This window comes from Hydra vulgaris, chromosome 01 (genome assembly GCF_038396675.1).
Source record: "Hydra vulgaris chromosome 01, alternate assembly HydraT2T_AEP".
In the NCBI taxonomy this organism is placed as follows: Eukaryota; Metazoa; Cnidaria; class Hydrozoa; order Anthoathecata; family Hydridae; genus Hydra; species Hydra vulgaris.
The window spans coordinates 22,875,251-23,019,429 of record NC_088920.1 but is presented as its reverse complement, the minus strand read 5'-3'; the positions used below and the strand labels follow the sequence as shown (position 1 = coordinate 23,019,429).

At 28.2% G+C, this 144,179-nt stretch overlaps 3 protein-coding genes and 1 long non-coding RNA gene across 4 annotated transcripts in view; 2 read left to right on the top strand and 2 right to left on the bottom strand.

Moving 5' to 3' along the window:
* The window catches only part of LOC136074833 (uncharacterized), a 1,133-nt gene extending 177 nt beyond the window's left edge, over positions 1 to 956 (top strand). The window contains exons 2-5 of the long non-coding RNA XR_010635484.1: positions 1 to 38; positions 630 to 665; positions 753 to 812; positions 902 to 956. The exon at positions 1 to 38 is cut by the window's left edge and continues 25 nt beyond it. This is a non-coding gene — a long non-coding RNA (uncharacterized LOC136074833). The remainder of the gene's footprint in view (positions 39 to 629; positions 666 to 752; positions 813 to 901) is intronic.
* A 20,833-nt stretch (positions 957 to 21,789) lies between these two features.
* Positions 21,790 to 22,251, bottom strand: LOC136074252 (uncharacterized). Its single transcript, XM_065786557.1, has one exon. It carries the CDS (start codon positions 22,249 to 22,251, stop codon positions 21,790 to 21,792), a length of 462 nt encoding a protein of 153 aa, XP_065642629.1.
* Positions 22,252 to 34,734: 12,483 nt separating this feature from the next.
* LOC136074251 (uncharacterized) lies at positions 34,735 to 132,592 on the top strand. The gene is made up of 6 exons (XM_065786556.1): positions 34,735 to 34,818; positions 34,974 to 35,041; positions 36,808 to 40,818; positions 126,882 to 127,763; positions 127,875 to 128,015; positions 130,497 to 132,592. Exons 2-6 carry the CDS (start codon positions 35,038 to 35,040, stop codon positions 132,590 to 132,592), a joined length of 7,134 nt encoding a protein of 2,377 aa, XP_065642628.1. The 5' UTR covers positions 34,735 to 34,818; positions 34,974 to 35,037.
* LOC136075210 (uncharacterized) lies at positions 64,668 to 65,925 on the bottom strand. The gene is made up of 2 exons (XM_065787692.1): positions 64,923 to 65,925; positions 64,668 to 64,781 (listed from the first exon to the last, which is right to left on the bottom strand). Exons 1-2 carry the CDS (start codon positions 65,619 to 65,621, stop codon positions 64,674 to 64,676), a joined length of 807 nt encoding a protein of 268 aa, XP_065643764.1. The 5' UTR covers positions 65,622 to 65,925; the 3' UTR covers positions 64,668 to 64,673.
* Positions 132,593 to 144,179: the final 11,587 nt, after the last annotated feature.

Genomic DNA, 144,179 nt, shown 5'->3' with positions numbered 1-144,179 from the left:
AAGAAGACCAGAACACGCCAGTTTGTTTACCTAACTTAGTATTTAAATTAGTTCAATTACATTAGTTTGCATAATTTAAATAAAAATCTAAAAAACACGGAATATGATTTTTTTTTTTAATATACCTTAAGCATTTAGACAAAATAATATTTAAATAAACCAATGAGTTATTTACACTTATTTATATATAATTGACTTTATGTATTATTAATACAGACTGGGAAATAAAATTTTTGACCTGTATTTAATAAAAATGTCTGTATAATAGATTTATAGTTGTTAATTATATTTTTAGAATTTAACTAAGTGTGCAGAAGAGTTTAAAGGCCCTGTACAAGCCGTATATGAGGTTTTTTCAAATAAAAATTCAGCGAAAGTTTTTAATTTATTCAATTTTGTTTAGAAATTTAATGATATATATATATATATATATATATATATATATATATATATATATATATATATATATATATATATATATATATATATATATATATATATGCATGTTTGTTTCATTTTTCTTACATGCCTTTAAAAAAGGATGGTATAAACTTATGGTATAAACTTTGATATTTTACAATTTACAAACACATAACATTTTAAAGTTTAGCCTAAATTTATAATTTTAGGATATTGAAAATATGTTTTCTGATGGTGAATTCGATGTAAATATTTCAAAATTAAATATTATGATAAATTTTTTTTGTTTATTTGTTTGACTCTGATAAAATATATTAACATAATAATTTTAGTTTCTTATTGAGAAATCTTTGCCACACCAAGAAATTGGTAATGTTCATGTTGATAATAATGTAAGTTTGTTATAAATTTGTTTTCAGAATTTAATTAATAAAAAAAACTTTTTATGTTGTATAAATATTACTTTTTGTTGTTACTTTAGAAGTTTCTTACTTCAACACCAAATAAAGTTTTTACCTACAAATTAAAATTACGGGTATCTAGAAAATTTTCAAAAGTAGTAAAATTTTAAATAATATTATTTGTTAAAGTTATAAATATATTAAAATCTTTTTTTTTTGCATATAGATTTGAATAAATTTTTTAAATCTTAAAATCTGTTAAATCTTTTATATATTATCTAGGCTAGAATAGAAACTCCAGCTTCTCCATTAAATGAAGTATGTTTTTCGATTTTTGTATCTCCTAATTTTACAAGCTACTGATGAATCCATTACATGCCAGTTTTATTATCAAACAGTTTTTTATAAATTATAATTCCATTACAATATCTATTTCAGACCGAAAATGCTGAAACCAGCGCTGAAGAAGACAGTGGCTTAGAAATACATTCAATCAATGTAAATACTTCATGTTATTTTACATTTTACATTTTTGTTACATTTTCATTCAATGAAAAGTTGTTTTTTTTAATCTTTATTTAGAGTTTTGTTGATGTTGAGCAAGATGTAGATGAGGTTGATGTATGATGTATTTCTATATCCTCTTAATTTATAACAATAACTTTATTGTGTATATATAAATATATAAGTTAAAGGTTATAATAAATTTATTTTTTTTCAAAGATTTTATGTTTACATTAATCAACTTATTTTAGAATGACAGTAGTGATGGCGATTATCAACCAAGCAACCTAAGTTCAAGTAGTGATGGGAGTAGTGATGAAAATGAGGAAGCAAATGTTTCAATAGAAAGAGGTGATGTCAGTGTATCAACTATCCATAAAGAAATTCCAAAGATAAACACCATGCTGCAAGATTGCCAAGCTTCTTGTAGCTATTCTGATGTCAGCAGTTCTATGACACCAAAATTAAATAACTATGAGCAGATTGTAAACTCTATTGAAAATTTAACTGAAGCAGTTGTCTGCAAAAGTAAGGGTGATGCTGTTGGTAAATAATTTATTGTTTTTTTAATAACTGTTTAACAGTTTAATTGTTATAAGTTTAATAATTGATTAATAATTTAATGGTTAATAGTTTAATTGATAATTTAGTTGTAAAAAAATAAAGATATTTATTAACTTCAAATTCATTTCACTCTTAAATTATTTATGTTAGGGTAATTACAATAGAATAAAATTTTAAAAATAATTTTAGGTATTCCAAAAAGAAAAAGTGGTCATAAAATGCACTTTTGTTTATATTGTAAAAAACGTGTTTGGAATCCTCCTCGGCATTTTATGAATATTCATAAATCAGAAGATGATGTTAAGGAAGCTCTATCACACCCATTAAGAAGTAAAGAAAGGTCTCATGCTTGGAAACTAGTTACCAGGCAAGGGGATTACCTAGCTAATATAAATCTTCTTAAAGATAATCAAAATAATCTTTTTGTTGTCAGAGAGTCATCAGCCAAAGTAATGGAGCTTGTACCTTGTATAAACTGTCATGGAATGTTTAATGCTAAAACTCTTTACAAACATGCTAAAAACTGTAAACCAAAATTTTTGGAAATAACTTCAAATAAAAATTTATCTTCAAGTCGAGCTATGCTTGGTGTTGCTGTAGGTGATAAGAAGTTTGGTGAAGTGCATGAGCTCATACTATCAAAAATGAAGCGGGACGATCTTCACCTTATTATTCGTAATGACAATTCATTATTAATGTACGCTGCTGTTGAGATGCAAAAAAAACAAAAAGATAGATATCATGATATTAGGTATTCTTTGCGTTGCCTTGCTCGAATCTTGCAAATATTTCGAAGGAATGATATGCAAGAAAATGCTGTTGCAATTTGTTGGTGTTACCGGAAAATTTTGATCTTATTACTTCAGCAGTCAAAATTCTTTCTGAATATAATGGCCCTAGAGATATTGGGAAACCAAATACTTTTCTAAAGGCAGGATTTTGTTTACGCAATCTAGCACTTACTGTAAGAGCACTTGCTTTGAGAGAAAACTGTAATATTAAAATCGAAAAAATAAGAAACTTTTTAGAGTTATATGATAGTGACTGGCAAGTTATGGCAGGAAATGCAAGGTCAACTTATGAATCTGATAAAGCTAATCAGCCTGAAGAACTGCCATTCGAGGGTGATATAATGATTTTAAGGAAACACATTTTGGATGAAATGAGAGACTGTGTTTATCGCATTGAGTCTTCTAGTTTTTCAAATAAAGATGTTAAACAACTTGCTAAATTAACTTTGACACGAGTACTAACTTTTAACGCTAGACGTGGTGGAGAAGTATCAAAATTAAAACTTTTGCAGTGGCAAGGTGTCGAGGATGGAAGATGGAAAAGGCGAACCGATATTGACAATCTTGATGACCCTGTAGAAAAAATTCTTGCTGATCGTATGCAGGTTTGCTATATTGAAGGGAAAAATAAAAAAGGGAAAAGTAAAAATGCTTTGGTGCCTATACTTTTTACCAGTGAAATGATAGAGGCCATAAGGTTAATTTTAAAACAGGTTGTATCTAGAGGCTCATGATAGTAACCCTTATGTTTTTGCATACGGTGAATTTTATTTAAAAGGTTGGGATACTCTTCAAAGCATAACTAAGAGTGTTTCAAATCTTCAAAAGCCAAGACTTAAAACACCTACAAGAACACGCAAACTTTTGGCAACAATGATGCAGCTATTAGATATGAATGATGCTGAATTAACATGGCTTACAAATCATTTTGGTCATACTAAAGATGTTCACATGAATTGGTATAGAAAGGAAGACGCTACCATAGAGCTGACCAAAGTAGCAAAAGTTCTTGTAGCTATTGATGATGGGAAATCTGTAAAGAACAAGAAGATTGATGATGTTCTTAAAGAAAATAATAGAGTTTTAGAAAATAACTCTCATGTTGTTAGTGCTTCAATGGGTAAACATTCAGGTAATAGTTAATGGTAATATTTAACAATAAAAATTTTCAATTGTTTTTACATGGCTAAAGTGTTAAGGAATAAAAACACTTTATGCTGCAATACTCTGTTTTCTTATTTTATTTGATAAATGTGTTTCTATAGAAAAAAGAAAACAGTACACACCAAATAATAACTGTGAGGACATGCTAAAACCTATTAAAAAGGTATTAATTGCTATCACAACTGGTTTAAATGTAGTGTTATGAAAATAGTTTTCAATTTTTTTTTTTTTTTTTTTTTTTTTTTTTTTTTTTTTAAACATCTTCGCTTCCAACAAGGCTGCAAGCAGCCACCAATTAAAGTTGGAAGTTACTGTAAGAGAAAAGATGAAGATTGTAGAGCAAGATAACGATTGACGGACGATTTAAAAGATTGCAAATTATATGAATCAGGAAAGCAAGATGAAGGAAGCGAATTCCAAAGAGCTGATGTTCGAGGAAAAAAACTAGACGAATAAGCGTTTTTGGAGCACTTAGGAACAGTCACAGAAAAAGGATGACACTTAATTGAATGACGAGTAACACGAGAATGAATTTTAGTGGATGGCACAAGAGACGCTAGCTCTTTCGAGCAGTGCCCATTATAGTATTTGTAGAAAAGAGAAAGAGAAGCAACATTACGACGATGTGATAATGGTTGAAGGTTGGCTGCAAGAGCAGGTCCAACTATGTTTACAATGCGTTTTTGCACCTTGTCTAAAAGAGAAAGGGCATCATTAGAAGATCCGCCCCAGATATGGCAACAGTATTCCATACAAGGCCGGATTTGAGATTTATAGAGGTAGAGAATAGAATCCAGAGTAAGAAAGTGGCGAGCTCGATAAAGAGATGCAACCTTAGCAGATGCTAATTTTGCAACCGATTTGATATATGGTTTCCAAGAAAGATTGGAAGTAAGAGTTAATCCTAGAAGATGAAGAGTAGGTGACTCATCGAGTACATCACCGTTCATAAATATAGGAAGATCTAAATTATTGCGATAACGATTGGCTGAAAAAAATTGAGTTTTATCTGAATTAAAGTTCACCAGCCACTGTGAGCCCCATGCTGTAGCAGAAGTGAGATCCTTTTCAAGCTCAAATGCCCCCTCCAGGCAATCAGAGGGTGTTGGTTTCTTATCACGACAAGAATAAATGGTAGTATCATCAGCAAACAATGCCACCTTAGATGTGAGAATATCTGGAAGATCGTTAATGTAAATTAAAAAGAGTATAGGGCCAAGGATAGAACCTTGAGGAACCCCTGAAGTTACAGAATAAGAAGAAGAGTGTTGTCCATCGAGGACAACTTTTATGCTACGATTGGAAAGGAAGGATTCAATGATTTTAAAGATGTTGCCGGATACACTATAAGAAGAAAGCTTATGGAGAAGACCAGCATGCCAAACTTTATCAAACGCTTTTGAAATGTCAAGAGCGATGGCCTTAACCTCTCCACCTTCATCTAATGCACGATAAAACCTGTCAGTTATTACTGTTAGCAAATCAGCTGTAGAACGAGAAGATCGAAACCCATATTGATGGTCAGAAAGTAAGTTATTAGATTCAAGATGAGAAATTAAGTGTTTGTTAATTAAAGATTCAAAAACCTTGCTTATGATAGGAAGAAGACTTATGGGACCGTAGTTAGACGAATCAGATCGCTCTCCAGAATTTTTGAAGATAGGGATAACAGATGCGGCTTTCCAGCAGGCTGGAAAACAAGACTCTGATAAGCACTTGTTGAATAGTTTTGAGAGTATAGACGACAGCTCTGGAGAACACTTCTGCAAGACAATAACAGGTATGTTGTCTGGGCCACAAGCTGTAGAAGAGTCTAGACAGGAAATCACTTTAGATACAGATGCTGAAGTGATATGAATGTCAAGCAATGAATCAACCTGTTTGTTGGCAATATCAGGTAGAACGCAATTAGTGGAATCAAGAGATGATATTGATGAAAAGTTTTTAGCAAACAGTTCGGCTTTGTCTTTAGGTGAGGTGACAAAGTCTGAACCATACAAGAGAGGTGGAATTATAGATTTGCCCTTTTTATTGATATTATTAAAGATTCTCCAGAAGTCACGAGAGCCTAATTTTTGAGATGAGATACGAGATTTCATGACCTGAGAATAGCGGGTTTTGGCGTTAGACAAAACCTTTTTACATTTGTTTCTAGCAGTAATAAACAGACGTCTGTTTTCTGGAGAATTGTTTTGCTGATAAATATGGAAGTAACGGTTTCGATTGGCAATCGCAGCAGCACAGTGTGAGGAAAACCATGGAGGAGAGTGAGGCTTGACCTGGAATCGTCGAGAGGGAATAAAAGATTCCATGCCAGCCTGAATCCACGAAGTTATATAAGAAGCACATTTGTCGACAGGAAGTTGAAAGATTTCTACCCAAGGGCCATCACGAAGAAAATCACGGAAAGAATCCCAGTCAGCTTTACTGTAGTTGTAAGAGGTTCGATAGTAGGGGTATTCAGGTAATGAAGAAGAATGAGATATTAGTTTTAAAGAGATCAAACTGTGATCAGAAGCACCTAAGGATGAATGTGGAGAAACTGAGCACTGACTAGGATCAGAAACAAGACATAAGTCGAGTAGAGAAGGTAAATGGTTAGGGTTGTCAGGAAAGCGAGTTGGAAAGTTGACTATTTGAGTTAGGGATTGAGAAAGGCAAAAGTTGTGGGCTTTAATGCCTGCAGAGTCACTGACACTAGAGCCAAGCCATTCAGAGTGGTGAGCATTAAAGTCACCGACAACAACTATATTAGCTGATGGATAAAGAGAGAGGGCTTGGTCAATATGATCAGAAATAACATCAAAAAGAGTACAGTCTTGAGATGAAGGAGATCGATATAGAACAAAGAGAAAGGCAATAGAGTGAAGTGGTGCTAAACGAAAGCACATGAAAGAATAGTCTGTGGATTCAAACCTAGTTTCACGACAAACAGGTGAATTCTTACGAATGTAAATGCCCAGGCCAAGCATGTGACTATTGGAGTCTTTACGAATCAGAGGAAGATAACCATCAACACTAAGATCACAAGATGAGACAGCCGAACTCAAATTAGTCTCACAAAGAGCAAGTAGGTCTGGTGAACTTTGCAAGAGATAAGACTCAACAGAAGAAAAGTTACTTCGAAGACCACGAATATTAGTGAATGATAGGTTTAGAGAACTTGGTGATGATGATGGTTTTTTGTGTTTTATAGTTTTTGGTACTTTATTCATTTTTAAATTAGATTGAAGAACTTGACTCAAAGCATAGATAGTACTCAGAACACTGTTTAATAGCCCAAGCAATTGCCTCATTACTACTAATAAACCCTAAGCCGTAACAAAGGGCTCCAAATGTGGCCTCCGCAATGCACACCAAAAGTACAAACAGGGACACCATCCATGCGCAACATGGCACTGTTAATACTTTGATATTTTTCAGCTGTTGATGGAATCAGCCTCTCTGAGAGCTACCACAGAGTTCGGGAAACCTGACTACCAGCCGGCCTCAGAACCATAAAACTGAGTTTTAGAGCTGTACCCTCATAAGGAGATAATAGAATGAGTTGCCTAGTCATAAAAACAGTGACACAAGCAAACCCATGCATTGAGTCAAGAAAATCCAGCATTCAACATCCTAAACTGGAAACAATGTATTAAAAATACATCTGCGCCAGCCTAATAGATGAAGAAGGGGTGCGAGGCTGGTCAACAGATAGAATCTGTTTACCCCTTAAAGTTTGTAAACTTTTTTAAAAATTGCAACTTATTAAAATATGTTTATTAATTTATAGAAAAAGACATGGGAAACATGGACTGAGGAGGAAAATGATGCAATTAATAAAGCTTTTCGAGCTCATTTATTACAGAAAAAGATACCTCAATTGCACGAGGTGTTGCTAGCAATTAAAAACTTTCCTATTTTGGAAAAAAGAGGACATAAAAAAATTAAAGATAAAGTTAGAAACAATATTTTAAGAATGTAAAAAGTAGCTTTTTATACTAACTATACTGTAATGTAAAGATTTCACCTAAAGTGTTTTAATGACATTTAAATAAGCGAAAATAGTTTGTAGTTTGTAATAAACTGTTTTAGTAATTTCAGTTCTCTAATTTTAGAGAGTTAATTATTAGATAATCTCTTAGACTGGAGTTATTTATCGGATTAATTTCAAGACAAGAGTTATTTATTAGATTAATTTCAAGACTAGAGTTATTTATTAGATTTATCCTAGCTAGAGTTATTTATTAGATTAGTTACTAGACTAGAGTTATTTATTTGATTAATTTCAGCACTAGATTTATTTATTAGATTAATCCTAGACTAGAGTTATCTATTAGATTAGTTTCTAGACTAGAGTCATTTATGACATTAATTACTAGAGTAGAGTTATTTATTACATTAATTACTAGACTAGAGTTGTTTATAAGATTAATCCTTGACTAGAGTTATTTATTAGAATAATTTCTAGCCTAGATTTATTTATTATAAATATCAGATTTTATTGAAGGTCCCACAAAAGTAACTGTCTTTCCTCTTCTTTTTGTTTTATTTTATTTATTTACTTATTTGATTAATTTAAAATAAAAAAATGTAAAATGAAATGATCATTTAGAATTTTCATTGAAGAAGAATCCTATTACATGATCTAGGGTCATATGATTCAATATTTGAAATGGCATTCCATATGCAGGTCCGATATAGATTTCTTAACATTGCAAAGATAAAGGAAACATTATGTTAGAAAAATATGTTTTAGTTAAGGTAGTTAAATTTTTCGACTCGTAAGAATTTATCTATTGCTACTTCTTTTACGTATTTTTACATTATGTTAATATGTTAATAAAATTGTCTTATGTTAAAACCAAGTTGATTTTTCTTTTTTTAGGGAAGTTTCTACATAATTATGACGCGTATTTTAAAAATGATTTCATTAGGTGAAACTCAGTGAAACTCTGATTTTTACCTTTTAAATCATAAATTAATAGCTATAGAAAAAGACTACACAAGTGAAAAGGAACAAAGGCAACTTGCAAGAAAGAAAAGCAATAAGTAAGTTTTATTAAACTTTTTAAATTAGTTTCTTGTTTAACAACGTAAGTTTTTATATAACCCTTAATATTTTGACATTGAAATAACATTTGAATACCTTAATCGTGGTATGTATTCAAATCGAGTTTTTCTAAGCAACATAACGTTATGATAAAAACATTGAACACATTTTTAACGAGGTGATCAGTTAATAGGAACTACCCAGTTCTTAATAACTGATGAGCTCGTCTTTCTTTCAAGTGATGAGCTCGCCTTTCTTTTAAGTGATGAGCTCGTCTTTCTTTCTAAGAAACGGACGAACTTAATTCAAGTTCTTGTTAATTGAAGGACCTAAGTTTTAAGACCATAGACTGAATATCATAAAACTTTATTTAAAAAAAGATTCACGAAAACTGCTATGAAAATATTTTTGCTATATTTCTAACAATTTTTAAGCATTGCCGAACCTCGCTTTTAAACGATAGTAATCATTTATATTTCATACGCATTAGTTTGCTTGGTGTCAAATTTTATTCATTATTGACACACGTAGGTATGTGGCACTTAGCAATCAGTTTTCCCCGTACGAAAATAATCAAAACTTCTAAACGAGGTTGAAGGCTATAGGCTAATTAACTTTATTACTTATTAAGCTTTATTCATTCTAGAACAGTCAAGAAAACTGCTAATGAAACTATTACTTATTAAGCTAACAATTTTGATGCATTACCGAACCTCGCTTATAAACGATAGTTATTATTTATATTTTATACGCGTTAGTTTGCTTGCTGTCAAATTTTATGCATTATTGACACACGAAGGTATGTGGCACTTAGCAATCAATTTTTCCCGTACGAAATTAGTCAAAACTTCTAAACGAGGTTGATAGCCATAGGCTAACTAACATAAAACTTTATTCATTTTAGAGCAGTCAAGAAAACTGCTGTTTAAACTATTATTTATTAAGCTAACGATTTTGATGCATTACCGAACCTCGCTTATAAACGATAGTTATCAATTATATTTTATACGCGTTAGTTTGCTTGGTGTCAAATTTTATGCATTATTGACACACGTATGTATGTGGCACTTAGCAATCAGTTTTCCCCGTACGAAAATAATCAAAACTTCTAAACGAGGTTGAAGGCCATAGGCTAATTAACTTTATTATTTATTAAGCTTTATTCATTTTAGAACAGTCAAGAAAACTTCTAATAAAACTATTACTTATTAAGCTAACAATTTTGATGCATTACCGAACCTCGCTTATAAACGATAGTTATTATTTATATTTTATACGCGTTAGTTTGCTAGCTGTCAAATTTTATGCATTATTGACACACGAAGGTATGTGGCACTTAGCAATCAATTTTCCCCGTACGAAATTTGTCAAAAATTCTAAACGAGGTTGATAGCCATAGGCTAACTAACATAAAGCTTTATTCATTTTAGAGCATTCAAGAAAACTGCTGTTTAAACTATTATTTATTAAGCTAACGATTTTGATGCATTACCGAACCTCGCTTATAAACGATAGTTATTATTTATATTTTATACGCGTTAGTTTGCTTGGTGTCAAATTTTATGCATTATTGACACACGTATGTATGTGGCACTTAGCAATCAGTTTTCCCCGTACGAAAATAATCAAAACTTCTAAACGAGGTTGAAGGCCATAGGCTAATTAAAAAATTATACAATGAAAAATTATACAATAAAAAATTATACAATGAAAAAACACTTCTTGATTCGAATAACGAATCAAATTTTTTGAAAGATATAAAAAAAAAGTTAGTAGATCTCGAAAACCGATCCCGAAGAAACAATTTGCGAATAGATGGTGTTAAAGAACTACCTGATGAATCTTGGGAAGATAGTACAAAAATTGTTAAAAAAATATTTTCTGAAAAACTCCAAATTAATAAAGAAATTATAATCGAAAGAGCGCACAGATCAGGGTCAATAAAGTCAGGAAAAGAGCGATCAATTGTTTTAAAACTTTTAAATTTCAACGATAAAAAGTTAATTCTGCTAAACTCAAAAAAACTACGCGGAACAGGTGTGTTTATTAACGAAGACTTTGCAAAGGAAACAATGGAAAAGCGTAAAAAACTCTGGGATGAAGTGATTAAATTGAGAAAAGAAGGTAAATACGCAATTCTCAAGTTCGATTCTATTTTTTGTAGAGATCATAGAAAATAATTTTTTTTACAATTTTTTTTTACATACAGTGTTAAGAAAGTTCTTCTAATTTATAACGCAATCAAAATGTCTGTAACAAATGATTTTAAATCGTTTAGTTGTAATTTTTCAGCATCTGATGAAAAATTTGATCCAGATATTAATTATTTCAATGACATTATTACGGATTGTTCTTATTACTATCCTAACAAATTAGAAGAATTTTTTTATAATTATACAAAAAGCAATAAGTTTGATCAACTAAGAATTCTTCATATAAATATTAGAAGCCTAAACCGCAATTTTGAAAATCTTCTCAATTTGTTACAAGAAACCAACAATTTTTTTAATATTATTTGTTTAACCGAAAGCTGGATAACTGAAAAAGATTTAAAAACTACTTCAAATTTTAATCTTCCTTACTTTGATTTAATTTCTCAAGAGAGACTTATCAATAAACGCGGTGGAGGAGTTCTTATTTATGTAAAGAAAAATATTGCGCATTATATTAGGAATGATTTGAGTGTTTCTGACGGCGACAAAGAAATTTTAACTATTGAAATTCTAAACAATCAATCACAAAACATTTTACTGAGCTGTTGCTATAGGCCCCCAAATGGTGTGGCCGAGAACATGAGCATGTATTTTGAAGAAAACCTTTTCAAAATAGGCATTCTTGAAAAAAAAAAGAATTTTATTCTAGGGGATTTCAATATGAATTGCTTCCATTACTTTACGGACATTAAAGTTAAAAATTTTTATGATTCTATTTTTGAAATGGGAGCCATTCCTTTAATAAATCGCCCTACCAGAGTAACTCCTAAATCGGCTACTCTAATTGATAACATTCTAACAACTGATATTTTTAACAGTGACTTAAATAAAGGTATTTTAAAAACAGACATATCTGACCACTTCCCTATCTTTTTTATCATAAACAACTCTAAAATTATGACCAAAACTAACATAAAAGTTAAATTACGCAACTTTAACCAAAAAAATGTTGAGCAATTTAAAACACAATTATCATTACTTCATTGGAAGAACATCGACTTTAGTGATAACGCAAACAAAATTTACGATGATTTTTTTAATACATTTTTCTCAGTTTATGATGCCAATTTTCCTTTACATGAAAAAACATTAAATCAAAAAAGCATTAATTCTCCCTGGATTACCAAAGGTTTAAAAAAATCATCAAAAGTTAAGCAGAAATTATACATAAAATATCTAAAAAACAAATCATTCGCCAATGAGAAAATATACAAAGACTACAAAAATCTTTTTGAAAAAGTTCGAAAAAACTTAAAAAAACATTACTATTCTAAAATTCTCAATAAAGCCAAAAATACTTGTAAACGCTCCTGGGAAATAATAAAAGAAATTATCGGTAAATCAAAACCGTGCTCAGGTTCCCTGCCACACATGATCAAAGTAGATAACAATGATATAATTAATTCTCAAACAATAGCTCACGAATTTAACAAATTCTTTGTTGAAATTGGCCCTAAATTATATAAATTAATTCCTAACACTGAAACATCATTTAAAGATTTTCTAGTACCGATGGATAATTGCATTCACTCGGATGAGTTATCTAAAGAGTTACTATTTGATGAGTTCGAAAAAGCCTTCAAAACACTAAAAAAAAATAAAGCAGTTGGACCGGACGAAATCAATGGTAACATAATTATAGATTGCTATGAACAATTAAAATATATTCTTTTTAAAGTCTTTAAATCATCAATCGAACAAGGAGTCTTTCCTGATCAATTGAAAATTGCTAAAGTTATTCCACTATTTAAAGGTGGTGACAAATCTGACATTAGTAATTACCGGCCTATTTCTATCTTATCTATATTTTCAAAAATACTAGAAAGAATCATGTTCAATAGAGTATTTAATTATTTTAGTTTAAATAATTTATTATACAACAATCAGTTTGGCTTTAAGAAGAATAACTCAACCGAGCATGCAATTATTCAGTTGGTACGTGAGATTTCCAATTCTTTTGAAAAATCTCAATTTACATTAGGAATTTTTATCGATCTTTCAAAAGCATTTGATACTGTGGATCATGATATTTTACTTTATAAACTTAATTATTACGGAATAAATGAAAGAGTTAGTAAATGGTTTCAAAGTTATTTATCCAACAGAAAACAATTTGTTTCTTGTAATGATCTTAATCATACACAGTTTTTAAATGTTTCCTGTGGTGTTCCGCAAGGTTCCATCTTAGGCCCTCTTTTGTTCTTAATATATATCAACGACTTGCATAAAGCATCAAATCTTCTAAGTATTATGTTTGCTGATGACATAAACTTATTTCTATCTAACAGTGACATCTACCTACTATTCTCCGTTATGAACAAAGAACTTCAAAACATATCTAAATGGTTTAAAAGTAACAAATTAACATTAAATGTAAACAAAACAAAATGGATTTTTTTCCACCCGCTCTCCAAAAAACGTTCTCTACCCCAAAATTTACCAAAAATTTTTATTGACCATAATGAAATAAAAAGAGATTCTGTAACTAAATACCTGGGGGTTTTCATTGACGAGAACATCACATGGAAACATCATATTAACTATGTCTGCTCGAAAGTTTCAAAAAGTATTGGAATTCTATATAAGGCGCGTACTCATTTAGATAAAAATAATTTAACTAAACTTTATTATTCTTTTATTCATAGTTATATAAGTTATGGAATTATTGCCTGGGGTAGTACTGATCAAAGCAAGTTACAATGTCTCCATCGCCGTCAGAAACATGCGATCCGTGTAATTAATTTTGCGGATCGGTTCTCAAATTCCTCAATATTTTTCAATCAAATGAAAATCCTCAATGTTTATAAACTAAACGTATATAAAAATTTATCTTTTGTTTATATGTGGAAGTATGATTTATCTCCTTTAATTTTTAAAGACCTTTTTATTTTGAAACCTCTAAGCAAGTTTAACATGAGGAATAATAACTATTTAAATAAACCACTCTGTCGAACAAAGTTCAATCAATTCTGTATCACTTATCGTGCAGCTCATCTCTGGAACAAAATTATTTTGCCTAACTTCGGCTTACCCCTAACTTATTCTGTTTTTAAAATTAAATTAAAAGATCTCATTCTCTCTATTGAAAATATCTTAGAATATTTTTAATTTGTCTTATGATATATAATAATTTTGAAATGTATGTTCAATCTTTGTTTTATACTTGTTGACAATTTGTTTCTATTTATCTAAGTACTATTTTAATATTTTTATGTTAATTTTTTACGTTCTCTTATTGTAAAAAGGCGTTTTTATAATACTTTATGTACTCTGTTTTGTAAAAGGCTCCTGACGATAAGATCATTTGATCTTCTTTTAGAAGCCTTGTTTGTATTTGAAAAAAATATGTAATTTATATATATTACGTCAAATGTAAACAAAAAACTTACGAAAAAAAAAAAAGAAAAAAAAAAAAAATTAACTTTATTATTTATTAAGCTTTATTCATTTTAGAACAGTCAAGAAAACTGCTAATAAAACTATTACTCATTAAGCTAACAATTTTGATGCATTACCGAACCTCGCTTATAAACGATAGTTATTATTTATATTTTATACGCGTTAGTTTGCTTGCTGTCAAATTTTATGCATTATTGACACACGAAGGTATGTGGCACTTAGCAATCAATTTTCCCCGTACGAAATTTGTCAAAACTTCTAAACGAGGTTGATAGCCATAGGCTAACTAACATAAAGCTTTATTCATTTTAGAGCATTCAAGAAAACTGCTGTTTAAACTATTATTTATTAAGCTAACGATTTTGATGCATTACCGAACCTCGCTTATAAACGATAGTTATTATTTATATTTTATACGCGTTAGTTTGCTTGGTGTCAAATTTTATGCATTATTGACACACGTATGTATGTGGCACTTAGCAATCAGTTTTCCCCGTACGAAAATAATCAAAACTTTTAAACGAGGTTGAAGGCCATAGGCTAAATAACTTTATTATTTATTAAGATTTATTCATTTTAGAGCAGTCAAGAAAACTGCTGTTTAAACTATTATTTATTAAGCTAACAATTTTGATGCATTGCCGAACCTCGCTTTTAAACGATTGTAATCAATTATATTTCATACGCGTTAGTTTGCTTGGTATCAAATTTTATGCATTATTGGCACACGTAGGTGTATAGCAATTTTCAATAATTTTTTTTTATAGGTTTTCTAAATAAGAAATAAAACCATAGATTAACAAGCTTTAAAATTTAAGAATATAGAAAGTAAACGATTCACTTAGTGTATCACTGCTCATAAGTGAAGCAAAATATAGGTTATTGTAATAAATGTTACTTTTGAGCTGAGAATTATTGAGTTGAATTTTACCAGCAACTGAAATCCTGTAACTTTTTTAAATATTCAATACTCTAATAAGCTCTTGTTAATTAGTGATTGACAACAGTTCTGGAGAAGAAATTTTCATCTCTGAAAATTATTTTGTCTGGACCATAAGCATGGCCGCCGAGTGAATCATGAATTTTACATTGGACCCTGGTAAAGTTTCAAAAAGAAAGAAAATTATTAAAATTATTATGAAGTTTCAAAAAATTTTAATTGGGCAACGGGAATCTTCCTGTTGACTTCCCTCTCTCGGCAGCCATGACCATAAGCTGTAGAAAAGTCGAATCATAAGATATCATAATTTCACAACCGAATTATTAGGCAGTAGAGAAATCTTAAAACGCTTGTACTAAAAATTTAAAGTTTGCGGCCATCGCCTAGCGCTTCTGAATGTACCGCGTTTACATTGTTGCTCTGTGCAGCTATCTAGTTTTTCATTTTTTTAAAGTTGTTGAAGAAATAATAAAAGTGAATAAAAAAGTCTCCTTGACTGTTGTGGCTTTGGTCTTTAATAGAAATAATTATGCCGCAAAAAAATCTAAATATGACTTTAGATACCATTGGTGGATACAAAGGAAGAAGGGAGAAGAAAGGGGGTCTTCCCCCCTCCTCCTAGGAATTTTCAAGCTCAAAATATCATTGATAAAATTAATATATATATGTATATATATATATATTTATATGTATACATATATATATATATATACATATATATATATATATATATATATATATATATATATATATATATATATATATATATATATATATATTTATATATATATACATATATATATATATATATATAGATATATATATATATATATATATATATATATATATATATATATATATATATATATATATATATATATATATATATATATATATATATATATATATATATATATATATATATAACTATGTTGCAAAACTAGATTTTTACGCAAAAAAATAGTTATTTATATACACATTCAATATATTTATTAGTAAACTAACTTATAAACATTGTAAATGATCAAATGATATAGTAGTTTTATCTAAGAAAACGGAAACTCTTTTTTTTTATTGGTCTACCTCTCCCCTCCTAAGATCCTGACTATGATCTGGATCTGCCACTAATAGATTATAAACTGGTATAAGAGTTTTGTTTTGTTTTGAAGAGATCAAAGTATGGTATTTCTTAAAGGTGGATGATGAGAAACTGTGCATTATTTAGGATCAGAGTAGAGACGGAAGTCAATTAGAGAAAGTAAATGTTTTTGGTTGCCTGAAAAGTAATTACGAGGTTTACCGATTCCTATAAGAAATTAAATAAAGACAAATTTTAGAAGAAGTAGCACGCAGGATATCCGAGCCATTCTGTATGACAAGCATTAAAGTATTTAAAAACAATAAAGTGTTGCTAAAACTTAAAAATTAAAAAATACGAAAATAAGTTATATTGAAAGCGGAGAATTCAGGCTATTTCAAACTAGTTTAACGATAAGTAGGAGCAATTTGTACATATCTTTGCGCCGATTGTAACTTCGTATAACATCGTCAAAAATCTGCAACAATACACTAAATACCCAGCTAGCATACTACGTTGGCCCAACGTGGTTCAGACCATAAATCAACGTGGTTTGCTGGGTAGGTATTTTATATACTAAAATAACAACATATTTTACTTATATGCCTAATATTTTATTTTAATATACCATTATTTTTATTTGGGGGGATAGCTAAAGATCCTTAAAGATACACGGATTTGCAATATTAATAAAATAAGGTTCTTTCAAGGTATGTTAACCTGGGTCTCAAATGAAGTGTATAATCATAATATTTTTTGAAAATATCTACAAAAAGGTTTGTTTTATACATTAAAAAAAAATACAACTAAAAAAAAATTCTTTTTAGAACCGTTTTGGAATAATTTTGAATAATGTCATTTTTAATATTAGGCATCCACATTATGCTAACTTGCTAACCTCGGAGATGATATAATTTGCTTGATATCACTAAATTGTTCCCGTACTGCTGTTGCTATTTATTTAGTACCAAATAAACAGTAACCCTCTTAACCATACCGTGACCATCAATTTGATTGAGTGTTATTCGTTTAACATTATCCCTGTCAAACCCTGCTTTAAGAAGTTTACTATTGTAAATTTTACTATTTCCAAAGTCATCAAGTTTTGTAAATTTGCAGATCTATTGTAAAGATATTACGTTTTGGTTGATTTATTGTTGTTGCTTATCTAACATACTTAAATCATGACCTCTTACTTGATTTTGAACAGTCTGTATGTCGTGAGTTCTGTTTCATAAATTTCGGCCATGGTTTTGTATAAACAGGTGGTATCAGCTATTTTTTAATTAGAGTTGTTAATTTTAGTCTTTATTTAGTCAGAGTTATTTTTCAAACAATCCTTGTAGCGCAAATACATAATTGACTAACCAGTTCGGTGGGTTAATGATGCACTCGTTCAACTATTACAGTCACTTTAAGATACGGAGACAACACTGGGACCAAACAAGGGAGAATCCAGACCATGTCGTAAGGATGGAAGAGGGCAATTTTAATATTTTTTCGATTTAATGATCCCAGAATATATAGTAATGGGGAGGGGGAGTGATTTAATTATTAGTAAGCAAGTAGTTACTCAATTTAAAATTTTCACCACACAATTTTATTAAAAATTCTATTTTATTTAGACAACCTCCCTAATTTACTTCCTTTTTTAAACAAATTAGTGTGTTAAATATAAAAATTTACAAAATTAAAAAAATACTAAAATATCTAAGGATGAGGAGGGTGTGTGAACGCCCGCATCGCCCCTCTATGGATCCACCCTTGGTAATAAATCCATTTTATACTGGAATGGTTTTTTTTTAATTGTTTTAGGTTTAGATAATACTACCTCAAAACTACTATCACACGGCTCAATGTATTCATTTTCAAATATGGAGAAAATAACATTCTTATTTGATAATTAAGATATTTTTACTTCATTTGTTATAACACAATATGATATGTTTCATAAAGTTTGTCTCATAAAAAAAATATAATCCTAAATATTATTCAATGCCTGGGTCCCGCTCCCCCCCCCCTAACAGTTACGACTACGGTATCTCTTGTAACATATAACAATACCATCATTTGTATATTACCCACAACTTTATTGATTGTATCAATAGCAGAATCCCATCATCTGGTTCGATAAACAAAATTCTATTTTGTCAAGAACAGATTAAAATAAATTCACAACCTAACTTTTAGATTTTATTTTTGTCAATTTTAACTTTCAAAATTTCAAACAATTATTATGAGGGGTGGCAAATTTAAGCATCAGGGTCTCCGAAGACCGTTAGAGTTTTCAACTCTACCCGCAATTTGATGGGTTTTAACATAGATAGCGTTAGCGTTCCTCAAACCCCTTAATTAAAGTATTTTATTTTTTAAGTAATACCACATAGCAAAAGATTTTTCGAAATTTTGGGTCCAATATGTAGGTTTCTTTTGATTGGTTTTAAAATTAAGGCTCTTTTTAGGGAGAGTTGTGGTGGCCGTATCCGACCCACTACACTGCAAACGCCACCCTTCCTCAATTATTATAGTCATTTCTTTTATCTCATAAAACGTGAGTGGCCTTTATAAAGATAAGTAATAAGAACATACATTAACAATATTAATAAATGAAACATATCAAGTAACTTTTAAAAATTTTAAATAAATCAAAATTTGTAATAATAATCCCGTAAGTACCAATTTTTGAAAAAGTATGACGTAGTTTCTTGGAACGATAATGCGGAAATCATACTTTTAAAAATTCAATTACACCAACTAATCGGCCTGCGACAAATGCAAGTATTAAATTATAAAAACATGAAGCAAGTTCATTATTAAAGTTTACTTTATCGTAGTAACTTATTAAAAATTTATTTAATTGAATTATATTAAAATCATTCCTGGTTCAATAAAGCGGTATTTTAGTAGGAGCCGATAAGTCGGTTTTAGTTCCTATGTATGTATGTATGTATGTATGTATGTATGTATGTATGTATGTATGTATGTATGTATGTATGTATGTATGTATGTATGTATGTATGTATGTATGTATGTATGTATGTATGTATGTATGTATGTATGTATGTATGTATGTATGTATGTATGTATGTATGTATGTATGTATGTATGTATGTATGTATGTATGTATGTATGTATGTATGTATGTATGTATGTATGTATGTATGTATGTATGTATGTATGTATGTATGTATGTATGTATGTATGTATGTATGTATGTATGTATGTATGTATGTATGTATGTATGTATGTATGTATGTATGTATGTATGTATGTATGTATGTATGTATGTATGTATGTATGTATGTATGTATGTATGTATGTATGTATGTATGTCTGTATGTCTGTATTTATGTATGTATGTATGTATGTATGTATGTATGTATGTATGTATGTATGTATGTATGTATGTATGTATGTATGTATGTATGTATGTATGTATGTATGTATGTATGTATGTATGTATGTATGTATGTTTGTATGTGTGTCTGTATGTCTGTCTGTCTGTATGTATGTATGTATGTATGTATGTATGTATGTATGTATGTATGTATGTATGTATGTATGTATGTATGTATGTATGTATGTATGTATGTATGTATGTATGTATGTATGTATGTATGTATGTATGTATGTATGTAGGTATGTATGTATGTATGTATGTATGTATGTATGTATGTATGTATGTATGTATGTATGTATGTATGTATGTATGTATGTATGTATGTATGTATGTATGTATGTATGTATGTATGTATGTATGTATGTATGTATGTATGTATGTATGTATGTATGTATGTATGTATGTCTGTACTTATGTATGTATGTATGTATGTATGTATGTATGTATGTATGTATGTATGTATGTATGTATGTATGTATGTATGTATGTATGTATGTATGTATGTATTTATGTATGTATGTATGTATGTATGTATGTATGTATATATGTATGTATGTTTGTATGTGTGTCTGTATGTATGTAAGCAATTTCAAGGTGTATGTATATATATATGTATGTATATGTTTATGTATGTATGTATATGTATGTATAATGGTAAGTTAAAAAAATCTTTTTCAAACACCGATAAGTCAAAAAAATTTTTTTTTTTCAATAAAAATAATTATATACAATGATTAGAGTGATTATGATGCCTATGGGGTAAGTTGCATCAAATGGCTCGGGGTAAGTTGAATCATAAATAAGCTGCGGGTTTTGTTGATTTTACGCACTTTACTAGTTTTTTCAAAAATAATGGACGCTTTTTTTTATTTTACAGCGTAACAATAAACGAAAACAAAAATTTTATGATGAAGAAAAGTTTGTGTAAGTTTTATATGTATATAATATATATGAAGCATTTGTATATATGTTTATGTATTACATAATATGTATATATACATGTATTTTATATGTATATATACATATAATATATATATATATATATATAAAATATACAGCTATGCTCAAATGTATGGAGCACCCCTATATTTTATTTAAAATTCAAAAGTAATGAACAAATAGTAAATGTGAATGTGTTTATTTGATACAAATTATTTCAATTCAACAATATTATTTAATATAATTAATATTTTATAGCACCTCCCTTTGCCTTGATCACCGCACGTAGTCTTTTGGGCATGCTGTCCACAAGATCCTTACATACATTCGCTGGTATTTTTTCCCATTCATCCAGAATTTTCGCTTTAAATTCTTCTTTGGATTTACATCTGTAAATTGACAACTTCCTCTTCAAAATAGACCACAAATTTTCTATGGGTGACAAATCTGGAGACTGGGGGGGCCACGTAATGAGGGGAACTTCATTTGTTGAAAACCAGTCCAAACTTTTTTTTGCCTTGTGGCAAGGAGCGTTATCTTGTTGAAAATAATATTGAGGGACATCTTCGTCAAATAATTTCAATATTGATGGCTCCAAAACTTCATTTAGCATGGTAATGTAGCGCTCTGCATTCATCCTACCCTCACATAAAAATATTTCACCTACGCCACTGGAGGCCATGCAACCCCAGATCATTGTGCCACCACCGCCAAATTTGACTGTAGGGATGATACATTCCGGCTCAAATGCTTCGCCTGGTCGTCGTCTTACAAAGGTGCCTCCAGGTTGCCCGAAAACCTAGGTCAAAAAAGTAAAGGAATACAAATTTGATATTATAAATTTCAACATGTAAAATTTCAGGTACTTAAAGGAATAATTTCGAAATGATATTTTATTTTTATTTTTTGGTTACACCGTAAGTCATAATGATGCCTTACCTCTATATTTGATTCGTCTGACCAAATAATTTTGGCCCAATCTTTTGGTGCTGTTTAGCCCATTCTAAACGAAGTTTCTTATGGTGCTCAGTCAGCAATGGTTTTCGGCGAGCCCTTCTTCCATGTAAATTACCTTCTTTTAAGTATCTTCTAACACTTGGAGCAGAAATTTGAATTTTTCTGTGCTCCCACAGATCGCTAACCAAGTCTTTAGAAGATTTGGTCCGATTTCGAAGTGAAATCCTGTTGAGGAAACGATGGTTTCTAGGAGAAAGTATACGTTTTCTTCCCGTTTTTGGTCTATTTTTGTATGAACCAGTTTCACTAAATCTATTTATAGCATTTTGCACTGCTTTCCTTGAGCATTTCATAATTTTTGAAATTTCCACTTGGGAATGTCCTTGTTTATGGAGTATCACAATTTGGCTTCTTTCACTCACAGAAAGTTCGCGTGTTTTACTCATAATGAAAATAAATAAAGAACGATAAAAAAATCACTACTTTTAAACAATAGATAATGAGCGGCTGACAATAGTTACGTTTAAGATAAGAATGAAATGAATATCTTAATTCGACAGAATTTATATTAAGTGAGTATGTAGACAAGTTAAGACAAGTCTAATCATGCCCAGACAAGCAAATTCAACATGCATTAAATGATTTACTAATGCTTAAACGTAAAAAACAAATAAAGTACCATTTAAAAAAAAATTCATCATGTATATCTCATTTTTTAAACACAAATATATTTAAACAAATAGGTGCTCCATACATTTGAGCATAGCTGTATATATATATATATATATAATATATATATATATATATATATAATATATATATATATATATATATATATATATATATATATATATATAAATTTATGCATAATATACATTTAACATATATTTAAATATATATAAATACGCTTCATATATATTATATACATATACAACTTATATAATTACATATACAAATTATATAAACTATTATCCTTTTTAAAAAAAAAAAATCTAAAAGTTTATATAATTTGTATATGTAGTTATATAAGTTGTATATGTATATAATATATATGAAGCGTATTTATATATATATTTACATATATGTTAAATGTATATTATGTATTAATTTATGTAAAAATGTCAGCGATTCCACGGCTCAACGAAAAACATTTGACGTTTAACGAAAAACACGTAAATTTCATAAACTTAACTCTCTTATATCTTTTTGTATGATTATGCAAGCACCTTGAGGTTTTTTGCACCAGTTAGTGTTACTCAACCTCTTTCCAGCCATATTTAGAAAGTACTATGCTTTTTATGGCCTCACTTAAATATTATCCATTTTCTGAGACCACTTTTGAGAAAAAAACATAAAGAGGGAACGTTTTTTTAGAACGAAGCTTTTGGAGGTAAGGATTCCTTAGTACTAAAACATATCCAATTTTTAGAAAATTTTCTGTATATATTAAAAAAAGGGATGAGGAATCAAATGGAATGTGGAGTCTTTTGAACATGTATACAAAAGATTTTAGTTCTCAGCGTTTAAAAACTTCTTGGTTGATTTTTATAGACAAAAAAGTGTTTTTTGAAAGACTCCAGTTGTAAATGGCAACTACAGCCTTTCCTCATTTTAAAACAGTTATTTATTTATATTTTCTTGAAAAATCAGTACTAAGGATTTGCATATATAAATTGTGTGTATAATGCCGTTCATACGTCGCGTATTTTATGACGTTTTTGTTTTGATTTTTGCGTTTGTTTTGGTTGAGCTATGAAAATAAAATTGAAAGTGAAAGTATAATTTCTTAAATTTTAAGCAAATGAAAATAAATATTATACTATTTCAAAGGTTCAAGGTCTGCATTGTTCAACTAAATGCTTGACTTTTACTATTTTAAGTACAGGTTGCCCTTTTCAAACTTTTTCAAAACAAAAAACCTAAAAATAGTAATCAAGAAATTTTTTAATTATTTCTTCATTTATTTACCTATTTTTGTTTTTTAGTTAAATTAATATGAATAATAATAATTTTAATTCACTCAGAACAATAGCATACAATAATATTGTATACAAATACTAACTTTGCAACGCTTTGTGTCTATAAGAGGTCAGTATGAAGAAATTACTGCGACGATTTAAAGTATAAGACACAGTAACAGTGTTGCTATTTTGGTTTAAAGTTAATTTTGGTTAAAAGTTAACCAGTCACTTGTGATTTGTTATTTAGTCACTTTAGTGCCAGAGTATCTGTGTGTTTGGTGATTGTTATGTTGTTGTTGTGATGTTTTGTGTTGATAGACAACTTGGCTTCATTCACGCTGGTGTCTATTGTTAAAGATGATTATTGGGTTGTTTCGTTACTGAAACTTGCTACTTCTAATCATTCGCTAAAAGTCAAGAAATAAGTTTTAGAATAAAAACCATTTTTTATGTTATTTTCATTTTTTTATCTTAGGCTTTTTCAAGTTTCTTCTTTTATACTTATTAGTTTTAATATTTTAATTTATAAATTTCAAAACGAATTAAAAAAATAATTTTTAACACATTGTGTATCTGTGTTTCTAATAGGAATTGGAGTTGTTCAGAATGACCTATTTAACAGAAAGGAGATTCTTTAATTAAGTTAAAACTTAATTTTTATAAAAAGAACTTACAGCAAATGAACTTTCTGAAATTTGGAGTATTATCAACAGCAATAGGCAGCAACAGCAAACAGCAGAAACTCTACGTCATTAAGAAAAATTTCGAGTCAAATTTAATAGCGGTTCAAAAATATCAAATATATTCAAATTTGGTATACTCAGTTGGTTTGTGCACCCCTTTTGCAGTAATTTACTGACAGGTTTGTCATTTATACAATAATTTCAAAATAATGTTCTATTTGGATTCCATAATTCCTTTATGCATATTTGTATGGTGTAATTATAATATAACCCCAAATTTTATTTTCAAAAACTAAGTCAATAAGTGAAAACCCTCAGTCAATAAAATAGATGATTCTGGTAAATCTCGTCAGATAAACAAAAAATTTTGGAGTATTTTATTTTCTTACATTTGTTGGATCACTATTGAAAATTTAAATTTGAAAGGTCAAATGTAATAACGGTTCAAAAGTTATTCAAAAGTCAAAAATACTTTTATTTTCGAAAAGAAAAAGAAAGTATTCTTGGATTATATTGACTTTTTGAATAACTAGCAAATTTTTCATACTTAAGCCAAAAATACCATACCTTTCGCCAAAAACTCGTCAACTTTTGCACTACAAAAAATTCAATAACTTTAGATCCGCTTAACTTCAAAGGTCGAATGACCCCTCAATTATATATATATATATATATATATATATATATATATATATATATATATATATATATATATATATATATATATACATATATATATATATATATATATATATATATATATATATATATATATATATATATATATATATATATATATATATATATGTACTTATGCATTTTAAAATTGATTCTTTAATAAAAAAACATCAATATTTGAGTTTATTATCAAAAGTTTAAAATTTTTTCTCAATTTAAATGTAAACCATTTGATTATAAATTTAGATTAGTTTAAATATGGAAAAGGATTTTATTAAAATTAATTTATTAGATAGATTTTAGATAAATATTAGAAAATCTAAAAGTTTAGTTTAAAAAAGTTCACAAGAGCTAGATGTCATTCAGAACATCAAAAAGTAACATGCTTCTGTTGCCTAAATAAGGACAGAAAATGTACTCTACTCGAAGAAAAGCCAGAATTGATAAAGTTGGTGACACAGTTTGTGGATCATGGTTTCAATATAGAAATGAATTCTCACCCATCTGGCATTTGTAGCACTTGTGTTAAAAGTTTGTACTTAAACAAGTATAGTTAATAAGGTTTTATAAATTTGTAATATGCACTTTTAAGCTTGACATAAACTTACTTAGAAGTTTTTAATTTTAAAATCTTTATAGAAAGATTTTAAAATCTAAATGTCACAAATTCCTGTCTCGTTTAGATGAACTTAGAGATATATGTCCTCCTCACATTATTCCTTGCATTGAAACATTAAGGAAGTTTAGAACAGGTAGCAATTAATTGAGGGTAAAATGTATACAAAAAAAAATATTTTAAATGTTTTGTTTTAGTCGCTTCGGGCTGTTTGGAATGGAGCTATCACCAGATTTAAGCAAAGACATCTAAGGTTTTTGTAACCGAAATGTGCAACTTAGTAAACTATCTTAGGAATCATACAAATTACTCTATCAGCCTGGGCTGGAAGCTCCACGTAATACAAGCCCATCTTGCTACTTTTATTGAAAGAAAACAAAAATCTTGGGGTCTTTTCAGTGAACAAACCTCTGAGTCTGTACACAAAAACATAAATAAAACAATGAAGAGGTTTGCAAAGTCAGAACTTAATAAATCACACAAAGAAAAATTGATGAAAATGGCAGTCACATACTCAAGTATGAGGATTTAGAGATTCAATTCAAACATTTTCCAATAGAAAAAAGAACATGTATATGATATTTATGACAATATTTAACTACGTAAAAATTATTATTTACTTAAATTTTTAAATCTTGCCAACTTGTTATTCAAGATGTGTCAATCTTTTCTTACTATATTTTGTTGATTATTAAGATATAAAACTTTCTAAAACTGTCATTTATTAAACAAAAATAGATCAAATTTACATTTACCAATGCATAAACTAAAGTATTTGCAATAAATACTCATACTACATATACCAGTGCATACACCCTGCATATACACCATTTTAAACACCCTTTTGGAGGTTATTTTATTAAAAAAGCATCAAAATCTCCCAAAAAGATGCGGTTTTAATTATGTTTTCAGCTGTTTCCTTGTCAGGTTGACATTACCATGATATTCAACCTAAAACGTCTATATTGATGCAGTGTGCAGACATATAGTTTTGAAAATTCTGAAATGGATTGTTTTATCCAGAAGCAAGAAGATAATAAAGACGATAATGCTCCAATGTAAAATACTATTAATAAAGTTAGAAAATAATAAAAACTGAGCTTGTTTTAGTATACTTTTTTTATTTAAGATCATCCGCAGATGGAAATTCGCAGATCTAAAAACAGTTAATGTATTGAGGCTTTTAGGTGTAATACTGATATTATGTCAGTAATGCAAAATAATAAATACTGGTCACCTAACCACTTTGTACCAATTATTAAAAAATCCAGATTAGTTTCATGTGATAATAAGAATTTGGCTATAAAAAACGATGCTGCTTATCCTTTACACTTTATTAGTCCTAAAACTGCAACAAATAAAGAAAAATTATCTAATGTTTCTTTTACAGAAGAAGTTAATTCTGCAAAACATGTCAAAATCCAATCTAAAATTAACTTTAAAATAGCAATACTTTTAACTCTTCTACCCTTTTCAAACCTTCAGCAAATTCTAAAGTATTTGAGTCATATGGTTTTAAATATATTTGTGTCATATGGTTTTAACTCAGTATTATTCCTTATATAAAGACTCGCATTTCTTTATATGATGTTTCAACATATCTTGCTCGTGGTAAACTTTTGAATGATGGCAATGACAATGCGTTTTTGTTAGATATAAAAACAAAGTATTTTGTCCTAATTCTATATTTGTTTTTCGAATATCTTCTAATGCTAAAAAATTATTTAAAATTGAATGGTCAATTATCTTGGAGTTGTGTTGACGCTGGTGATCAAATATTAGCTAATCAAGTCCAAAAATTGAAATTTCTATATCAAAACTACCCAAAACCAACTTATTGATTCTTGTGGGAAAGCAATTGAGGAAATTTTAATAAAAATATCAGGTATTCAATTTTATTTTCAGTTCTTTGTGATGAAGCAGTTGACTATTCTATTACTGAACAAATATCACTTGTTTTAAGATATATAAATTCAAATAACGAGATTTAAGAGGGTTTCTTAAGATTTATTGATTGCAAGACTGTTTCATCTGCTCTATCTCTAAATATAATTAATACACTTCAAGAGTTTTGATTTGATATTCAAAGTTTTAGAGAGCAAATGTATGTGGCTGAGGTTGTATGTCAGGCAAATATAAGGAAATGCTTCTTGAATAAAAGCTCTTAATCATAAGCCTATTATTGTTCATTGTGCAAGCTATAGACTAGTTTAGTTGTAGGGGCTGCATGTCAAGTTCAAAAAGTGAAAAATTTTCTTGGGCAAGTAAAAGATATTTATTATTTTTTAACTTGTCTTTTGAACGTATTAACTGTCTCAAAAAACATTTAAGTCCAGTTCAAGAAAAATTAATTGATACTTGTTGAACAAGTTAAGTTCAAAAGCTGAGAGTTCTTGATGTTTTTTTGTTGTTGATTATTTTGTAACTGTTATTCAAGCTTTAGAGGAAATGAGATTAAATGAATCAAAGGAATATAACAGTGAAACTGCTTCCAAATCCTCTTCTTTTTTAAAATTATGACAGATTTCTCTCTTTTTTTTAACATTAGTTAAAGCAAAATAGTTAATGAATTTTTTTATGCTATTTTTGTAACTCTACAAACTAAATCTTTTGACATATCCCAGCAGTGTTTAAAAATAATCCATAAAATGGTACGTTTGTTTATTAAGGTCTAGCAGTTCCTTCATCTGTACTGTCCAAAATATAAGTTAAAAAAGCATGGAAATCTGAGTTTTATGAATTTTTAAATTTCTATTCATCTGATGTGCCACATTTTACCTCATACTTGCTGAGTTAGATTTCTTAGGTTTTATTTTTGAAAAACCAGTACAATATTCTTTCAACTGTTGCTGGTACTTTAAAAGCCGTTGACATGAGCGGTTTTCCAAATATTAGGACAGCGTTTATAATACTAGGAATAATTTTAATAACAACCTGTGAATGTAAAAGAAATATTTCAGTTAAACGTTGGCAAAAATCATGATCCAGGTTGAATCTCGTTTAAACTCTTAAGCAATAATGTCCATACATCAAGCTATTTTTCCAGATGTTAAAAGAGTCGTTGACATACTTTCAAAGACGTTTTGGCTTGACTTTTATTTAGTTGTATGCCAGTTTTTATTTTACTTTTTTCTTATTTCTAATTTAATTTTTACTAATATTGTGTATACATAAATATATATATATATATATATATATATATATATATATATATATATATATATATATATATATATATATATATATATATATTTCATTCACCTTCCCAAGGCCCAGAAGGCTACTGCAGACGAGGCTACTTAATTGTGGTTATAGCCCACTCTCAACTCTACAATTTTGAAACAAGAAACTTGACAAACAAGGCCGCTAAGCAAAGTTCAACGTGGTACTACCAAGGACGTGGTGGAGATATATATACATATATATATATATATATATATATATATATATATATATATATATATATATATATATATATATATCATATATATATATATATATATATATATATATATATATATATATATGTATATATATATATATATATATATATATATATATATATATATATATATATATATATACATATATATATATATATATATATATATATATATATATATATATATATATATATATATATATATATATATATATATATATATATATATATATATATATATATATATATATATATAGACAGACTATTAGTCTATGTTTATTTTATATTATTTTTAATAAGAAATATAACACTCAATTTTATTAACAAAAAAAAAGGAGGGCTAACTTTAAAAAACATTACTTTACATTCGGAGGCTCTCAAGAAAAGGAAAGAATCCAGAAATGGAGGGTTAACCTTATGCAAAATGACGGTATACTGATGAAGTGCAAAGTCCTATGGCTTACCTTCTAGTTGGTGCACTTTGTTAAGTAAATTAGGCTTAAAGTTACTTGTCTAATTTATAAACGAAATAGCCAAGACAACATTTTTAGAAATTTCTATTAAAAATAAATACAACAAATGCAATACAAAATAAATTTAGTTATTATTCAATGACATAAACAATGACGCCCCTTCTAAATAAAGTCGCCAAGGGCATGTTTACCTTATTCTTGCTTTGCCTGTTTCGGTCACTCCACTTTTTAAACTGACTATACTTAAATCCTAAATAGGTTAGGGGGAGGGCGGGTTGGATTGATAAACAAAAATTGCATCACCCATTTAAAAAGCTAGACCAGCCCCTGAGGAGGGTGTTTTTTTCGGCTTTGAATGACCAATTAAACAGATTAGGCAATACAACCTCTTGCCACACGTTTCAGGTGTCACTTGAATTGAGTTGAAGTCAAACAAAGGTAGTGGTGGTAGTTTAAGGAAATATTTCTTACATAGTTCCTTACTTCAAAGAAAATAATTGTTCAAATGAATGATATTTGTCATACTTATTGACAATATAGATGAGACTTGATTGATGACACATTCCTACAAAGGATTTTTACTGCTCTTTAAAGAGATATTCTCCCTTACATAAGATTCTTCTCTGACTGGCGCTCCTTTTAAACTTTTTAATTGTTTATGCAACACTAAGATCTCAAAAAAGTAACCAACGGAGCAGTCCGGTTACGTAGACTTGGGAGATGTGAAAATAAAAACAGATTGTAGCTGGTGTCATTGAATAAAAAATAAAAATCATAAGAAAATATAAAATATGTGGCAAGACGTAAGACCTACAGAATGGATTTCAATTGATCGAATGCACACATTAGTCACCGTTGGCCACAAGCCATCGCTCTTAGCCAAAAGAGCTACTGCCCCGTGCTGGCGTGGAATGATGTGCTATGGAGTGAGATTTTAGATCCGAGCACATAGTCAGCAAGCGCTGATCCGACGTGCATTGTGAAGCTTCCGAATGAGCGTGTGCGTGAGTGTCAGCGTAGTCATTGGGTTATTGAACGCCGTAACCACATCCAGCGATATAGCCTAATGTCCGTATTGTCGTTGTGGTGTACATTAGAAAAAGTTGGGGCTCACCAGCCACAAAGAATAAATTTGTTTGTTTATGCGAAACAATGGTCGCAAAAAGTGACCAACGGAGCCGTCCAGTCACGTAGACCTGGGAGATGTGAAAATAGAAGTAGATTGTAGATTATGTCATTAGGTGAGAATCATAAATGAATGTAAAGACTATTTTGTAGGAGGAATAAAATTTTAGGACTCAGGGATTAGGTGAACAATAACTCACGCTCTAGTCATACTAAACAAATAATAAAACAATGGTCTATGAGTAAACAAGTCAATATCGATCCGCTTGTCCATTAAAGGCAACCATGGCTAAAATTATTGCACCATACAAAAATAATAAAATAAGTAGATAACAAAATATAAAGTAAAATGATAAAAAATGTAAGTACGGGCAATATAAAAAGAAAAATAGGCTAATAAATGTGCTACTATTTGTGGCCTAAACTCTAGATAATAAATTGAAAACTGATGATCACCTGTGTGAGATAAAAGTATATAAATGTCGTTAATGTAACAAATTCATAATATAAAGCTCACAAAGCGCTATAATACGTGGGTGTAAGAGGTAAAAAAATGTTGGTGCCATGGTAACCAATCAGAATTAAGTAGTGGATAATGGTGATCCCCCTCCTCAGGAATGCACTGCGATCACCAATGACGTTTCGGAGAGCTTCAAACTTTTTATTTGTTAATTATTTTATTTATCTTATCTAAATTTATATTTTTTTATTTATATATTTATAAATTTTTTATTTATATATTTATAAATTTATATTTTTTTATTTATGTATTTTTTTATATTCGTATCTTTATGAAAGTTATTAAACGCATTTTTTCAATTTTCATGCATTTTTACCTTAGAAAATGCTAAAATTTTCTCGCAATGCATAAGTCAAACCACGATTTGAATGGCAATCAATATTTTAATCTATAAAATGAAAATGGTATTTGTAGCAATAAAAAAATTATAACCAAACTTGTTGATATTACATAAAAGAAAATTTATGCAACCGTTATTTTGAAAATAGCGACCAAATATCACAGTAATCGGTTACATTTTAAGGTCTAAGAAGCAAAAAAGTAACAAAATATAAAAAAAAACTACCATAAATCAAATAGCTAATTAACCGATTCGGCTGAACCCGTACGAAATATTTCCATGGAAAATCTATGAAAATAACCTCGGAAAAACCATTGAATTTATTGGGTATTAAAAACACGCTTTCATGGAAAAACAATGGTATTTTCATGAAAAGACCATGAGTTTTCCATAGAAAGATGTTCCAAATAGCAACTAAAATTCCATGGTTTTCCCGAGGGTTTTTCGATAAATCTATGGAAATTTTCTCCTGTTAATTTATGCTAACTTATGCTTTTCTCCTGCTGATTTATTATGGTTTTCCATAATAGATTAGCATGTTTTGTTTTCAAGTTTTTCGAAATTCTATGTTATTTCAATTGTCACATAAACCATAAAATACAAATTTTATCACGCAGCTCGATAATATTATTGAATTCTCTTAATCTATGGGATCACTTTCGCGGAATAAAATCAATAAACGAAACAAAACTTAAATCTTGTTCAATCCTACAAATCTTTGAAAAATAATAGCTATAATGCACATAAAACATTTAAAATTGACTACACTGCAATATTTAATGCATGTATATGTATAAGCTTACAGAAAATAAAAAAAAAACTACAAGTAATGTCATACATACATATATAAGTGATATACATGAAAAAACAAATAAAATATATTAAGAAAACAACTTTTACAGAAAATATAACAATTTACATGTTTATTGTTTTATATAAACTATTTGATAAAAATAGTATATAAATTTGTTAATTAATAACTTCAAGCTTCAACAAATTAAAAAGAATCATCAATACAACCTACTTAATCCAAAAAATATCAAGGTCATTTATAAGTGTGATTGCACCGCCAACTGCTGAACCAGGTAATCGTCAAACAAATTATCATTCATCTTTTGATATTCATTATTGTTTTCACCACAGTTAGTATCACTGTCCAATTTATAAACCTAGACAACACATCATAAAGTTAATATATACATAATAATTAATTTTGTTTATTTATTAATTTGTTTAAACTTAAAATTATTGTCTATTATAATTTACTTTATAATAACAAGTACTAATTAAAGTAAATACCTGAATATGCCACATAACGTTGTAGACAATGATGAAAATAGTAACAATAACTGATATTAATAGTACTAATAATAATAACAATAATGACAATCATAACAGCAATAATTAGGGTGCCTAAAAAGTTTGTGCAACCTCCAAAAAAATATTAAAAAATAATTGTTTTATTTATTTTTTATTATTAAATATTCAAAATATTCGCCATTATTGTTTATGGATAGTTGCATCCTTTCCAACCACTTCTTCAATGTTATTCTATTGTCTTTAATAGGTATGCCTTAAAGTATCTTCGTAATTTATGACTTTTTTGATTTTCAACCTCTGTATGAACGGCAAGATGAATTTTGATGCGGTAAATAGCCAAAAATCTGATGGAACTAAATCTGGCGAGTAAGGTGGGTGGCAAAGTATATTGAATATGGCTTGATCTTGGAAAGTTTTCACTGCTTTTGTGACATGAGGTCTAACATTCTCATAAAGAAATTTCATGTTTTTTTGTACCTGAGGTAGGTCTTTGCTTGTTTGTTTCTTCTATAATTTGCTTCAAGCAATTTTCAACGTAATAGCTAGATGATATAGTCTTTTTCCAAATAATCAAATTGGCTACCCCATTGCCATTTAGCCTCTTCGAATTTTGCTAAATTGTCTAAAAAAGCTTTAACCTTCTCCTTTCAATTTTTTTCTGTTAATTGGTGAGTTATCAAGCGTGATGATAATTTTCTCGGCCCTAGTCATGTATGATTTCTCTTAGCATATAACGGCTAATAGATGATTGCTCCATAATATCGTCAAAAGTTAAATGAGGGCCATCTTCAATTATTTGCCTAACTAACTATATTACAGATGTATAACAATATTTACAAATGTATGATGGTAAATGGGCGTCGAGATCGTAGGTCATCTTCTAAACTCTCTCTTCTATCATTGAATAAAGCGGCCTATTTCACAACTGTTCTATATTTTTTTGTTTAGTCCCCATAAACTTTTTCGAGCTCGGAGGATATCTTTATTCCAAGCAGAGCACGAGCTTTAATATATGCTCTATACTCAAATTTATTCATTTTATAAAGTTTTTTTGAAGTGCTTTTACTAAAATTGAAATACATTTTTTATTATATAAGCAATATCAGTGGTGTACACTGGATTTTTAGATGTTTGAGTTTTGACACTTACAGGCATTGTGCAAACTCCAAACTTTTGTATGTTTATGCTTGTATCAAAAAAGAATGTTTTGCAAAGAATTGGGGTGATTGGAGCTTGGGAATAAAAAAACCTTAATTTTTGGGCCCACCCAGCCCTTAACGTGGGAGCAACGAGTTTGTAAAATATTTTCTTTACTATTTTTATCTAAATTCATATTCATCATAAAATTTCAAAGTTCATGCAATAATCTCTTTTTCTTTCAAAAACTATGACCATATAAAGTTTTAATCCCCCTCAATTTGAGGGGGTTGTAAACATTGCGGGGTCATAAAAACTGAACTAAATCTTATATTCGGATACTAATGCATCCGAATAGAAGATTTTTACCGTATTCTTTCACATAAAGTCAATAACAAACTCTTAACCTTAATATAGTAAATCATTTGCACGTGATTTTTAAAAATGTGATTTATATTATTTTTAATTGAAGTGTCTTATTTCGTATCAAAAGTTTTTCACCTTTAATGGTAAAAATGTTCATCATTGTTTGATGAAAAATTAAACATACATTGTATTTTCGACCAAATAAAAACATCTAAATAAACAAGGTTTTCCTTTCAGATATGAAATACTTCGTTTAATTCCATTTTTTAAAATTGAAAACGTTTGTTTCAAATAAACGTTTTAAAAATAAATTTTAAAAATAAATTTTAAAAATAAATAATAGGCTAAAAAAGTATGTGCATATAAATACACTATAATGTTTTTTTATGCATATCTAATTGTATGTGAAGATTTTTGTAATATTATCTAATATTTACAATTTTTATTGTTGTTAGTTTTTTCAAACTATTTTTATAACATTCATTAATACTTTATATCATTTTTTAGCACAACTGCATTTCAAAACTAAATAGAGTCAAATCAAGAAGATTGTCATAAATTTAGTTGTTTTATGGGTAATTTTTTTATATAAACGGCCGTTTTTTTTAATTCTATGTTTCAATGATGCTTTCATTTATTAGTAGCAGCAGCAGCAGCAGCAGCAGCAGCAGCAGCAGCAGCAGCAGTAGTAGTAGTAGTAGTATTAGTAGTAGTAGTAGTAGTAGTAGTAGTAGTAGTAGTAGTAGTAGTAGTAGTAGTAGTAGTAGTAGTAGTAGTAGTAGTAGTAGTAGTAGTAGTGGTAGTAATATTAAGCACAGTTGCTGTTCAAGATTATTAGTAAAAAAACTATTAATGACTTATTTGAAATTAAAAGTGACTATAAATGTGGTAAACGGTAATGATAAAAATAAAATATATACAAATGATAAGCATAAAAATTTTAAATGTATGATATCACAAAATAAAAAACATATCAACATATTCTAGGTAAAAAAAAAGAAAAAAAAAGAAAAAAAACTTTATGCCATTTTTAATTTTCTGTTGTTTTTTTTTCAGTTTTTTCAAGTGTCTGTCACAACTGAACTTAACATTCAGTTCAAAGACAACGAAACATTTCTGTATCATAAAAGTTTCTTTTGTCTGTCCTACGTTTTCAACTTTGTAAAATGTACAAACAGGTTGGTTATGACGACAGCAAAACAAGTTAGTTAAAAGTTTACATATAAACACACATATATATATCTACACATACATAAATTCAAAGACACAAATACACTTTAATGTACACGTAAACAAAAACATATATTCATACATATTAACGTACACATTGAGATATATATATATATATATATATATATATATATATATATATATATATATATATATATATATATATATATATATATATATATATGTATATATATGTATATATATATATATATATATGTATATATATATATATATATATATATATATATATATATATATATATATATATATATATATATATGTATGTATATATATTTATATATATATGAATAAATGCTTACATACACACGTATATCTGAATATGTAAATATACACATACACCTAATTTATTTATTTTATTTTTTTCTATTTATATTTTTATATATTCCTATTTATATTTTTATATATTTCTATTATTTTATTATAATTATTATTATTTTTTTCAATAATTTTTGTTTTACAACTTTTATATAAATTTATAAATAATCGTTTATATATATAATTATAATAACAAGAATTGTTTATCATTATATACGTTTAAAAAAAATATAGAGAGAAAGTTCCTAGAATTCGTAATAAAAGAAAAAAATTAATTAAATAAAAAATAATAATTTTATCCAAGCATTTCTATTGGTAGAATACAGGCTATAAAAAAATGTTTATTTTCATAGGCCGAAATTTTAACTCAAAAACTCAATTAATATTAGTGCGAATTAAATTGTATTTTTACTTGTATTCTCCAGAGTAATAATAATTACTTGATGTTTTTCTAATTGCCATGTTTGCATCGTTGTTATGCTTTAAATAACATTACATTAAGTTTTGTTTACGAAACCTTTTTAAATTATATAAAATTGTTATAGTGTAACATAAATCTTTATTCGAAAATTTTTTCAAAGCTAGTTTATTTTATAAATAAAATAAAATAAATAAAACTTTTTTTAATTTAAGAATAACGCATAACGCGTTGCATTAGAAAAATAGAAAAAAGTTTAATAAGAAGTTGAAACTTTTTACAAATATAATTAAATGGTATTAAATTTATTTAAATTGAAATTTTTATAACACATCTAACCGTTCTTCTACTTTTTAGGTATTCAATCGTTTTTAGAAAATTTAATTTCACGCAAGAAACTACTTAGAGACATTCAACATTTTTTTTTACAAGATGCAAACAACTCAACTTTAGTATTATATGGAATGTCGGGTGTCGGAAAGACACATATTGCCAGAAAATATTGTGAAATATCTTATAATTTCTATCAAAACTTTGTTTGGATTGACGCAACATTTGGAATGTTACAAACTTCAATGAGAAACCAATGTCAAATATTAGGACTCGAGATTCATGATTCGAAAGGAGATTATTTTGATATAAAAGTGATTGTTGGAAAAATTCACAACTATTACAAAAATAAAAAGACATTGTATATTTTTGACAATGTCGACGATGAAAGTGTTAAAAACTTATCAATGTACATTTCAAGCAAAGCGAATTCATTCACGTTGATTACCTCTCAATGGAGAACGTGGTCGAATCATGTAAATAAAATGCTAGTTGATGTTTTTTCTTCTGAAGAAGCTTTCGCTTATGTAAAAAATAATACCAGAGAAAACAGCGACAAAAGCATACGAAACTTAATTCAAGAACTTGGTTATCATCCGTTTGCAATTACTCTGGCAATAAAATATATAAATATACATAAAATTTCGATAGAAAAATACATAGATCGATATATATCAGAGCCATCAGAAATATTAGACAATCATAACTTTCCAACAGAAGAAAAATCAATGTCTCCAATAAAAGCAATTAACTTAGTTTTAACAAAATTAGAAAAAACTAAACCTTTTCTATTTAAAATATTAAACTGTTTATCTCATTGCGACGGTCAAAACATCAGTAAACAATTTATAACTCAAATCTCAAATCAAATAGAAACAAACAACGAATCTTTAATAGATGAAGCTATTGGATTACTAATGAGTTATTCTTTACTAAACTGTTTTGATGATAAAAAATATACAATGCACGAACTGACACAGTTAACATGTAAATGTTTTCAAAAGAAAAATGCAAGTACAAATACATATCTTGATTTAATCGAAAATTATTTTAAAGTTGAATTGAATGAAGTAAAAGATCACATAGATTACGGAAATCATTTTGTTTTTCATTTTATCTTTATGTTTCGCACTAACGGAAAAAAACTTTCGGAAACCTTCCATCATATTACGACTTCTATTCGAAAATTTTTAGTATGTAAAAGTTTATTTGAAGAAGCAATCGAAATATTAAAAGTTTTTCAAAATTTTAATACAGAAACTTATGGTGAAAATAGCAAAATCACGCTTGATACAAAACGTAATATCGCACTCTGTTTAGACAAAATGGGAAAATATAACGAAGCTTTAGAAATTTATTATTCTGTTGATAAAATACAAACTGAAGTTTTAGGTATCAACCATCTGGATACAATGACAACAAAACATAATATCGCAAGCTGTTTGGACAATATGGGAAAATCTAACGAAGCTTTAGAAATTTATTATTCTGTTGATAAAATACGAACTGAAATTTTAGGTATCAACCATCCGTCTACACTGAAAACAAAACATAATATCGCACTCTGTTTGATGAACATGGGAAAATATAACGAAGCTTCAGTAATTTATTATTCTGTTGATAAAATACGAACTGAAACTTTAGGTATCAACCATCCGTCTACATTGAAAACAAAACATAATATCGCACTCTGTTTGTACAATATGGGAAAATATAACGAAGCTTTAGAAATTTATTATTCTGTTGATAAAATACGAGCTGAAATTTTAGGTATCAACCATCCGTCTACAATGGCAACAAAACATAATATCGCAATCTGTTTGGACAATATGGGAAAATATAACGAAGCTTTAGAAATTTATTATTCTGTTGATAAAATACGAGCTGAAATTTTAGGTATCAACCATCCGTCTACAATGGCAACAAAACATAATATTGCAATCTGTTTGAACAGAATGGGAAAATATAACGAAGCTTTAGAAATTTATTATTTTGTTGATAAAATACGAGCTGAAATTTTAGGTATCAACCATCCGTTTACAATGGCAACAAAACATAATATCGCAAGCTGTTTGAACAGAATGGGAAAATATAACGAAGCTTTAGAAATTTATTATTCTGTTGATAAAATACGAGCTGAAATTTTAGGTATCAACCATCCGTCTACAATGATAACAAAACATAATATCGCAAGCTGTTTGAACAATATGGGAAAATATAACGAAGCTTTAGAAATTTATTATTCTGTTGATAAAATACAAACTGAAATTTTAGGTATCAACCATCCGTCAACAATGATAACAAAACATAATATCGCACTCTGTTTGGACAATATGGGAAAATATAACGAAGCCTTAGAAATTTATTATTCTGTTGTTAAAATACAAACTGAAACTTTAGGTATCAACCATCCGGATACAATGACAACAAAACATAATATCGCACTCTGTTTGAACAATATGGGAAAATATAACGAAGCTTTAGAAATTTATTATTCTGTTGATAAAATAAAAACTGAAATTTTAGGTATCAACCATCCGGATACAATGACAACAAAACATAATATCGCACTCTGTTTGGACAATATGGGAAAATATAACGAAGCTTTAGAAATTTATTATTCTGTTTATAAAACACAAACTGAAACTTTAGGTATCAACCATCCGTCAACAATGATAACAAAACATAATATCGCAATCTGTTTGGACAATATGGGAAAATATAACGAAGCTTTAGAAATTTATTATTCTGTTGATAAAATACGAGCTGAAATTTTAGGTATCAACCATCCGTCTACAATGGCAACAAAACATAATATTGCAATCTGTTTGAACAGAATGGGAAAATATAACGAAGCTTTAGAAATTTATTATTTTGTTGATAAAATACGAGCTGAAATTTTAGGTATCAACCATCCGTTTACAATGGCAACAAAACATAATATCGCAAGCTGTTTGAACAGAATGGGAAAATATAACGAAGCTTTAGAAATTTATTATTCTGTTGATAAAATACGAGCTGAAATTTTAGGTATCAACCATCCGTCTACAATGATAACAAAACATAATATCGCAAGCTGTTTGAACAATATGGGAAAATATAACGAAGCTTTAGAAATTTATTATTCTGTTGATAAAATACAAACTGAAATTTTAGGTATCAACCATCCGTCAACAATGATAACAAAACATAATATCGCACTCTGTTTGGACAATATGGGAAAATATAACGAAGCCTTAGAAATTTATTATTCTGTTGTTAAAATACAAACTGAAACTTTAGGTATCAACCATCCGGATACAATGACAACAAAACATAATATCGCACTCTGTTTGAACAATATGGGAAAATATAACGAAGCTTTAGAAATTTATTATTCTGTTGATAAAATAAAAACTGAAATTTTAGGTATCAACCATCCGGATACAATGACAACAAAACATAATATCGCACTCTGTTTGGACAATATGGGAAAATATAACGAAGCTTTAGAAATTTATTATTCTGTTTATAAAACACAAACTGAAACTTTAGGTATCAACCATCCGTCAACAATGATAACAAAACATAATATCGCATTCTGTTTGAACAATATGGGAAAATATAACGAAGCCTTAGAAATTTATTATTCTGTTGTTAAAATACAAACTGAAACTTTAGGTATCAACCATCTGGATACAATGACAACAAAACATAATATCGCACTCTGTTTGAACAATATGGGAAAATATAACGAAGCTTTAGAAATTTATTATTCTGTTGATAAAATAAAAACTGAAATTTTAGGTATCAACCATCCGGATACAATGACAACAAAACATAATATCGCACTCTGTTTGGACAATATGGGAAAATATAACGAAGCTTTAGAAATTTATTATTCTGTTTATAAAATACAAACTGAAACTTTAGGTATCAACCATCCGTCTACAATGATAACAAAACATAATATCGCAAGCTGTTTGAACAATATGGGAAAATATAACGAAGCCTTAGAAATTTATTATTCTGTTGTTAAAATACAAACTGAAACTTTAGGTATCAACCATCCGGATACAATGAGAACTAAACGTAATATCGAACGCTGTTTGAATAATTTAGAAAAAAAGCAAGCGAGTTGTTTTATTATTTGATTATTATATTAGTTTAAATATATATAAAGTTTATCTGTTGATAAAATATAATTGATGAACGTTTTTCTTTAAAAGTTAGAGAGCTCCGTATTTAATTCTTATAAATAAAGTCTTAAGTTTTAATAAGTTTTTAAATAAGAAAAAAGTTTGTTTATTTCCATGTTTATAGCTATAATATTTTTATATTTTAAAATTTGAATGTATTGTTAATTATAAAAATTAAAAGATTCACCTCTTTTAATTTTTCATAACTAAGTTATGGTTTAAACTTCTTTTATAAAGTATGAAATTATTTGAAAGCAAAGAGTTTGTTATTGCATGCATCTATATCTATATATATATATATATATATATATATATATATATATATATATATATATATATATATATATATTCGTTAACATTTTATCGGAACGCAAAGATTGCAATAAGATCCTTTGCGGTTAGCACGGATATTGCCAACCAAGCTGACACTTATATGGGATTACGGCGTACACATTAACGTACCCTATTATGCAAATTTTGAAATCTTTTAATTTTTAGTTTAAGTTAAGTGAAATTTTTAATTTATATTATGACATTAAAAACACATGTAGAATGCGAACCACTACATATAATTTTATAAAATTTGGTGCAAATGTAGGATATGGATACACCAAACTCTGGATAAAATTTTATTCAGAGTTTTTTACTAGTTAAAAAATTATGGCAGTTTGAGTTTATACTTTGTTATTTCTTTTTTACTAAAGCTCAAAACTAGGATGGGTCACTTTTGAAAGGTTTTTCAACTTAGGTTCGGCTGGGCATTTTTCTTATGTCTTTTACCATATGATACTGAGAACCAATTCTCTTTTTATTTGCATTTAATGTTTAGTCAGGAAATTTTCAGCCTGAAAGTTTAAATTTTATCATAATTATATAGTTTATGCAAAGTTATGGAAAATATAGAAACATTTATTCGTCATTTATAAATATTTTACTACGTTCTTAATTTACAGTTTTCATCAGTAAAATTTAAATAAAAAAATTAATGACAGAAGCAAGTAGAAGACAGAAGTTTTGTTATAAAGCCCCTATAGTGTATAGTATATATGCAAATAAATTTTTAGATTCAGGAATTAAGAGTAATTTATAAAAAAGTTTGGAAAATGATCGCTGATATCTGTTTTTAATATTCTACTTTTGATTTGGCAAGACAATGGAATATTAGTGATAATGTTATCAATAATTGAAGAAGTATTGCGTGATACGCGCGTATGTTTGTTAATTACAGGTATTAAACTGTTCTGAAGTAGTATTTACAGTAGTATTTGTTCTGAAGAGTATTTACAAACCGCTAAGCGTATGAATCATTATTTATTTTTTGAATATCTATGTAAAGATAACCAATTAAGTAAATTTGTTTTTTATTGACTTTTGGAAATATATTTTTTAAGTGTTTTTCGTATGCTTCCAAATTATCATTTTAGGTGGTCTAAAAATATTTATGGTTTTCTGATTAAGAATTTCAATTGTTAGCGACTCACAATTGACGTCATTGACACTGAGGTTTAGAACTTTTTTAAAAGTAAAAGAATTACGAATAAAAACACATACACCAATGCCGTTTTTCCTGAAAATAATTAGAATTTAACTCATCGTCATATTGACACCAAATTTCCGTTAGACAGATTACACTAAAATTGTAGTTTAAGTTCTTTAAAGTTATTTTTAGGGATTCAAAATTTTTACTTAAACTCCTAATATTCAAATTTAATAATGAAAAATTGGATAATGAAGAGTTTAAATAACTTGAGGCATCACTTATATTAAAATAAACAGTATCTTTCGAAAAGTTATTAAAATAATTCACGTCAGGGTCAAAGTCATTTATTAAAAGTATCGTGTTTTCTCTAGTAGAGATATCAAAAACACTCAAAATAATATTTTCCGCTATTTTAAAAAAAAAATGTATATATATATATATTTAAATATTTAAAATATATATAATTTTTAAATTTTGATTTGATTTATTATTACTAAATTTAAGTAAAGAGTTTTTTGAAAAAATGATTTTATCATACCTAAGATAAACATTTTCACCATTGGATCGACTTTTCTTTATATCCGCTAATAACTTTTTTCTTATATCCACAGTTTCACGGGAAAAGTCTTCGTTTACATACAAGTTAGTTCTATTAAGCCTTTATGATTCTTTCAGAACTTTTATCTTGTCTTTAGACCTCAGCAAATAATAACAATTGTTCTGGAGCGTCCATTTCTTTTTAATCCTGTTCGATGAGTCCGCCCTACATCTATTCCAGTTAATTCTAATTTATTTTCAAAAAGGGATTAAATTTTTTCTTCTATTTCATTTCATCTTTCTTTTTCAGTTTCCAACAACCCATCAATTCTTAGATTTTTTCTCGATCTATCTTCAGATATTCTTTGTTTTTCCTTGATATTTTAATTAAATGATGTTTCTTTTCTTGATTTTTCGTTTTCTCATTCGTTGATACTGGCAATTTTTTTTATCGAACAGCTCCTCGTGGAAATTCAAGCTCACCTTAACATCTTCTACATCATTAACATAAAATGTCGATAACAATTTGTTCTTGCTGTTTCATTATATAATAGCCACCTCATTTTTATATTCTGAAAACATTGTTGCAGTTTCTTTTTTTATATTCCAAAAACATTTCTTTTAGCATTTTTTGAATTTCAACAATTATGACTGCCATATTTATCAAACTTTCCTATTATTATTTTATTTTTTATTGTTTTTGAAAACAAATATATCTTATTGTAAAAATGTGTTTAAAGATTAAATTTTTTTCAGCGTGTTTTTTTTACCACAGTAACAAAAAACACGTCCGCTTACTTACTTGCGCGTTGCGCAAGTGCTTTGCTACTAATCAACAAAATAAAGTCTAAAAAGATTCCTTAGCCTTAGTTTACCTAGAGACATCTATAATATATTAATGTTAAATCATAAATTACATTTTTATGATAATTGAGTCTATACGCGTTAGACATTAAAATATTGATTTAAAAACAGTATTTTCCGCTTATATTCTAGAATAAATTGTTTACTCATAATAAAAAGTAAAAATTCTGATTACTAAATTTTCAACAGATCTTTTTTTGATTGGCACACAGGCATCAGCTTTCTATGAGACATTGTAGCCCTTATGAACCTGTCTCGGCACCACACACTGACATTGAAGCCCTGGTGACCTCTTTTACAATGCGTTTAATAGATTCACCAAGAATAGAAAAGTTTGGTGCAATCGTTGGATTAATAATAAACTGTATAATATCATCTTTCATCAAACAACAGGTAAAAACTGGTTTACTGATTTCCTCTGTTTCCAAATTGATTAAATCTATTAGACTTAGTGTATTTGATTTAGTGTTTATGACTGGTATTCTTCTATTTTTGCATTTTCTGTCTCCAATGTCCTTATTACTTTAATCATCAATTATCTTCTGCACTGCAAATCTTCTTGCTCATTCATCTGAACTACAGAGGTAATAAACTTAGTTATTTATATAACTAAGTTTATTACCTTAAGCTCAAACCACATAATAGAATAAACACCAATGATGAACTCAGCTATCAGTTTCAAGTTTTGAAGATCTTTGTTTTCTAAACCACGCTCAGAGCACCAGATTCAAAGTAGTCTATTTGTAAAATTCAACCATCTTGAATGATTGCGCTGGTCTATTTAAATCTCCGTTATCTCATTAGGAAAAATACCTGATGCTTTTGCATTATATATTCTGTATAAATACTTCTGATCTGTAGACAATGAATCTGTAATTTTCTTCTCGAATGAATTAGGTCTTAAATAAAATCAAGCTGAGGGATGTATGTCAAAAAGAGAAGCTTTTGCTATGTTAATAAGTTTTCCAATGTTTTCTGAGCATCTATTTTCAGATAAAGTTTTTCCATCTAAAGCTAACGTTAAATGCCTAAGTGGTAATTCGTTGGTATGTAGCGCACAAATAATTCAGATAAGTTTAAGTTAGAGTTACTTCAACAAAAGATCTACAAAACTTGAAACTGTTAGCTGAGTTCATCATTGGTGTTTATTTTAAAAAGTGAAAACCTTCCAACCTATAATAATTTTTTAACTCTAACTTCCTTCTTAACTCTACTCTAACTCTAACTAACTCAGAATTGAGTTGAAAAGATCTTCTAACTCAACTTAAGTTAAATATGTTAACTTTAAAAGTTTAGAAATAAATGGTTTTTTTATTAATAAAAACAAGTAATATATATTGTGAAAAAAAGTTTTTATAATTTTCATTTTGTATGAATTTTTTTTTTTAATATAAATGCAGTAATTTATATTTAAACTTTCTTAGGCTGTTTGTATTTCCTATTACATTGAAATGCTCAGTTAAAAGGAGTACTTGAATAAAGTTAATTAATAGAAAAAAAGAAAAAAGAAAAACCTTGGGAACCATCTAATGACACCCGTGTGTTGACTCCAACCATTTTGTTGACAAAGAACCAAGCATAGAGTTTCCTAACTCCACTTTAAAAATTAATTATCCCTGAATTCATTTCTAAAATCCGTTTTTCAGAAAAATAAACACAAAAGGTTTATTTTAAGATTTAAACGAGGTAGTTAAAATAATTTTCCATAGCAACGGCCCCTACCAACACACTTTTCTTTCTTGTTTTGGACTAATTTTTGTATACTTGGCATACTTTTCAAAAAATTGAATTTTAGTATGATGGTTAAGTCTGTTCTATACCGTAGATTAAAAAAAATAAACAAACTACATTTACTTTTAGTGTTATATAAGAGATAAATAAATGACAAAACTTTATATTTATGTTTACCTTTACTAATGAAATTGTTTATGGATTTTAGTTCTTTTATTATTTAAATATAGCTAATATAAAAAGTAATGGGAAATAAAAAAAATCATTTAAGAAAAGTAAAGAGGACATGGGAACAAGTTCCAAAAAGCAAGTAAAACCAAAATAGTAACAACAACTTTACTAAAAAAATCATGTAGTGCTAAAAAGCTTAGCAAATTTAAATTGAATGAAAAACAGTGTTCAGACGATTTTAATTTAATTATGTATTTTAATTTAATGTATTTTCCTATTATCAAAGAAATATTAATGCAAGTTGGTAGCTGCCCAGATTGTCAAAATGGAGTAACTATCAAAATGATTATACATTAATTACTTAAAATGTAAAACAAATGAAAATAAAATTATATATAAAAATTACGCTAAACTTTTTAAAAGCCTCAAAAAAAAACAACAAAAAAAAAAAAATTATTTAAATTTACTAGATAAATATAAATTAAATTTTAAGCGCACTTGGTTTATAATAAGAGAAATTACTGGCAGCAAAAATAGTACATCTCACCCTTTGCCAAATATGGTTAAACATAATAATGAATTTTTATATGATAAAAGACAAATTACGGAAGAGTTTAATAAATATTTTGTGTCTGTAGGATCAAATCTTGCAAAAGAAATTCCTATAGCAAACAGCTTAATGATTGATCTATGTTTCCCTCTAAACTCTTACTTGAACTTTTTTGAATTATCTTTTGAAGAGTTTGAAATTGCATTTAAAATCTTGATATCTAACAAAGCAGTAGGCCCTGATAGTAATAACGGAAACATTATTATAAGTTCATTTGATGTTTTAAAAGATATACTCTTTAAGATTTTTTCGCTATCAATTAAACATGATATTTTTCCACAAGCTCTAAAATTAGCAAAAGTCATACCAATATTAAAAGGTGGTGACGTTGAGAATATAAGTTACTATCGTCCAATTTCACTACTTTCTGTATTCTCTAAAGTTTTAGAAAGAATTTTGTACAATAAAATTTATGATCATCTTACTGTGAACAATTTATTATACAGCAATCAATACGGATTCCAAAAAAACAATTCCACTGAACATGCCATTTTACAATTTACAAGATATATACCTGACTCATTTGAAAATTCTCAATTTACTTTAGGTATTTTCATTGACTTGGCAAAAGCTTTTGATACTATTGATCACAAAATTCTTTTTAAAAAGTTGGAGTGGTACGGAATTACTGGAAATATATTCATTTGGCTTAAAAGTTACCTAAATAATCGGAAACAATTTGTTTATGCAAATGATAACGTATCATCTAATTTGTTGAATATTTCATGTGAAGTTCCTCAAGGATCCATATTAGGACCCCTTCTATTTCTAATTTATATTAATGATCTACCAAAAGCTTCTAACCTAATGACAATTATGTTTGCTGATGATTCTAACTTATTTCTTTCTCATAAAAACATTTTTACACTTTTTAGCAACATGAACATTGAACTAGCCAAAATTTCCGGATGGTTGGGATTAAACAAGCTGTCATTAAATATTGATAAAACTAAATGGATTCTTTTTCATCCTTATGGTAAAAAGCACCAGCTGCCTAGCAACTTACCCTTTCTTTTTATCGATAACATAACTAATAAAAGAGTTCTAGTGACATGATTTTTAGGTGTATATATCGATGAAAATCTTAATTGGAAAAGCCACATTGCTAACTTGTGCAATAAAATTTCAAAGAGTATAGGCATTTTATACAAAATAAGAAACTTTCTAGATAAACATACCTTAATTCAGTTATATTATTCGTTAATTCATTGCCATATTAATTATGCAAACATTGCTTGAGGTAGCACTTATAAAAGTAAACTTAAACCTCTCTATCGGCAACAGAAACATGTAGCACGCCTTATAAATTTCAAGGACCGTTTTGCTCACGCCAAGCCTCTTTTATATGATATGAAAGCACTCAATATATATGAGTTAAATGTTTTTAATATTCTTTGTTTTATGTATAAATGCAAGACCCACCTATCACCCGTTTCTTTTCGTAACTTGTATTTACAAAGAGATAGAAATAAATATATTTTAAGAAACGATAATTTAATTCGACAACCATTTTCTCAAACTAATTTTGAAAAATTTTTTATTTCATTCCGCGGACCATTTTTATGGAATAGTATAGTTCTATATACTTCTTATGATTTTTCTCAAGAATGTAATTTTGATTCTTGTAAACAAAATCTTAAAAAACTCATTTTTTCAACTGATAATATACTAATTTACTTTTAAATTTTAAAATTTTTTGAAAATCCCTTATCTATAATAGTATATGTATATATTTAATGTATATTCTTTTTTATTTATTTTTTTGTTTGTTTTTTTATCCACAAGCAATTAGCGGTTTCTCTGTGACAAGACCTGATGGTCTTCTTTGAGTAATCCGCGTTCTTTATATTTTTTTTTTAATATTTATTTCTTAACGATATCTTGACTTGTTAACTTTTATTATTGTAACAAAGTTTTATTTATTTAAATTGTAATAAATATTATAATAAAGAACAAAAAAAAAAAAAAAAAAAAAATGATGATTCAAAGAGAATGGGATTTTCACACAGTTTTAAATTCAAATGCACATCATGTTCATATGAATGGTGCACTTTTACAAGTAATACTGCGGACAAAAGCACACAAAGTAAAGGCAGGAGTGCATTTGATATTAACTTAAGAATGATTATTGCTTTTCGTGAGATTGGTCAAGGGCATGAAACTATGAGTCGTTTTGCTTATAATACAAATATGAGTTGCATGAATGTAAATGCTTTTCAACATAATCATAAATTGATTCAAGCTGCTTATGATTCTGCAGCTAAAGATTGTATGAAGTTTGCTGCAAATGAAATTAAAGCAAATGCTGTTGAAAAATCCACTACCGGTGTTCCATTAATCCAGGTTTCTCTTGATGGTACTTGGCAGAAACGAGGACATTCTTCTCTTAATGGCGTAGTTACTGCTATAAGTAGCGGTCGATGTGTTGATGCAGATGTATTAAGCAAGTATTGCAAAGGGTGTCAAATTTGGTTCAACAGAAAACAACATTCTAAATATGAAAACTGGAAAACAAATCACAATTGTTCTTTAAACCCCACAAACTTGTCAGGGGCAATGGAAAGGATTGGTGCACTTAATATCTTTCAACGCTCATTGGAATTGTATGGACTCATATATAAGTACTATCTTGGAGATGGGGACTCCTCTTCTTTTAATTATGTAGTAGCAAGTGATCCTTACGCTGAGTATAATATCAAACCAGAAAAGTTAGAGTGCATTGGACACATTCAGAAAAGAATTGGAACCCATCTCCATAATCGTTGTAAAGAGAAACATGGAGGGCTAAAGTTAACTGGAAAAAATAATCTGACAGAAAGGGCAGTGAATATTATCCAGAACTATTTTGGAATGGCTATTCGCCAAACTGCTAAAAATTGCAAATTAAATGATACACAAAAGATATACCAAATGAAAAAGAACATTAGAGCAGTACTTTTTCACTGTACCAATTTCAACAGTCAATCAAAACGCCATGTTTTATGTCCTGTAGGACCTGAAAGTTAGTGTAAGTGGAAAAAATCAGAAGATGACCAGGGAAATGACAATTATAAATCAAAAGTCAATCTACCTATATGGGTTCATGATGTTTTATTAAGTGATTTCAATGATTTAAGTGATGACCAATTATTGAAAAAAGTGTTTTCATGGATAAACACAAAATTGCAATGAAGGGATCAATAATGTAATTTGGTCTAGGTGTCCCAAAAATGTGTTTGTGAAGAAAACTACCTTTAAAATTGGAGTGAATTTAGCTATATTGGGTTTTAATGAAGAAACATCTGGTCTTAAACGCGTTTTTGAGTATCTAAATATACCACACCGTGGTAAGACTGTAACCGGTTCGTTGAAAAAGGACAAGCGTCGTGTTAGTAATATGGAGAGAAAAGAAAAAACTTTTATTAAAAAAAGAAGAATTCAATTAAGGGGATTATTTAAAGGCTGGTTTGATAAAGAACAAGAACTTGAAGCTAAAAAATCTAAAATATCAAAAGAAATATAAAAGAAGCTAAAATATCGTATGCTTCTGGAAGTTTTTAGACTGTTTTTTATCTTTATATTTTTAGAATGCTGTTTTCTCAATATGTCTTTTTTTGCTATTTACCTTTACGTGGAACAAGATATTTCCAGATCGGTTTAAGATATGGAGCTGAAATTTTCAGCATTTGCAGTTATAATTTAGATCTGGAGACATATCTCCAAGAATATTACAATCAAGACATAAGGTGCTCTATTTACAGTGTTATTACTCATTGTTCATGATTTTTTCATATAGACCCCCTGAAAAGTGGTATAAGTTATAGCAAATTTTAATAATTGGCCTTTCTACTTGTGCAATGAACTTCATTTTAGTTCAGGAACTAGATAATATAAGCAAGATTATTTGTGCAAAATTTCGAAAGAAAAAGATAATTTATCTTTGAGTTTTCTTGTTTCATCCATGTGTACAGTTTAATGCCTTTTTCGGCTTAAATTTGATGTTTTTTATAAAAAATTTCAGAAATTCAATTTTTTTTTCATAACTAGTAACTAAATTTTGCTATTAGAACTATTTTATTTAATATTCTGAAAAAAAAAATTCTATATGACAAAAAAAATTTATTTCCTGGTAAACCACCTTAATGCAACTGAAAAATCGGAGATGCTTTTATTTACAGGCAAACAAAGAATTACAAAATATCAGTATGAACCTTCTAATGAATTTTTATCTAATGCAAGTGGTTCTGAGAGTTTTGATCTAGTGATTACCAAGAATGACACTAACAAATTGGGAATCTTGCGTGAATGATGAATGGGTGGACAAAATTAGAAAGCGTGAAACTATTAAAAAGCACAATAAACTTTCAAATTTCTAAAATTGTTTTCGTGGAAGGTAAAGGAAGGGGCAATGTCCGTATACTTGTCCCGGAAGACGCATTACCAGACGCTTAAATAAAAACTCAAGCTTAACTAGTTCTAAGGTAATATGTGCACAGGGCCGTCCTAAACGAGGGGTGTAGGGGAAGTTCCACCTCTCCAAAGCTGTCATATAACCATTTGAAATGGCACATTGAGCAAGTTATGAACTGTAGTTGGCAAATTGCAAATATTGAGACCTTTTTTTGGTGTCTTAAGTTGGCAATAAGCATACCCCCCTTCCCTCTTTATTAACAACAACAAAATTTATAAACATCAACAAAACTAGCAACAAAATTAAAAAACAATTGAAAATTAAAAAAGTATTAAAAACTACAGTGGCCATCTCATGAATAATTCTGTGAATAATTTTATATGCATTTAATCTTTCCATTTTTTTCTTAATAGTTTTACTCGTACCTGAACTTTTGTCATAAAAATTCACTGATACTATCATGCACTTGAACATTTAATCATTGAACATATATGTTTAAAAACACAAACAGGTTAAAATCCATCATATTTTAAAGAAGCTTTGAATTTGTTAAGAAAAAAAGTTTAGAAATTTGCTTTATTGATAAATGAATTTTCGATTATTTTGTATTTTTTTATGCAATTTAAGTGTTTTTATTTTATTTAAATTGCTTTATTTAAACTATTTTTAAGGAGTTAGAGAAAATATAGGTGACAATGAAATTCAATCAGGTTATGATTTAAATAGAACTATCAGGATTTTTGAATTTTTTGTTACTGCAAATTTTAACTTTCTTCCAAATAAAATTGTCTCTTGAACCGCCACAGAATCAGCTTTTAGCATACTGAAACCGATGTTCCGTCAGATGAGCGTCATTTATTTCATAACTTTATGGGTCATTCAGAGAAAATGAATAAAGATAGGTATCAAACGCCCTTAGCTGCAAAAATTATTTAAGCTATAATTTCGCACCAACAAAGGTGCGAGTCAATAGTGGTAATGGTAATATTCACATTTAATTATTCTTTTTATATTAATAAACTGTATACTTTAATCAAATAATTCAAAAGTTATGTATACCTGTTTAATTACTATTTTATTTAATTTAGGTTCTGATGACGATCTATCAACAAAGACCGACAATAGTGGTAAGTAATTAAAAAATCACTAAAACATACCAACTTTTTTTTTTTGACTTAGAACTTTAAGTAATAATAGCTTTCTATGTTTTAGATAAAATACATAATTACTCATAGAAATTACACAGACTAACAAACACTTTTAAGCAAAAAAAATGTTTTTGATATATCATTACTCATTTTGATTTCACATATGCAACCCATTTTTCACTATCACGTCAAGTTGTAAAGATACTGGGGTTCAAATCTTTCGCATTTGAGGTAAAATCAATAATATTGTCACAAAAATAATTATATTTAAAAGTATGCCGTTTTGGGTCTTGAATAAAGCATATTTATATAAAGATCTTAAAAATAATATTTGTTTGTAAAAAAAAATGAATACTTATTATATTATTGCTGAAAAACTTTTTTTTAAATTGTTTTAAGAGGCACGAGCGATTTTTACAATATTTTTTTGTCAAAAAATATTACGTAAAAATATTGGTTATCTAAAACCTCTATAAAAATACGTTTCTTTTGAGACCCAAGTTGACATACCTAAAGTGGCAAAACCTCTGTAGGAAGGAGTAAAAAAAGCTTCAAATGTTATTCTGGTTTTTTAAAAACATTTTTCAATTTACGACTTCTTGAAGCATCTAATAATACAAGTTGCAGTATTAAAATACTGCTACCATAAGTTGCAGTATTTTATTTTATAATTTAGATAAAAAGAAAAATAATAAAAAAGAACAATAATTAAAAAATAAATCTCTTTTATATCTAAATATATCTAAACAGTGCTGTAGCAAGCTAAAATGGCGCCAAGGGTCTAAAACATTTGGCGCCTACCCACTAAAAATGGCCCTTCCACCTCCCCTCATAAAAAAAACCTACCCCTAAAAATGACTTCCCTTCTCCAAAAAACTAATTTAGCAACTTCTAATCACGTTTACAGGCTGCGGTTTGGACCTTTGAGAGATAGCAACAAAAAAATTGAAAACGGCCCCAATAAAAGAATACTTTAGCACTTAAAAATTTATTAACAATAACAAATAAGTTTAATATACATCAAGTGAAATTGATTTTTCCTGCTTTTAATTTGGTCATAGTTTACCTTCTTTGCTATTCTCAATTGAAATAATAGCCGAACTGGATAAACTTTTTTGTCCAATGGTTGATCGCAAGTAATTTTTGATTAATTTAAGTTTACAAAAATTTCTTTCACATGAAGAACCTGTCACTGGAAGAGGAAGAAAAATCCTGATTGAAACTTCAATGTTCGGATATGCATCTGTTAAAGAGTACAAGTGTATGAATTGCAATATTTCAATTGGATTAGCACCTTCTAAATTTTCCATCATAGCTTTTGCGTGAAACTTGAAAGTCTTAATCTCAGCTTGCAGTTCTAAAGAATCCAAATCATTTTTGTACTTCTGGGCTAGGCAAAATGCTTTTTGCTTAAGTTCTTCAACAGAGTTAAGGGAGATTTGTTTTCTAGTGTGAAATAGAAAGTCAGATGTTAAGTCAGAGGACATTGCCTCAAATCGCCATTGCATTTGTATGATAATGCTGTAAACACACAGTTGCATTGAATCATAAAGTCTTGTTCTGGTTTGATTAATGCCATCATCATCAGTTTCATCAAACATCATACGCTTGAATTTTTTCTTTTGTTTAATTGGGAAGTGTTAATGTTGTGTCAATGTCAATCATTTTTGCTGTGTGTTTTGCAGATTCTTTGATGTCTTTCACTCCTCTTTCTCTGAGATACTGGATGGCCGAGACAAGCCAATTCATTTTTTTTGAGAATTGATGTCAATTGAAATTTTTTTGGATTGCATTGCATGATTTTCTATGTCAATTAATGTAACAATTTTAGTCCACAGGTTCAACAAACAAAGAAATTTAAGATTGAACAATTTGAGTAGGTCTTTTGCACCAGCAACAGTTTCATGGTTTAAAGTTGTATTTGTACTCATGTCTTGTAAAACACTATAAACTTCCACAACTTGATTGTTTAGGGAAACAACTGCTTCTTTTTTTGATGACAATTTTGTTTCACAGTGACCCTATATGAAATTGGGAGTTCCTTCATTAGGTTTTCCATCTTGTTGTTGAATTGGAGAAAAATGTTTATATTTTTTGAATAGATCCAAAGAATGTAACCATAAGAGGTGAGATTTTAGCAGCATGAACCAAATTAAGAGTATGGGCTGAACATGGTACAAATGGTGCTAGTCCATTGATATTAATGATGTGTGCTTGAACTCCTTTGTATTTTCCAGTCATATTTGCTCTATTGTCATGGCCCTGGCCTTTGCAATCTGCAATAATTAATCCTTCATTTTTTTTAAAAACATATCTTATCACTTCACTCAGCTGTTCTTTATGAGAAACATCAGGTGTACAATCAAAAAGCAAGGAATAATATTTTGCATTTATAATCCGTGAGAAGATTTTTCCTTTAACTTTTTCTCCCACAAGTGTAATTATTTCATTTTGAATTTGTGGTGAAAAATATGAGACTGCAGCTTTTTTGGCTTTTATTGTTGCAATATGGTCTGCCAATAGAGGATTGTATTGACAAATCAACTCTAGTGTACTTAAAAAGATTCCACTTTTTTGTTCCCCTATTTCATCATTACTGCCTCTTAGAGCTAAATTATAATTTGCACAGAATAATATGGCATTAACAATAATTTTTAAAATGTTTCAAAAATTATTGTTTGCTTCATCGTTTTATTGTTCTCTCAAGGTCATTGTCTAAAGTTTGGCCTTTTTTTAAATTTTGTTCCATTTCCTTCCAAATTGCATAGCATTTTCTATGCTCAGGACTATTCTCATGTTCAGGAATTTTGGGACTAAGCTTTTTCCAGTCACTAAATCACTTAAAAATATCAGACAACTTATTAGCTTTTGTTGAGGAAAAAAGTACACCACAAAGTACACAAAACAAACAGAATGTTGTATCTTTTAAATTGCTATATAGCAACCATTATCTTTTCACCAGTTCGCCATTGACAAGCATCTTTTTGTACCACTTTGAACTGAAATGTCTTATTTTTGTATTAGAAGAAGAAGTTGTTAGAAAGGTTTCTCTGGTTTCCTGCTCAGGTCCGTTTTCAATTAAAAAGTACCTCACTCGATCAGTTATTTGTGGCCATGTTCCAGGATCCTTTAGCTCAAAATTTGTGTTTGGATTATTTTTTTTTCCTTCTTCTTTGAGACTTGATGGTTAAAAGTTTTTTTTTTTTAATTAATTACTGAAAAATTCTCAACATGTGCTTTGTTTATGTCAAATGAAATTCAGAAAACCGTAGTTTTGTTTAGATCTTCATTTGATAACGGCGAGGAAGACTGAATTTCGTTAATATCTTGATTAGATGAATTCATAAAAGCCTGCATTTAACATGAACTTATTTTAGTTAAATCTTGTTTTTTAGTTAAATTGTTATTTTGGGATGCACTAACAAAACTATAAACGGCTTTCATCGTTTTTTTTTTTTAATATTTCTAGTTTCTTTTCACTTTCTTTTCTTTGTTCTTTTTATTTTTTGTAATATGCCCTTGATGGTGTTTTTGGAGGTGTTCTTTTTAAATTTTTGATAATTTTATATTGCGCAAAATATCTTTTTTTACGGCATTTTTACAAAATTTAATTATCACATAAATGAGATTTTTAATTTAAGTTATGAATCGTGCAAGACATTGAGAAAAGAAAATTGCGAGTGATGAAGTGGGAGGAGATAAATAATCTTAATAATTAAAATTGCCACCTTTACAACAAACTAACTTAAAACATTGAAAGTAAAATTGTCCAATTTTCCGCACTTAACAAAAGGCGCTCGGTGCCTGGGCCCCAAAGCCCTTCCTACCTCGGCACTGTTTCTAAATATCATGGCGGGGAAGGCTGCACAATAGGGTTATTACATTTTGACTTTTTTTTTAAAAAAAATTTCTGTGTCACAAATCAATAAACTTTTGATAGAAAACATTGAAAAAATGTTCAATTCTTCTAGGCTGTAAAAAAAGGTCACTCCGCAATTAAAATTACGAATTGTCATTTACTTTCTTGTTACTGCTATTACAATACGTGTGGCTTTGCTGAAAATCATTTAAAACTTTTATATATTAGAAGTGTTTAGAATTTCAGAACGTTTCGGAAACTTCCAGAATGTTTTAGACGACTTTACAACATTCTGGAGCAATTTAGAACATACTGGAATAATTAAGAATATTCTAGAACAATTTAAAATATTCTAGAACAATTTAGAATATTCTAGAACAATTTTTAACATTCTAGAACAATTTTTAAGATTCTGGAACAATTTTGAACATTTCGGAACAATTTAAAATTTTCTAGAACAATTTAGAATATTCTAGAACAATATAGACTGTGTATATATAGCTGCCTATCTAATTTTATAGTTATTACAGAAGCAACACATGGAGCGAATAGCGGAAATTTCCAAAGAAGTTACCAAATTGTGGAAAAATAAACTGAACTTTTCTAATGTATCTGATCAAGTTATACAAGAAAAGCTCGATAAAATACTGAAATATTATGATGAATGTGTCAAGCGGGTAAGCTACGAACCCCTTGATGAAACTTTTGATATTACTAAAGTGGATGGAAGATGGTTATCTTCCGAGAACAATAGATTGTACCATCTCCAAATGGAAAGCAAAAAAACAGTAGGATACTCAATAGGCCAAGCGGCCAGAAAAGAAACGGTCCATCTCTCTAAAAAGCAAAAACTTTCTAATAGGTTATCTAACTCATCATCTTACTATTCTGGTTTTAGTGATTCTAACTCTGAGGCTGATGACAGTAAGTATGAAAATAAAGAAGAAGAAGAAGAAGAAGAAGAAAAAGAAGAAGAAGAAAAATAAAAAGAAGACATGACTACTCCTTCACCAAGCAGAAAACATCACAAAAGCAAAATTGCAGTCAACTTGGTGACCAACACAAGAGTATCAACAAACAAAGTCAATTACGAGCCAACTGCTTGCTAACATATGCAAGCAATTGGCTCGTTACAAGTATACAATCAAAGAGGCAATCAAGCTGAAAAAAGAAATAATTGATAAGTTGCATGTGGAAAGTCCTTACACTTTGATGGCAAGCACATCAACGGAATCGATTATCAATTGGTCGTCCTTAAAAATGAAAGAAGAGTAGTCAAATAGGTTGTCATGGGCTTGATAGATGATAGGGGAAAAACTATTGCTCAAGGAGTTTCTAAAGTCCTCGATGAATTTCACCTATGGAATTCGATACAGATGATTGTTGCAGGTACCACCAGCGTTAACACTGAAAAAAAGAATGGTGTTGTTGTAACATTGCAACGAATGTTCGCAGAGAAACACATCAACAAACCTCAGTTTATCAGTTGTCAACACCATGTATTCAAACGTAACTGAAACGGAACATACGCATATTACATTATATATATATATATATATATATATATATATATATATATATATATATATATATATATATATATATATATATATATATATATATATATATATATATATATATATATATATATTCCATTACCTTTGCCGTATCATAAAATTTACAATAAGAAAGATCGTGTATATATAGCATATATATGTTGTATATATTTATCGTGTATATATAGCATATATAGTTACTTACTTTGACTCAGTCTTCTCCCTCTTCGTCCGTTGCACCTTATAGTTTAATTTTTTCATTTCATTTTTTTTTAATAATTGTTTTTATTCTCTTCTTTTGCTTTCTTATTTTTTCAAGTTTAGGTAGGGTGGGGCAAGATGTCAATAAAGTCAACATTAATTTACCTTGGTCTCACAAATGCACAAGGGACCTGACTTTAGGAACATCTTGCTCCACTAAAAGTTACAGAAAATTAGTTGTATTATTTGTGTGATAATAATAAAGAAATATTTGCTTTGTGGGTAATTTCTTCCACAATATTCCAAGTATAAAAATTTTAAAACTCAATCAATAAAACTAGTTTATTTGCAATTAGCTAGTTTTGGATGAAGAAAAATGCCCTTTTATGTGGGGGGCAAAACGTCCTATAATTATTTAGTGTTAAAAACTTTTAGGTAAGTTTATTTCTTTTGAAACAAAACGTAAATATTAAAACTAAATATTTACAGGGCGTTTTACCGGACACATAAAAGGCCATTTTCCTCATTTTAATAAATACTATGTTATTCTATTTGTAAAATTTTATTTTAGAATATAATTTTTTTTTGTTTTGTAGATCTTTTCGCAGCCATGGGCAATTAATTCCTTTGAATAATTGTCCCATTGTATGTTTTTTCATTTTATATATAAAAAGAACGCTTAACACGGGCAATCAACCACAAAAACACCATGTGATTGGTCAGCGCACGCGCACATTTTAAAAATTGCTTAAAACAAAACAAAACTCATTTTCCGCTCACAAATTGAACACAATAATACTCAGTTGTATACGGTACTATTATTTTAGCCAAAACTATTTTTAGAAAAAAGTATAGCTTAATACCATTAACTAGTAAGCTCAATTCAATTACTATTAAAATCTGGCTAAACTCACTCAATTTAAAAACATAATACACTAATTTTAAAAGGAGTCATTATAATGAGAAGTTAAATATCATTTTTAACAAATTTAAATAATAAATATTTTTAAAATTCGTTATAAAATGACCTAAAAACATGTTAAACACGTAATAATTTGTTTTAAGGGATATGTCTAATGGCATTTCCTTATGATATGCAGCTTATACATAAAAGTATAAAAAAAGTTAGTTTTGGAAACAAATCCAAGTTTTACTTAATCATTTCATAAATATCTAATTTAATATGACTCATCAATCTCGTAAGAGTAAGATCTATAATGAGGATATCATAAAGTCTTGTTCAAAAAACGACATGAAGAAGAAATATTGCAATCAAAAACAGTTGCAATTGCAACCTTATTTATCTCAAAGTTCGTCTGCATCTAAATCTCGAGAAGCAATTTCAAAAAAAAACGAAATCTGTAAATCCAACAAAACGACGAAACCTACTATGCAGACTTGTCGTCTGACATCATTATCGGGAAAGTCTTCGAATAATACTTCAGTTTCCAATATTTCTATTCCTCCTATTCAGCAAGACCCGAGATTAAGGTTTCAGGTTTATAGTCTTTTGGCAAATTTATCTGAAGTCTCGTGTAATTTGATAAACAAAATGCAAGATTTTGGTCAAAGACATATTTTTCCGAAAAAGAAGTTTATTGTAAATATAATTAAACGGGTATTTAAATTACTTTTTCTTAAACCTATAATTTTATTAAGAACAATGTAGCGTATGATTTTTATATATTTTAGGCGTATTCTTCGTATCTTTATTTCACTACATCAGATACTTAAATAAATAAATCACAAAATGATGTTGAGTTTTTCTGCATATTGTGTAATCAAAAGTTTACAGCTCGTAATGGTCGAACATCCAACATTAAGAAGCATATACAAAGAAAACATCGCGACATTTTGGGTAAGTGGTTTGACTCATACGACACACTAAACAAATCAAATAAAAAGCGAAACGTGCTAGATGCCGATACTTTGAACGCTATTAAGTTTTTTATTACATCAAGTTGTTTGATTAATGCATTTAATAATTCTTTTTTGAGGAAACTAGTCAAAGTTACACTTTCTTGATCAAAAAGTTTTTTGAGAAAACTTGATACCAGAAACGATGGCAAAATTATCAGACATAATTAACGAAAAATAAGACGATGCCCTGGTTGTCACCTTATTTAGTGATATATGGACATCTCCTGAAATATTGGACTTTATTGCAGTTGGTTAAAGAACAGCGATTTAAAAAAAGAAATCATCATTATTGGTATGGAACAGATGACGGGACGTCACAATGCAGAAAATATTAAATTAGGGATTGAAAAGATTATAAATACCTTTACCTTCAATAAATCAAAAATAAATGGTAATTTTTTAAAATTTCTATAGCTTTAATTACTGTAAACACAATGAATTTATTGATTACTTAAGCTATATTTATTTAACAGCTATTCATCATATCATCATCATCATATATATATTCTGAAAATAAATTTTCACGGCTATTTACAAATAGTAATGAAATACTAATCTCAAGTAAATACCTTAAAAAATTAGTTTATTTATATACAATTAATCTTAGTAATAATAATAATAATAGTATAATAAATAATAGTAATAACAATAACAACAATAACAATAATGATAATAATAATAATAATAATAATAATAATAACAATAATAATAATAATAATAATAATAATAATAATAATAATAATAATAATAATAATAAAGTAATTATAATAATTTAAATAAATCGGTATTACTTTTCATACAGCAATCGTTTTTACTTACAAAGTTACAGTTACAAACAGTAATAAACTGACAAAACGTAACAACTAACAATGACATAAAAACGACTATTGCTAAAAAAATTATAAAGATTTAGTAAATATATTAATATAATCATAGTTGTTATAATATAATAATCAAAATATATTGCAAATATTATGACCAAACTATTACATGTGATGAAGGAAGCTCATTTGTGAGACTGTTTAAGCAATTATTTGAAAAGTCTCAAGAAAATAGAGTTGAAGATACGAAAAGTTGTTATAGTGCATTTGAAGATGATCCATTGCTAAACCAAGAGGTTGCCCTTTATATTGAAGAAGCAGAAAATGAGCAGTTAAAAATATGTAAAGATGAAGTCTTAAATATTGAAATTCAAACCTCTGATGAACTTCTTGAAGTGCTATTAACTGAATCAAGGAAGCTTACTTTAACAAATGTTATTCAGTTAGCCAAAACAGCTGAGGAAGTAAACATCACTTATGACTTTAACGAAGATAACAAATAAGATCTTCATAATGCTGAGCTAATTAAAAATCTTACAATTGAATTGGGAACATCAAAACTACCGCGGTTTTCCTGCGCAGCTCATAAAACAAACATTGCTGTACGAATCGCTATTAAGAAACAAAAATATATGTGTTGTTTACTTGCGATGCTTTCAAAGTACGCAAGAAGCATAAATCAATCTATAAATAGCGTTCAATACCACATAAAAAAAGAAGCTAAATTACAAACAAGTTGTGATGGAATTCGTTGGTCAGCTGCTTTCCTAATGTTTCAGAGTTTTCAAAGTGCTTATAAAAGAAAAGCATTCGATCCGGAAAATCAATGCCCAATCGAATTAGATAAGACTAAACTATACCTACAAATCTTTCTTCCGCATACCAGTTCAACTTAATTGTACAAAAGAATCTTTCATCGATTGCTGATGTTTTGCCTGCATTGACTATTATGATTTCAAAATGGAGTAGAATGGAATTACAAGGAAATGGAAAAGAATTTGCTAACTTGTTGATTTCTCCTTTTAAATTAAAGTTTCAGTACGAACTTAACTCAGGAAATTATCAAGTAGCATTACTGTTAAATATCTCAAAGCTTAAACTATGGTTCTTTAGACCTGATTGTCAATTTATTTTTAAAGGTATTTAGTTATTAGGTAATATTATTTAATTAAGACAAATAAAAAGTTTTTAAATCTAGTTTAAAAAATAGTTCTTCAAAACCTAATTTATGAATTTAACTACTTTTATATATTAATTTATTATATTAAAGTTTGTATCTCAACCCAAAATTGTTTAGGAGCAGTAGAAAAGCTACACGAAGTTCTGAAATTCTTTACGCCTCTTAATATTTATCAATGTGTTTTAGAATCGCAACCAGGATATGAGCTTACACAAGCGAAAGAGCGATTGAGTTCAAATGATTAGCAAACTGATTCGCTCAGCGGATTTATGCTAGATGATAACTAATGCCCTGAAGCTCGGCAGCCTAATTTACAACTTGATTTACTTGAAATCGAAAAAGAAAAACTTTACTTTTTTAAGCAAATCGAAGAGAATAGGCTTGCAATGACTGTGTATCCTTCTTATGATTTTTGGTTCAAAAATTCTAAAATGCCAATGTTACGAAAGCTATTTGTCATCTTACTGAATATTCCATCATCAGCAGCTTTTATAGAGAGATATTTTAGTATATGGTCTTGTATGTGAAAAGAGACGAGGCAACATGACTGCTGATCTGATTATCAGTCACTCATTGTTAAAAGAAAACTTAAAATTTCTTGGAAGTTTAAATGATTTTTCGGATGACGATGACTCAGATAGTGAAATGTAAACTTATCATAGAAAGAAAATATATTTTTTGAACTTGAAAAGCACAAAAATAAATTGAATACATAATGCAATAGTTTCAATAATTACATTAATTTTTAATAATAACAAAACGGTTTAAATAAAAAGTTATATTATATCTTTGAATTAAAAAGTAAAAAGTATCTACTTAATAAATCGCGTTTTCTTAAAAAGACACATTTTTAAAAAATATATTAGGTAAATCGCGTTTGAGTCAAGTTTGCAAACCCATTTAAACGCATAAGTTACGTTTGAGTTACGTTCGTAAACGCATTTTATATGCGTTAGTTGCGTATTAAACGCATTTTATTATTAACGCGTATTAACGCATTTTATATGCGTTAGTTGCGTATATACGTATATATATTAGTAGTAGAAGATCACTTAACAAAAATTTATTCCATTTAACACTGTGTTTCATCAACAAAGATTCATCAGATTTCTGATGAATCTTTGTTGATGAAACACAATGTTAAATGGAAAAAATTTTTGTTAAGTGATTTTCTACTACTAATATAATTGCTCTGTTCTTTTAAGAACATTGAGCACTCTATTGTGTAGAATACTTTTTAAAGTTGTTTAAATATATATATTATATATATATATATATATATATATATATATATATATATATATATATATATATAAATTAGTAAAAAACACTTATCTAACTTTTTTCTTCTTCAACTTTAAGTTTCACCATTGCTGGATCATTAGGAAGAGTTACACCATCGCTGGATCATCTGGAAGAGTTACACCATTGCTGGATCATCAAGAAGAGTAACTCTTCCTGATGATCCAGCAATGGTAAAACTTAAAGTTGAAGAGGAAAAAAGTTACATAAGTGTTTTTTACTAATTTACTAATTTATTATTGCCCTGTTCTTTAAGAACATTGAGCACACTATTTGTAAAATACACTAACATAATTTACAAATATATATATATATATATATATATATATATATATATATATATATATATATATATATATATATATATATATATATATGTATATATATATATATATATATATATTTAAATATACATATATATATATACATAATTATACATATATATAAATATACCTGTATATATATATATATATTTATGTATATATATATATGTATATATATATATATATATATATATATATATATATATATATATATATATATAGTATATATATATATATATATATATATATATATATATATATATATATATATATATATATATGTATATATATATATATATATATATATATATATATACATATATATATATATATATATATATATATATATATATGTATATATATATATATATATATATATATATATATATATATATATATATATATATATGTATATATATATATATATATATATATATATATATATATATATATATATATATATTTAAATATATATATATATATTTTTTATTTATTTATTTTTGAATATAAAGCATAAAAAACAGCTGCGTACAAGCTAAATTTATTCTTCATAATATTTTGATCTGCTTTTGCACAGATCGTCATCAGACGTAAAATATAATACAAAAAAAAACAAAAAAAACGTTACAAATATTACAACGTCAAAGAAGACATTAAAAAGAAGCCTTAAATGATTACATAATAACGTAAATATAAAACTAGCAAATATTATTCGATTCTTTGGATAATTTTTTTAAACAGAGGTCTCCAGCTGTTTGTAGAAATTACATGGGATATTGTTTGTTTATATATATATTTATAAAAAAAGTCTGGTCTTTTTTAAAACCGTTTTTTTTGGCAGTTTATTTTCATTCCGGTTTTTTTTGGCGGTTTATCCGTACTTATTCGATTTTTGATTAAAAAGACATAAAACTGATAGTTTTTGATATTTAAAACTCTAAGTCTGTTATATCAGTTTATCTTTCTTAGGGGTTACAGGCATTTTTTGTCTCCTACTTACATTTCCATGTTAAATAAAAAAGGAAATAACATGCACCAGCACCTTGTCTAAAATGTTTATTTTTATGTTAAATAAAAAAGGAAATAACAAAAGTATTTTATTACCGTAAGATTGGGTGGCTTTGGCCCATTTTGCACCTTAATGTCTATTGCATGAAAGCCACAAAAGTTATTTCCTCAAACACTAAGTACTATTAGAAGTACATAGAAAAGACAGTTAGAACTATCTGTCTCCCATTTAAAAATTATTTACCTGAAGTATCTTTTGGGTGGTTTAAATGGTGGGCCAAAGCCAAAGTGTGTTAGGGTGACTTTAGCCCAACCCTGTAAAAAGGGACTAAAGGAAGCAAAACAAAAATAAAAACAACAATATTTAGGCAAAGAAAATAAATTTACAAAAATAAAGTGACAAAAAAAGATTTAGTAACAAAGTTCTTGGATACAGTAAATAAAATATAGGTACAAACTAAACAAGTATAGGTACCAAGTAAACAAAACAGTTTAGGTATAAAGTAAACAAAAATGACTAAATAAATGTTTTAAAAAATTTAGTGAAAAAGTTCTGGAACTGAATAAATTCCTCTTTTCGAAATTTTCTTTGGTTCCTCAATAAAATTGACTATTTAAAACTGGGAAAAAAAAAGTTGCACTGCAGGTAGTGACCATTTCCAGTTAAGTCCATTTTTTTTCATAATAGTAATTTCTGCTCCATTTTTTCTTAATTTTTTCAACTGCAGAAAAAAAATTTCGAAAGTTACTTTAAAATTATTCAATAGTTATTACATTAAGTAATATTAGTTATTAAAATAATTAATTATAAAGTTTACTAATTGATTTGCTAAATATAAATAATTCAAAATAAATAAACAAACCTGTCCAGGATTTAACTCTCCATTGCATTTAACAATTACATAACAATTCTCTACAAGATTTAACAATTTCTCTTTTTTACAAACATTTTTTGTTTTATCAATATTTTGAAAGTTCTTTTTGCCTAATGCTGAATGATCTAAAGATTCTGTATGACTTTCTACGACTAAACTTACATCCGCAAAAATTAGATTAGAAGTCTCAGCAGTTCCAGTATTTGTACTTGGGCCAGCAAAATCAATGTTGTTGGTCTCAATTGTATTTATAATACTGATAGGTGTATCTACATTATTTGAATTTAATCTACTATTTTCATTTATAACACAAGATGATATATCTGTTGAACATAAGCTTTTACCTGGGACAGCACATACTTTACGTCGCTTTGGTTTTTTAGAACCATCTGAGGGATCATCCAGTGACTTACATAAATGATCTAAAAATGATTGGCTTACTAAATCAGTAGTTGAGCCTAAACATACATTACAACATGGTAGTCGTGAAAGCACTTGAGACTTGTCTAATGGAAAACTTCCAGTTTTGCGAAAACCAGCTCTAAGGTTATCACTCCCATGTTCATTTAAGTTGGTAATTAAACGGTCTAAAAGTCTAGGAAATTCATCTTTAGGAAGATAAGCAACTCTCCTTCCTTTTCCTTTCTCCTTCCATTCACATAATATTTTGCGCCAGTTAATCTTCATAGGTCTAAAATAGGCAACATCTAATGGCTGCGTGAGATGTGTAGAGTTTGCTGGTAATGCCACAAATCCTATGTTATTGCTTTGACATGCATCCAGTACTGCAATGCTCAAATGTGAAGATACGTTATCACCTATAATGACACATCTTCCTTGAGCCTTCTTAAGTCTTGGAAGAAGTAAAGAGAAAAATCAGTCCTCAAAACATGTTGAGTCAAACCAACCACTTTTTGATCTGTTATAACGTGTTTTTGGTGGCCCATGTTCCATCCATGTATTCCATAACGACTCAGCTTTGTAAACAACATAAGGTAGCAATTCACCATTAGCATAGCCACAAACATTACAGAGAACGAGGTCTTTGTAGAATTAATTATGCGTTCAGGATACTTACATCCACGCTTTGTTAATATTTTTTTTACCTGGATCATCACTGAGATTGGTTTCATCATAATTCCATATATTATCAGGTGATATATTACTTATTTCATTTGATAATTTATAAAGTAGTTACCAATCACAGTCGTTCCTATTTCTGCTCTCTTTCTCTTTATGTTGCTTGCAAATCTTACTGTGAGTTCTGGATTTCTTTTTAAAAAAGATCGAATCCAATCGCCACCTAGAAAACTATTTTTGAACTGAGGTATAACGACGCCTTTTTTCTCTAAATACCCTTTTACTATGCATCTTAAATCGTATTTATCAACAGGAAAACCAAACTCAGATGATTTTATTGCATATGCCTTAAACATGTCTTCTTCTTTTGATGTAAATATTTGCTGACCACCATACTTTTTAGGATATGTCTGTTTTATTTTATTTTTTAATGTTAATCTAGATATATCGTATTTCAAAGCTGCTTGTCGTTGAGTAATTAAACCATTCTTTAAATCTTTTAATGCATTGTCTACCTGTTTTAAAGTATAAGTAACATATTTTCTTTTTCCACGATTCGGCTTGTAATTTTGTGGCATATTTAAACTAAGAACTAAACAAATTTCGCTATTTACTAATACAAACTGTTATACTGATTTTCTATTGCATTACTACTACAAAATTTTTCATTCCAACATAGTAACTACCATAATATATAAAAATGATCCCTAAAAAAGGTTTACTCTAATACATGGGGTGACTTTAGCCCGGGCCAATGTCACCCTATGTAGTGGGCCAAAGACAACCTATTTTTTTTTAATCTCAATTGCAAAAAAGTAATAAACTGTTAAGCTTTCAAAACGAGATAGAATCAAACTCTAATGGTTTAAATTTAATTCAGTGTATATTCCAATAAAAAACCTTCTCCAGGTACCGCTATCGATGTAAAAGTTTACATACCTAAAAAAATTCGGATTTTAGGTGCTTCTTCTGAAAGTGCAACTTACAATAATATCACAAAGACTCAAGTTAAGTAAACTAAGTTAAACTAAATAAATAATAAATTTCGCACAATTTGCTACTAAACATTAACCGGCAGCATATTTACATACTCCACAAGGCGATAGCACACATGCGCCCGCGCACGATTTTTCGTACTTTTTTATAAAGAAACATATTTTTAAATTACGTACTATATACTATACTTTATTTACCTTTGTGTTTACATTTGAAGTGTCGCTTTATAAATGTATAGTAATCAAAGAACACGTAAGTATATTAGAATAACATTTTTTTAATTAAAGTACACAACTATACAAAGATCGTGAGGGTTTATTTTAAAAGAAAAGTTGAATGTAATTAATGCCCTTCTCCATGACTTTTGGCGTTTGCTCTATCTTGGGATATATTTAAAGCCAAATTTCATTATTTTTATTTCAATTTCAATTTCATTAAGATTTATTGCTTTCAATGAAAAATAAATATTCTAATTATGAGTTTCAAATTTTTTTTTTGTTTTAGTAATATAGTCAGAAAGAAAACAATATATAGGTACAGTAAGTACTTCTTCAAAAATTTAAAAATATGTTTCTTTATAAAAAAGTACGAAAAATCGTGCGCGGGCGCATGTGTGCTATCGCCTTGTGGAGTATGTAAATATGCTAACCGGCATACCTTGAGGTATCGATTTTAAACCATTTTTAAACAAAAATTTTGCTTGGGCTAAAGTCACCCAATCTTACTATAGAAAAGTGAAATAAATAAAAAAAGTTCCATTTCCTTCAATTGCAGAATAAAAGTTCTGATGCTAAAATAGGTTGTTAACGATTTGTGGCTATGAAAATAACCGTTTTTTAAAACTTGCCTATCAATTACGGCTGCATGGTTTAATGATACTTCCTTGATTTCTTTTCTTAATACGAACCATTACTCTTTGACTTCCTAAAATTCTTTAACAACAAACATTAAAATTTAAAAAAGTTTCATTATTGTAATAAATAGTATAGTTTAAGATATAAGCATTTATTATAGAAATTATCTATTATCAAATTTTAATTCTAATAATTATACATTCAAGAAAAAAACTGTATTCAGTGTAATAAATAAATATAATTGAGTTTTTTTTTTTTTGCAAGCATAAAAAAAACATACTGTTTTGATTATGTGAAAAGGCCTCAGAAATATCAGATTGGCTACCACCAGCACCTAAAATGTATCATTAATAGAATTAAACGATAACATTAAATATCTAAATTTAAAGATGCACATCGCTTTTTCCAATATTTACCTTAAGAACAGTTATCAGCTGAATCTTCTTACAGTATAGCTTTTATACCTCTTGCACTTTGTTTTTCTTGCAGTATAGATAATCTATACTGCATCAATACTAATCTATACTATTGATTAATTGATTAATTGAATCGTCATCAGACGAGTCTTTAGATTTAAAATCGTCTTTCGATGAAACTTTGGATAATGAATCAGATGAAACGTATCTTTAAAAAAACATTTTTTAGTTACATAAAACTTTGTTTTTTGTAACTTACGCAATTATTAAAAATCTCTTTGAATCTGCAAATGATGACCTTGAGAGTCTAAACATTTGGTTTAAAGTAAATAAATTATCTTTAAATCAAGAAAAAACAAAATACATCTTGTTTCATTCCAACCAACAAAAAAACAAAATACCAAGCATACTACCATTACTAAAAATTGATAACATAAACATCGAAAGAACTGAAACTATTAAATTTCTTGGGATAATTATTGACGAAACGATTTCTTGGAAACCCCATATAAAAACATTAAATACAAAAATATCAAAAAGTATCGGCATACTTTACAAAGTCAAAACTATACTTTCCCAGGAGAATCTGAAAGTTCTCTACTTTTCTTATATACAAAGTTATCTAACATATGCTAATATTGCCTGGGGAAGTACAAATAAATCTAAATTAATTTCTCTATATACACACCAAAAACACGCATCAAGATTGATTTATAATAAAAATAAATTCACTCATGCCGATCCTTTACTTAAAAACTTGAATGCTTTAAATATCTATCAAATTAACATCTACCAAAATGTTTTATTTATGCTCAAATATAAGCTCGGACTTGTCCCAACTCATTTTACTGATAACTTTTTTCAAACCAACGCCAACAGATATACCACACGAGGAACCGGAAACTTTACATTGCCCATAAAAAAAACAAAATTTTCGAGATTTTCAATTGTATACCGTGGCCCCTATTTATACAACAAAACAATACCTCAAAATATAGAACTTACTAAATTGGATAATCTTATTGCCCTGGAGAAAAAACTTAAAGATCTCATAATTAATTAACAATTATTATAGTAGTAATACATAAAACGATACTTGATTAAGTATTCAGTTTAAATTATTTTGATGTAATATAAAAATGGTAATTTTTTTTTTTTTATAAAAAATAGAATACAAATAAGGAATACGAGTTCGTTCAATTTATTCAAGTTATTTTTTTATTAACAAATTTTCGTCATGCAGAATAACTACTATGATGAAAATTTTAACCAAAAAAAAAAATTAAAATTTTGACCGCCTAAAAAAAACAATTGAACGTCAATTTTATGTATTAGCTGGTCAGTTTGACCGCTCGACTTTAATTTCTTGTTTTCCACGCTGTAGATACATATCAGATCTCATAAATAAATAATTAGCTGTATCCCTAGTATCTTCAGCAAAAGAAGTTAAACGTGCATGACCTACTCGTGCAGTTTTGTTGGCTTTGTTCCTGGCTTCAATGGTACTCTCAGACAAAGAACCTAATGGATACTTAAAATATTTAATAAAAGAAACACCATGAACTATCATTCTATGCACAAACTGTGACATTGGAATGGCTATTAAAAACTGATCGTTAGAAATAAGATCAAACAGACGTTCAGATTTCTGCTTAAAAATTTTTACATCTGGTCTTGTGGTTGTACTGTTCATATCAATGAGCAGGTCCCTAAATAGTTTGATCATATTGGTATTCAAATTTAAAATTCCTCCAATCACAGATGGATTGTTAAAGAATTTTCGTGCGACATTGCCAGTATTGGATGTACACTATTTTTAATTGTGTTTTAAATAAGTGCTGGAATTTTTTTTTGTTTTCAATAAATACTTGGCTGTTTTTTTCTGGAATTTTTCTTCCTTGTTTCACTGCAGAAAGTTTACAAGTAGTATTGAAGACCCGCTCCATGCTGCATATCCACAAATAAAGACTACAAACTCCAAGTTTTAATATATTCTTGTCTACAAGTTTATCTTTATTCCAAATAGTTTCCAAATTAAACTCCTTAGGACTTCCTTGACATACATGACAGCACTGAGATGCTAAATTTTTTTTAAGCATTTTTGATAACACAGCATTAAGTGTTTTACCATCATTTATTGTGGTATAAATAGTTGACAAACTTGAATTTATAACAAAAGTATTTTCATGAAGTATAAACTTAATATTCTCTAAAGATAAAATTTCATTTTTTAAATGTTCAAACTTCTCTTGAATAAAACAAGCAGTCTCTTCGGCAAAACAAAACATAAGATGATGGGTTGCATCTGGACTATTTGGATTACAATTTTTCCATATTACTTTTTTTTCACTTCAAATTTCCAACAGTACAAATACTATGCTATACACAGTGGAATCATCCACACCTCTCTTCATAGTTGCTGTATTCTGAAACTCAGATTGATCCCTCTGACCATCACCTCCCGCTTTGCAAACAATGTATATGTTATTACTTCCTCCTGTGCTAAAACATTAATAGGATTATCTTCATCCTCCAAAAGATGCTCTAACACTCTAGAAACTAAATGTTTGATCGTATTGAAGAGACTACATTTTACTTCAGTTTCTGAATATTTCACATGCTCTGGATATGTCAATTTTTTGTATTGTTTTAACTTGGTTAAACCTGGTAGAACAAGATGATGATTTAGTGTAGAAATTTTTTTAAATTCAGACTATATTCTGTCTGTTAGTCTCAAATTGCAAAAAGTATGCAATGATAAATTTGGACCATATAAAGTAGACCTGGGTGCAATAGAGGGATTAGATGCAAATCTTTTTACAGCATGTTGAAGTTCTTCCAGTTCTTTTCCCTGAAGATTGTCAGTTCTTTTACGTTCCATCCTACTCGTGAGTTCTGAAAAAGATTTTCTAGGTTTTGGCGCACAAGGTGCAGTATATATACCTGCTTCAGGTGTTCCCATTGTTACAGTATTTCTTCTAAAACATGTATAAAATGTGTGTACATATATATATATATATATATATATATATATATATATATATATATATATATATATATATATATATGTATATATATATATGTATATATATATATATATATATATATATATATATATATATATATACACACACAATATATATATATATTTATATATATACGTACACACACATGTACACACGTGCACACAAACACACATACACACACACACACGTATATATATATATACATACACACATTATACGTACCTGTTTAACTTCAGTCCAAGAGCTTCAAGTATTAATTAGCCCTCCTTCTTTTTTTGATCACTCTGCTTGATGAGTTGATTACCCTGCTGAATCTGTTTTTCACCTTCTTTTAAAATAAGGTGTCTCTCCTCATATATCCTTATCTGTTGCTAAGGGTCTTTTTCTATGCCATTTATATATATATATATATATATATATATATATATATATATATATATATATATATATATATATATATATATATATATATATAATATATATATATATATATATATATATATATATATATATATATATATATATATATATATATATATATATATATATATATATATATATGAGTGATATATATTGCTAATATATGCATACAAAAACAAAAAAACACAAGTTTGTTTTTGTATGCATTTAGGTTAAATAAAAATGGCAGTTAATAGTAGAAATAATACAAGGAGGTCAGTAACTTCCATAGGCTGATATGACATAGGCTTCTTGTTGATGGAATTCTGAAAACAAAAACTTGTGTATTCTTGATTTCTTGTTAATGGTTTTTGAAAAAAAAAAACCTTAAAAACGTAAGGAAAAAACGGTAAAAACACTAACTAGTAGGTTGAAATGAAAATATCTGAAAATCGGTTGAAAATCAAACAATCGCAAATCGGTTGAAAATAAAAGTCTCTAAAATAGGTTGAGAAAAAAATCGATCGAAATTGAAAACGTCATAAATCGGTCGAATTAAAAAAAGCCAATAATCGGTTGAAATCAATTTTTGCCTCAGTAGGACATCTAAAAATTATTTCCACTTTACAGTAGATGTTTTATTTTGTAGATCAAGTTTGTAGGTGCAGGTTTTTGTAGGTTGAGCTATGCGACACGAAAAATATGACTTATGTTGAAATTGATTGCATGATTGTTAGAATATAGATGTTATATGAAAAAGCTTTATAATCAATTTTTTAATCAATAAATTTTTCAACAAACTTATAATCAATATTTTTTATAATAAATATGTTACAAAATTAAAAAAAATCTATTTTCTATTAAAAGAAAAAAAATTGCATAAGTTCTTTATTTATTAACATAGGAGTTGATAAATGAAGGACACATGTTTAATTTATTTTGCACCGTAGACATTTTTTTAATAAAAATCTTTTTTTTTGTTGATTTTAAAAATTTTTAATAAATGGACTTGTGTCCTTTTTGATGTGACAGCTTCAGTTTGTTTTTCCGTAAAAGAAGGTAAAAAACAGAATCACAATTGAGTAGCAATGTTTTCATAATATTTAATTTTATTCTTTTTATTCGAATATAAAAGTGTTTACAGAAAAATAAATACTAATACTGAAAAGGCCGGAGATTGAATGATGACTCGGGAGGTGTTGACTCTGTATTAAATGTATACCAGAATCAATACATGTTTAACCGTCCCCCTCTCCTTAAAAAATAAAACAAACAATGAGTAGAAGCCAGCTTAAGAAAGGCAAGATCTGTAAAAACTGGTTTGATAAGGTTTTAACTAAAAGTTTTAATATTGCAAGAATTTGGCGAGAAAATCTTTTTTTTTTTTAATGTTTTAATAAAATAATTTATATCATTATTTAAAAAAAGAAAATAATTTGTTTTCTAAATTCTCTTAATATTGAATATTTAAGAACCTTGGTATAGAAAAGCTACGAAATATCAACGATCGAAGACCCTTTTTTTTAGTTGCCAAATGTCCTTATAACACCCACTACCCTTTCACCTTCCCTTAACAAAAAAATAACAACAAAAAACAAACAAACAAAAAAAACTTTTTCCGTTAGCCTGAGTATTGAATCAGTCGGTTAAATTTAATATTTCTTATGCAGAAACTAAACATCTGCATAAGAAATATTAAATTTAACCGACATTTTATCGTAATCGAAATATCGAAATTAATCGATATTTTTTACGATAATGGGTTTTGAGATGAATTGCTATGATCCGATATGTTTCGATATGACTCCGATAAAATATTGTTTGGGTTTCGATATGCACGATATCAGTATCGCTTTAAGCGATGAAAATCGCATAATTGGTCGCTAAAAAATGTATAACGATATTTTTTAAGTTTCGATTTGATTCGATGCGTTCCAATAAAATACCGTTTGGTTTTGATATTTTACAATATTTTGTATTAGATATAAGTAAATGTTAAGCTGTTTTATATTAGATATTTTACAATATTTTGTATTAGATATAAGTAAATGTTAAGCTGTTTTATATTAGATATTTTACAATATTTTGTATTAGATATAACTAAATGTTAAGTTAAGTTATTTTGCAATAAATTTTCCTAATTTATTGATTAAAATATTCATAAAAACTTTAGGAAAATTTGCGTCATAAATATTATAGAATGTTTTAAGAAAATTGCTATTAGCAAAGTTGGCGTCCTGAAAATAATCAATATGGTGCCAATGAAGTGGTGCCAATTGATAATTGGTCATTAAATGATGCAAAATTTGCTTTGCTATAAATGCGTTTACAAAAGCTATTTTTTTTATCTAGTATTAATTTAGTATCTGCATTTATGGAGAAAAAAATCGGAAAATGACCTATGATATCGCATTTAATGATTCCTTTTTTAAGAGAAACGCTCAGTTTTGAAATAAGTCATTGTAAAACTCTTTAATGTTGTATTTGATGTGATACTGTAAACAATAAAAATTAAAATCATCAATTAAATAGTTTAATTTCTTTTCGTGGTTACTTTTTTTTAAAATAACTTTTTTTTGGTTTTGGTTTCGGTTTAAATAACGGTTCTACTGAACCGAAATTAACCAGCTAATTTTAATAAAAACGTTTTTAAAAACTCTCTTGGAAAAAGTTTTTGAATACTCTTTAAATTACTTAGATATACATTAAAAGGCTCTTAAAATAGTTTTTTTTTATAAGGAAAGATGTTAAAATTTTAGTTTTAATTAGTAATAAAATTGGAATTGAACAACTTGTTACTGCAAAATGCAAGTATTGTTTGCAATTTGCAAGTAGACGGACAGAAACACATATGGCATGAGATCACATTTGACAAGGAAGTATCCTGTTCAGTTTGCAGCCCTGGAGAAAAAGCGCCATTATCCTTTTGATGAGTTAGAACAGGTGCAATAAAGTTTAGAAACGATTTTACTTTTTTAATATAAATATTAACTTTTATTTTCACATGTGTTAGTTATTATTACTATACAATACCAAGATTTAACAAGATTTAACAATAAATATCAATAGCTTTCAATAAATGATGATGAATGTTTTAATATTAAGTACTTCAACAGGTTTCATATTAATTTTTAGACCTACAATGAAGACGAGGCTTATGAGCAGGTCCGAGATGATAAGACGCCATTAGTGTTTGGCAGTAAAGTTAAATAAGGAAGACTTTACGGACCATCAGCAGAAAAGGTCTAAAATCTAAAGCATTGGGTCAAATACAAGCTACAAGACCGTAAACAGCTTAAAGGAGACATTGAAATTGTCAAGTTTTTTAGCCCGTTTAAATTTGCCATTCTCTTTGGTTGAACATGAAGCTTTTAAAGATTTTTTTCACTACTGGAACCCAAATATGAATGTGAAGGCTGCAACAACATACTTCCGGTTCAAGTAAGCAAAATTTTAATTGTTTTAAATAAATTTTATATTGGTGTGGGGAGTTAATTCAATGGGAGTTCCAAGAGAATTAAATTTTTTAAAAAGCTACTTTTTTAAGACCAACCCACACCAATTTTTTTTTGGTTTTCTTAGTAGGTAACCAAATTGATATGTAACAAGAAATACCAATAATAATTAATTTTTTATTTTAATTTTAGATTGCCGTTGTTGTACAAAAATGTGAAAATCTGTGTGGATGACATTCTAAAAGAGGAATTGCCAAAGACCGCTGGATTTGCAATCTCAACTGACCTCTGGCAAAGCAGAAACAATGATGCATACCATGCCAGTACATTTCACTATGTGAGTGAAGACTTCCGTTATGTTTGTCCATGATTCAGCCGCTAATATGAAGGCGACAATTAACAAGTGCAATTTTGTAGATGCATCTCTTTTGTGTGCTGATCATCTTTTGAATTTGGCAGTTGAAGCAATTGTCAAAGAAACAAAAGGCTTTAACAGTTTGGATCTTCACGAAGCAATCCAAAGAGCAACTGAATTAAGTTCAAGATGCCACAAGTCATCTTTGTCTGAGCAAAGAATTAAAAAAGAGGTAACTAGTTTTTAGTTTTAGATCCTTTTAAGCTTTTATAGCAATTTAGTTTATAGTTTAATACAATACAAGCGCAGTTTAAACTTCTCAGTACACTTTGTAAGCAAAATTTTTCTAATGATGGCTATCATTAATAACTGATAAAATGTTAACACTTAAAAAGTAAAAACATATAACATAGTTTATATCAGTTTTTAGTAATAGTAAATAGTACTAATTACCTTTTATGTTATGTTTCTTATTATTCTATTTTAATTTTTAGCTAAAGCTGTTGCTTGATGACCGTGATGTTATTGGCAAGATGATGTTGGAAAGCATTGTAAAATTGCGTCGTATCGTAAGCTCCATTTGAAATATTCCTGGAAAAGACGACACCAAACTAGCTCCAGTCATTACTTCAGAAGATGAGTTCACTCTTTATGATGAAATTTTGCCTATTCTGAGGAGAGTTGCTGAGGTTTCATAATGTTTCTCTGCTGACAAAGAAGTAAGCATTCACCTCGTTATCTCAAAAACTTGCTTTACCCCTTGTACAAGGGAAGAGCTCTGAAAAAACTGGGTGGATTTGATGAAGCCTATGAGGCACTGATTACTCAATCCTATGCTTATCAGGAATGGATTGCAGCAAAAAGACTATTTAATGAACGGTTACATGCTGAAACCCAAGGTTATGTTTCAGAAGATGATCCTTTCTATAATGTTGGAATGGAAGAAGCTCCTGCACTTATGACTTCCTATTCTGGTCCGGCTCCAACTGCAAAGTTGGACATTGTCACTAAATGGGAAAAAACTCCCAGGGGTTGTTGGTGTGGACGTGCTGGAATTTTGGAGAGCATATATGTACAAATTTCCTCTCCTTGCTCAAGCTGCTAAAAATGGCTCTGTGTACCTGCTTCCTCAGCATCTTCAGAAAGAGCCTTTAGTGCCGATGGTGGAATCGTCTCTTATAAAAGAACAAAAATTGCAGCCTGAACAAGTTGAAAAATTGTTGTACATTCAGCAAAACTACCTAAGTTCTAGATCAAAAGATGGTTTTTAACCAGTCAGGATGAAAAAGAAGAATTGTTTGAAGAGGTTTTTACCAATGACCTGAGCTGCTTCAAGTCAGGGATCTTCTACTTCAACTCTTACATCAGCAGTTGAGATGGATGACTAACTTAAATTGGTTCATTGCCTATGTGGCGTCATTGGTCTATTTCACTGCTTAGAGTTTATATAATTTGCCATATAGTGATTTAGTGACTTCAATAAACTTTGTCTTTAAGATTAAATTTTAATATTTTTCTTATATTAAGTCACAAGCACAAACCTTAACATGTTAAACATGTCAAGTCAACAATTTATCAATTAAAACATTACTATTTTTTGTTTTTAGTTGTTTTCTGCTTCAGCTTAAGTCTTAAATTAAAAAATAAAAATTACAAATAAAGTTTTATTTCTTTTTTTACATTAAATAGTGCACTTGTCAGTAATTTATTAAAGCTATTTAGGTTTTTAAAAAAATTATTTTTTTAGTCGGAAAAAGTAATATCGTAATGAACCGATAAGTATCGTTATCGTTTGCGTTACGATATGAGTTACGATATTTATGGTCATTGAACGATAAATATCGTAACGAATCGATAAATATCAAAACTTCATCGTGCAAATTTTTTGGTTACGATATTATCGTAATATAAAAAAACTTACGATACGCATATTCCGATATCTTATCGTATCGTATCGTAATAAGAAAAGTTTCGAGACGGAGACCCTTAGCAGAAACTGTTTAATGAATGACGTCAAGCCTAATTAAGAGTAACAGCCATTTAAAAATGTATAAAGACTCTATATTAATTAGTCAATAAAAAAGTTCTAACTCACTGTTTACAATGACACTGTTTGGGTGTATGTTAACATATATTTATAAATAGATATATTTATAATAATTTAGACTGTATGTAAATATATATTTATAAATGTTTTATTTTATATTTTAACTAAGTTTATGTTTTAATTAATGTTATGTTTTAATTAATGTCGATGAAATTGATTTCGATGTATTAAAAAATCCGGAAAATTTTTTAAAAAATCAAGCAGAAGCGAAAACCCAAGGTAATTTAATTTTATGTTTTTTTAATTTACTAATTTTAGAAGTTATATAACTAAAGCACGACATAATTATTAAAAAACAACAAAGAAAATCAAATTATAAAATGCCAAAAAAGTATGAAACTTTATATAACTTATATAAATCTAGTTTTAATTTAAGGTTCACAATTTGCTTCACCTTGATAGTTCTTCTAAGATTTATTTTTAATATATTTTATATATGACGTGTTAACAATATGTAAATAAATCATACTTTATACGATGTATTTACATGTTATTATATGTATTTAGAGCGGCCGTGGCAAAATGGTTAGTATACTTGCTTTAGGAGCTAGAGATCCCGAGTTTAAAGCGAGTTCTGACCATATATCGCATTATCGGTAAGGAAGGAGGCGTATACTTCCTAGTTAAATGTTCATACGCGGTGCTCTGTGAAAAGACCCTTAAGTCTTCTTGGGGGCACCTAAAACGAAAACAAATAAAGGCATTTATAAATACAAATTATATATATAAATACATCATATACAAAATAATTTGAGGAGTCTGCTAATATGGTCATAAAACGAATTTTTTGTCAACCTTAACATATTTAAATATCTTAACAATTAATCAAAAATAAAATCAAACAATTCTCTATTACTTATTCATTTTATCAATTCTTACCTTTATTTATTTAGTCCGATAACGCCCATCGTGGAGCTTACATGAAACACAATTTTTAAAGGCAGTTTTTAAAAGTTCTATACATGATAGTGAATTGAAATGGCCTAGTAAGCAAAATTGGATTTTTCTTTTACTTATTAATTAATTTCTTAAAATGAAAAAAAACTTTTGTAGGTAAAGATATTATCAACAAATTTTTGGACAAAATGAAGACAAAACTAATCAACTTGAGAAAAAAGCACAAGACAAAAAAAAAAAAGAAAGAAAAAGAAGAACTGATTAAATCACGTCTCAAGTGTATAAACGTATCGTATCCTACCATTTAGTTTTATTAAACAGTGAAATTCTTCAAATATTTTATATGTACAAACTTAATTGTAGTTATTTTTTTTACTTTTTTTTCATTATTAGAAAATGACCCCTATCCCTGACACTATTACGTTTAACCCTAACCCTGACTAATTTAATGGTAATTCAACAGTTACTACATGTTTTTATATTATAATCGCTTTTATCTTTCAAAATGGTGACTAGAGGTATGTTCATTACAATGATACCCTCCCTTTTTAATCAGTTTTAGTTCTTTTTTAATGATTCTTTGTCCAAGTTTTTTATTTGTTACTCATATTTTTTCTTTTGTTTTAAATGTCGAGTGAGATTTTAATAAATCACATTTATGGTTTTTTTTAATATCAATCAAATTTTATTTCACCCACTTTCGGTTGTTTTTAAATGAAAATAAATTAAAGTTCACAAACAAAAACCTTTTGCTCTAAGCTTATACATATATATTGTCGTTAAAAAATAATATAGTATTTTGTTAACAAATGATTTTGTCAGAATAGTTATGTACAGTTAATTAAATTTCAACATCAACACAATTTTATATAGTGATTAGAACATCGTTTTAATAATGTATTTAAGAAACATAAAAACTACTTTTTTTTTTAAATGACACAAGGCATATAAAAACAAGTTATATACTCTGAAACTATTTTTCTTTTTTGTATTTTGAAACAATTTTAAATCGTTTTCTTTAAATAATAGTTTAATGCATAGAAATTTGATATAGGTTAGGTGTTAAAGTGCGTTTAAAGTGCCTAAGTTGCATGTTAAAGTGCGTTTTGCGGCCAAAATCAATCTATATATGAAGTGTGCATTTTTAAAAAGGTGTAAGTGCTAAAAATTAAAATTTTACAAGAGGCAATAAAAAGTTAATATTCTTTAATATGACTTATGACTTGCACAGCAAGTTTAGTGCGCATTTAAGACACTATAAGCAGTAGTATGACACCCATCTTTTGTAAAATGAGAGTCAGTGGCACATACAACCTACCTAAGGAATAAATTAAAAATGAGGGACTTCAGCATTAACACCTTTTTGGAAATTCACTCTTCATAAATAAAAGTTTTAATTACGTCGTTTATATCATTTAAATTGCATATTTAATTCAATACGAAGAGAAGAAAAAGTTTTACCACTTTGATCTTATTAAACAAAATACCGAACAAGATATTTATGTAAAACGCTGAAAAGCATTTAACTTTATCTGTCTTCTTTTTTTACTTGCGTGTGTGTTCACGATCTTAAAACACTTGCTTAATCAATTTAAAACGAAACCAAGACAAAACCTTCTACTAAACAAATTATTTTTTTTTTAAAGTTGTTTAAATAAGAGTATTCTTGTAAAATTTTACACGATTTGTTTACGATTGTAAATTGTTTATTATTTTGGATGTAATTTAGAACTTCTCAAACATAAAAATATAAATTTTTTTTTATGTTTGAGGCATTCTAAACTTTTTTTGCAGTTTTCGTTAGCAATCCTTGTAATAGAATTATGTTCTTGTATTTGCATTTGTGTTTTTCGTCAACTATAATAATAGAAATAGTAATAAAAAAAGGACCATCGTTATTGGACATTTGCCAATTAAATTTCAAAATTTGCCAACTGAAATACTAAGTAGCATTCGAATTGACAAGCTTTGTACATTTGTATAATAAGCTAAAAGTGGTCTTTGTTATAGAAAATTTTAGCTCTAGTAGTATTAGAGCTAAAATTTTCTGTCCTATATAAATATAAGTAAGTTATATATTCTGAAAGAAGGTAATAAGAAGAAAAAAAAAAGCATTGTAAATTATACAATTTTGGGACCCTATTTGGACCCGAAAAAGGATAATATATGAAAAAAATAATTGTAAAACAAAAAATATTTAACTTAGTTTTAAAATTTATTTGGGGGTTTATAACATAGTAATTATATTTAGAATAAAAACGATAAAAATATGTTAAATACATCAAGTTTCATTGGTAAATTACTAAATTATAAAATTTAGACAAAAAATGTTTAGCCTCAAAAATATTTTAAAAAGTATTGATTATTCTAATGACACAATACTAACCCTAGGCGCCTTTTATATAATGATAAACATTTCCTGAATATTTCAACTCATTTAGATGAGTATTTTAAAAGTAATGAACCGCACCAATTTAAAAAATGCTCCTTTTCGACTAATACACTCTATATGAATCAACTGCAACAATATTTATTGTATTGGATAACCTTTCATAATCTATAACACAATTTTGACTTTCAATAAAGGCACAATATTTGTTGAAATGCTAGCTTTAATGCAATAATCAATGCATTTACCTAAGTCAACTGAAATTATGGATACAGATCCATTTAACGATAAAAAAAATCTACTCTGCCATGGTGCATCACCATGTTAGAATAGAGGTACAGCTCAATCTGATATCTCAGTCATTTGCTTCAGTTCAATTGTTGTTATTTTTATCTTAACACCAGCAATGGATACATAATTTCTGTGTGTGGTGAAAAGAATATTAAAGATATTAGTTTAATTCTGTGTGTAATGAAAAGCTGATGGGCGCATTGATGGAATCATACTAATGAATCCAAAAACCTTATTTATTGCAAACAAGCAATTTCTTATTTTATAAAAATGTAATTATTTTTCTTGATTTAAAAGATTTTACTTGAGTAAGTGGAGTCAGGGCCGTTCCGTTGGACAGCAACCAATGCAACTAATAATATCATAAATAAAATTTAGCATTATTTAAAACATAATGCCATAGAATTATTCTTCAAATTTTTCTGATAGTTTTTGCCTTGAAGATAACTTTAAGATTTACTTAAGAATGATAACTTGTTTGAGGGTGAAATTTAATAATGTTTAATATTGCGCTCAGGTGTGGTAAATTATCTTTATATTTCTGTTAATAAACAACTTTACTCCTGGTTATCTTCTTTTTGTTTTCTTTTTTCTTTTATTTTATTTGTTAAGTTACAAAAGCAAAACTTTTTTAATCAATATCAAAAAACTACTATACCAAAATTTTTTACTGAAAAGCAACATTTTAATATTTAAAAAAATATAAATTGAAATTATAATACATGAATTTTAGCAACATTAATGTATATATTAAATATCTTTAATACAACATTAAATACATGGTCTCATATACCTGGTCTGAGCACTCGCAAACTATTTTTCAAAAAGCATTCTCTAAGGGATCAATGTAAAACCTGTTTTTAAAACAAGAAAGGATAAACGTGAATCTAAAAACTTAATGACATATTACTTTTAAATTAAACTTTATAGCCATAGTACGAAGATGCTGTGTTTATAAATGTAAATCTGGATATGATACAGATACTAATTCGAAATCTAAAAGCTTCCACTCTTTTCCTGCTGACAGCAATGTTTGTGAGCAATGGCTGAAGAGAATTAAAAGATAAAATTCTGTTCCTACAAAAAACAGCTACGTTTTCTTCTAACAAGTTAAACAAACAGACTTTAAAAATGCAAGCTGTAATTCTAACCGAAGTCGCAAGCAAGTTTATATGGAAAAAAATTTATAAAGGAAGGTATTTAGACCTGAAGCTGTACTATCAGTATTTCCATCTTTGCCAAGTTTAAGTATAGTAACACCAGTGCCTTGTTCAACTATTTTTACTTCTTCCACATCTCGTTTAAACATGGAAAATAATGTAATAATAAACGATTTAGAAATTTTCCAATCTAAAGATGCTGTTAAAATTTTTTTAGAGCATACTAAAAAGGTTGCCATTTAACACCATTTTATTTTCCTAACGGTTTTTATTTGTCCATTGACATCATATATTGAACTAAGAAGAAGAAATATAAAAATTTATTTTTTTTGCTTGCGTTTTTTCAAAGTTCTTTTTCATAAAACCCCTTGAAACGCGCAACATTTTTTTTAACACTTACCTTAACACTTGCAAAGAAACACTAGGCCGTACTAGGCCGTACATGTGATCTACTTTAAATTACACTCTCATATATTGACAAAAATTTACAACCAAATACAGTAGGTCGTAGGCTTTTTTATTATCGATGATATCCAATCGTAGATTTTTCTTTAGAAAACTGAAGAAGACGCATATAGAACAGTTTTAATCATTTAAACCCTGTTAAAATTTTTTTAAATAGCACTTTAATGCTACTGTGGAAAGTTATGGAACATTCCATGACGACTACGTGATTTTAGTTAATTGGTTTTTTTTATTAGTAGATGTTTAAAAGGTTTTTTAATGTACATTTTTGTTGATTGTTGTATTGTTTTAATTTTATATGAACATGTGTAAAAGGATAATTCATGGAAGAGAAGATTTATTATTTGTAATTATGTATGCAAAAAATTTTATTTATGTTAAAAGAAGAGTTTAGTTTAGTAAAGTCAACTTAGCTTGTTTACGAGAAAAAAAGATTTTTTATATTTTTTTTGTCAATAATAAACATCATCAAGCCCTTGTAGTTTTAATGTCGCCTAAATAACTTTTCTAAAACGCCATTTTCATCTAAAAAATTGTACTTTAAATGTGCAAAATGTGTTTTGTATTTAAATAACGCCTATAAAATGAAAAAACAGTTATTTAATGATAAAAATAGTGATTTCATACACCCTAATATTAATGTTTTAGATTAAAGCAACAGAAAGCACAACACAATGAGATTCTCCAAGCCTCAAAATTATGATTTTATGATGAAAATGCTTTGCAGCTACGTTACTAAGATGTCCAGAATAAGAAAGGATTGTGGAAAAGTCCAATTAAATTAAGCCAAAACGCTAAAAGGCTCTTGTTGTATACATCAAGATTGGTGATGGCATAAATCATACATTAGTATGATGTATTTCATTACCTAGATTCTTATATAAATTATGAATGTTTTTAAATTATAATAATAAATTATATTTTAAAATTTATAAAAATATGTTAACTTTATTGAACATTATTTATTTATATTCACAATATCAATAAAGTTAAGTACATAAAATAAATAAAAATCACGAAAATGTCTTAACAACCCATGACCACACCTAACTTTGCGATCATAACCATTCCCGGAGTCAAAATATAACCAGATTTAATTTACCTGATATCAATCACATACAAAATGTACCGTTTAATTGAAAAACCATCGGGATATTCCAGGACCACCCTTGACCACCCCTAACATGATCACCTGAGCGGTCATAACTTCTCCTAAGGACCGAATATGTCCAGTTTTTACCACAATTACCAACATTTATACATACAACATGTACCATCTAATCAAAAAACATCTTTACATCTTAGAACAGCCCTTGACCACCACCAAAATGGCAATTTGTGTGGTCATTACAACTTCAAAATTAACACGGAGTCCAAAAATCAAATCTTTGCCCCTAAAACCTCTATAAAAATGTATCATATGTCGAGATTTAACCCATAAATAGTTTTGCCATTTTTAGACAATTCGTGCCCACTGTGCAGTGCATAAACAGCCTTATTAAACGTAGTTAAGGCAAGATAATAAAACTTAAGTAAAAAAACTTTTGTAAAAACTGCGTCATAATTTTAATGGCTCAAAACAAAAACATTATAACAAAATTACTTTAAACCATTCCTGTAGGCTAGAACAATAAAATGAAAGCGAAAAATTTTTGCACCAAGATGAAAAAGTTAAAAATGCAACAATGGAGCATTCACACAAAATAATAAATCCCACTAAATAATTATCATAAATATTTTAATCAACAATATAAAAATATAAGTTAAATCGATTAACCACACCCACAAGATTTGACCACAACCATATTTCACCATTTTTCATAAATATAAACAAATTCAATCATTTTCATAATAGACTAAATAAAGAAACCAACAGACGGTGCTAATTAATTTAGTCTTTATAATTTAAAATCTTTTCATTTAATGACTGCTATCCACTTCATTAAAAAAAGTTTTAAAAACGGAGAGTGGATATTTAACAGTATTTCTATGTTTGCTACACAGTTTTTTTTTTGCTACAGATTCTCGTTTGATGACTTTTAGTCACTACGTAAGACCTCCTTGTTAATAAAAAGATTGCAGCTAAATAGGCTAAATATATAATAGATTATTGGGGGTATGAATGGAGCTGTTTCAAAACATGACAAATTGACTTTTGCTACAGTTACTACAGTCAATTTGCCATTTTATTTAATCCTAGTTCAATTAAGTTGGTACGCTGCGAAGTGTTTGATATTCTTTCAACAATTTATGGGCATGTGTGACAAAACCCATTAAAAACATGGTTTTTCAATGAAGCATTTCATTTTATCGTTTGAAATAATTTGGTAACATAGTCAATATGGCTAAACTACGATTTTGAATAAATTTTTAAAGGTTACATTTAATTGTAACCTCCATATCTTCCTTAAATTGTTTTTCTCTTTTGTATGAAAAAGAAAATGTATGTAAAATGTGAAAAGTAAAAAAAAAACTGAGCTGACTGTAACAATTGCTACACTTGCTACAGCCTGATTACGCATCCTGGCAAACGCTTTTTTTATCGTTTTACACCAATAATGAATAGTTTATTATAACCCGCACATTCAAATAAATTTTTTTTTTTTTTGTAAGTATAAATAATATTATAGTTAGTTATAAACAACTACAAAAGTTTTTTTTATAAGTTTTTACTAGAAATAAACTTTTACAAGAATAGAACTTTTTGCTGTGTGGTTTTCTACTCCATTCTATCATTTTTATCCATTTGTTTGCACACTGAGCTTTATTTATTTACACTTATTTTTTTTTTAAACATGTTTTACAGCTACAAAGTATTTACGAGCAACCGATCACAGATTGACGGTAAAGATAAAAATATAAATATCATAAATATAAAGTTCAAAATATATGAAGTAAATAAAAATATAGCTGCATATAACTCCGAGACATGATTAAAATAAATACCAATTACAACAATATAATAACGTGTACGTAAAAATAATCCGAGAAATATATCTCTATATTCTTCCAATTAAAATAAAAAATACAATAAATAAAAATAAATCTGCTGATTTTTCGGAGGAGTGTTTAGATGTTTTACTATAAGTTTACTTACCACATTTCAAAATAATGTTAGTGTATAAATATGATAAAAACGAAATTTGTATAAGATTGATAAAAAACTTTGATAACCACAAGGCAGTGCAATCTTGTATATGAGAGTATTTTAAATCAGTATACTTAGTTTTCGTACAAACATATTTTAGAGGTTCCCTTTACTTATTTAATTTAACAATTATAATTAAAGTAAAAGCTGGTAAATTAATGTTTTATTATGTAATGTAGGACAAAAATAATTACTAAATAAAATAATACTAAAGAAAACCAATTTATTTTAAGTTTTAATGAAAGCCTATTCTTTTTTTTATTATTTTTTAAAATAAAATAATTTATTAAATTAAAAAAAACAAAACGATTTGTTGTGATAAAAGTTTTCAAAATGACTTGAATGATCTTTTTAAAAATATGGTTTTATCGTCAAAATCTGCTCAAAACGGAGAACGAGGAGTGTAAATCTATCAATAGTTCATATTGATTGTTTTGTTTTTGTTCATGTTTTGTCATATAAATTTGAATAACTTTTTAGCATTCTTTTAACCCTTTCTTTTTAGCTTTTTTATTAAGAAAATATTTCTGCTTTTATTTGTTACCATTATTAGGAGTGCTGTTACGACTTTATTTGAAAATAATTCGACTGTCGACTAAAATAATAATAAAATACGAAAATAATTCGATTGTCGACTAAATCGACTAATATATCATATATAATACATAATCAACTAAATTGACTAATATATTTTCTAAAGCCGAAAAAAATCGACTGATGCATTTTTTGAAATTTTGATTAAAAGTCGATTTAGTCAAAAATATGGGAATAAATTTTTTTTCAAAAATAAATTGATATAAATAAAATAAAGTAATTTTCGTTCACTTTTTATTTTTTAATATAATATTTAAATATTAATGTAACAAATCAATACAAAAGCAGAGCCGCTTCTACATTAGGACACTTTTTCCGAAGACCCCAATGAAATAGGGACCCCTTAAACACTTGCTAAATGTTGCTATGTTGCATAAGTATTGTTATGATGCTATGAAAAATATAGAACTTAAAACAGAATAAATAAAAAACCGCACGTAATAGTTGTACTAGTACATACTACTGTTATTAAAAGAACAAACAAAAATAAAAGATTGAAGGATTTTGCATAGTCGATTAAATCGACTAGTCGGTTTTTTAAAGTCAACTAGTTTCGGCTAAATCGACTTTTTGTCGATAACAACACTAGTTAGAGGTATACTTTTATTTTGGTTTTCGATATGTTTATACAATTGTTTACAGTGTTACATTTAACCTCTAAATTTGAAGTTACCTGGTCTTTTCTTTCTATAAATAATATTTGCATTTGTTTATATATTTAAAATCATTTTTCTCAACTTATAGATAACGAGGCTACGCCTAAAGTTTCGGTAGTTGTATTAACAAAAGGAAAAATAGGAACTGAAGCTAAAAAATCCAAAAAAGAAAACACAATATATTTTTAAAATTGTTTCAAAGTTTTTGTAATTATTTTGAGAACTTTTTATTAATGAGCAATTTTTTTTGTAAAAAAAGAATTTTTTTTTTTTGTTAAAATATTACTTTTCAGCAGGACCTACGACAAGGGTTTCGATGTTGAGGGGAGGGTTAGCACAATTGTCAATTTCTAAAATAAGTTCTCTATATCTAGAATTTTCTAAAAAAAAAGAAAGTCCTTTAGAAAAACAGTGGGGGACAGGCCCTCCCCCCCCCCCCGGTGTCTTCGGCCCTGTTCACTTGGTAGAAAACTCTGACTTTCAAGGCTAAAACTGATTAAAATCTACGTTATAATAACACAACTATGACGTTATAGTAATTCCACAAACCTCCCATTTCTTTATGGGTGTACTATGTTGATAAATTTAACAACTTAGTCATTTATCGGTAATTCGATAAATGAAAATTGCATTACCGGTAGATTTTAAAGTACCAATAAAATAATACAGAAATATCAATTTAGTACAATTTTTATTAGAATGCATTATTTTTTTTATAATTTCTTAAGAAGCTTAACTTATTATAGACTTATATCCTTATTAAATCGAGATCTAATTTTGGGGCAAAACAATCCAGCTCCTAAAAATTAACTGTTTTTGAAAAAATAACGTACAGTTAAGTCAACTCGAACAACGAAATGCATTAAAATAGTCTGGACGCTACGTGTATTTTTTTTTTGGAAATAAAGTGGAAATTACAAAAACTAGTTAAACAGTTTAAGGTTGATGTCTTAAATGAGAAAAACTTTACGTGTTTTTGTGAATGTGCTTAAAGGGTCAAATTTGAGCCCTTATTCGGTACTGATGACGTCACGCTAATATATTTTTTTTAATCAAAGTAAAAAATGCAGATTTAAGTCAAACGTTAGATATCCTATTGAGAAAACCTTATAATAAATAACAGCATTTTGAGAAAAACTTACGAGCAATTCTAAAAGTGTTTACAGGGTCAAATTTGCGCCCTTATTTAGTACTGATGACGTCACGCTGATGAATGTTTTCTTTATCAAACTAAAAAATTCATGTTTACGTCAAACGTTAGATAAACTCTTGAGAAAACCTTATAATAAATAACAACAAAAAAACAACGTAAGAAAAACTTACGAGCAGTTCTAAAAGTGCTTAAAGGATCAAGTTTGGGACTTTATTTGGTACTGATGACGTCAGGTTAATAATTTTTTCAAATATATATATATATATATATATATATATATATATATATATATATATATATATATATATATATATATATATATATGCAGCGTGCTTAAAGCACAAGAATGCTTTTGTATCAGCCTCTTCGTGACTTGTGTGCACTTCCTCGCTGGAAACCTTTATGTATAATATGATTTTATAAAATACGCTACAAAAACAGGAAAAACTTATACCAAGTAAATAGATTAAACAAAGTATTAGTTTATTAGCTAAACTGACCGCCGACCTCGCATGTCAATTTATAAAATCGTGACTGCAAGTTTACAAAGAAAACATATCCAGTAAGCTGTGATGCAAATCTTTCCGTATGTGACTAATATTTTAGTAGAAATGAAATGAGCTCGGTCTTGTTGGTAGCATCCTGCAAATACTTTCGCCGTACAATGTCTCCGCTAAATCTTAAAATTTAGAGATCCTTATAGACTTCGTCGAGCATGTTCGAATGATTTTATCGAGCCAGGTTGGCATTGGTCTGTCACAAAATATATTGTGGATCCTTTCAGAATTAGATATAAAATAATTTCTGAAAGATCTCCTAAAGTTTTGAGTTTAATGTTAGCAAGCTGTTGCAGAATTGGCATTTCATCAAAAACATGTGCAGTACTTTAGGGAGCCTTTAAAACAAATTCCTCAAAGCGCTCTTGATCCACTGAAGGTTCATTGGTCCTAAAAGTTGCTAAAATTACTAAACTTATACTGAAAATGTTACCTAAATACTAAAATTTACTATTTAAATACTAAAATTTTTCTATATGTTTATATATAAATACATAAATTTTTATTAATATTAAAATACTACCTAAATACTAAAATTTAGTATTTAGGTAGTATTTATTAATTATTTTAGAATGACTAATATGTTTTTAACGAACAAATAATTTCGGCTAACGGCAACTATTACAAGTTAAACTGTTAATTGAATAAGATTAATGTTACTTTAGGTATTGATAATTTATCAATACCTATAGTAACAGTAGTAAATTAACTTACAAAGAAGATTCATCTTGTTTGTCTTGACGAGGCTACCATCAGGTAATTATCCTTATCAATCTATCACAATGGATTGGACTTAAAGAATAACATAGTATTTGTTTCAAAGTTAGACCTCTCTACTTCTTGCAATAACTAGCAATCTCCCAAACATGCTTCCTTCGGCTGAAATAGTGAATGATTTCTCTTTAATGCAATAAATTTTTTTCAATTTTAAATTGTTAAATGTTTGCTGACAACACATTTTGATTGGAACGTAAAAAGAAACTGTTGAAGATTGAATGCGTTCTCTAAAAAACCTTTGGAACTCTGACTCCCTGATGGGTTGTGCATTCAATAAATTTTCTTTTTAACTCATCAGGTGCTTCTATTCCAGAACAATTATTTATCAAAGAATCTCTTTACTCAAAAGGACCCCAATTTGTTATTAGTATCAAAGCTCTCTCTACATATCCGTTGTTGAAATATTTTCTTGATGGTTTTAGATCTTTTGGTGTTTGTTTATAGGTTGTGATTCCCATGTCATTTTTTAAAATTGAAATACGTTTTGAAACAGGATGATTTGTAAGTATCCAGCGTTGAATGATTCCTTCCGACGTACTATAACCTTTTATTCCTCCTTAGCATTTCTGATCACGATTAATTGCTAGTTTTATGGATTGATTAGATGGAACTTTGTTAAACGTACAGCTCTTTCTTCTTACGGAGAAGTTTCCATCCCTATTTTCAAAAAGATAATAAATTATAAAGATTTAATTTGAAGCTATTTTTAAAACTAAAACTTGTTGAAATTCGAACAAAATATTATGGAGTACTCTGTGCCCGATATACTAGCTATGAGTCGAGGATGCCAGCTTTACTTACAGCGTTTTCTTTTAACATGTTTGCTGCACTTTCCGTTACGCATTTTGTAAGCATTTCACTCCGTTCCTATCTTTATTAGTCTTTTTGCGATAGCAAATATAACATTCTTCATCCGCAATAATTTTTCCTGAAACAGGAAAATTATTTTAACTTTGAAGTAGTACATAAAACAATAAATAACGTGAAAGCTGAAGGTAATTTTCTTTGTTTGCATTTCGCACCCAAGGGTTTTTTAATTTACGTGATCTATCTTCTTTCGATGACGCATGAGGATGCATGATCCACGACTACACTTTCGTTGACTTTTTCTGCTGTATTTTTTCGATGTTATAGAATGTTTAATATTTTTATATTCACATCCTTATCGTTATATTTTTGATAAAACAAGAGAGTTGTTAGGCACGTATCAGGTAGAATGTTTATAATTTTAAAGTCATTTCGAATTTGAATAAAGTAAAAAAAGTATTATTATCAAATCCATGCTATTTATAATTTTTTCCGTACCATTGTTTTAAGCAGAATATAAATAAACAATATGAGTTGGACATTTAATTTGTGACTTACCATGCATTCTTCACTTTCGCAAGCGCATTTTCTGTAAAACCACGCCGTTTGTTATTATGACCAACTTCTCCTCGATGAAGTATGCAAGCATTTTAAATTTCTTTTTTAGGAACTACATTATAATGCTGCGATTTTTTGCTACTCGTCATTATTTACTTTAATAATAATAAATAAAAATAAACAAAACTCATTTTTTTAGTAAACAGTTTTTGAAAAATAAATACTTTTTTTCGTAAACAAAGAACGGGAACAAATTTTCTTTTTTAGATTTATTAAATTAAAAGTATTTTATAATTTTAATAAAATATTAAAAAGCAACCACAAAAAATTTTTTTTTTAAATAAGGTTTATGAAATTTTAATTACATAGATTTGAGTAATTATATTTAAAACATTTAATTTTATAAATTTTTAGCCTCCTGTCAATAATTTGTTAAAACTAAATTAATGCTTTGCGGTATTCGATTTATAAACAAGACGGCGGATATTATAAACTTAAAATCTTTTCAAGAAGTTGGATCTATTTTTGTCTCTAACTAATGTTATAAGCAGGTTTCAAGTGGCACGTAAAGATTTTTAAACTTCTTAAGTTATATGGAACAAGTCTATACAAAAATTATAATGTCCACTCAAAATGTTTAGTTTTCCTTTTTTTTTTACATGTAGCGACCAGACTAAAACTTCAACTTGATCATCGTTCAAATGCATTTCGTTGCAATCGACTAGAAAAAAGTACAACAAATTTAGATTAATTTTAAAGTGCAGTAGTTCATGTTTATTTCAACACTCAATATCAGTAGTTCATATTTTTTATATCAGTATAATATCATTTTTATTTATAAAATCTGTAGTAATAATAAGTAGTTAATGTTTATTTAAACATTTCCAGACAATCGTGCGTATTCAGCTCGTTCGTGAAAAAATGAACAAAATGCCGGTAAAATTTGGCGAATTTGTAAAATTTACCGTTAGTTTTTTATTTAAAATTTAAGAATAAAATATTTGATCATTTATTAGTTTTTTACAGTTAGATCAGTATTACAAAGTACCTAGTACGTTATATGTAAAAGTCTTTAAATATATTTAAAAGGCTTTTTCAAAATTTGCATAATAATCAAAAATTTTATTAAAGTGTTTTTCTAAATGCTTTTAGGGATCGTCCATGACGTACGTACGCTCGGACGGGGTAGAGGGGGTCTTATTTGAGATGGGGATGGCTGGGCAATTATAAAAGTAAGGAAACACTAAATTTAAAAAATATCAAAAAATATTGGGACGGTTAATTAAAAGCGTAAGTAATTTTAGGGAGGTAGAGGGTACTCCAGTAAAATGCAGGGTAGGGGGCAGGAAAGAGAGGGGTTCGAAATAAAGGTGTACTTCCTTAATGGACAACCCCTTTCTAAATTACCAATTATTTCTTACATATAATTCTCCAACACTTTGATTTATTTAACATTTCAACCTTGACCGGCAAGAATTTGTTTTCGGAGGTCAAAATAGCAATAAAAAAAAATACGTTTAATTTCAATAAAAGTTTCAAAAAGAGTCTGGAAAAGAAAAGTACATTCCTCAATATATATTTAGTTAAATAAAAGTTACTTCACTAGACGTAGTTAAACTTCAATTTGAGAAGACGTCCCATTAAAACTTTAATAAATATGTTAAGTCAGTAAAATTGATTTTAAATAAAAATGTTGATGTAAATTTTTTATTTCAGAAATTGTAATTTGTTGCGATGGAAACCAAAAAAGTATTAAAAACAAAAAATAAATTATTTGAAATAAAAACTACATAAACTAGTATTTTTCAGGGGGCAAATATGCAAATAAATACTACATAAACTAGTATATAGAAATGAAAACTACGTAAACTAGTATGTTTCAGGGGGAAAATATGCAAAAGCAGTTGAAAAATGATTTGACAAAATTAATATCACCTATTTTTAAACATATTTAGGCGTTGCAGTATATATTCTTGATAAATTTAAATTTAAAAAAAACAACACATATTCAAAAACAAATAAACATATTGAAACTTTGTGCATTAAAATGTTAAATACTTCTGGTAAATCGTTTTTAATCTCCTCATTGTATCGACCGCCATGTGGTAAGCAAGTTAACTTCCTTAATATCTTAAGAAATTTTATGTCTTAAATGAGTAAACAAAACAAGCACGTTTTCTTCGCGGGAGATACAAATATGGACGCATTATGTTATGAAAAGTTTGCAAACATAAAAACTTTTTCAATTTACTTTTGAATTTAATGTAATACTCACCATATTTAAACCCACACGCATTACTAACCAATGATCTTCTGTGATTGGCAATATTTTAACAAACAGTTTCTTAAATACTAAATTTGAATCAGGCCTTTTTATTACAGATTTTTCTGATCATTTTCCGGTTTTCCATATAGCACGCGAAGTACTATCTAATATTGACAATAAAAAAATCTTTGTGATTTACAGAAATCTTTCTATAAAAAACCTGAATAATTAAAAAAAAAAAACTCCAAATAGAACAATGGGACAATATTTATTCCTCAACAGATCCTAATATTGCTTTTGATAATTGCTCAAGCACATTTCAAAATATCTTTGATAATATATGCCCAAAAATAACAACTGAAATAAAAAACAAAGGATCCATAAGAATCCATGGATGACAATAACTTTAATTAAAGCTTCAAAAAGAAAACAAAAATTTACGTAAAATTTTCAAAATCAAAAAATAAAGATGATGAAAAAATCTACAAAAATTATAAAAAGTTTTTTCAACATAATATAAAAGAAGCAAAAATAAGATATTTTTCTAATCAGCTTGATAAGCATAAATTCGATATAAAAAGGACTTGGGCTGTTACAAACCAACTAACAGGAAGAGAAAAAAAGAAGCATACTTGCTTACCACAAAAATTAATTTCCGTTAAAAAAAATTATAACAAGTGAAACAAATATAAGTCAAGAATTTAACAAATATTTTATTAATATAGGCCCCTCTCTTGCTTCTAACATTGCGCAACCAAATAAAACATTTAAAATTTTTTTGGGAGAAAACCCCAACACTAGTATAAATAATGAAAAGATAACTAAACTTGAATTTAATAAAGCAATTATTGAACATAAACGCAACAAGTCATGTGGATGTGATGGTATTTCCAGTAATTTAGCTATTTATGTTATGGACAGCATTTGTAAATCATTATTTTATTTATTATCATCTTCATTTGAAAATAGTATATTCCCTGACAAACTTAAATTAGCCAAAATTAATCCCATTCTCAAAAATGGTGATTGCAATAACGCTTCTAACTACCGACCTATTTCTCTACTCCCAGTTTTTTCAAAAGTATATGAGAGAGTAATTTATAATAGAGTTAATAAGTACTTTACATTAAACAATTTATATATAATTTCTCTACTGAACATGCTATTATTAAACTTGCTAAAAAAATGTATAAGTTGTTTGATAGTGATGAACTGGTATTAGGAGTTTTTATTGATCTTTCCAAGGCCTTTGATACAGTTGATCACAGTATTTTACTTTCCAAGCTAAAATATTACGGCATAATAGGCTCAACATTTAGGTGGATTCAAAGCTACTTGTCGAACAGAAAGCAATTTGTACTACTAGAAAAGTCAGGAACCCTTGATATTACGTGTGGAGTTCCTCAGGGTTCAATCCTTGGTCCATTTTTGTTTTTAGTGTATATTAACGATATGCTTCCCAAAAAATATCTACAATTATGTATGCTGACAATACAAATTTATTTTTTAATCATACGGATGCAAAGACTTTGTTTGAAACTATGAATATTGAACTCAAAAACTTCAACCTTTATAGGTTTATAGTATAGTAAATAAATAAAGTAGTAAATAAAAAGTAAATAAATAAAGTATAGTAAATAGTAAAGTATAGTAAAGTATAGTAAATAAATTATCCCTAAATTGTAAAAAAAACTAGCTTTACTCTATTTCATAAAAAAAACAATCAATTAATCTTCCGTTATAGCTGCCTAAACTGTTTATTAATAAATATTAAATTGAACGTGAAAAATACACAAAATTTTTTAGAGTACTTTTTGATCAAGATTTATCATGGAGAAACCATATTGGTCTTCTTGAAACAAAGGTGTCCTCTGTAATAGGTGTTTTGTATAAGTCAAGACTTTTTCTCGATCACGTAATATGCTTTACTTTAGTCTTGTACATAGTCAACTCTTGTACGCAAATATTGTATGGGTCAGCACCCATAAAACCATATTGCTAAAATTGCAAAGTCTGCAAAAACATGCATGCAAAGCAATTAATTATTTAAATAGGTTAGTAAACCCGGCCCCAGTGGTGAAAAGCATGATGGTTCTAGATATTGAGAAAATTAACACATTATAGATCCCTAGCAAACACACAATGTTGAAACAACGTTGAAATAACGTTGATCGACGTTGTTCAACGTTATTTCAACGTTGTTTCAACGTTGTGTGCTTGCTGGGAATAATAATTTTTATGTATAAGTATAAAAACAATTTTCTACCAAGCGTTTTTTCAAATAGCTTCTTGATATCATTTTCTGAAAAATATATTCTGCGTTCAAATACCAGGTACGACTATCACCTGGGAAAAATTAAATCACAGCAGTCAAGTTTTCTAATTACAAACCGTGGTCCATCAATATGGAATCGTTTCTAAAATAAAAACATTATAGACCTAAAAAGCATTTCATCGTTTAAACGACAAACTAAAATGCATCTCCTTAATTCCTGACATATATATCATAGTTTACAGTATTTGTTTTCAGATTTTGTGTATTTTTTCTTTTTATTTTTTTTAATTTTTTTTTCTTTTTATGTGTTTTAATATTTTTTTTTTGTTTTCAATTTTTTACACTAAAAAAAAAAAAAAAAATGAGTTTTGTATAATTGAATTTTTATTTCGCTTAAAAAATGAAAGTGTTTTTTTTTTTTTTTTTAATGAGTGACTAAAGGGGCTCTATGAAAAATTTGTGATGATAAATACATCATCTATACCTTTTTTAAGTCCATGACTGATTATAACAGTATATATATTAAAAATAAAAAAAATTAAAAACGTTTTTTATAAAGGTCTTTTATGTTTACGATGTTATTTATTTTATATAAAAAATTGTAATATTGTTTAATCAGCGAAATAAAAATTAAAAAAAAAAAAAAAATATTGTGTAAAAAACTTAACTAAACCATTTTGACTTTATTTACCATTTTGCTTTTCTATTTTTCTATTTTTACTATTCTTTTATAACCTTTTAGGTGTCTTAGTAAAAAAAAAAGGTTTGTTGTTTATAATGTTTCAGTATTATTAGATTGGAGTTCATCTTTGAAATTCAGACAGTAAAGTGAAATTCGACTAGACTTCCCACAGTCAAACTCACGTAATAAAGCCTTTTGGTTTGGAAATAACAAATAAACCTAATAAAGCTTTTGGTTAAATGAAAAGCACTAAAAGATATGATGTGGTCTTTTCAACTAGTATAACAAGAAGACTGACTTTCTGCAATTGCTTTTAAAAGAAACTAAAACACAGGTGCTTAATAACTAGGTACACGGAAATCCGAGTTTTACGGTATTACGTTTTTTAATTGACGCGTTAAAATTATACTGCGCGGAATTTTTCAACCGTTCAAACTTCTTTTGCGGTAAAATAATAACGTTTAAACAAAACTGAGGCGGTAATAGTTTAACATTAAAATTTTACTTTACTCGTTACAATTTTACTGACTTTTTAGTTTACTATTTATATAGCTTATTTTGTCGAGATGTACAAAAATATTAACTTCAATGATGTCAGGAAATATTTAAATGACAATACTTTTCCTGAAGATGTGAAATTGTTGCGTTTTTATCCAACCGTTGCGGAATTATCCAACCGTTCAAACTTCTTTTGTGGTAAAAAAATAACCTTAAAATAATACTGAGGCGGTAATAATTTAACGTTAAAATTTTAGTTTACAATTTATATAGCTTATTTTGTTGAGATTTACAAAAATATTAACTTTAATGTGGAAATATTTAAATGACAATACTTTTCCTGAAGATGTGCATGAGAAAGGTAAATTTTAAATGGCAGTGTAAAAACTTTTTTATTGTTGACAATAACTTGGTGTATTGCAAAAAAAGTGTTGTCAAGGTTAGGAAAACTTATTTTATTGAAAGAGGTTTTTAATTAATTAAGAAGGTTTTACTTAAACAAAATAAAGTAATTAAACAATTTTCTGTGTTGTGCTTTATTGTGAATTAACACAATATTTTTAAATTCGAAAATTCGAAGATTTATAGCGTTAAAACAATTCAAAATAATGTAAAAGTATCATAAAAATAATTTTTTTTAATTCTAGGTGATTGTGGTAATAGATCGGGAAGAACATTTAAACATTGTTAAAGAAGCCCATGAAGGTCTTGGAACTTCTGAGAGAGCTGTTGCATTAGCTAGCTACTTGGACATTAATGCAGTGAGAAAGCAAATTTCTTCAAAATTTTTTTGGCATGCAGTTGTGGAGGACATCACCAAACATGTAGCGTGTAACTTCTGCTTACTTTCCACAAACCAATGGCCTTGTGGAGAGTCAGAATCAGACAATTAAGAAAGCAATTATTAAGGTCTTAAATGAAAATGTTAAAGGTTGGGCCTCAGTTTTAGATGAAATCCTTTTTGCTTTACGTGTTAAAATTATAATGTTGTTTTGTCACTAAAAACTTTGTTAATCAAATGTTTATACTGAGCTAAAATGATGTTCGTATATCAGTTGTATTAAATGTTTTTTGTTATAAAAAAATATTTGACTCAAGGCATATGTTGCATATTCTTTAAAACTTAAAAGAACCTAAAAAAACTCTTTTGTAATAAAACTCTACAAAAGAGATTTTATGGATCACTTAGCCATTTAATTTATTCTTAGATTAGATTTTGTCGCACAATAAAGGAAAGTTGCTTTACTTGATGACAGTAAAATAATAACAAGAACAGTAAAATTATAACGTTAAAATATTACTTTCTCAGCAATATTTTACCGCAAAGGAAGTTTGAATGGTTGAAAATTTTCGCGCAGTAAAATTTTAAAGCTGTAATTTAAAAACACTACACCGGCCTAAAGTCACTTTTTGGTCATTTCAAGGATTTTGAAGTGGTTACCATGGCAGCAGTATGAATTTTTAAAAAAAAAATTATGCGTTATTTTAAATTTACTATAAGCGTGTTACTAATAATAATTTTGTGTAAAAATACCAAGATTTAAAACCAGAGGGGATACTTAATTGTGGTATTAAATCAAAAAGGCTGCATAATTTCTGTAAAAGTAGCAGAGAAGAGAGAGAGCAACATTTTCGATTGGGATTTTAATTTAAATAAGAATATTTCATTATCTAAAATGCCTAATAAATGTTTTGTTTATAGTTTTTCCTCATACTACAAATCAAAACTAAATCATAGATTATGCCTAAAAGTTTATAAAGTTCATTATTAATTCTTAAATCGTGAATTATGAATTAGCAAACTTCTAAATCATTTAATTTTATATACGTCAAGTAAATGCTAATTTGCATACCAGAAGACGAAGAATTAAAAGTAGTCGAAGATGGTAGTTCTATTTCAATTCATCCTTTTTCTGTCTTCAAAAGTATACCAGTGTCTTTTATCCGAGAAATTCTGAGTTGTATCATATATCCCAGAGTCTTATATCGCAGAATTTTTTTGTAAAATGTATGATACTGAGTATCATATATTTTACAAAAAATATGTAAAGAAAAATAATAATACCTAAAAATGCTCAATATTAAGAGAAAAAACTATATTTAGTCATTTATATCTGAAGAGTGTTTTAAAAACTTGTAGAGAATGAATTTCGTCATCGTAGCTTTGGAGGGTTCTTTTCCAGAATTCAAAATAAGATTTTGATTAGCGGTCTTTCGTATCATTCAAAATAAAGTGCACTTAAAGCGCATGCGTATCAACCGTTAAAAGCATTCTAGATCTGCGATTTTTCTAAAACTTAAAATCGTATTTTGAATTATACGTAAGACCTTTAGCCTTATAACACAGTGGGCCAGGTGGTGGACAAGAGTAAGAAAAAAATACATTTAAATAATACATTGTTATATACCAATTTATAGCTTAAACTATAAGAAAAATTTTTTCAAATTTTTTTTTTATTTTAAATTTTTTTTGTGTTACTAATAAGCATGAAGAAGATGTTAATTTGAAACTTCTCTTTGATGAAACCTCTCTTTTTATTGCATAATTTAATAAGATTAAGTAATATCTTTTAAATGAGCATAAACTGCAAATAATAACATGTATAATTTCATAAAGCAGCTTTGACAAAGATATGTATGCAGAAACTCTAAAACTCGTTTTGAAGAGAATAACAAACAATAAATTCAAAATAAACTAATATCAGTTCAATTAAATTTTTTTTTAAATTTCTTTAGGTGTTCTAAGAAGTCCTTACGGTCTTATCACAGAGCACCGCGAATGAGCATTTAATAGGAAATTCACGCCTCCTTTCTAACTGAAGTCGCAAAACTTGCCCAGAGGTGGGGTTTGAACCACAGATGCTTTGTTTCCAAAGAAAGTACGCTACCACTGCACTACGGCTGCTCAATTGATAATACGATAATTCTACTAACTGCTTCCATTGATAAAGAATACTCTGGTCTTATCCAACTGTATTATCTGGCAGGCCCCAAGTAAATTTTAATACTTTATGTAGTAAACCAAAGAAAAGAAGATTGACGCCATTAGTTGTATCATATTCATTTTAAGAACTATTGTTTGCTTGTTTGCAAGGTTGTATTTTGCGCCAAAATGGTTAAGAAAAAGAAGCTTAAACTTTGAAACTTGTTAAAAATATACTTCCCAAAGCCTATCTTGTCTTTTTTTTTAAAGACTTTGAATATAAATGTAAAATTAATTTAAGTATTAGTATTTACCTAGGGTAATTGTAATTGGAAGCCCGCCAAGTCGAATAGTTCCTTCAGGGCATAATTTTTTATTGGAAATCGAAATTTAATTTGTTTAGCTGCTCTGGCATCTTTTGCTGCTGAAAAAGGTTATCCCTAAACATTAATTGAAAGCATTGATAAGGCAAACCTTTTTCTAAAGGGAAGAAGCACGTGCTGCAACGTAATTTTGGTTTTTTCGCAACAGTGGTTTGCTCTTTAAGAGCTGAGACGAATCTAGTGTGTCGCCACTAATGCGCGTGCGTCAGAGTTTTTGCACGGCTAAATTTAAGTGTATCTTTTTTTAATGAAAAAATTATTTAATACAAAGTCGATTTTGATTAATCGCTACAGTTGATTTTGTCTAAGTCATTACTAAGACAAAATCTCTTGCGTTTTGTAGCAACTGATGCAATTGTTCTTCACTAAATTCAAATGCGGTTAAAGAAAAAATATTTTACTCTTTAAGCAATCTTATTTGTACATTTTTCTAAATTTTTTCGATCATTTTGTGGCAAGTGATGCAAATATGTCGCAGTTGTACTCTGAATCATAAATCAGAGCAATCTAAAATATCTTGGTTTCCATTGGGATAATAAGAACAAAAATACGATAGCAACACTCAAAAAAACAAATATAACTGAACGTGTAACGCAGTTTTTATCTGTTGCAAGAGCTCTTTTAAGAAATGGACATTGGTTTTGCCAGCCTGCTACCATAATTTATTTATTTAATTCCTTAGGTGTTCCAACTTTTTTATACGGATTAAAACTGTGTGGAAGCAACAATGAGTTTCTAAATAGCATTGATATAGTTGGACGATCTGTCTTTAAATTTTTCTTTAATGTTTTAAAGCATAGTAGAAATTACCTGCATTATTATTTTAAAGTAGACGTATGTCAGCCATTCTTTTTTGAACTAAGAGATATTTGTCCTCCTCAAATTATACCCTGCATTGAAACATTAAGAAAGTTTAGAACAGGTAGCAATTAATTGAAGGTAAAATGTATACAAAAAAACACTATATACAATTTTTAAATTTTTTGTTTTAGTCGCTAAGGGCTGTTTTGAAAAAGAACTATTATTAGATATTAGCAAAGACATTAAAAATTTTTTAACCGAAGTAAACTTAGTAAACTATCTTAAGAATCATACAAATTACTCTATCAGCCTGCACTGGAAGTTCCACATAATACAAGCCCATCTTGCTTCTTTTATTGAAAGAAAATAAAAATCCTTGGGTGTTTTCAGTGAACAAACCTCTGAGTCTGTACACAAAAACATAAATAAAACAATAAAGAAGATCGCAAAGTCAGAACTGAATAAATCACACGGAGAAAAATTGATGAAAATGGCAGTCACACACTCAAGTACGAGGATTTAAAGAGTCGATTTTTACATTATCCAATAAAAAAAGAACATGTATATGATATTTATGACAATATTTAACTACATAAAATATTATTATTTACTTAAATTTTAAATCTTGCCAATTTGTTATTAAAGATGTGTCAATTTTTTTCTTACTATATTTTGTTGATTATTAAGATATAAAACTTTCTAAAACTGTTATTTATTAAACAAAAATAGATCAACGTTACATTAACCAATGAATAAACTAATGTATTTGCAATGAGTGCTCATACTGCAGAAACCAATCCATGCACCCTGCATATACACCATTTTAAGCACTCTTTTGCAGAGTGTTTTAATAAAAAATCATCAAAATCTCCCAAGAAGATGCGGTTTTTATTTTGTTTTCAGCTGTTTCCTTGTCAGGTTGACATAGTCAAATAGTTTGCCAAACATGATGATGATGATGCTTCAAGGTAAAACACTATAAATAAAGTTAAATGTGTTTCATATTTACAGCTTGAAAATAATATAAACTGAGTTTGTTTTAGTATACTTTTTTTATTTAAGGTCATCCGCAGATGGAAATTTCCGGTTCAGTTCAGCTTCTCAGTTCGTCTCTAAAAACAGTTAGTGTATTGAGGCTTTTAGGTGTAATACTGATATTATATCAGTAATGCAAAAAAAGACAATGCATTTTTGTTGTCCTAATTCTATATTTGTTTTTCAAACGTCTTCTAATGCAAAAAGACCATTTAAAATTGAATGGCTTAGTCAGTTATCTTGGTTAGCTTATTCTAGCATTGAAGATGGAGCTTACTGCCTTCCTTGTACTTTGTTTAGTGTTATATTCCAAATAAGTCAGGAATATTAAATTTAGTTTTTGAGCCTCATCAAGAGTGGGGTAATGATGTTAGTGATTTAAAAAAAAAACATGAGAAAAGTTGTGTTATGTTTAATGCATTACTTCCACATTGCAACTCCAAATGTAATATTATTGAGGTTGGTTTAAAAAATTCTCATTTAAAACTTCTGTCTAATAACCAACAAAAAAAAATAGTTCCAATAACCAAAGCAATAATGTTTCTGGATAGATATAATCTAGCATTTTGTGGACATAGTGATGATACAAAATATCATGCTCATATTGGGGAATCTTCTACACAAAGTGTTGGACTTGGTAACTTCATAGAGCTTTTAAAATTTTGAGTTGATGCTGGTGATCGAATGTTAGCTAATTCAGTCCAAAAATTGAAACCTATATATTAAAACCTACCCAAAACCAACTTATTGATTTTTGTGGAAAAGCGGTTGAGGAAGTTTTAATAAAAAAAATTAGGCATTCAATTTTATTTTTAGTTCTTTGTGATGAAGCAGCTGACTGTTCTAATACTGAACAAATATTTAAAGATATATAAATTCAAATAACGAGATTTAAGAGGGTTTCTTAAGATTTATTGATTGCAAGACTGCTTTATCTGATCTATCTCTAAATATATTTAATACACTTTAAGAGTTTTGACTTGATATTCAAAGTTGTAGAGAGCAAATATATGTGGTTGTGGTTGTATGGCAAGCTATATAAAGGAGTTGCTTCTTGAATAAAAGCTCTTCATCATAAGGCTATTATTTTTCATTGTGCAAGCCATAGAATAGTTTAGTTATAAGGGCTGCATGCCAAGTTCAAAAAGTGAAAAATTTTCTTGGGCAAGTAAAGGATATTTCTTATTTTTTAACATATCTCTTGAACGTATTAACTGTCTCACAAAATATTTAAGTCCAGTTCAAAAAGAATTAATAAATACTTGTTGAACAAGATGGGTTCAGAAGCTGAGAGGTCTTGATGTTTTTTTGTTGTTGATAATTTTATACTTGTTATTCAAGCTCCAGAGAAAATTAGATTAAATGAACCTAAGGAATTTAACAGTGAAAGTGCTTCCAAATCCACTTCTTTTTTCAAATTATTGACAGATTACTCTTTTATTGTAAGTTTAGTCAAAGCAAAAGAGTTAATGGATTTTTTTATGCAATTAATGTAACTCTTTAAACTATATCTTTTGACATATCATTGCAGTGTTTTAATATAATCCAGAAAATGGTTTATTTATTAAGGTCAACAGCAGTTGCTTCAACTGAACTGTCAAAAATATATATATAAAAATAATGATTTTTTGAATTCATCTGATGTGCCTCATTTTACCTCATACTTGCTGGGTTAAATTTCTTAGGAATTTTTTTAGAAAAACCAGTAAAATATTCTTTTAACTATTGCCGGTACTTTAAAAGCCATTGACATGAGAGATTTTCCAAATATTAGGACAGCGTTTATAATACTAGGAATAATTTTAATAACAACTTGTGAATGTGAAAGAAATATTTAAAATAAAACGAATGCAAAAGTCACAATGCAGAGATAACATGGTTGAGTTTCGCTTAAACTCTTTGGCATTAATGTCCATACATCAAGATATTTTAGTTGTATGCCAATTTTTATTTTACTATTTTCTAATAATATTGTATATGTAGAAAGACTAATAGTCTATATTTATTTTATATTATTTTCTATAAAAAAAGTATAACACTCAATATAACTTCAAAAAAATATATAACAAAGTTTATTAAACAAAAACAAAAAAACAGTTAAAAGTTATTTGTAAAAATCATAAATATGAAGAGAATCCAGAATGGAGGGCTAACTTTAGAAAACATTACTTTACATTCGGAGGCTTTCAAGAAAAGAAAAAAGTCCAGAAATGGAGGGTTAACCTTATGCCAAATGACGGTATATAGATGAAGTGCAAAGTCCTATAGCTTACCTTCAAGTTGGTGCACCTTGTTAAGTAAATTAGGCTTAAAATTACATTTGTAATTCAGACGACATTTTTCAGGAATTTTTATTAAAAATAGACAAACGCAATACAAAATTTAGTTATTATTCAATAACATAAACAATGACGCCCCTTCTTAATAAGAAACTCCAAGGGCATGTCTGCCTTACCCTTGCTATGCCTGTTTTTGTCACTCCACTTTTTAAACTGACTATACTTAAATCCTAGATAGGTTGGGGGAAGGGCGGGTTGGATTGATAACCAAAATTTGTATCACACATTTAAAATGCTAGACCCGCCCCTGAGGAGGGTGTTTTTTTTTTCAGCTTTGAATGACCAATTAAGTAGATTAGGCAAATAATAGCTATAATGCACCTTAAACATTTAAAATTGACGTCACCACAATATTTAATGCATGCATATGTATATGCTTACAGAAAATATATAAAAACTACAAGTAATGTCATACATAAATTTATAAGTGATATACATGAAAAAACAAATGAAATATATTAAAAAAGGAACTTTTATAGAAAGTATAACAATTTACTTGTTGTTGTTTTATATAAACTATTTGATAAAAATAGTATGTAAATTTGATAATTAATAACTTTAAGCTTCAATATATTAAAAAGAATCATCAAAACAACATATTTAATCCAAAAAATATCAAGGAGATTTATAAGTGTGATTGCACCGCCAACAGTTGAACCAGGTAATCGTCAAACAAATTATCATTCATCTTTTGATATTCATTATTGTTTTCACCACAGTTAGTATCATTGTCCATTTCATTAACCTAGACAACACATCATAAAATTAATATATACATACTAACTAATTTTGTTTATTTACTAATTTATTTAAACTTAAAATTATTGTCTATTATAATTTACTTTATAATAAAAAGTAATAATTAAAGTAAATACCCGAATATACAACATAACTTTGTAGACAATGATGAAAATAGTAATAATTACTGATATTAATAATACTAACAATAATAATAATAATAATAATAATAATAATAATAATAATAATAACAATAATAACAGTAATATCAATAATGACATTAATAGCAAAAATACTTAGGGTCTCTAGAACCTTCTTGCAACCCCTAAAAAATCGGCAAGTTGAGTTTTGATGCGACCTAATAGCAAAAAATATGATGGAGTTAAGTCTGGCAAGTAAGGTCGGTAGCGATGTATATTGAATTCAGCTTAATCGAGGAAAGTTTTCACTGCTTTCGTGACATGAGGTCTACCATTGTCATAAAGAAATTTTATGCTTTTTTGTACCTGAGGTAGGTCTTTGCTTATTTATTCCTTTTATGATTGGCTTCAAGCAATTTTCAAGGTAATAATTAGATTTTATAGTCTTTTTCCAAATAATCAATATGAACCACGCCTGTTATCTTAATGAAAATAGAAAAAATGTTTTTTGTTTAAAAACAGGCTCGTAAGATATCTCAGTTGATGGAGTTCCAAGCAGAGCACGAGTTTTAATAAGTGCTCTTTATTTAAGTTTATTCATTTCATAAAGTTTTTTTTAAAGTGCTTTTACTAAAATTGAAATAATTTTTTTATTATATAAGCAATATATAATAAAAATGTAACCAAAATGTTTAAAATAATATATAATAACGGTATAAAATTTTTTTTAAATACATGAATTTTTACAATTATACTTAGCGCATCAGGAAAGTTGTTCGAACTTTCTTGATGCGCTAAGTATAATTGTAATAACAATAATGATAACAATTATTATAGAAAGAGAATTTCAAAAATAGAGACAATAAAAGCAACAACAAAAATTTGGTAAATAATGACAGGAACGGCAAAGATTTAGTACCAAGTAGAGACTAGTTGAATGAAAAGAGATAAATAAATAGATAGATAAATAAAGAATGTCAAAATATTAGTATTAATATTAATATTAACATTAGAATGAAAAATTTAATAAAAGTATTTAAAATTGCAGATAAAAAACCAGAGGAATTAGATGTAGATTGATAAAAAAAGAGTTTCAAAATGTTGAAAATATCAAATTAAAAACTGAAAGATCATGAATTGATAGATATAATAAAGAACTTCAATATTAATTTGTAGAAATATTATTGAATAAAGTCTGTTTGGTTGCTCATTAATTAAAACATTAATTCTGGTAATACTCTTTGAGTTTGACTTTTCTGGTTGTCGTGCGAAAGAGGTAGGTTGGGAAGCATAAATTAAAATGTATTTTAACGAGTTGCACGCAATATTTACATCAAAAAGTCATGAAGTTTGAGTTAAACCTCTTTGCACAGTCGATGACGAACAATTCGCTCAATAGAAAACCAAAACGTGAAACACTACCGTAAGTAATTTCTTTCGCGAGCTCATTATCAACATTTTCATACTTAATTTATTCACGCAAAAAAGTTAGAGATTTGTTCTTACTCTTATCTGTACGAGCACTTTCAGACCGATTAATGCAAGGTATTGACGACCAACCTGAGGCAGACAATTTAACACTTTCATACATTTTCAACAACTTCACTACTGCAGAGCTAAATTACTTAAAGCATAGTTTGGAGTAACTGAAGTGTCAGTTGAAATAATAACTTAACTTCGGTAAAAGAAAACTATTTCATATTTAAGTTTATCTGAAATGATGAAGAGTGAAACGGTCCTCGACTATTAAACATTTCAAAATCAAGAGGCGTGCAATATTTGAACCAGCAGGAGCTGGACCTCTCCCAAATGCAAGTAATATCGCAGCATTAGCTCCATTTGTTGAACCAGTAGTAAATCTAGATCTCAAAAGTGTTAAAAGTTTTAAAAGTTGTCTGTCTCAGGTTGGTCGTCAATACCTTGCATTAATCGGTCTGAAAGTGCTTGTACAGATATGGGTAAGAACAAATCTCTATCTTTTTCGCGTGAATAAATTAAATGTAGATGTATATAGTAGTTCTATTGGTTTAAGGTTAAGTTATTATATTTGTTTAAGATTAAATTATTATATTTGTTTAAGATTGAGTTAAGGTTAGCTATTTAATCCACAACATATCTAAAGCTAGGCTATTCAAGCTATGCAAATTACAGTGTGTATAGATTTATGAAATAGAATTTACAAATTGAATGAAAATAGAACTTGTATAATAAATTGATAGGAAATTAGTAATTTTTTACTTTTTTTTTGAAAGGCAAGCCGTCAAGTACAGCCCTGGCAGGCTGTACTTGACGGCTTGCCTTTCTGCGACGATATTAAAAGAACCTTCGACTACAAGCCAATTTAAAACAATTTTCATAGCAGTACTTTCTAAGAAGAATTTTCTATTTATCTTATTTACTAATTAGATTACTTTTATTTCATAACTTCTTTAATTTATTATTGGAGATGTTTAATGTTGGTGTTTTACAAAAAGTTAAGTTTAAAAAATTATTTTATACATAGATATTTAATTTTAATTTTCATTCAGAAGTATAATTATAATTGAAGTGTCCAATTTGTGTAATATTTTATTATACAAATATTAATTTGATACTATGTTATTAAAATGAGAGTTTAATCTCAAGATATAACTAAAAAATGGTAAGATGAAGTACATAGACCAATGATCCATAAGTATCCATATGTGTGAAAACACGCGCAAAGTGGTAATCGGGAGATTTTAGAACAAAAATTAACGCCGTGTTTGAGTATCTTCAAATTACACGAAAATGGTGTTATTAAATGAAGTCAAAAAATTAGAATTGATTTATAGCTAATACATTTTTTTTATCAAAAAACTAATATCTATATTTCAACATCAAAACTTTGAACCACAAATTCTTTTATGTGTAATTATGATAATTTAAAACCACAAAAATTGAGTAGCGTTTTAATTAAATGAAAGCCGTTAATTATTGCGTATAAATTTACGCTAATTCTACTGCTTTCCTTTTTCGCATCATAAATTCAGTTCAAAAAATACAGTACAACTTGAACTTCACTGCTTGCAACTTAGAAATCTTTTGGTATGTTCATATTACCTCGGTGCTTATATTATCTGAATAGAAGATTTTTACCATATTCTTTTACATATAACTCAATAACAAACTCTTAACCTTAATATAAAAATCATTTACATGTGATTCTAAGAAATATGATGTACATAATTTTTAATTGAAGTGCCTTTTTTCGTATCATAAGTTTTTCACCTTTAATGGTAAAAATGTTCATCATTGTTTGATGAAAAATCAAACAAACATTGTATTTTTGACAAATAAAAACATCTAAATAAACAAGGTTTTTCTTTCAGATGTTAAATATTTTATTTAATTCCATTTTTTAAAATTCAAAACGTTTATTTCAAGTAAAATAATATGTTAAAAAGCGTGTGCATATAAATACAGTTATAATGTTTATTGTATGCATACCTTATTTTATGTGAAGATTTTTCTATAAGAAGTATCATTTATTTTGTGCGAGTTAATATTATGTAATATTTACAGTTTTTTTTGCTGTTAGATTGTTCAAATTATTTTTATAACATTCTTTAATATTTTATAACACAACTGCTTTTCAAAACTAAATAGAATCATATCAAGAAGATGTCATAAATTTAGTTGTTTTATGGGTAATTTTTATAATTCTATGTTTCAATGATGCTTTTATTTATCAGTAGTAATAGTAGTAGTAGTAGTAGTAGTAGTAGTAGTAGTAGTAGTAGTAGTAGTAGTCGTAGTAGTAGTAGTAGTAGTAGTAGTAGTAGTAGTAGTAGTAGTCTAAAAACAAAAAATTAGCATAAGTGTTTATATCTTAACAAGTGTATAAAAAAAGAAAAAAATATTTATGTCATTTTTAATTTTCTGTTTTTTTTTTCAGTTCCCTTTTAAGTGTCTGTCAGAACTGAACTTAATGTTCCGTTCAAAGACTACGAATATTTCTGTTTCCTAAAGTTCTTTTTGTCAGCCCTACGTTTTTCAACTTTGTAAAATGCACAAACAGGTTGGTTATAAAGACAGCAAAACAGGTTAGTTAAAAGTTTACTTACATACACACATATACATATCTACACAAAAATAAATTCAAAGACACAAATACACTAGTATGTACACGTAAACAAAAACACATATTTATACATATTTAGACGTACACATTGACATATACGTATATATATAAATAAATGCATACATACACACTTATGCAAACATATTTACATATACACACACATAAATTTTTTTGCTTAATTTTTTTTTCTTTAATTTATAATACATATATTTTTATATACTTCTGTTATTTTACTATTATTATTTTTTTTTTCTTCATTAATTTTTGATTTACAACTTTAATATAAATTCATAAACATTCGTATTTTGATAACAAGAATTGTTTAACATGGTATACTTTTCAAAAATAAAAATATTGAGTTTTTAAGAATTCTTGTAAATAGAAAAAAATTATTAAAAAATAAATTTTATTTTATCCAAACATTTGCATTACAGGTTGATAGAACACACGCTAAATAAAATGGTTATTTTCATAGGCCGAAATTTAAACTCAAAAACTCTGCTTAAAATTAATATTAGTGCAAACTAAATTGCATTTTTACTTGTATTCTTTTGAGTAACAATAATTACTTTTTTTTTTGTTTTTAACGTACTTTGCGAACATAACAATTTGAAAAATGGGGGCGACTGAATAAGTGCGAATTTCATAACTGCGAACCTGCATAAGTGCGACTGGCATCCCAGTCGGCAAATTTAGTTGTAAATGCGCATTAGAAACTCGTTTAAATACGTATCGAAGTGGTATGTATGTTAGCCATTTTATCGTGTCGAACACGCATTAGAAATACGCATTAGATGCGTATAAAGACAGGTATGCAATACGACGCCTACTGAGTATCAGACTCGCATTTGAAACTCTTGTAAACACGTATAAAACACGATAACCAGAGAATATTCAATACGATATTCTCCTGGTATTACAGGCGCATTTAAAACTTTCCAGAATACGCATTATTTACGAATATATGTTAGCCATTTTATCGTGTCAAACACGCATTAAAAATAGACATCAGATGCGTATAAAGACAGGTATACAATACGACGCCTACTGAGTATCAAACTCGCATTTAAACACGTATAAAACACGATAACCAGAGAATATTTAATACAATTTTATTAACTAATATGAATTCATAACATAATGATAATGACTAGCAGTAAGCAACCCGTAATACGGGTTATTAGTTATTAAATCAATAATAACAATAAAACACATTAATAACTTGATATATTATCTAAAATATTAAATACAAATTTATCTATAAATATTTTAACTTTGACTCCGTATCAGCAACGTCATTGCTTATAGGTAACGACATAAAGACTGCATTAACATCAGTTGAGTTCTTTTTAAAATCTGTCACAACACAAGTACCAGAAAAGGAAAGTCAAGTAAAGCCTGCAAATACCTAAAAAATTACATGAAAAAAAAAATTACAATTTTTAATTACAAAAGTACTATTTGCATTTTATTGTTAGTAGAATTAGGATAATAATAACAGAAAATATATGAACCTGTCATTTCGAAAAGGGCACAAGTCCATTTACTAAAACTTTTCAAAATTAACAAAAATATGATTTTTGTTAAAATAATGTTCAGGTTGCTAAAGAAATTAAACATAGAAGTAGATAAATAAAGAACGTATATAACTTATGTATTTTTTATTTTTTATAAAAAAAAACATAAATTATACAGAAATTTTTAATTCAAACTTATAAACTAACTGCTAAAAGTTTGGTCCTTTTCGAAATGACAGGTTCATATATTCTGTCTACAGAATAATTAAAAAAGATTATAAAAAGGCTAGACAACACTATGTATACATTGTTACTATAGTAACACTTGCAAATAACACCATAACTTAATAAGATATTTTATCAACTTAAATACTTGGACTAAAAAGATTTTATTTATTACAATATTTGAACAATCAAGGGACAATTATAGTTAAACAATTTGAGCAACTATATCATAAAATAGCAAGCAACTGGTAAAATATTTCTTATAAATGGTCATTATCATTTGTGGTATTAAGAAATACGTAAGAGCTCAGTAATTACATAAGTTTTATTAAATCTCCCATTCATCTTAGAGAGAGAGAGAAAGAAAGTGTTTCCAAAGCAGCATGTTAACAAATGTAAAAAAGCACGGAATAAATACTAGTAACTGGTTTTATTATGTTTCCAGTAAACAAAATTATTTTTACTTGATTAAAAGCTAATTTCCAGCATTTCTTAATTAAGCTCCAGCTTCTCTCTAACTGTTGACTAATGATTAATAGAGTAAATTTCATATCATACTAAATTTACAAAAATTAAAACTATGTTTCAACAGTTAGCTAACTAATCAAAAGATGACAAAGGATAGACAAACTAAAAAAAAAAATGAAAAAAAGAACACAATTATGATAGAAATTATAAAAAAAAAAAAATTATTTAGATTTAAACAAGTAAACAAAATTATTTTTACTTGATTAAAAGCTAATTTCCACCATTTCTTAATTAAGCTCCAGCTTCTCTCTAACTGTTGACTAATGATTAATAGAGTAAATTTCATATCATACTAAATTTACAAAAATTAAAACTATGTTTCAACAGTTAGCTAACTAATCTAAAGATGACAAAGGATAGACAAACTTAAAAAAAAAATGAAAAAAAGAACACAATTATGATAGAAGTTATAAAAAAAAAAAAATTATTTAGATTTAAGTGTTAATTGTTACTATAAATAGTTAAACTCATACTTTGCTTTGTTCTGAAGTGTCTAAAGTAAAATCAAATTAACAGACATAAACACTGCTTGACACTGAATTCTGTCAAGTAAGTTTTCTGCACTTTGAGTTACATTTCTTACATTTCAATAACGATTAATTTCATCCTGCCTAGATCTCTTTTTTTCATTTGACAACTATTTTAAAGTTGCCTATTAGCATTTTACATTAATAACTTTGTTGAGCCTAATACTATCTATTTCAATTTCACTGTTATCATATTACCAGTAATCTTACTATTGTTACAATTGAATAAATGAGCGTAAAAGAATCTTACAAATTGTGATCTTTTCTAATCAAAGACTTTATTTAAACTTAAGATTTATTGAAATCCATATATTTTTATATGTTTACATACATAAGTCGTTTATCAAAAATATTAAACAATATTTATTTACATCAATTATTTTTAATTTAACAAAGAATCTACAATGCACAAAATTATTTTTACCTTAATGAACAAAAATAATAAATGCACAATCTTGTATAAAAAATTGAAGCAATGTCAGTCAGTATATTTTACTCTAAAGTAATTTTATATATATATATATATATATATATATATATATATATATATATATATATATATATATATATATATATATATATATATATATATATGAAATATAGGCAGATTTAAGTTTATAAACTTTCGTGTCAACAAATTACAGTCAGTTTTTCATGTTAAACACAAAATATATATCTAATATAATATATATCAAATATAAAATAAATCCAATATAAAATAAAACAAAACAGTAAACTTACTCAAACCAGTATCACTTACACTGTGTGAAGTAACTAAAAAACACTTCAGTTCTTTTCAATCACTCTAAAAAATAACTTTCAGCTCTTTCTAATAGCACTAAAAAATAAAACAAAAATTGCTTAGCTGAGTTGCCTCGTTTATAAGAATCTGAAAACAGATAAGTAAAAAACCAAGAACAAACAAACATTTAGTTTTTAGAACTACTGTATTTAAACAAATTAAATAAAACAAAGAATAACGCCAATTCTCCTTAAAAGCTAAAAAAAATTTTCAGCTCAAATTTGCTTGCAGACCTTGCTTGTAAAATAAAATGTGAATAAGAAACACATTTAGAAAAGCCTAGAAAAAATTCATAAAAATTTACATACATTTGTTCTTTTATATCGCATAAATCCATGATATGATAAATCTGAAATGAAAAAATGTAATAGATAAGTAAATACAAAGAAAAAAATCAAATGATATAATATCAAATATAAAATATCAAATGATATGAATCGAAAATCAATATATCTGATAGAGATAAGATGTCATGATAAGAGAGTAGTAGTTGTTAAATATTGTTATTTCATGTTAGCTTTTAGAAAACAAATCATGTTTGTACTTCATGGTTCTAAAAATTCAAATTGAGATATAAACAAAATGTATACGTGGCAAAATGATTTTTCTTGAGTGGCTTTTAGTGAATGATTAAAAGCAGGGAGTTTCAATAATAAAACACTTTTGCCAAGTCGCACACTTTGAAAACATGGAAACAACATAATATAAACATACATAATAACTATAAAACACAATACATTTATTCAACTTTATATAACATATACAAACACCTCATAATATTTATATACACAATAGATACATTTTATACTATTTTAATGACACATTTATAAAACAATTACATAACACATATTACCACATACATATATTTATAAAAAATTTTTTTAACTTTGAACATAATATAAACATATATGCAAACTATAAACATATATAACTTGAATTGCGCGAACAAAAAATTTAAAAATAACATGAAAAAATCTAAAAAGATTCATACATATATGAATATATATATATGAATATATATATATATATATATATATATATATATATATATATATATATATATATATATATATATATATATAAACATATATCTCGTAATAAAATATCAAACTATAATTATATTTAATTTAAATCAAATACTTATTGAATAAAGAGCAAAAAACAGATAGAACTGCAATCCTTATAACAAAATTTAACGTTTAGCAACTTTAAAGTGTCAGTGTTGGCTCGAAATTTTAAGTTATTTTTCTAAATTTTTTAAAACAGTACGAAAAAAAGGTAATAGCATAGCAGAAATGTTAATAAAATAATAATCAACATAATAAAATAAGCAAGGTATGAAATGATAGGATTTATAATATATTTGAATTATATTGATTTAGGACTTAATAAATAAAATAAAGATAATAAGAAAATAAGAATATAATAAAAAATAAGAATAAAACAAAATAAATTTAAAAGTAGTAATAAATATTTTTATGATAAAGTTTTAATAACTTTTTTAGTACAAAAAAGTACTGTAACTGTATTGGAGATATGCGATACTGCTTTAGCAGAACAATATCTCTTCATACAACTTTTCATGTATTCCTGACTATTTCTTTTCATTCCAGACAAACTTTTTACTAAATTTCTCAAATGAAAACTTTTTTATTTAAATTTTGCTTTCACAATTTCAGTTTAAGCATGCGCTTTAAAGCAAAGATTTTCGTTTTTCCGTTATATGTTGATATTTGATCAAGATCGGGTACGATATCGTATCCGATTTTGATCAAATATTAAATAATACGTATTTTTGATAAATAAGTGGTATTGAACTTGAATTCGAAACTTAAAACTAAATGCGTATTTTTCTGGTATCAACGGCGGTATGTTATACGTGATCAATACTCCGAGTATTTACAATACTAGATATGCCGACTGGGATAAGTGCGAACTGGCATAAGTGCGAACTGGCACAAGTGCGAACTTACATAAGTGCGAATCACTTGCAAAAACTTGCATAAGTGCGAACTAGCACAAGCGCGAACTGGCATAAGTGCGCCAAAAGAATTTGCAAACATTGGCATAAGTGCGAAATGGCATAAGTGCGAATCAATTGCAAAAACTGGCATAAGTGCGAACTGGCACAAGCGCAAACTGGCATAAGTGCGCCGAAAGAATTTGCAAACATTGGCATAAGTGCGAACGAACATAAGTGCGAACTGGCATAAGTGCGAATCAGTTGCAAAAACTGGCATAAGTGCGAACTGGCACAAGCGCGAACTGGCATAAGTGCGCCAAAAGAATTTGAAAACATTGGCATAAGTGCGAACTGGCATAAGTGCGAAGTGGCATAAGTGCGAATCAATTGCAAAAACTGGCATAAGTGCGAACTGGCACAAGCGCGAACTGGCATAAGTGCGCCAAAAGAATTTGCAAACATTGGCATAAGTGCGAACTAGCATAAGTGCGAACTGGCATAAGTGCGAACCAGTTGCAAAAACTGGCATGAGTGCAAACTGGCACAAGCGCGAATTAGCATAAGTGCGCCGAAAGAATTTGCAAACATTGGCATAAGTGCGAACTAGCATAAGTGCGAACTGGCATAAGTGCGAACCAGTTGCAAAAACTGGCATGAGTGCAAACTGGCACAAGCGCGAATTAGCATAAGTGCGCCGAAAGAATTTGCAAATATTGGCATAAGTGCGAACTGGCATAAGTGCGAATCAGTTGCAAAAACTGGCATAAGTGCGAACTGGCACAAGCGCGAACTGGCATAAGTGCGCCAAAAGAATTTGAAAACATTGGCATAAGTGCGAACTGGCATAAGCGCGAAGTGGCATAAGTGCGAATCAATTGCAAAAACTGGCATAAGTGCGAACTGGCACAAGCGCGAACTGGCATAAGTGCGCCAAAAGAATTTGCAAACATTGGCATAAGTGCGAACTAGCATAAGTGCGAACTGGCATAAGTGCGAACCAGTTGCAAAAACTGGCATGAGTGCAAACTGGCACAAGCGCGAATTAGCATAAGTGCGCCGAAAGAATTTGCAAATATTGGCATAAGTGCGAACTGGCATAAGTGCGAATCAATTGCAAAAACTGGCATAAGTGCGGCATAAGTACGAACTGGCATAAGTGCGCCGAAAAAATTTGAAAATTTTGGAATAAGAGGGCGGTTGCTTAAGTGCACCGAATAGATTTTTCAACTTTTTCTTAGTGGGGACTCTTGAATTTTTTTATTTTAAAAAAATACTCAATAAATATTATTATTTTCTTTGTCTAAAACTCAATTTAAAAGTTGGTGTTGTTGTTCAAAAACTGTGCGGGAACGGGACACCTTAGTGAGGCTTCTATAAGGCTTAGTGGCCTCAATGCCACGAAGCCGTTTAGATCTTTTTTTTTTATCAAAGGCTCCTAAAAAATTGGGCTTTAATAAACGTTTTTTCCAAAGTTGGTTAGGCCCGGTAGTGGGCTCGTGTTACAGTCTTTGTTAATAAAAGTATTAAAAGAGGTTGTTGAACTTTCCAATGAATTACGAGGTTACTCCACACAATGTTTAAAATATTCTTTATGTAAAATATTTACAAGTTGTTTGCCGTTTTGATAAACAAGCTTTTGTTTATCAAAATACTACTTAATAGTTTGACTTATTCTCTTCTTTATTGCTGTAACTTGTCCAGTGAGCATGCATAGTGAACATAGAGTAAAGCATGCTGTGACAACCAATTTAATCAAGTTGTAGTTCCTACAATTAATCCGAGCATCACACAAAACATTTTAAATTTTTTCTTTTAGAGCAAAGTTCATGAATTTACATGTCTTATTTATTTATTTCAAACTATATTTATAGTTAACAATTTACAATTGTTGTTCATATACGAGCAATATATGTTCATATGTCAGGCCTGTACACGGGCCTGAACATAAAGTTTGTGAACTTTTAATTTGTAAGGAAATCAAGTTCGTCAACTTTTTTAAATGTAACATTTTTAATCAACTCGTATTTCCAAAAAAATAAAATTTTAATTGTAATTTTATTACTGAGTGTTAATTTAGTCATTGCATAGTTGGGCCTGAGGTAAGCAAAACCATGCAAAATCAATATAGTCATTCAAAAACTGATTTAATATTAACCATACTTAATTTTTAGGTTCAGCATATCAATTTTACCAGGGAAATGGTAATATTTTATTTTTCAAATATAAGTCAAAATGAAAAATAAAATGAAGCCAGAGAAACAATTTTTTTCTATTCTATTGTCTTAACTCTACATATTAGGTCAAAGACACCATATATTGAAATAAGAAAAAAAGATATGAAAATTTAATTTTTATACAAGCATTTTTTCAAAGTACTTTTCTTAGTATGCCCTAAAGTTTTTGTAACACTTTACTTAGCCCAAGCATGAATAAACTTATGGACAAATATGGATTATAGTTGAGCTCAAGTCTTTTGTTATAAATGATATCGATTCATCAGGGGGCGTTGACCTCATTTTTTAGTGTTTAATTATTCCAAGAGACATGATAGTTAAATGAGTGTAGCGTTGAGCAACCGACCTAGCTTCATCAATTAGTTGTTTGTGCTAGGAGGATCGATCTTCATCGCACAAACGGCTAATTGATGTAACTAGTTCGGTGGCTCTATGCTGCACTCATTTATATTAGATTTCTTCTCCGTTAGACATCCTAAATTGGTCTCATATAAAAGTCTTGAGAACGTCGTATCCGGATAAACTAAAGACGTCTTTCTAGACGTCACACAGTAGTGTGTGTATGTGTGTGTGTGTGTGGGGGGGGGGGGGGTACTTTATATTTTAATATAAAGTTTTAAAAGAAGAAAAAACAATATAATAGATTTGGAAGTTACATCATTTTATTACTTTATTCTACGCCATCAGCCAGGTTCGTATAAAATATTTCAATTTAAAGCTGTTTTCTTTATAAATATTGCATGTATCTAAGAATACTTTCTTAAAAAGTTTAACTATATCTATATTACACTTCTAATCTACGCTACAATAACTGTTAAAGTGACGTCCTTACAAAATTCAAATTTGATATGTTATTCTGAAACATCTCTTGAAACTATAGAATTTGAGTTGAAATTTATACAAATATTTTTATGGCAATACCAACCAGAAAATAAAATTATACTAAAAGAACATGCTTTCCTAAGAGTTATGTTATTATTATCAGGTGACATAGAACTATGACCTGGACCAATGTATTTGAACCATATTATTTCAGTGATGGAGAAACTTGAAAATATTCTGTTTATGAAATGCTTACAATGTTTTCATTTAAATATCCGTGGCCTATGGAACATTTAGCATCATTTATTTGTTTAACTGCAACAAAAACATTGACATATTCGCCCATATAAACCCATATAAGCAAGGACGACCCTAGTGAACTATATCATATCAAGAGTTATGCATTTCTAATTAGAGATCTTTATGTTAATTACATGAGGTCAAGTGATCACACTGAAATAAAATCAATGTTAAGATTCTATGGTTTCAAGCAACTAATAAAAAGCGCAACCAGAACAACGTTAACATTTTCTACTTTAATTGTCGTAATTTATACAAATAATCTCCGGAATGTGAAGAGAACCTTTTTTTAGTCATTTTTACGCTGTGGCACATATACAATCGATCTCAATGTACACTACAGCCACGTTTTTATTTTTTGCGGTCTTTATCAGTATGTACTAAATTTTCACGCGTTTTACTACATTAAGTTTTTCATAACAGTTTTTCCGTTTCAGTTTTTCAGTTTTCATTTTTTGTCTTTTGAAATTAAATTTTAAAATTATGTTCAAATATATACATATCCTTCATACCTGGAGCATTATTAACTTAACAATAGGCAATGTAAATTTCATATTTTAAAACAATTCTTACTTCAATTATTTTTCATTTACTGAAACCCGCAGTGTTATAATTTTTCCAGAAATTTATTGATGTGTAGGTGTGAGTAGAAGTGGGACAAGCGAGCGGGAGAAGTGAGAACTATATAAAATCATTTGTCTAAAATAAGTTGAAAATTAGTTTAAGCAAACTATTTTAAACTGGTTTTAAATTTCAGTTTATTTTAAATGATACACAAATAATCAATATTCAAAAGTTTTTGATTACATTTGACTATTGACTATTGCGGAGTTTCATTCTTTCTTTGAAACATTAATTGATATATCACAATATATGATTTTTTAAGATTTTTTATTATGCTTTTCATTAAAAAGAAAATTAATAGTTTTAAATACTAGGGGGTTCTAGACCACCTAAATCCCCTGGTTACAGCTCTATTTGGGCAAAGCGATTATGCGGAACTTGAACTTTACTACATAGAATAAAGACCTTTATGATAATGTTTTAATTGGTTTTAGATTTAATTTTAATATTAGTTTGTTTTTAAGTTAGGGGCTGCTCAAATAATACGTAACACCTTTTTGGCTGTTTTTAGACACCCCACCCTTCCCCCATGTGACATTTTATGACATTTTCTGTCAACCTCCTCTCTTTTTCCAATATGAGACGTGGCGTTATTTTTACCCAATTTTTCAACTTTTCGCTAACATTTTCATTGATTCCGCTGTGATGAAAATTTAAATTTTTAATATTATATGTCTTAAATTAATTTACTTCTCTTTAGTTCCTTGCTTTATCAGTTATGCCAATATTACATGGGGCAGCAAGCAAACTACTAAACTTTAAAAAATACTTAGTGTTCAAAAACATGCGTGTAGAATTATATACGGAAAAAAAAGAAGGGAGCACACGAAACCCTTAATGCTTGACATGAAAATGATGAATATTTATGAAATAAATATTTATCAACACCTAATTTTTATGTATAAGTTTACAAATAACCTAACTCCAGTAAATTTTAATTGTAAGTTTAAAAAAAATATAAATGAAAAGTATTTCCTTAGAACAAACCAATCAAATTTCTTTAAATTGCCTAAGAAACTTAACAAGTTTACAGAGTGTTCAATAGCATTTCGCGGACCAAAAATATGGAACTATTTTAAAAAAAAAGAAGCTAAAAAGATAATATGGTAAAATCATTAAACTCATTTAAGTTGCTAGCAAAAAAACACATTTTTAATTCGGAGGAATTACAAGAACTCCGTTAAGTTTTATCAAAATAGTTTTACTTTTTTATTCTTTGAAAAATTAATTGTACATATCTTTTGTAGTTATTTATGCCATGGTGTATATATTTTAAATCCTTGAGTATTTAAATTTAAAGTTTTTACATCTTACTTTTATCTGCAGTTTATTTGAACATTTTGACGACATTTTATTTTTTCAAGGGGCTCTATGAAAAGATTGTGGTGGTATTTTATCACCCATATCTTCTTTGAGTCCCGGTCTGTTTTTTACATTGTCTTATTTGTTTATATATTTTATTACGTGATAATCTTATGTAACTTATTTTATTAAACAGCAAAATATATTCTAAACTAAAAAAAAAAAAAAAAAAAATTTTTTTTAAATTTGTCACGTTACACTGAAGCTAACCCCTCCTCCATGTGACATTTGGTAACACTTTCTGATCCCCCCTCCCACCTTAAAACTGTCACGTATTAACAGTCCCATATAGGTCTGTAAAAATGATACTTTCATATTGATGATAGTATTAAGTGGCTACAATTTTTTTAAATAATAAACATAATTTTTAATTATTCGACAAACAAAATTGCATTTCGAAATCTCAAATTTAATGTTTTATTATTTATTTATTTTATTTGTAAATATTATGATTCTTTGTAAGTTCAAATAAAAATATTTTTTTGTAAGTTCAAATAAAAATTTTTTTTTGTAGGTTCAGATAAATTTAGTTTTGAATACAACTATACTGTAAAATTTCAACAAAAAAGTTTGTATATGAACATTTATCAAGCAAATCACGCAAATGTTTGTATAAACATAACAACTGTTGCTCGGCAACGAGGACATTTAACTGTAAATGTGGTAAACACATTGTGCAAACCATGTGTGCACAGGGAACAGCAGCGAAGTTTGGAGTATTTTCTAAACAAACAGGACATGTTGTTCCATTAGTTTCATCCATTACTCTTGAAGTCTCCGTGATTGCAACAATTTCTGTAGAACTATGTAAGTTTTCTCCGAGTTGGAAGGTATTTTGCACTATAGCTACATCATCTGTATTTTGCACTATAGCTACGTCACGTGGTATTGATACATTAAGTTGCTAGGCTTCATCTTGTGGTGGAATTAAATTAGGCTGTAAGGGCTCTATTTGACCTTGCGTAAATGATGAAACTGTTTCCAATTCCGGTGGTTGATTTATACGACTAACGCCAAGTTGATTGTTAAATAACGCATCTGCGCAAAATATTTTATTATACCCTAACATTCGGGGAGAATGAAATACACAAATCTTTGTGCAAATAAAACAATTCTTTTCTGAAAAAAACAATTATGAAACCGATAAAAAACAGTTTAAAAAACAACCGAATAAGAAAAAATTTCATTCATATCATTTCATATTAGAATAGATTTAATAACGATCGATTTGATTCGTTCGGGATGGCCCTGCCCACTGAGTGGGGTAATGTGGGCCTATGTTACTTTTTCGCATTTTTTTCATGAAATATACCAACTCATAGTAAAATATGAGTCATTGAGTATGTATCCAGTTTAAACATTTTGTTTAAGAGTTTAAAGATAATAAAAAAAAAGTTTAAAGTTTAAAGATAATAGTGTTACAATAAATGCGCTAAATGCAAAATAACTTTTTGTGCTCAAAACAGCAAATTAAAAAATAAATAAATTAAACATTTTCAAGTCTCTCTTAGCGGTTTTCCAAAAAATTTTGGAAATTCAATTAACGCAGTAAACCATAACTTAAAAACATAACATAAAATATATTAAAAAAATTCCAAATATAACTCTCCATATTGAATATATGATATTCTAATTCAAAATTTCAAGTACTTATATTACGCCTAATCATGATAAAAAAAATTTAAGGAATAAATTAGACTAATTCTCAAGTAAAAATTAACCAAATGTTCTCGTATTATATATTATAGATTCATTATTCTTTAAAAATGCAATGTTTATTTAAAAATAAATTTGATGTGCTAAGATTCAAAACTGCTACTCACCGGTATCAACTAGTTTCAATGGAAAGTTACATCTTTAATGATCGTCTATATGAATCCGTTGAAAAATAAAATCAGAAAATGAATACAAAAGCATTGCCAGAGATCTTATTTACTTAAAAAAAAAGAAGCATATTTTGGTCTTAAAAGAAATTGAACCTAATTATATAGTTTATTTTCTTTGTGATGAACCATTTTCCATATTTTAGAACCTGTTTTTAGTTCATTTTCATTGAAGTTTAAGATTTTTAATTAAAATCTCCTAGTTTAAATGTTTACGCCATTTTGAATAAAAAATGTGCTTTAAAAACTCCCTAGTAAGCTGATAATTTTAAGGTAATTTTAAGTTTACACGATTTTTAAATCTTCAAAAGTGGCCTAAAACCCTCATTACAACGAAAAAAGTTATTTTTTAACCGTTTTCTTACCTGCATAAGGAGCCTAGCCTATATTTTTTATGAAAAAACTCATGAAAATTTGACGACCCTGCGCGACCTATTTTTTTTAACGTTTGTTAATATTTGAATCACATTTGATTCAAACATTAGTTTTTCATAAATATTTTGTAGTTTATTATTTGGTTTTAAAACTTTTTTTATACATGACACTACAGACGATGCAGTGCGAATGTATGAATGGTCAATTTAACTGTTTCCGTGTTTCAAATCTGTTACACCACATTTTTCATTGCCTAAATAATAGATAATAGCAATAAGACCTTTGGTAGTTTTTTTATGAACACTTGTTTACTAAAATTTGCGGATGTACAATGTTTTTGGCCTGTAGTAGTTTGGGTAAGATAATAAGTTTTTTTAAAACCTTTTTTGCTATTTTTAGAACTTGTTTTTCTTATTATTTTTCCATCTGTAATGATTGCATTTATAATCGTCTTTATTTTCAGACTTCATTTTAAAAACAAATATTCTACCAGCAATAGATAGAATGGGTGCAAGCGGAATAAGTTTTACATCGTTGTTTTCGATGTAAACATTTTGACAGCATTATCTGCCGACAGCATCATCTGCCGACATAAAGTCATTTTTATTTTTAATAACATATTCCTCAGTTTTTTGCCTTAACTAATCAATTCTTTTGATGTCGTTGCCTTCATTCTTAAATAAAAAAATACTGATACTACAGATTTTGAAAACCGACTGGCTACCACCAATAACGTGTTATTAAGGACAATTATAAAATAGTTGTTCGATTATTATAGATTAAAATAACCTATAGGTTATTATTAACCTATAAAACTATAAATATTGACGAACAACCTCTTGCTTATTTTTGTAATAAACTTGAGTTTATTCTAATGACTCTAATGAATATCAATATTTAATGACTATAGTGTTATTTCTTTTGCTTTATTAAATTTTTGAATGAACTTTCAAAAACCAGAAAAGTTTATGAAAAATAACTTCAAACGTACTTTATGGAAACCCATAACTTCGTACGTACTTAACGAAAAGGAGAAGTTTTTAAAAGTTTTTTCAAATATTAAAATAGTGCTTTTTTTGAATATGTTTATTCTAGCATAAATAAATTATTCTAATATTTTTATGAGCATAATTTATTTTTAAAAGCTTTTATAAAACCTTTTATAAAATGAAACTTAAAAATTTTAAAAACCTTCTATAAGGGTATGATACTTACTGTTCTGCTCGACATATCTTCCTGCTGTTTTTAACTAAGCGTACCGAAATAAAATAAAAAGTATAAAAGAGAATGATCATTACAAATAATGGTAATCGTCGGGTTATCAATAATGTAATTAAAAATAATATTTTTGGTCAGTGTAAAAATTATTAATCGTTATTTGGTTTATTGCACGAGATGAATATCATCTTCAAACTAATTTTTGAATTTTTAGCATTTGGTTGGTTTGCATTGGATACCGTTTGCTTTAACAATAGCAAAATCAAAATGTGAAGAGTAATGTTGATGTAGTTGACATAAAAGTTGTAAAAATTTAATTAAGTATCCACTCAGAGGTTATTTCAGTGGTTATCGGCATGGCCGTAGAGAAGGAGGATTAGGCGGGTGTGTTGTCCTGGGGCCCGGCTTTCTTTAAGAGTCCGGAGCAGGTCTCTTAAAGAAAGCCGGGCTAATTTTTTTTTTCTCCCATAAAACGGGAGAAAAAAAAAGTAGCTAATTTGGCATTACATGGTGCTCATTTTCAGCCAAGATAGGGCCCATAAAGAAATTTGCCCCGGGACCCATCTTGGCTTTCTATCAGTTATCAGTGACTTTTATTTTCACAATAATAATTCTGACTTTTTTGCACTTATGCCAGTTTTTGCAATTGATTTACACTTATGCTAGTTCGCACTTATGCCGAATCGTACTTATGCCAATGTTTATTAAATCTTTCGGCGCACCTATGCCAGTTCGCGCTTGTGCCAGTTCGCACTTATGCCAATTCGCACTTATGCCAGTTCGCACTTATGCCAATTCGCACTTATGCCAATGTTTGTAAATTCTTTCGGCGCACTTATTCCAGTTCGCGCTTGTGCCAGTTTGCACTTATGCCGGTTTTTACAATTAATTCGCACTTATGCCAGTTCGCACTTATGCCAATTCGCACTTATGCCAATGTTTGAAAATTCTTTCGGCGCACTTATGCCATTTCGCGCTTGTGCCAGTTCGCACTTATGCCAGTTTTTGCAATTGATTCGCACATATGCCAGTTCGCACTTATGCCAATGTTTGCAAATTCTTTTGGCGCACTTATGCCAGTTCGCACTTGTGCCAGTTCGCACTTATGCCAGTTTTTGCAATTGATTTGCACTTATGCCAGTTTTTGCAATTGATTCGCTTATGCCAATGTTTGCAAATTCTTGCTTATGCCAATGTTTGCCAATGTTTGCAAATTCTTTTGGCGCACTTATGCCAGTTCGCGCTTGTGCCAGTTCGCACTTATGCCAGTTTTTGCAATTGATTTGCACTTATGCCAGTTTTTGCAATTGATTCACTTATGCCAATGTTTGCAAATTCTTTTGGCGCACTTATGCCAGTTCGCGCTTGTTTCAGTTCGCACTTATGCCAGTTTTTGCAATTGATTTGCACTTATGCCAGTTTTTGCAATTGATTCGCACATATGCCAGTTCGGACTTATGCCAATGTTTGCAAATTCTTTTGGCGCACTTATGCCAGTTCGCGCTTGTGCCAGTTCGCACTTATGCCAGTCATTGCAACTGCTTCGCACTTATGCAGATTCGCGGTTATGAAATTCGCACTTATTCAGCCTCCTCGAAAAATGTTTGTTAAAAAAAAGTTAGTTAAGTTTTGTTCGCGAAACCTTTATCAAATATATAAAATTATTATAGTGTAACACAAAACTTTATTCAAAATTTTTTTCAGATCTATTTTTATTTGTATAAATATTAAAACTTTATTTAATTTAATAATAATAACACGCTGCATTTAAAAAAAGAGAAAAGTTTAGTAAGAAACTAAAACTTTTTACTTAATAAACGATATTAAATTTATTTTATTTGAAATTTTTATAATACATCTAACCGTACGTCTATTTTAAGGTAATCAATCTTTTTCAGAAAATTTATTTTCACGCAAGAAACTACTTAGTGAAATTCAACATTATTTTTTACAAGACGCAAACAACTCAACTTTAGTATTATATGGAATGTCGGGTGTCGGAAAGACACATATTGCCAGAAAATATTGTGAACTATCTTATAACTTCTATAAAAACATTGTTTGGATTGACGCAACATTTGGAATGTTACAAACTTCAATGAGAAACCAATGCCAAATATTAGGTATCGAGGTTCATGATTCCAAAGGAGATTATTATAATATAAAAGTGATTGTCGAAAAAATTCACAACTATTATAAAAATGAAAAAACTTTGTTTATTTTTGACAGTGTCGACGATGAAAGTGTTAAAAATTTATCAATGTACATTTCAAGAAAACCGAATTCATTTACGTTGATTACCTCCCAATGGAGAACGTGGTCAAATAATGTAAATAAAATGCTAGTTGATATTTTTTCTTCTGAAGAAGCATTTGCTTATGTAAAAAGTAATATTGAAGAAAACAGCGACGAAAACACAAGAAACTTAATTAAAGAACTTGGTTATCATCCGTTTGCAATTACTCAGGCAATAAAATATATAAATGTACAAAAAATTTCGATAGAAAAATATATAGATCGATATAGATCAAAACCATCAGAAATATTAGACAACAATGACTTTCAAACCGAAGAAGAATCGAAGTCTGCAATAAACGCAATCAACTTAGTTTTAACAAAATTAGAAAAAACTAAACCTTTTCTATTTAAAATATTAAACTGTTTATCTCATTGCGACGGTCAAAACATCAGTAAACAGTTTATAAAACAAATCTCAAATCAAATGGAAACAAACGACGAATCTTTAATAGATGAAGCTATTGGATTACTAATGAGTTATTCTTTACTAAACTATTTTGATGATAAAAAATATAAAATACACGAACTGACACAGATAACATGTAAATGTTTTCAAAAGAGAAATTCAAGTGCAAATAAATATCTTGATTTAATCGAAAATTGTTTTAAAGTTGAATTGAATGAAGTAAAATATCACATGGATTATGGAAATCATTTTGTTTTTCATTTTATCTATATGTTTCGTACAAACGGAGAAAGATTTTCGGGAACCTTCCATCATATGACAACTTCTATTAAAAGATTATTAGTATGTAAAGGTTTATTTGAAGAAGCAATCGAAATATTAAAAGCTGTTCAAAGTTTTAATACAGAAACTTATGGTGAAAACAATAAAATCACGCTTGATACAAAACGGAATATCGCAAAGTGTTTAAACAAAATGGGAAAATTTAACAAAGCTTTAGAAATTTATTATTCAGTTGATAAAATACAAACTGAAGTTTTAGGTATCAACCATCTGGATACAATGGCAACAAAACATAATATCGCAAGCTGTTTGAACAATATGGGAAAATATAACGAAGCTTTAGAAATTTATTATTCTGTTGATAAAATACGAACTGAAATTTTAGGTATCAGCCATCCGTCTACAATGAATACAAAACATAATATTGCACTCTGTTTGGACAATATGGGAAAACATAACGAAGCTTTAGAAATTTATTATTCTGTTGATAAAATACAAACTGAAATTGTAGGTATCAACCATCCGGATACAATGACAACAAAACATAATATTGCACTCTGTTTGGACAATATGGGAAAACATAACGAAGCTTTAGAAATTTATTATTCTGTTAATAAAATAGATACTGAAATTTTAGGTATCAACCATCCCTCTACAATGATAACAAAACGTAATATCGCAAGCTGTTTGGAAAGTATTGGAAAATATAACGAAGCTTTAGAAATTTATTATTTTGTTGATAAAATACAAACTGAAATTTTAGGTATCAACCATCCGGATACATTGACAGCAAAACATAATATGGCATTCTGTTTGAACAAAATGGGAAAATATAACGAAGCTTTAGAAATTTATTATTCTGTTGATAAAATAGAAACTGAAATTTTAGGTATCAACCATCCGAATACAATGGTAACAAAACATAGTATTGCAGGCTGTTTGAACGATATGAGAAAATATAACGAAGCTTTAGAAATTTATTATTCTGTTGATAAAATACAAACTGAAATTTTAGGTATCAACCATCCGGATACAATGAAAACAAAACATAATATTGCACTCTGTTTGGACAATATGGGAAAACATAACGAAGCTTTAGAAATTTATTATTCTGTTGATAAAATAGGTACTGAAATTTTAGGTATCAACCATCTGGATACAATGGCAACAAAACATAATATCGCAAGCTGTTTGAACAATATGGGAAAATATAACGAAGCTTTAGAAATTTATTATTCTGTTGATAAAATAGGTACTGAAATTTTAGGTATCAACCATCCCTCTACAATGATAACAAAAAGTAATATCGCAAACTGTTTGGAAAGTATTGGAAAATATAACGAAGCTTTAGAAATTTATTATTTTGTTGATAAAATACAAACTGAAATTTTAGGTATCTACCATCCGGATACAATGACAACAAAACATAATATCGCACTCTGTTTGAATAATTTAGAAAAAAAGCAAACGAGTTGTTTTATTATTTGATTATTATATTACTTTTAATATATATAAAGTTTATCTGTTAATAAAATATAATTGATGAACGTTTTTCTTTAAAAGTTAGAGAAATCCGTATTTAATTCTTATAAATAAAATCTTAAGTTTTAAAACGTTTTTAAATAAAAAAAAAGTTTGTTCATTTCAGTGTTTATAGCTATAATATTTTTATATTTTAAAATTTGAATGTATTATTAATTATAAAAATAAAAGATTCACCTCTTTTAATTTTTTATAACTTCCATAAGTTATGGTTTAAACTTCTCTTATAAAGTATAAAATTATTTGAAAGCAAAGATTTTGTTATTGCATGCATATATATATATATATATATATATATATATATATATATATATATATATATATATATATATATATATATATATATATATGTATGTATATATATATTTGTATATAAATATATATATATATATGTATGTATATATATATATATATATATATATATATATATATATATATATATATGTATAGATATATATATATATACTTATTTGAATGAACATATCATAACATGTATATGATATGTTTATATCATATATATATATATATGTATATAATATGTTTATATATATATATATATGTATATAATATATATATATAAATATATATATATATATATATATATATATATATATATATATATATATATATATATATATATATATATATATATATATGTATTTAATTGATAAAAAAACGCTACGTGGACTTTTTTTTTTTTTTTTAAATTTTTTTTGCAAACAAAACTCTCGGTTGCTTTACAACCATTTCAGATTACTTTTCAACATGATTTAAATTAATAAAAGCACTTTTATTGAAAAATTTCGGAGGTTTTGTAAAATGCCACTTTCAGTAAAGTTTTTGACAAAAGGCCACTTTAAGTCAATCTAGCGTTATATATATATATATATATATATATATATATATATGTATATATATATATACTGATTTGTATATATATATATATATATATATATATATATATATATATATATATATATATATATATATATATATATATATTTGTATGTATATATAAATATATGTATAGATATATATATATATATACTTATTTAAATAAACATATCATAACATAACATATATATATATATATATATATATATATTCATGTATATAATATGTTTATATCATATATATATATATATATATGTATATGATATATTTGTATCATATATATGTATATATATATATATATATATATAATATATATATATATATATATATATATATATGTATACATATATATATATATATTTATGATATGTTTGTATCATATATATGTATATATATATATATATATATATATATATATATATATATATATATATATATATGTATATGATATGTTTATATCATATATATATATATATATGTATATAATACGTTTGTATCATATATATATATATATATATATATATATATATATATATATATATATATATATATATATATATATATATATATATATATATATATATATAAATATATATACATATATTGTTGTTTTGATTATGTAATAATAATCAATTTTTTCGATTTGAGAGTGATCAATATAAAGTGAAATAATCACAAAATAGATCAATAAATAATTAAAAAAGTAAGATGAAAAAAAACAACTTTTTTACGGTACTTAAAGTTTCATGCCGTTTGCGGCAATCATCAGCCATATATTTAAATCAAGAAAAAACCGTTCAAAAATACAATTAAAAAACCGTTACAAAATTAAAGAAAAACAATGGAATGAGTTCTGACGTCAAATAATAATAATAGTAATAATAATGACAATAATAATAATAAAAATTAAAATAATAATATGGAAAAACATCTTTTTTAATCGCCAGTGTCATATTGGGACAGAAGGAATCTGTTTCTATGTCTACACTTAGAAACAATCTCACTCCTTTTATTCAATAAATTAGTACTTTTATAATATAGAATTTCATATTTTTCGGTGAGACATAATTTGCAAGATTTAGATGTTGGATTATATGCTTTACATCGCCTGAGAATTTTCCACTTAACTATAGGGACTAAATTAGCTTCTTTTAACTTCCACACATGTTTTCAGAGTTTATTTAATTTGAGAGTTTATTTAAATATTTAAATGCAATAGCTTACGGATTTCTATACAATGCAACAAGAAAATTGTAAACTACCTTGACGTGACTCTAAATTGATCTATTTTGTGATTATTTCACTTTATATTGATCACTCTCAAATCGAAAAAATTGATTATTATTACATAATCAAAACAACAATATTTTTGCTCCATACGTTGAGCACTCTAATCAAGTCGCATATGTGATGTAAAAAATAAACTTTGGATATTCAGTCAAGAACATTCCGATACCATCCATTAAAGACTTCAAAATACAGTTATTGGATAAAACTGAAACATTAATTAAAAGAATGCGATGGAAAGCGTTTTTCTTTTTAAACAAGAGTTCAAATAGTAAGTACAATTTTTATTATAACTACGGATTAAAAACATCTAATCATCCAAAACAAATTACAGAAATGATAGCTTTTGAGAATGAACTCATTGATCTTGTAAAACACATTAAGTTTCGAAAGGTGCACAGCAGTTTCCAAAATAAATTAAATAAAGATATAAACAGTACTCGAAAATCTAACCTAACTTATACGTATGCTGATAAAACGACCAATCTTTACAATCTATCTAAGAATGATTACAACCACTTGTTAAGAAATGCCATCACTTCAAACTACAAATTATCCAACTCAAACATAATAAATAAAGTAAACTTAGAAGGTAAACGTCTTTTAAAAAATCATGAAGTTTTCAATAAAATTGACATTAACACATCTTCCGATTGCTTTATCACTTTAAAAGACCACAAAGATAATTTTGAAAACAATCCGACTGTCCGTTTATTGAATCCTGCTAAAAACGAGGTTGGTAGAATTAGTAAAGATATTCTTTCTAAAATTAATACAGACCTAAGAAATATATTAAAATTAAATCAATGGAAAAACACTCGAACTGTTACCGATTGGTTTAAGGCCATAAAAGATAAACACCTTTATAAATTTTTAGTTTTTGATATTATTGACTTCTACCCTTCTATCAGTGAAACACTTCTTAAAAACTCTATCAATTTTGCGAAGCAACACCTAACATTAAATAAAGAAAACATATCACTAATTTTTCATGCAAGAAAGCTTTTTAATAATGATCAAGTTTGGATAAAGCAATCAAGCGGTTTATTTGATGTTTCCATGGGAGCGTTCGACGGTGCAGAGGTTTGTGAGCTGGTAGGAATATTTCTTCTTTTTCAAATTTCAAAATTTTATAACAAGCTTGAGATTGGTTTATACCGTGACGACGGCTTGGCAGTTTTTAGTAATAAAAGCGGCCCTCAAATGGAAAAAATAAAAAAGCATATTGTCGAAATATTTAAATGCAATGGCTTACGGATTTCTATACAATGCAACAAGAAAATTGTAAACTACCTTGACGTGACTCTAAATTTTAGTGACTGCACTTTTAAACCTTATTTCAAACCTGATAATACATTAAATTACATCCATGCTGATTCAAATCACCCGCCGAGTATATTAAAACAAATACCAAGTTCGATTGAACTTAGATTGTCTACAAATTCATCTAACAAAGAAATATTTCAAAATACTATTCCTCTATATAATGAAGCTTTATTAAAGTCTGGTTATAAATATAGTCTAACATATAATCCTATAACAATATCAACTCCAAAACGGAAAAGAGCCCGCAACATCATTTGGTTTAACCCTCCATTTAGTAAAAACGTTAGCACCAACCTGGGAAAATGTTTTTTGAAACTTATTGACAAACATTTTCCTAATAATAATAAACTGCATAAAATCTTTAACAGGAACACAGTCAAAGTTAGTTACAGTTGTATGCCAAGTGTAAAATCTATTATAAATTCGCACAACAAATACATTTTATGCAACAATACAAACCTTAATCAACAGGACTGTAACTGCTATAATAAAAATCTCTGTCCGTTGTTTAATAAATGTTTAACAAGCAACATTGTATATCAAGCAACTGTTACAACTGATAATCTTGATTCATCTTCTAATGAAAAATCCTACATTGGGATAAGTGAGACTCCTTTTAAATTAAGATACGCTAATCACGTTAAATCATTTAACATTGCTAAATACAAAAACGATACTGAACTCTCAAAACATGTGTGGAAGTTAAAAGAAGCTAATTTAGTCCCTATAGTTAAGTGGAAAATTCTCAGGCGATGTAAAGCATATAATCCAACATCTAAATCTTGCAAATTATGTCTCACCGAAAAATATGAAATTCTATATTATAAAAGTACTAATTTATTGAATAAAAGGAGTGAGATTGTTTCTAAGTGTAGACATAGAAACAGATTCCTTCTGTCCCAATATGGCACTGGCGATTAAAAAAGATGTTTTTCCATATTATTATTTTAATTTTTATTATTATTATTGTCATTATTATTACTATTATTATTATTTGACGTCAGAACTCATTCCATTGTTTTTCTTTAATTTTGTAACGGTTTTTTAATTGTATTTTTGAACGGTTTTTTCTTGATTTAAATATATGGCTGATGAGTGCCGCAAACGGCATGAAACTTTAAGTACCGTAAAAAAGTTGTTTTTTTTCATCTTACTTTTTTAATTATATATATATATATATATATATATATATATATATATATATATATATATATATATATATATATATATATATATATATATATATGTATTTATAAGATGAACCAAATAATACGGTTCTCTTAGTAAATATGGTATGGAATATTAAGAAAACGTTGTTTGATTTAATTTTTAACTTTAATGGTTATAATATTCTATATGTTAGTAAAGATGATTTTATTCTTTTGTTCCAATTAAATTAAATCAGAAAAATAATTATCAAAGTGTATGATTCTAATTTATTTAAAAAGAAATAAAAATAATTCATATTTATTATTCTAGATTGAAATAATAATAATAATATTTTACCCAGTGGGCACAATGACGTTGAAATAACGTTGAAACAACGTCGCAAACCAACGAAATGCAATGTTGAAACAACGTTGAAATTTGGTGGAATTGGAAACAAAATCCGAGGTTGAAAATCACGATGTTGAAACAAAGTCGATCAAAACGTTGTTTCAACGTTGTTCTAACGTCTTATCGACTACATATCATCCATATTTCAACTTCGATAAAATGAAAATTAAAAGTTCAACGTTAAAATTACGTTGTTTTAACGTCTTATTGACAATATAATAACCATATATGGTTGATATATTGTCGATAAGACGTTCAAACAACGTTCAAACAACCTAATTTCAACGTTAAATTTTGGTCATTTGATAAAAATTATACAGCCTATTGGATATAACTTATATCCAATAGGCTGCAGCCTTGTTAAATTGTCATCGTTAACATGTTTAATTGTCTCGACTTGGATTGCGATAAAATAAGACAATAAAAAAGCAATATTTTGCGCTAAAAGTAGTGTATTTCATGTTCAAAAAATTATTTTAAGGGAGTTTATATAAGAAATAGATAGAATGTTAACACTTTATATTAACATATTCGAATCGTCATTTACACACCGACCGCTACCATTGGATCTGTCGGGTGCATATTTCAACAAACTCATGATATCTGTTCTGACTTCAGCAACCGTAGCAGTCGCTTTACTAAGCATGACGCTCTCTATAAAAATAGGTATTGCCTAAGTAATTTGCAACAAGTACAGCAAGAACTTGAAATTAAAGTAGCACCAAATCATCAAATTGTGTTTTTCAATAACAGATAACATTACTCATGACTTACCAAAAACAACCTTACAAATGTTTGTGCCTTCAAATTTCTCTTTACCCTTGCCGCCAGCCATGTTGAACTTTGATTGTAAACCATTGGTCATCAACTGATGATAACCTATGTTACAATTCTTGTAAGATCAGTGTCAGCCCGTCCGTGTAAAAAAAAAGTTGAAATAAAACCGAGGCGTCCGTGTAAAAAAAGTTGAAATAAAACGTTAAAACCGAGGTGTTCGAGGTAAAAGAGTGCCGAGGGAATTAAAGTGATGAAAATTTCCCGGTCTCAAAAAAGGTGGCGCATGCGCGCAAAAAAAAGATCAGGTGACAAAAATTTTTTAATGAAGCGTGACAAAAAAAAGTATATAAAGAGTGAAACGGGTTCATAACGATGTAATCAAAAATGACTATTATTGATTATGTTAGGTTGGTGATGGATTGTTTATATATTCCTTTTATCGCGTTAGCATGTTTTCTGTATATTATTATAGTGGAAGGATTACCCACGTTGTTTAATATAATATGGTTTGGAATGTGCTTGTACTTTTTTATTGTATTTTATGCTATTGTTTCTATTATTGAAAATTTTAAAAATGACAATGAATTTATTGAAGCGTGACCAAATGTATATAAAGAGTGAAAAAAAATGAAATGGGTTCATAACGAATGGAATCAAAAAACAAACCGTTACAACAATTTCAAACTCCAACGACCGTAGCAGTAGTTCGACCTTATAAACAAGATCCTCCGATAGATAATGGTGGTACACACGACTCGCATGGGAATCATATTCGAAATTTTGAAGTGTATTAATGGATGGAAAGTAGCGTCGATATTAACACTTTCGAGCTTATTTATTGTTATTGTAGCAGGAGGATATTTATTTGGTGCGTTGTTAGGAGTTTTTATTTTACTTGGAACATTGTTGGGATTTTATATTTGTAATAAATAAACAAAGTGTAAAAATTTTTTTAATGATATATATTATAATAAAATTAAGGTTTAATATTTCTAATTCCGTAAGAAATTCCTCCAGAAATAGCGCCACCCAGAACAGCTTTTCCAATTGTAGGTAAAAGAGGTATAAGACGAGTTCCTACTGTAGCCAATAAGGGTCCTATAAATTTTCCTCGCATGCGTCTTCTTCTTCTTCGTCCTGCACCTTTTAGAGGTGGTAAATAAACTCTTTTTCCAGCTCCTTGTAATGGAGGTAAATAGGCTCTTCCGCGTCCTCTTTTTTTACCTTTACCTTGCATAATTGTTTTTAATGGAAGTAAATAGGGTCCTCTTCCTCTTTTTTTTCGCATTTTATGTATATCATATGTTTAATTCGGTTAATTTATTACGTGTAAATTCGAAAGCGTATTTTTGCCAAGTAGGTAATTGTTTTTGAATGTATTTAGCAGCTGCAAAGGTTGCTAAAACTTTTACAATGTCTCCTTCTAATCCAAAACCTCTTTTTCTTTTATAATGTTTACGAAAACGTTTTAATCTCTTATAGTGTATTTTGTTGTGTCTTTTGCAATTTTTATACATTTTTTTAACGCGGTAAAATAGCAGATATTAAAGACGGAGCTAAAACCGCTGCTAACAAGGGTAGAAATTTACCTTTCATACGTCTTTTTAAATGTCTTTTTGAGTGTTTTCTACCTGCGCCTTTTAAAGGAGGTAAATAAACTCTCCCTCTTCCTTTTTTTTTATATGATTTTTTTTTTATTTTACAAGCGGTGCAACACCCTATTTTACGCATTGCGTTGCTTTTGAAGATAATCCAAAGCGTAACCTCCTACGTTTGATTTCAAAAGGCGTTTAGCAAAATTTTTCACTTTGGTAATAAATTTTCCTTTCCCTCTACGAGTTTTATGATGTCGACGACGGTGACCTCTTGTACGTCTGCGAGCCATGAACACAACAAATAAAAAAAACAACTAGATTTAAGAAATTTTTTTAGAAATAAATAGCCGTTTACTTATAAAATAATAAATACAAATAGGGTTTGTTTAATAAAATGAGAAATGTTTTTTATAACAAATTAAGACGATTTAAATTTGGTAGGAATATAGGTGACTTCAGTGTCGTTTCCTGACCCTTGTTCAATAACTTGAGCTGGATATTGCATATATATAACAAGTACACCTTTAAATTGTTCTGTAAATTGCACATTGATTTGAAACGAATTATTTCCAGCAATAGTAGCAGGAGGTTTATCGTTGATAAAATTAAAATCGCTAGTGCTATCGATGACTAAAGGTTCTGTAGTGTTATTAGTACTAAAATAGAGTTTAGGATGTCTTATAAAGCTATCATCGTCTGCAGTATAAAAATCTGCAATATTGTTAATACTAAAAGTAGAGGGTGTATTTCCTTTAAACAAGGAAACATAACTTTTCCAAAGGAACAATTGATCATCTTGCTTTGTCAAATCGTATTCAGTAGTATTACCTGCTGAATTAACATATGTTCTTCTGTAATTATAAAGGGTGATTTTTTTAATCATGTTGCAAGCCATTTCAACGGGTGTAAAACAACCTTTGCTTAAATGATCGCTTTCTTTTTTTGAAGTAACAGAAAATATAATGCTGTGAGGTACAAGATCTGCTGTCTTTATACTTCCCAAATTAACAGTGACTTCCGCCACATTTTCTACATTGGTGACAACTTGTTCGTAGTGAGCGATACGTAGTAAAGTATACATTTCGTCTTTTTTACTGTTGAGATATAAAGATTTTTCCAAGGGTAAACTAGGTTTGAGTCTATACGTATTGCAATAAATCATTGGGTTTTTTATAGCTACTCCTACATTAGCAAGAGCTGTTACGTCTGCGTCTGTAATAGGTCTTACCCATTCTAATAGTTGATTCATATCGTTTTCAATATAAAACTCAAATCTTACTTGTTTATTTTTTCAAAAATATTCTTTCATTTGAAAAATTTCACATATTAAACTCAAAGGTACTCTAAATTTACAACCTTTTTCTCCAGTCATGTAAGCATTATATCTATCTCTTAGCGCTGTTTGATAACCAGGAGCTATCACAGTGGCAGGTGCTGTTGCATTAAGAGGTCTAATGAGGCCATTAGGGTCTGCAGCTTGTATAAGCGCTTTGGTTTCAGCATAAGTAATAGGGTTTGTATTTTCAGTTTCTTCTGTTAAACCTAAACTAGGATTAATCCACGACTCTCTAAAAGCTTTTGTATAACTTTTTTTAACTAGCATTGTTTTAAATCGATCATAAGAACGATTAATGATAGCGTTGTTTGCACAAGTAGTATTATTTTTTTGATAGTTGGGATAAAATTTGAAACATTTAAATAAGGCTTGAATAAAGTTGTTGCAAAGACAGACTTTTTCGACTAAATCATCGTCTGTTGTAGGTGTAAATCTTGTTTGCGTGTTGACATTTTTATAAAGAAATAATTCAAAATCTATATAAAAATCTGGTAGATATGTCCATTCGTTAAGTATAGTGGTAAAAGAAATTAAATTAGCCATGTCAGAAGTAAGATCGTAAGAAAATTTTTGATTATTAACAGCAATGACTTCATCTTGAGCTTGAGCTGTTTGAAATCCAGGATATTTTTCATTTAATATCGCTTTATATTCAGCACTAATATTACCACTTGTTGCTTCTTGCAATAAACGATTTTCGTGATCTGCTTGTGCCAAAACATCTTCAATAGTAATATGACCGTTTGTATTGGGTGTATAACGATTGCCGTCACCGTCTCACATATATTTAGCTAACGAACCCATTTTTTTTTGAAAAAAAGAAAAAAAACATTTTTTTTCTATTTATTCATCTTCTGATTCTGAAGTAGTTTTTTTAAATGGTATTTTTTTATTTTTAACGTCTTTTAAAGCACGAGTGTAACCAAGTTCAATTAAACTTTTTTTATTCAATTTTTTTTTCTTTTTGTCGTTGTTATTCTGCATGAGTGGACTTGATAAAATGGCTCTTTGTTGAATAATGCAGTTTCTACATAAACCGTTTATCTTGTCAACAGCATTGACTTCTTGAAAACATTGCGAACAAATGTGTAAAGGACTAGATTTGCTTTTAGGTTTTTTTTCAACAAGTTCTTCTTCTTCTGAACTTTCGGTTTCAGATTCTGAATATTTTCGTTTTTTAGGTTTGGATTTGATTTGTTCCTTTTTTTTCCTATTCGTGGGAGGTTTTTCTTCTGGTATTTCTTCTTTTTTATTTTTTATTTTTTTAATTTCATCCAATTCAGATTTCATGTTTTGCAATTCGGATTAAGTGGAGTATTGAGACAGTTGATTTTGTAATTGTTGCATATGATTTTTAATCTGAGTGAATTGTTCTTTCGGATTAACTTTTGATTCTTGCATCATTTTTTCTTCTAAATTGACTAAATTTCTATGATATCTTCCTTTGGCACAAAAGAGACTCATTTTTTATGTAAATAGGTAAGAGAAAAATAAACAACAACTTTTTTTCTTTTTATATTTTCTTAATCATAATAAAAAATAAAAGACATTATTTTATACTAATCAAACTAGTTAATTGTAAAACGGAACCATTTGAATCTTTAACGTAGGATTAAAAAAAACGGTAGAACTAAGATTATTAAAGGTAAGCGGTTCAGATTTCGAATTGAGAAACGACCATCTTGATTGTTTCCAATCGTCTACATCGTTGATATCAAAGGTGGATAATTGTCCTTGAATAGAAGGATTACGATTTTTTGTAAAACCAATATTGGTGGTGACTTGAGTAGAATTGGTGTGGTCTAATAAATTGAAAAAAGCAACAATACCGGGAACATAAATTTTGTTCATATACATTCCACAATTTATAGCTTGATCGCATTTGATAAAAATGTAAGTGTCCGTAGTTGAAGGAAAGTTGGAAACAGTGTTATTAAAATTACTAATTTGAACTAGAGCACATCTTAAGAAAGCGAGTCTTTTTTTTTGAATTTTAAAATCTAGCGACATGGCGTTGGTCATATTTTGATCGACTTGCATAACAAAGGGATTGATTTGTTGAGTCAAACTGTTTTGATCTCTTTGTAAAAGTAAAGTATAAGGTACAGGATTGTTTCCAACAGGTTGATACATTTTTAAAATGATATTTTTTAAAGGCAAGCTGTCTGTCCAAGTGTGTATAATCGTACCGTCGCTCTTTTTTTGATAAATAAATTGTCCGTTGAGCGAAGTGCAATAAAATACCAATTCTGTTAGATTATTTCCTTGTAATATAGCTTTGACACTATTTAACCATGTTTTATGAGTCGGTGTTGTCGCTCTTTCAAAACTAGTTATACTGACAAGAGGTACTTTGATGCTATTTGAAAATAGCGGTTTGCTTTGCTCGCAATAGATTAAAACTTCAATAAAAGTTTCTGCGTTATATTTAGCAATTAAAGCGTTATCGCCTGTCCATAGTTTGACAATGTCATCAGGTAAGTTGGAAGGTAACACTTGAAAAGGTACACCTTTAATTTCGGGAGCACCAAGGACGCCATATGTCCATTCGCCGATATCATATTTAGAATAGGAATTATGTTTCATTTGAAGTCCTACTAAACCTTTCATAAGTAGTTTACTGATTTTAATGGGTGACAATAATTTTCTTTGGAAGGAGGGTAAAGAAAAAAAAGTATAATAATTTGATACTCCGTCAATAGGTTTGGGAATACATGAAGGTATACCTTTGGGTATATTGGTAAGATATTTACTAAACATGTTAAAATCGGGTCTTGCATAAGTATGATCGGCAAAGGTCAAGTTGTTTAAATTGAGATTGAGTAAATTGTTTGTTACGTTTAAACTTTCGGTAAAAACATCCATCATTTTTAATTCTCTTTCAGGCCATATGACTTGATCGACGTTAAAAAAAGGTAAAGAAGCTGAAGGTATATTTTTCAAACTATAACGATAATAATGTCTTAGGTTTGTATATTTAAAAAAAATTTGATAAAAACTTGTTAATAATTCTACAGGTTCAGCTCCCAACTCGGATGATGTGACATAGAGTAATCTGGTTGACGTTTGTCCGCGAATACTTGCGAAAGCAGCTTTAATAATATCTGTAAATTGTGGTAGTACTATTTTTTCACTGGTATAAACTCCGGGTATAGCAGGGTTTTTAGTATCAACATATTCATTCCATATTTTCCATAGAGAATGAATGCGAACGGCGTCGGTGAACACACGTGGAGTGTATCCACTAAGATCAGTTTCTATATTAAAAACGTTGCCGAGATAGGCTATTGTGTTGGTTAATATTTTTAATAAAAAAAATGCAATTTGCCACGGTACAAAGTGTTTCATTTTTGACTTTGTGCTTTCTGCAATAGGTAATATGTTGTGAATATAAATATCTAAATCAACACTAAGAATATTATCATCTGCAGTTAACGGTCTGGTATCTGTAAGTAAGCTTCCCTTAGATAATGAGGGGTTTTTATAATTGGGTGTCAGCATGATATGAATAAACTGACGAACAAAAGTATCTTCAATGCCGTTTAGAATAATTTGTCTTTCGGGTGAAACAGCTGCTATTTCTGTTGCGCTTAAAAGCGGATGTTTTGCATATATTACACAATTTTTACTAGTGTGAGTGTTTAAGGATAAATTGTATATGTTGTCGTATAGAGATCTAGTACTAATATAATTATATTGTAGTAATTTGGTAAAATCTTCTACAACGTAGGCAGTTGCAGATGTTCTGTTTGAAAAAAAACCAAAATAAGACAATCCTATTTCTTGTACGGTTGAAGTTGAACTAGATCGAATAGGTTGTAAAAAAGAAGGGTTGCTTGCATATTCGTTTTTTTTATTATAATACCACAATAAGTTGTAGTTGGTTCTGTTAGCAAATGGGGTGGTATTGACGTTGAATAAATTTTGTTGTACATTGTTATTTGCATCTAAACTAAACTTGATCATGGGCATATCGACTACAGCTGTTTTGTATCTAAGTTCAGTGGAAGGATCAAATAATAATTTTGGATTAAAATATTTTGTTGATGAAATTTTAGCATCTTTATTATAATAACTTGAAAAAAAGTCTGAAAAATAGAGCACTCTATTTAATCTAGAATTATAAAGTTCCAAGTTTCTAATAAAAATCATCTTGTCCGCCATGGGGTGTCATACCACCAAAGAGTTTACCTCCACCTGTTGCATAAAAGGACCACATAAAACTCAAATGATCGCTACTCATGTTTTCCATATCTAATATGTCATAGCAAGGAAACGTGTCACCTGGTAAAGGGATATGATTGGCGTACAAGACAACACTTTTTGTAACAAGATAAAAATATTTTATGGGTCTTGTAGGATTAGCAATCATGTCGCTTTGAATATCGGATAACATTTTTTTTATAACTGGTTTGGATTCCATTCTTAAACCGTAAGCGTTTTCAGAAAAAGATAGGCTTTCGTCTACTCGAGTTAAATTAGTAGGTACGTCCATACTGGCTAAATGTAAAACGGTGTTATTTTTAAATGTGGGTTTGTCAATATCGTTAGGTGTCAAGGGTAAACTAAAATCGTTCAAAATATTATAATGCACGCTAGCTTCATTTTTATTTTTAATTTCGCTAAAATAATACGTGCTACAATCATATTTATTTACATCTAAAACATCGTCAAACGTTAAATTGTTCATTTTTTCTTTTTTTCTTGCAGTTTTTTCTTCAAAGGTTTTAAAAATGTATTAACATATTCGTTAAAGTTTTTATAATAAATGTCTTTGTCTTCTTCGTTAACAGGTAACAAATCTTCTCGTTTTACTTTAAATGTCTTATTTAAATCGCCTACTATTCCGACTTTATAAATATAAACGGGTAAATAACCTTCTACTGAAGGGTTAGTGCGCTGAGAGACTTTGATATTAATTACTTTTTTGGTCGTGTCCCAATACGGTTGATCGCGAGTAGTTGATTTGCTAAAAGTGTCTTTGGGATCTATTTTATATTTTTTCAAATAACATTCGGTTCCAACGGAGAGTGGTTTGTATATTTTTAATTTTTCGTTTTTGTATTCTTTTTCTACTCGATGTAACATGTTGGAAGAAAAATGATGTCCTCGTCTTTTGTCGTCTCGGTATTGATCGACTAAACGAAGAGCTTTACCTTTGGCGTCGTCAGCATCCAATTCATCAGGAGCGATTCCACTCGTGACTCGTTCTTTTTCGTTGAGTTTTTGTTCCATGTCCTCGATATAAAAACTCCAATTCTTTTTTTGAAGTTCACCTTGTTTTTTTAATTTTTGATAAAGTTGTTTTAAACGTCCTATGGTGGATTCGGCCAAGTAAGCTTTTCCATAATTTTTAGAACTAAAATGAACAATGTTTTGTTCATAACACCATTCTTCCATTTTGTTGTTAAAAAATTCACCACCTTGATCCGTTTGCAAGTAGATAAAAGTTTTATCGTCTCTTTTAATGTCTTCAAAAATATGTTTAAAACTACTCAGCACTTTGTCTGCTGTTTTTTTACTGGTGACTCTCAAATAGACTTTTTTAGATACTCCATCTACCACACCTAAACAAAATTCGGGTTGATGAGAAGCAAAATTTAAATTAAAACTGTTCATGTCGGCCAAATCAGCTTGAAAATATTGTCGCGGTCTATCGTACGAATATTGATGTGTTTCGTAAACATAAGGTTTGCGAGGAGCTTGTTTTTTAACGTTGACATCCGTTGTTTTTTTAAAAAGCAAAGTAACGTGTGACCAAGCGGTGATGAGTCCGTTCCATTTGGCATAGATGGAATTTTCTAAAAGCGCTTTGAGTCGATCATAAAACTTCAAATCGGTTGGATTTTTTTTTAAAGTGTCCAATTGTAATAAAACTTTTTTAATTTTGGGTACGTCGGTCAAAGCAAACAAACGACTCGATAATTTGGTCAGTTGATCTTCTACAAGGTTGTCAATAGCATCTCTCAAGACATTGTCCATTTTTTTTTAAAAAGTCGGTAATTTTGTTAGAGCGCTTTTTTCCTCGATCTTGTTTCTATTGGTTTTCTTCTTAATTCTAAACGAGCTTTTGTGGTTAATATTGGAGTTTCACTAGTTTCAGTTGAAGCACTAGCTTCATCAGGGAAAGAAATGCTAACTGATTCAGGTAAAGCAGTAGCTCCTAATAATGTGGGATCAGTTTCAGGTTCAGTAGATGCAGTTGTTTCAACAGGTTCTTCTTCTTTTTTAGTTTCTATCGAACCTAAATAAGGATCGGATGCTCGTGTTGGTGGTTCTTTTTTGGGTGTAGGAATTTCTAATAAGGAAGACTTTGTTAAAGAATGAGTGAATAAATTTCTTTTTTTAAAATGGGTAACATGTTTTAAAGCGTTGGCAAAATTTACAATATTATTAGAATCCATTTCAAAACATTTTTTATAAGACATTAAAAGCGAATTTAAACGAACAAGATGAGAATTATACATTGCACCCATTATCATCAACATTTCGAGCAAACTTTTTTTTTTGATTGTATTTTCTGTACTGTAAAATTGATTTGAATTGGATTTAATATGTTGCAATAATCCCAACATGCCTCCTTTAGCACAAGTTTGTTCTACTTCTTCTTTTAATAGAGCTACATCTGTTACATCTCTAAAAGGTAAAGAAGGCACAGTGTTGAAAAAAGTTTTGAACGTCTAATAGACCATCGTTTCTCCGATGGCTCTGCTAGCTAACGCGTTTTCGTTATAGTTGTTTAACATTTGAACAAATATATCTTTATTAGGTAATAAATAACTGTTGGCTTGAATGTATTCTCTCAATATTTCAAATTTATCACCTCGAAACATTTCGCCATAGTGTATACATCTTTGTTGAATAATGTCTTTTGTTTGTGTTAATATTTCAAAAGCTCTACTTCCACCAAAACTTTTATCGCTGAGAGATTCGCTTTCTATAAAACTAGAAGTGATAACAGTGTAAGGATCTCGAGCTAGAGCACTAGCATATACACCTTCGGAGGTTAATTTAGTTTCGTTTCGAAAGGGTATGTTGTATTTTCTAATAAACTCCATAATTTGGCAAAAGTGAGTTGTCTTATTTGATAATAATCGGCTACTATTCTCATGTTTGTTACAGAATGAGAAGAAGTGAGTAAAGTTAAAAATTCGTTAGCATAATAGGAATATTGTTTTGGATCGTTTATTTTTTCAAAGGCAAAGTTGCTGACATTGTTAATAATACTAGCTATAGATTCTTC

Coding starts and splice junctions, on each gene's coding strand:
- LOC136075210 (XM_065787692.1), bottom strand. CDS start 65,621: ATGAAGATTAACTGGCGCAAAATATTATGTGAATGGAAGGAGAAAGGA. Junction 64,782..64,922: donor GAGAGTTAAATCCTGGACAG/GTTTGTTTATTT, acceptor TTTTTTCTGCAG/TTGAAAAAATTAAGAAAAAA.
- LOC136074252 (XM_065786557.1), bottom strand. CDS start 22,251: ATGAGTAAAACACGCGAACTTTCTGTGAGTGAAAGAAGCCAAATTGTG.
- LOC136074251 (XM_065786556.1), top strand. Junction 40,819..126,881: donor AATACAAACTGAAACTTTAG/GTATCAACCATC, acceptor CTGAAGTTTTAG/GTATCAACCATCTGGATACA. Junction 128,016..130,496: donor AATACAAACTGAAATTTTAG/GTATCTACCATC, acceptor TTGGATATTCAG/TCAAGAACATTCCGATACCA.